The sequence below is a fragment of the Heteronotia binoei genome, chromosome 15 (assembly GCF_032191835.1).
Source record: "Heteronotia binoei isolate CCM8104 ecotype False Entrance Well chromosome 15, APGP_CSIRO_Hbin_v1, whole genome shotgun sequence".
NCBI classification, from domain to species: Eukaryota; Metazoa; Chordata; class Lepidosauria; order Squamata; family Gekkonidae; genus Heteronotia; species Heteronotia binoei.
In genome coordinates this window covers 8,766,134-8,910,312 of record NC_083237.1, presented here as the reverse complement: position 1 = coordinate 8,910,312, position 144,179 = coordinate 8,766,134, and the positions used below count along the sequence as shown (strand labels likewise).

The 144,179-nt window shown below is 42.6% G+C and overlaps 3 protein-coding genes and 1 pseudogene across 3 annotated transcripts in view; all 4 read right to left on the bottom strand.

Annotated features, from left to right (window-relative positions):
* The window catches only part of LOC132584653 (vomeronasal type-2 receptor 26-like), a 26,351-nt gene extending 2,681 nt beyond the window's left edge, over positions 1-23,670 (bottom strand). The window contains exons 1-9 of the mRNA XM_060256553.1: positions 23,531-23,670; positions 21,829-22,120; positions 19,663-20,526; positions 17,967-18,101; positions 17,412-17,538; positions 13,283-14,171; positions 6,486-6,596; positions 4,856-5,147; positions 1,674-1,706 (exon numbers count right to left, since the gene is read on the bottom strand). Of these exons, the coding sequence (XP_060112536.1) occupies positions 1,674-1,706; positions 4,856-5,147; positions 6,486-6,596; positions 13,283-14,171; positions 17,412-17,538; positions 17,967-18,101; positions 19,663-20,526; positions 21,829-22,120; positions 23,531-23,670 (2,883 nt within the window). The remainder of the gene's footprint in view (positions 1-1,673; positions 1,707-4,855; positions 5,148-6,485; positions 6,597-13,282; positions 14,172-17,411; positions 17,539-17,966; positions 18,102-19,662; positions 20,527-21,828; positions 22,121-23,530) is intronic.
* A 4,322-nt stretch (positions 23,671-27,992) lies between these two features.
* Positions 27,993-28,851, bottom strand: LOC132584652 (vomeronasal type-2 receptor 26-like; annotated as a pseudogene).
* A 46,878-nt stretch (positions 28,852-75,729) lies between these two features.
* LOC132584651 (vomeronasal type-2 receptor 26-like) lies at positions 75,730-105,492 on the bottom strand. The gene is made up of 4 exons (XM_060256552.1): positions 105,205-105,492; positions 85,116-85,343; positions 83,721-83,847; positions 75,730-76,631 (listed from the first exon to the last, which is right to left on the bottom strand). Exons 1-4 carry the CDS (start codon positions 105,490-105,492, stop codon positions 75,730-75,732), a joined length of 1,545 nt encoding a protein of 514 aa, XP_060112535.1.
* A 6,420-nt stretch (positions 105,493-111,912) lies between these two features.
* Positions 111,913-112,812, bottom strand: LOC132584650 (vomeronasal type-2 receptor 26-like). The gene has a single exon (XM_060256551.1). The coding sequence runs from the start codon at positions 112,810-112,812 to the stop codon at positions 111,913-111,915; it is 900 nt and encodes a 299-aa protein (XP_060112534.1).
* Positions 112,813-144,179: the final 31,367 nt, after the last annotated feature.

Sequence of the window (144,179 nt, the reverse complement as noted above, 5' to 3'; positions counted from 1 at the left end):
CTTTCCACGGGGATTGATGCCGGCCCAGATGGTGGATGGCTGGAGGCCTGGCCGCTCAGCTACAACCCGAATACGGCGGGCTTGTGCTGGGGGCAGGGTGGCTCGCCCTTTGGACAAGGCGGGGTCCGGGGTTGACCCCAGGGCTTGTCTGGTTCAGGTTTTCACCCCCCTGCCAGTTACAGTTAACTAAGGGTTTAATAAAGCGGCCCGGTTTAAAACCCAGCACTTGTGTCTGCCTCTTCATTCCGACTGGGGGGGCAATCAGCATTGCTGTCAGAAATCTGACAACAAATGTTTCTCTGCTACAACTCCTTCTGTTGTTTCCCTCACCCTTATGATAAATTGGTTATAAGCATCTCTAAAAAGATGTGCTAATCCATTTGAATTTGCTGAAGTGAGCTGTAACATGTGAAATCTTATTTTGGAATGAGGTTCATTGGTTATTCTTTAAAGTATCGCTTGTTGTCTGATTTTGCTACGATAGAATACCATGCCTACCTTTTGAATATTATTGGGACCTCGAAAGATTAGAGATTTTGGATATTCTACTGTTACATAACTATTTATTTCTATGTGCAGAGCTTCTTTTGTAACAGGAACTCCTTTGCAAATTAGGTCACACACCCTATGCAGCCAATCCTCCTGGAGCTTACAGTAGAACCTGTACTCCCTGTAAGCTCTTAGAGGATTGACCACATCAGGGGTGTGTGGCCTGATATGCAAAGGAGTTCCTCCAACAAAAAGGTCCTAAGTGAAACATGACAAACCACATCACCCATGGCAATAAGTAGATGCTGCAAAGGAAACTACAGACCCCAAACCACCCATTTGGAGGTTGGGGTCAAGAATTATAAGCTGAAAATCACACCTGGTTAAAATTGGACTGCCATACAATACTGTCCTCATGAATGATGAATTGTTGTCCCTCAGGAGCATTGGCGTTCACCCTTCCAACTTTCACTCTGGCAAAGGACTTGTTTGGAAATGTGACTAGGTTCATTATATCAAATCCAACTTCCATTTCCCTAACATTAAAACACACTCTTTTTCCAGCTGAGTTGTTAAAAGAAACCTGCTGAAGAAATGGGTGAAGCTAGTTGAAAGAGAAAACAAAAGATGGGATAGTAACTGTAAGGAGCTGTAATCATTTAAGTAGATCCTGATGGTCTTCTTAATAAACATGAGAAATGAAGGATGGAACACGGAGTCTTTTTTAGGCATTCCTCTAGTCAGCTGATCAAGACACACCACCAAAACCTGGACTGAAACTTCTCCAGATTCTAGGATCTTGGAATTTATATAAATCATGGAATGTACTTCTGAACACTATGCCAATAATTTAAAATATTGGGTTCTTCAAGCAGAGATGAAGGGGGGGTAGGGATGTGAACATTTGCTTGACTTAATCTAAACCCAGAGGAAAATAAAACTACTTTATCAGGGTGAAAGAATGAAACTGCAATGCTTTCTCCATGGTTGTGGTTTCAAGACAGACAGACAGACAGAGATACACATAGTACATCCAAAAAGTAGTGTATTTATGGTGTATAGTTCAGTGAAATAGTCTCCCCCCCCCCACAAAAAAAAGTGTGTGTGTTGTTTTAGTCTCATGGGATAGAGTTCTGCTTCTCAGATCTGTATGCTAGTTAGAACTATAGGCTGCACGAACTCACATCCCTGTATCTTTTTGCTAACTTGTTTCTGATCTGCAAACAAAAGGAAACATTACACAAAAATTCTGTGCCAGTGAATTTTGTCGGGAACACTACATATCGGAGTTGAAAAGTTGCATCTGTTCCCAGAAAGAAAGAAAGAAAGTCATTTGTTGTAGAAATATTACCTGCCAAGGTTGCAGATCCTGAACTTGAAATTCATTGCTACCCATTAATGTTCTGATATCAGACTTAAATGTATACATATTATTCAAAGCATGTGCCACAGCACAAACAGCGTTATAAATGCTATAGCTATGACCATTCATGTGTATTTCAAAAACAGGCCCAGGAAGATTATCTAGGCTCTGCTCCCCGCCACATACATCATTGTCTTCCAATGGATTCTGGGAAATTTGAAATGAACAGTCAAACGCGTGCTCCCAGAAGTCCTTGAGAAAACCATCTCCCTGTTTCAAGTCAGGTTTTATATTATGAAGAAATTTCTGGAATCCTGGGAGTTTGTTTGACTGCATTGTGAAGAAAAGAGCACCATGGAAGAATTGGAAATCCCAGGTCCTTTGAAGGCTTGTTAATGCAAAGTCAACCTGGGCAGTCATAATCCACACCTTCCTCAATGATTTGTTAGTTTTATACGCAGCATCTCCGAGGAGAATCAAACTGTGCAATACTATAAAAGTCATAGATTCTCCATAGAGAATAAATGCACTGGCATTGCTGTCTGAGAAAGAAAGATGGATCTTTGCAGTTAACTCATTAACATGACTCCATGAATCTAAGTGGACACTGTTTGGGAGTCTTTCTGTGAAGGCCAAACATATTCCTTTAAGGGAAAGCAGTGGTTCCAGCTTCTGTAGAAAATGATCTCCACTGTTGTCATCTACAGCAAAGAGCCCAACCCATGTCCATCGAAAATGGAGAAGCACGTGGAGTATTCCTGTATGCTGATGGTCTTCATTCGGGACTATGTGATAAAAAGAAGATATTTCCATTGTACTTCCCTCCTTTGAGCTGAATGAGCCATATGTGATCTAGAAGGAAATGTATAAAATTATTTTGGAAACAATTTATAAGAGTGCTTCTATAGATATGCGTTTTTATGCAGTGAATACATAGATGGAAGTTATATTTACAGAGAGAAAAAGCTTCTGGGCTTTTGATGACTGAATTTCAACTTGTGCAAAAATAATGTAAGTTTTGCAAAATAATAATAGGAAAATAACCAAAACCATGTAATGCATTTTTTTTTTTTGCACAGGTGTGATAGACAACAGGCATATACATGCAGAGAGGCAATGAATGTGAGTGACAGCTAGTGGAACAGCAGCAGCTAATGAAAACTCACTCTGATTGGGTAACTGCTTCTAACAGTCAAAAGAGAGTGGCAGTTAGATAGTTGGAGACAGCAGTTACAGAACTAAAGTGATAGAAGTGTGATCAGAAAAGAGAGTGGAGTTCTTGGAGATGCTCTCGTGTCAAGAGGCACAAAGCAGAGTCTGATTCAGAACCCATGTGGGGTGGTTTTGAATACTGGAGACTCTGGTGAGATGTTGTTCCCAGGAGTGAAGAACAGTCTCTCTGTATTTGTCAAACAAAGAATCACATCTTGAGAAGGAAAATAGTTTCCCATATTAAGCTTACTGTCAAAAGGGGGGAAGGACTAGAAGTCTAGAAGATCGGGGTTTGGCCAAAGGTTTTAGGTGGCTGCGGAAGGCCCTCAAAAGGTGCCAAAGCTCCGGTTATTTATCTTTAAGGGAAGATAGTAATGGTCTGGCCAGAGAAAGAGTTCTAGTGGAGAGACCTTAGTCTCCAAACCAATGGGACAATGCAGGGTACACTTAAGATTGTGTGATTTTTACAGTGAAGTTTACCAGAAATATAGAATATTTATCAACAGATAAACCTATAACGTCAATGATACCTTCAGGAAAAGCTAAACCCTTTAAGGGAAACTCTGTAACTTGAAATATAGTCAGTTACCTCAGAATTAGTTCTGTGTTCAGTTTTAACTGTCTGCCTACATCTTCTAAATTCCCAAAACCTATGTATATATCTACAAAAAAAGCCCTGTTAAAACCTATGTATATATCAATTCCCTTCCCTGCCAGTTTGTTTAAATAAACCAACATTTGTTTAAATCCTTCCCTATGCCTACTATGCCATTTTCTGAAAGGTAAATTTTGACAACAGAAGCTATGACAGGATGACAGGAGTGTAATACTCCCTCTAAACTGGAGTCTTGTGAAAAAAAATTCTACCTTGTCAGCTACTGCCATTAAGGTTGTGTGTGAGCAACTTGGCTACTGCATAAATTAGTTTTCTCTGGGGCCATCCTTCCTGAGTTAAGACACAAACGCGTGAGCCGGAGGCAAAAAAACCTATAAACTAGCTCATACTAACTTAGCTTAGAGGGAGCATAGGTGGAGTGCTTATTAAATTGCTCGCACTTTTCACAATAGGTAATAGGACTGTGCTATAATGTAATGGGGTTGCAAAGCGTTGGACTCGACTGTGCGACTGAACAACAACAACAAGCAATGTAATGGCTTAGAAAGTTGCAAAGGGACTACCGCCTTATACTAATGCCTTTCATTGTGAGTATGCTCTGACTTTGTCCATAAATTGTCATGTCTGAATGCTTATGCTTTGTTTCAGCTCTGTTTTAGATCTTTGCTTGTTATCCAATTTCTGTAGTCCAAACCACAGAGCACACCTGCTGATTGTATTTGACTTGCACTGTGCAATCCATCTTGAGTCTCACTGAGAAAATGGAGTATAATTTTCTCTCTCTGTGCCTCCCCAAAAAGGGAAAGGCATATATTGGCAGTTTTATTGCCATACATCTGTCAGAGATTAATATTTTAAATTGTAACTCCATATTTGATTTTTAATAACTCTGAATCTTGTAAATTGAGTTCCCATGTGTATTGCCTTGAGCCCTATTTTATAGGGGAGGGTGGTTTAAAATCAGCTTTAATGAATAACTAGAATATAAAATATTACCCATATTTCATATTTCCCTACCCTTGAGTTAATCCTACTTCCACCTTTGCTCTTCTGTTCATCAGAATATACTTTCATTCAGTTGCTGGAAGAGGCAGTTCAGGGTTTGTTTGTTTAGTTTTTTTGTCATTCTCAGTTTTAACTAAAGTACAATTGTTTAGAGATAAGTGTGATCATACCTGTGGAATCTTGTAAAGACCTAAGATATCTGATATGCGAAAGGAGACATCTGCGCTGAGTCCTCCGATGACAGCTATTGTATTTTTCTGAATGTCACATTTATAGTTGGGAAAAAATCTGTGATAATGAAAGAGCAGGTCCACAGTGGTGCGATAGGTCATCTTAAACTCATTGTAGCTGTCATAAATGTGAAAACCAAGGGTGACGTTGGGCAAGATTTTTGGATTCTCATTGATCTCTTGGATGGCAAACACCAAGGCCAGGAGGTGTTGGTAGAACTTGGTCACAATCCTGTAAACACAGTGAAATATTCTGAGATATTTCTGTTCTGCTTTACCACAACACTCATCTATTCAGGCTCTGGTTTCATTGTCTTTGTGTAAAGATATAATTGGATTTGTTATTGATACTTTATATTAAAATGCTTTCTTAAAAAATTGATTTAAAATATGTCCTTTTACCACTGTCAAAAAAATACATGAAGAAACAAGATTTAGCACTGGGTAAGAAGAAAGAATGGGAGGGAAGGTAGCATGGTATAGCCGAAGCTCATCAGATCTCAGAAGCTAAGCAGGGCCAGTACTTGGATCGGAAGAAGATTCTGCAAAGGAAGGCAATATTGAGCGACTTCTACTACACACTTGCCTTGAAAACTCCTTGCTGGGGGTTGCTATGAATAACTTTTAACTTGATGGTACTTATATACAAATGTAAAAAAAAAAAAAAAATAGGAGCACAGTGCAAAAAAAGTCATAGTCATCAGTTTGAAAGTATCCTACCGGATTATATATGTTTAACAGAATGAAGAATCATTGTCAAGAGAACCCATGTTATGGGGAAACAGGGGGAACAAAATGCCGGGGAATACACGATGATAATTTGGAGGCAGCTGAAAAGGTAACACTGAAAAGAAGGTAAGGGGGAAGTGAATGGCATTTTGAGAGAAGAAAGAATTAAAATGGTGAGAAACAAATTCATTTGTCACTCACCATTTTAGAATCTAGGAAAGTGTGTAGGAACCCACAGTGTGGATCAAGATTTGCAATAGACATTACAAGCAGCCCACATAATCTACAATAAATATTTCATTCTTGTTTCCAAATTATTGACATGCAAGTATCAGTGTTCTTCAGATGAGATGCCACCTGTCCCTAGCATTTTCACAGTCCTCTCCATTCTCCATTGATTGGACCATATCAACAGTCACCTTTATCAGTGTTTTATTTATTTACTATCTTATTGGCCATTCATGATTTCTGCAGAAATTATTTCAGCTTTGCTGTCCATTTGATAACTTTTTGTTCATTTCCACACATTTTGGAAGACTTTTCTTAATTTACATTCCTGAAATTTGGACAGAGGTCATGCAATTAAAAAAGTTTATTTTTGGTTGTAAATCCCTCAACTTTCAGAAATAATAACAATAATAAAAACAGTTCTTTGTATGGAAGTTCACCATCCAGATACACTGCAAGTGGAGCAGAAGAGTCAGTAGGACATTGAAAAGAATTGCTGGGCTGAACCAAGCCAGCACATACTCTCTGGATGAGTCTGACACATCTGTAAACATAAATTAGGGTCTGTGATCTGGCCAAGCTCATACAATGCAGAAGCTGGAAAATATCTTACATTGGCACCTCAGCCAGATAGTGCAACGGATGTTTCTTGAAGAAAGGTTCGTGAAGGCTGTAAACGATCTGTGAAGTAATCCCACCAATCACAAGGTCCCCTGCCTGGTACCTGTCATGTGGAATCAAAATGGGGTCAGATTCAGGACACTGCATTCTCTGGCATGCCATGGGAGGCAACAGAAGCAGCAGTACCAACACCAGCCTCACCATTCTGACTCTCCTGTGCCTCTCTACAACACAAGTTACCTTGGGTGCTAGTTCCATGCACTGTTGCATTTCTTAAAGGGAAGTGCATTGGCCTTTTACCTAGCATCAACACAGTGGCAAACATGTGCCTTGAATGCTAGCTGAGTTTTCTGGTAACTTTGACCTGCAGTCTGGCTTATTGTCTCAACTTGACAAAGACCAAAGAGATGGGGCCCTGCCTGTATTTTGACCCTACGTCCAACTTGTAATGCCACAGCAGCAGTTTTATAACCACTTTTATTGATGTTTTTGTACTTTGTGAAAGACACTATACCTGATCCAAATTACAGTAATTTGGATAATTATGGGGGGGAGATAATAATGTGAGGAGAGTTTATGTTGTGAGAGACATCTTTGGTAGCAAGATTTTCTTTCCCTTTCAAACTATAGTCTCATCTGGTCCTTGGCACAATAGTAAGTAGGACGTGTTCATCAACATTCCACATTATCACAGCTGTTCAGCAAATCATTGTCTTCACAATGAGAAATAATGTTTTAAAAAGACAAATAAGCTATAGTCACCTTTCTACCTTTATCTATCTGTCCGTCTGTCTGTCTGTCTGTCTGTCTGTCTGTCTGTCTATCTATCTATCTATCTATCTATCTATCTATCTATCTATCTATCTATCTATCTATCTATCATCTACCTACCTACATACCTACCTATCTATCCATCCCTCCATCCTCTGTATATATAAAATTGATAATAAAATATGATTAAATTTGTGTGAGTTGTGTGAGTAGTGTTAAATAAGATTCACCTCCCACCTTTGGACCCGCCACCAGTATTATTACATAGTCATGCAGAAACAATGCTACAAAAGATCAGTATGCTGAAGGTGATGAACTCGGTTTTGTTTAAAGTGTATGGCAATTTTCTTGCATAGCAAGCCACAATCAAGCTGATGAGGGACAGAAGACCCAAGTAGCCCAAGACAATATAAATCATAGCAACAGACCCTTTATTACATTCTAGATTGATCTCTTCTTTCAAAGAGAGTGTGTCCAAATTCGGGGAAAGGGGAGAGATTTCAAGCCACACCATGCACCAGGTGTTTTTAAATGTTGAGAAAGATCACTTTGCTGTCACTTCTTAAATAAAAAATCCCCACAAGCTTTTTTAACACAAAATTGCTAGATTCTATGAAGACAAGTATGAACACATAGGTTCTAGTATTCCATCTTCAACAGCTTATGAGGATCACACCTAGGAAAGACAGGACTACCCAGTTCCACTTCTGTATTTCAGTATCCTCCCAGAACCTTTGTTCTCCTTTCCACTCTCCCTACCCTCCTTTCTAACTGACACTCCTAACCAATATTCCCTCAAAGCTGTGGAGTCTTTTGAGCAAAAATTCTATTTTGTGATTGTGAGCTACTGGCATTCAAGTTGTAAGAATTAGTTTCCTCTGGGGCCATTTTTCCTGAACTAAGACAAAAATGTGTGAGCTGGAAGCTAAAAAGTGGAGCTAGCTCACACTAACTCAGCTTAGGGGGTACACTGCTCCTAACTGATCTCTCTCAGGTGAACAGCATAATTTTTTTTGGGGGGGGGGTGAACCTCTTGTCAGTCATTTTCAGAAGGGGATAGCATGGCGGTTCCACTTGAATCACTGATCCTGCCTCTGCCATCCAGAGCAGAGTCTCCACCTCTTGCTAGGCCTCCAAGAATGAGTTTTACCTCCATCTGAGGTCCTTGGCAGCTGCAGATATCACGTGTCCAAGAACCACAGTTATGCAAGACAATCTGGTTTTTGTGCAAAAGGAGAAAGATAGTTTCTTAAGTAGACTGGTGGTGGGTGCTTAAGGTTCTATCTATAAAGCATAGCTTTTGTTTTGTTGGCAACCGTGCAACTCACATAAAATATAATTTAGGGCCTCAGATGAGGAAGAGCCTTTAAATAACTGTGAAAACTCCCCTAAATATTGCTGTATTTGGGGGGTGGAGGGGTTTGTAATGCTGTGGGCTTCTTCAACTTGACATATCTTAGGGGTTCAGCACTTATTCATTTCGCCCTTGGAAGGGCACTGAAATAAGGAATTTGTCTTTGAACTTCCATGTGTTCTAGAAAGGATTATGAAACTCCACAGCAAATACGTTTGACAGCTGAACTTCTTGTACCTGAATGTAGTGACCAATTGTAAGCTGATCATTTGGTCTGTTTTGCTCATACTGAGCAGCAGCAAATGCCTGCCGAACTGGCTTGTATTATTCTTCTGCAAAACTCCACATGTGCCAAGTCTCTGCTGCTGATTCAAGCTGAAGAGCTGCCGGAAGGACTAAATGACAGTGGATGGGATTTTCTCAGAATACAGCATTTACTTGAGTGTTTTATAAGATTTGTGATCCATCTAATAGTCTATTTAAACAATTGCACGCTGAGCACAGCAATCATACTTCCAGGATGGGGGATAGCAGAACTAAACGGGGCAACGTGAGAAAATACACATGCCTTTTTTTGTAGAAAAAGCTCAGCATGAACTCATTGGCAGCTGACTGAAGACTGAGAGAAGGCTCAGGTCAGTCAGTCAATTAGTTAATTTTGGAGCCATGGCAGGCAGGAAGGCTGATACTCCTGGATGAAGAGACGGGTAGGGTAACTTTGCACACTTGTCCCAGGAATAGGGTGGCCATAATGTCTGAAGGCCAGCCAGGGACACCTTGGGGGGGGGGGGAAGGTAGGGGTGCGCGCGCGCAAATCGCGCCCGCCACCGGAAACAGGAAGTGACGTCACTTCCGGTGACATCACTTCCGGTGACGTCATGCCACCGCCGGAAACAGGAAGTGACGTCACTTCCTGTGACATCATTTTCCCCACACCACCTGCCGGAAATAGGAAGTGACATCACTTCCTGTGACATCATTTCCCCCACGCCACCTGCCGGAAGCAGGAAGTGACATCACTTCCTGTGACATCATTTCCCCCAAATGCCACTGCCGGAAACAGGAAGTGACTTCACAGCACTTCCTGTGACGTCCCCAAAAATCCCCCAAATATCACCGTATTGTCAGTATTGTCTAGTCCAGTCAAAAACACAAAGCTCCCTTACACTGAATCAGTGCTTGGGTCCACGAAAGTCAGTATTGTCTAGTCCAGTCACAAACACAAAGCTCCCTTACACTGAATCAGTGCTTGGGTCCACGAAAGTCAGTATTGTCTAGTCCAGTCACAAACACAAAGCTCCCTTACACTGAATCAGTGCTTGGGTCCACCAAAGTCAGTATTGTCTAGTCCAGTCACAAACACAAAGCTCCCTTACACTGAATCAGTGCTTGGGTCCATGAAAGTCAGTATTATCTAGTCCAGTCACAAACACAAAGCTCCCTTACACTGAATCAGTGCTTGGGTCCACGAAAGTCAGTATTGTCTAGTCCAGTCACAAACACAAAGCTCCCTTACACTGAATCAGTGCTTGGGTCCACCAAAGTCAGTATTGTCTAGTCCAGTCACAAACACCAAGCTCCCTTACACTGAATCAGTGCTTGGGTCCACGAAAGTCAGTATTGTCTAGTCCAGTCACAAACACAAAGCTCCCTTACACTGAATCAGTGCTTGGGTCCACCAAAGTCAGTATTGTCTACTCCAGGGGTGGCCAGAGGGAAGGAGGGAGGTAGGGAGGAAGGAGGGAGGGAGGGAAGGAAGGGAGGGAGGAAGAAAGGAAGGAAGGAAGGAGGGAGGGAAGGAAGGGAGGGAAGGAAGGGAGGAGGGAGGGAGGGAGGGAACGAAGGAAGAAAGGAAGGAAGGAGGGAGGGAGGGAGGGAGGGAAGGAAGGAGGGAGGGAGGGAAGGAAGGAAGGAGGGAAGGAAGGGAGGAGGGAGGGAAGGAAGGGAGGAAGGGAAGGAAGAAAGGAAGGAGGGAAGGGAGGAGGGAGGGAAGGAAGGAAGGGAGGAGGGAGGGAAGGAAGGAAGAAAGGAAGGGAGGAGGGAGGAAGGGAAGGAGGGAAGGGAGGGAAGGAAGAAAGGAAGGGAGGAGGGAGGGAAGGATGGAGGGAGGGAAGGAAGGAAGGAGGGAAGGAAGAAAGGAAGGAAGGGAGGAAGGGAAGAAAGGAAGGAGGGAGGGGAAGGAGGGAGGGAGGGAAGGAAGGCCGGCCACCCCCCCGCCAGCAGCCTCCCCTCCCTGCTTACTTACCTTGTTCCAGGGCAGGTGGCGGCCTCTCCTCCGGCCTGCTGGTGCTGCTGGCGGGGCTTGCGGCGGCTGCGGAGGCCGGGGAGGCAGCGGAGAGGCCGGCGCTGGTCTCTGGAGGCCCTCCAGGGACCAGCGCCGGCCTCTCCGCGGCCTCCGCTGGTCGGCGCTCGTCGCCGGAGGCCCTCCAGAGTCTCTGGAGGGCCTCCCGGGACCAGTGCCGGTGCCTCCGCGGCCTTTCCGCAGCCTCCGCTGGTCGCTGGAGGCCCTCCAGAGTCTCTGGAGGGCCTCTAGCGACCAGCGGAGACCGCGGAGAGGCCTCCGCTGGTCGGCGCTGGTCGCCGGAGGCCCTCCAGAGTCTCTGGAGGGCCTCCCAGGACCAGCGCCGGCGCCTCTGCAGCCTCCGCTGGTCGCTGGAGGCCCTCCAGAGTCTCTGGAGGGCCTCCGCTGGTCGGCGCTGGTCGCCGGAGGCCCTCCAGAGTCTCTGGAGGGCCTCCCGGGACCAGCGCCGGCGCCTCTGCGGCCTCTCCGCGGCCTCCACTGGTCGCTGGAGGCCCTCCAGAGTCTCTGGAGGGCCTCCAGCGACCAGCGGAGGCCACGGAGATGCCTCCGCCACCGGCCCCGCACGCGGGCGGGGAAGGCGGCGAGTGAGTGAGGGAGCGTCCCTGCGCACACGCAGGGACGCTCCCTCCCTCACTCGCCGCCTTCCCCGCCGGCGCCCGCGGCCCACCGCCTCCGGGGCTGGCTAAACCGGGACCTCTAATGGTCCCGGTATAGCCAGCCCGGGAGGCGGGAATAGGGGGCCAGAACCGGGACATTCCCGGGTGCCCGGGACGGTCTGGCCACCCTGCCCAGGAAGGCATGTTATGTTCTGGGTTAAAGCTACAGGAAGGGAATAGTGTTACCACACAAATTGCAAGGAAATACCCAGAATATAAGACTTGCAAAAAAAAGAAATCTGAGCAAAAACCAGCAACCAGACTTTTCTGTAATGCACAGAGTTCCTATATTTAATACACTGGTAAATAACCAGGAAAGCAATAAGGAGAAATTTAAACAGTATTTTACTGGCGGTTTCAGCTCCAACAACTGGTTCATGCTGTCTCTCTCACACACAAAATTTACAATGAATTTGAATAGCAAAAACACTTCTCTTTATGTGAGTTCCTCAAATACAGTTTGTCCTAAAGTCCATAGGTAGGAAAATTCAGCAATTCCGTGTCCAAGATGGTGGAGGTCTATGTGCTACAGAGTATTACTACCAGCATCAAAAGTTTTAAGGTATTTACTAAAAAGGAAATGCTCACAAACATACTTTTAGCACAGCAAGGGACCCAAAAGAAATGAGTAAAATGCAATTCCTCTGTCCCTCTCTCTCTATATGTTCTATCAGATGTTAAAATGCAGGACAAGCTCTTTAGTTTAGGAAGTTATAGATATCTGCAGAGTTTCGATTACCTTGAAGCTTCCTAGATACCACTACCTCTATACCTCAGTTAAGAGTGAGAAAAACAGAGACAGAGAAAGACTTTTTTGTTTGTTTCTGTTGTTTGCTTCAAAACAGATAAGCCCCTTCACATTATATTCCTTAAGACATTTCCCCACAATCTGTTCTTTAAACCAAGTCAGTTCCAACATGTAAAGCAAACAGAATTGTTTAAGATGCAATGACTTTGTAATTTATGTTTCTTCATTTATTATTCAGCACCTTTGTGGCCCATGGATAAACCTTGGTGGTCTGCTTCAGTTCTCTCCTCCCCCATCACAAGTGAAATCTAGAGGCTCTATAGAGGCAATGAACTAAACTTAAAATCATGCAAACTGGAGAAGTCGGTGTGAAAAGGATCCCAGGGTCTTAGTGGACCATAAAGTGAACATGAGTAAGCAGTATGATATGGTAGCAAAGAAGGCAAATGCAATTTTGGACAGTATCAACAGAAGTCCAGATCATGTGAAGTGATGGCATCACTTTTGTCTGCTCTGGGTAGACCTCACCTAGAGTAATGTGTTCAGTTTGGAGCACCACAATGAAAAAGGATATAGACAAACTGGAATTATACAGAGGAGGGTAAAAAATATGGAATGCCTGAACATCCAAATTTGATAGCACTTAGAACTATCATAGATGGAGAGGATAAGAATTTTCTTGTATTTTGCTTTCCCCACACTTGGGCCACCATGGGCTCTACATGTCATACGTTGGGCTAGTCAGAGCAAGGCTAGCACAAAATATGCTATTAAAATTCAGAAATGCTTCATGAACTTTCATAATCTTGGAATTCAGAACAAACGGGATGCTGAGTAGGAATGTATATATCGGTAATAACTAATTGAAATCCAGTATTAGTCAGACTCACAATAGGCCTATGAATCCCTCAGAAGAAATGCACGGAATCAGATAGCTATAGTCTTTTAACACTTTTGCCTTTTTAGTTGTTCTCTCTTGTTCAGCTCAGGCTTCAACACAATAATATAGCACTTGGGGAAAAAAATACAGGCCAGTAACCCTGCACTGGAGGACAGTATAGAGAAAATCTCCACGGCTACCATGTGTTTCCCTTTGCTGCTCAGGTAGGTTGGAACAAAAGACAACCAAACACTGCAAAAGACCAACATGCTGAAGGTAATAAATTTGGCTTCGTTAAAAGTGTCCGGCAACTTCCTGGCCAGGAAAGCCACAGTCAAGCTGATGAGTGACAGAAGCCCCATGTAGCCCAGGACAATATAAAACATGAAGACTGACCCTTCATTGCATTCTGCCACTATCTCAGTAGTCAGTGACTGTGTGTCAAAATGTGGGAAAGGGGGAGAGGATCCCAACCACACGACACAAAGGCCTGATTGCATAAGGGAACAAGTAAGGATAATGGAAATGGACAGTCTTTTCCCCATCCACTTCCTCATGCTGAATCCTGGTTTGGTTACCATGAAAGCAACAATCACAGTGATCGTTTTGGCCAACACACAAGAAATAGCCACTGAGAAGATAATGCCAAAAGCAGATTGTCGGAAGAAGCAGGTCACCTTCTTAGGGTATCCAAGAAATAACAAAGAGCTGAGGAAGCAAATCAGCAGAGAAACCAGGAGAGTGTACGTGATATCCCGGTTATTGGCTTTGACTATTGGGGTATTTTTGTGCTTCATAAATGTACCTAGAACCAAGACCGTTACTAGGGAAAATGAAACTGCAACTGAAGCTAAACTGATCCCTAAAGGTTCATCAAAGGACAAGAAGGTTATAACTTTAGGAATGCATCCATCTTGGTCCTTGCTTGGGTACTGTTCTTCTGAGCATCTGATACAGTCAACCATATCTGGGGAAAGAAAGAGAGAAAAGGGAGCTTTCCTAATACCAGTCACTTTGTCACTGAAACTCAATTGTTTTTTTTACAATATATGTTATTACAAAAATCTCCTAGGTCTTTCTTAATGCTGAATTTGCACTGCTGAAGTTTTGTGTGGACATCGTTAGGAATAATGGCACGTATGATTTCCTCATTGCTGGCTGTTATTGTATGTTATTATTATAATGCTGAATTCATGTCAATTATTTATTGTTCTCAAAGCATTGCAAATACTTGGTCCATGATCAGTTTTCTCAAATCATAAGCCCTATTGGTCCGAATCTTTATTTGTAATTTCAAGCCAATTGAAGAAAAGCTTTTTCATTCTGTAAATGAAAACACTCTGTGCCCGAGGCTAGCCCAATCTTGTTGGGTATCAGAAAATGAACATGGCCTGGGGAGTTAGTACCCAGATGAAAGTACCCAGATGAAAGCACACCAAAGAAGTACATTGTTGCTATGCAGATCCACAAGAGGACCTGTCCTTTTACACCATGACTCTCAAGCTTTCTAAGGAGCCTGTGATGAGGAACTTTATCAAAAGCTTTCTGGAAGTCAAGGTAAACAACATCTATCGGGTCTCCTTTGTCCACATGTTTGTTCACCCCCTCAAAGAAATGTAACAGGTTAGTGAGGCAAGATCTTCCCTTACAGAACCCATGCTGAGTCTTCCTCAATAACCTGTGTTCATCAATGTGCCTACTCATTCTGTCCTTGATAATGGTTTCTACCAACTTTCCCGGTATTGAAGTCAGACTGACTGGCCTGTAATTTCCCGGATCGCCTCTGGAACCCTTTTTAAAGATGGGGGTGACATTTGCTAACTTCCAGTCCTCAGGAACGGAGGCAGATTTCAATGAAAGATTAGAGATTTTTGTTAGAAGATCCACAAGTTCAACTTTGAGTTCTTTCAGAACTCTCGGATGTATGCCATCCAGACCCGGAGACTTATTAGTTTTTCAATTCGTCTATCAGTTGTAGGACCTCCTCTTTTGTCACCTTAATCTGACTCAGGTTTTTCAACACCCCTTCCAAAATTAGTGGTTCTGGGGCGGGCAAAAAGTTCTCATCTTCCACAGTGAAGACGGAGGCAAAAAATTCATTCAGCTTCTCAGCCATTTCCCTATCCTCCTTCAGTAATCCTTTTACCCCATCGTCATCCAAGGGCCCCACTGCCTCCCTGGCTGGTTTCCTACTTCTAATATATTTGAAGAAATTTTTATTGTTGGTCTTTATGTTTTTTGCAATATGCTCCTCATAGTCCCTTTTTGCCTGCCTGATCACAGTCTGGCATTTGATTTGCCACAGCCTGTGTTCCCTTTTACTAATCTCACTTGGACTGGTTTTCCACCGCTTAAAGAAGTCCTTCTTACCTTTTACAGCTTCCATTACTTTGTTTGTTAATCATGCAGGCCTTTTCTTATGCCTGTTTGTGCCTTTCCTAACTTGTGGTATGTATTTTATCTGAGCTTCTAGGATTATAGTTTTAAATAGTCTCCAAGCTTCCCCAAGGGTTTTGACCGTATTTACCTTTCCTTTCAGTTTCCTCTTCACATGCCTCCTCATCTCAGTGTATTTACCCCTTTTAAAGTTAAACGTGGTTGTGGAGGTCTTTTTGGGCAACTCCCTATTTATACAAACGGTGAAATCAATAACATTATGGTCACTGCTCCCAAGCGCTGCAATCACTTTTACATCTCTCACCAAGTCTTGGGCATTACTTAGGACCAAATCCAGGATCCCCCCACCCCTGGTAGGTTCTGAGACCGTCTGCTCCATAGCACAGTCATTGAGAGCATCAAGAAACTCAATCTCTTTCTCTCGACCAGAACGCATATTGACCCAATCAATATTGATAGATCATAAACCCTGGGAGGAGCACACAATCCTCAGCTCCGCCATCCTTCTACACCTGACCTCTACTGGCACATCAGCACTCACTCTGAGGTAAATTTGTACCTCAGACAGATGTTAACAGATGTAGGGGAGTTGGAAGGAAGGATTCACAACTTCCCATTGAGGTCACAATTAGTGTTCCCTCTAAGCTGAGTTAGGGTGAGCTAGCTCACAGAATTTTAGCCTCCAGTTCACACATTTTTGTCTTAGCTCAGGAAGGATGCCCCCAGAGCACTATGATTTATGCCTGTAGCTCACAACTTGAATGCCAGCAGCTAACTACTTTAATGCCAGTAGCTCACAAAATAGAATTTCTGTTCACGAGTCTCTGCAGCTTAGAGGGAAGATTGATCACAATGAGTCTCCAGGTCAATCATTGCAATTCCTCTGGATTTTCCACCATTCAGAACAGGACTCAGAAAAAAAAACATTTTCTGGTATCTCAGGAAACTCAATGGCTTGATTCATCATACCTAGTTCTAAATTTGGGGGTTGTCTATTACTACAAGTATGCAGGGGTGATGCAATGAAACTCTTCTGCAAAATAAAATGGCACACAAAAGCCAGTGAAAATCAACCCCCAGAGTTATTCTTCTTAATACATGCACATGTGCTAGGCACAAATGAAGCGAAGAACAAATTCTGGATCCTAACTCATTGACCAGCCTATGGAATTCTGGCTTCTTGTAGATTCTCCGTGTTCCAGTGATATGAATAACTAAAGCATGATGAGCATCGTTACATTTCTCATCCCATTAGCCGTAACTGAATATCTGAAGAAATAACACTTAGAAAGCAATGAACTTCAAGTAATTGCCTTCCCTTTCTTTTGGATACTGTGCAGAAATTCCTCTGACTTTTAGGGAAGATGATAGAGGCTTCTGGTTTATGTGCACACTGTGGGCGTTTTCCCACAGAGCTTACCGCGGAGCGACGTCCCTCTTCACCACGCAGCGTCTGCGCGGATTTCCCACCAACTGCTCCTAGGAACCAGGAAGAGCCGTGGCTTTTGCATCGCTAACGTAAACTGGTTTTTAGCGGTTTACATTTGCGACGCAAAAGGCCTGGCACTTCCTGGTTCCTCGGAGCAGTTGGTGGGAAATCCGCGCAGACGCTGCGCGGTGAAGAGGACGTCACTCCACGGTAAGCTCTGTGGGAAAACGCCCTGTGATAAATTAGCTTGATAAACCATCTTCATTATTACTAGGGAATGTGATGTACTGACACTGTAAACCTATACACTCACTTTTGAGATTAAGTCCCATGGAGTAAACTTGCGTGGGGTTTACTCTAGGCCTGCTTAGGATCACCTACCTATCCCATCTGTAATCTTCCCTTCTGGGCAATGAACACAATCGTAGCAGCAAAACTTCTCCCCTTCCTTCTTTTTCTTTTGATAACCAGGTTGGCAGTAGTCATTGCACACAGAAACAGGCACAACCTATCCAAAAGCATGAAAGAAGATCAGAATAGAAGCAGTTAAGACACTTACTTTTATTAGTCATCTGTAATAAAATAGCTTGGCTCTATCTTAGTTTACCCTGCAGTCTTGCCCTAAAGTGGAGGAAACCACATCCCATAACAGAATGAATCGTTATGCTTTGCATAAATTGTAAATACCTCCTCAATCAGCCATGTACTGACTCTACTTAGCTTCTGAGAACTGATGAGATCAGGGTATAGTATCCTGCCTTTCTTTCCACACAAAAAATGAGATTTCTTCCCACCATCACCCAAACCCCTACCATATAGTGGCCCATAAAACACCCTTTCCATCCCCACCTGGTTAAAAGTTGGTTGCCATGCAATTAAATCGTTGTACATTATCATTTTTTTCCCTCCAGAAGCATCCACCCTGCCAACTTTTACTCTGGCAAAGGACGTGTTTGGAAAGGTGACCAGGTTAATGATATCAAATCCAGTGCCCACTTCCCAGTTCACATTAAAGGAGACTGTTTCACCTGCTGAGTTGTTAAATGAAATCCCTTGAAGAAATGGGTGGAGCTGGTTGGAAGAGAAATGGAAGACAGTGATTTATGAACATCCCAGCATGAAACCCCAGATTCTTGCATTGGTAGAAGGGTGAAAAGCTGCAGCTGAGCTTTTTAAAGCAGATATTGGATTGTTAACATGTGCTAAATTTATTTGTACCTATTGCCCTAATAATCTTTTATACCCAACTAAAGACCAGAACTGTGATAAGTTTTTTAATGTTGTAAACCGCCCACAGTCTGCTTGCAGGATATGGCGGGGTATAAATAAAAAATTAAATTAAATTAAATTAAAGCCGTCTGTATTTTCACTCCCCAGAACAACAGTGTCAGGTGCTATTCAGTGAACCAGGACTTTAACATTAGATTTTCTGGAAAGAAGGTTAGGGCTACACAGCGTCCCTCAAAACTTACGGTACATTTCTATATAAGAGGGCCTATTGAACTTTCCCAAGAATGAAAAATTATAATTAGAAGCCTGCAAAAGCAAGTGAGACCACCAATCACAACGTTTTTAGAATGTGATGCAAATGGCAGCAACTTGGAAACATAAGAACATAAGAGAAGCCATGTTGGATCAGGCCAATGGCCCATCCAGTCGAACACTCCAGTGTCACACAGTGGCCAATATATGTGTGTGTATATACACATACACACACACACACACACGTATATACTGTGGCTAATACCCACTGATGGACCTCTGCTCCATATTTTTATCCAATCCCCTCTTAAAGCTGGCTATGCTTGTAGCTGCCACCACCTCCTGTGGCAGTGAACAACTGTTGTGAAAGTTGTGTCACTGATTTGACAGAAAGAGGATACCGGGGTACCTCAACCAAAGAATGTCAGGGAAGAAGAGAAAGCCTTCAGAGATTTTTGAAATATAATTAGAAGAGAATGTTATCACAGGAGGAACTTGAACTCTTGGCTGCAGAGTGCTCTTCAAAAAAAAAAATCAAATCCACATGACCAACAAAAAATTCACATATTAACAAAAGCAAGGGAGTGATGTGCAAAGAAAAATGAAACTTTCTAAACTAATATATTCTTGATTTACTAATACTAATACATTCTGGGATTCATTTGTTAACTTATTCAAGCTGGTGAAACCTTAGAATTCCCATTTGTCTCCTTCTGAAGGGACATCTCCCAAGGATCATTTGTGACTGTTGTCCGTGCTGCTCAGCTGGTCAGGAAGCAGATACTGGCCAGCTAAATGGGGTTTGTGTGTATGTGATGGTCCTTCTCATGTGATGATGCTATTTATGGTGTGACCTGGAAGTGGAAGCATCATGCCAGAAGCAAAACTCTAGCACTCAGCCAAAATCTCTCTAGAAACCATCGTGTTTGGGGGCAAGTGCTAGACCATCACTCTCAGACCATCACATCCCTGTCAGTTCTTAGTCAGCCCAGAAGTAGCATTATCACCAAGAGTTGACAATCTTGTCCCCTCGGTAAGTTCCCGCCTTGCCCCTTTCTCCTGCCAGTTGCTGGTTGCCAGGCATGGGATTTTTGATATTGTCTCTTGTTGTGGATCCCTATACATGGCGATTTCATTGAGCAGACATTACCTGCCAAGGCTGGAAATTATGAAGTTCAAATCTCTGGCTGTCCGCCATTGCTCTGTGACCAAATCTGAACGCAGACATGGCGTGCAATGCATGTGCTATGGCATACACAGCATTATAGATACTGTAACTGTGACCAGTCATGTGCATTTCAAAAAGAGGCCCAGGAAGGCTCTCCAGCCTCTCTGCCCCGGTGCACACCGCAAAGGCATCCATAGGTTCCTGAGGGTTCGGAACCGAACAGTAGAAGGCTTGCTCCCAGAAGTCTGGGAAAAATCCATCTCCTTCCTTCCAGTCAGGTTTTATGTCTTCAAGGAATGTCTGAAAGCCAAGAAGCTCTTTGGAATGAATCATAAAGGAAAGTGAACCATGGAAGAACTGGAAATCCTGTGCCTTGGTAAGGCCTGTTAATGCAAAATCAACCTGGGCCGTCATAATCCATACCTTTCTCAATGTTGCGTTTTCCATATAGGCACCATCTCCTATATGTAATAAAGTCATCAATCCTACTAAGGTTTTAGATTCTCCATACAAGATATAGACATTGGCCCTGCGATCTTGAAAAGGTTGAAACATTAGTGATGCTACAACATTAATGTAATGCATGTCATTCCAATGCGCTTGGTTTGGTACAGTTTCTGTGAAGGCTAAGCAGATTCTGTTCTGGGAAAGCAATGGCTCCAGGGTCTGCAGAAAATGTTCTCCACTCTCATCATTGACAACATAGAGCCCAACCCACGTCCACCTGAAGTGCTGAAGTAACCAGATAATCCCCATATGCTGATAGGCTTCATTTGGTACCATGCGGTAAAAGGAAGGGGACCGTCCTGCATCCCTCTCTTCAGGTGCAAAAGAGCCATATGTGAGCTAAAAGGAATATGCAGGTGTTTTGGAGATGAGCTGAGGAAAGTGTCTTTGTGTATATGCCTGTTTATGACTAAGTGTTCCCAATATAGTACAATTTCTAAGAAATGGTCATTAAAAAACGAAACAATGCATCCTGAAAGCACAGTACAGTATTCCCCCACAGGCTACTTATGTAGAGCAACTGTAATCAGATGACACTAATGCATCTAAGTCAACTGTGACCTCCTTAATTTGGTACTTGCTCTCAGCTGCTAGGACATTGTATGCGCAGTTGTGGAAGCAAGAAAAAATACCAGAGAAATGGGATTGGATTGTAAAAGTTATGACATGGAGTGAAATGGACAAGTTAACAAGGACCTTAAGAGACTATGATTTAGAAGTATTTGAGATGGAGTGGAAAAAGTTCAGAAGATACATAGAAAAAGAGTGGAAAATAAAAGGACATTGGACAATTTTTGATAATGACTAAGTACAAGAGGGAGGAGGATATTAATTTTGGTTCTTATTAATTAAGGGTACCTTTAATATTAAGATTTTAAGTATATAACACCGGCGGGGGTTAAGTAACGGGAGGAGGGGTGGGTAGAAAGTAATATATGGGATAGATTAAAAAAAAGTAATTATTAATGAAGTAAGAAATTGAAATTTATCACCATATGTTACTAATAAAATTGTTTAAAAAGAACTGTGACCTCTTTTCTTGGCGGGGTAGCGGGGAGCATACTTGCAAGGCAGAGGGACTTCCACTAAGCCACAGCACCTCCAAGAATATAGTTAGTGAAATCACTGATTCTCTGCTAAAAGTTCCCAAATTTTCCATGTGTTATCAGGTTATTTCTACCATTTTAAAGCTACTCTCCATTTTATTTCATTCATTTATTTATTTTAAAAAAAACCCTCTCTTCTTTCATCAGTTGTCCAGTTCTCTTTCTGAATCACAGAATAACTCTCAGGATGACAAAAGAAGATTTAATTACATGTGAGATCAGTGGAAATCCATGAAGAAGATGAAGAGGATGACGACAAAGAGGATGATGAAGATGATGAAGAAGAAGAGTTGGATTTATACCTTAGCCTTTACTTCGAGTTTCAGAGTGGTTTACAATCTCCTTTCCCTTCCTCTCTCCACAACAGACGCCCTGTGAGGCAGGTGTGGCTTAGAGAGCTCTGAGAGAACTGTGACTGACCCAAGGTCACCCAGCTGGCTGCCTGTGGAGTGGTGGATCAAACCCAGGTTCTCCAGATTAGAGTCCACTGCTCTTAACCACTACACCAAATATTCTACCTATGCAGATATCCTACCTGTGGAATTTTGTACAGAACTGAGATGTCTGCTATGTGGAAGGAGATATCAGCGCCAAGTCCCCCGATGATAGCTATTACATTTTTCTGGGAATCACATCTGTAGTTGGGAAAATATCTGTGAAATTTATAAAGCAGATCCAGAGTGGTGCGGTAGGTCATTTGGTCACTGTAGTAGCTGTCATACATATGGAATCCAAGGGTGATATTGGGCAAGATTTCAGGGTTCTCATTGATCTCCTTTACAGCAAATGCCAAGGCCAAGACATGCTGGTAAAACTTGGTCATCATACTTGAAAAAAGAGTGGAATGTTTTTTAGAGGAGAATATGTTGCATCTATTCACCTGAAGACAATTTTGGTTTGATCTGGCACAGATGTCCTTGCCTCAGTAAAAGAATATTCTTTCATTTCTTCCTGAAGTCTTCTGAGCTCAGTTGCATCTTATTCTCTGCCAAATATTGCACTAGAACTCCACCCTTTTCAATGTAAGATATTTTCTTTTGCCAGCTCATTTATGGTGACCTCATATGTTTTCAAGCCAAGAGACTAACAGAGTTGGTTTGCCTTTGCCTGCCTCTATGGAGCAAGGGTGAAGGTCCTGTCCAAGTATTAACCAGGATTGATCCCACCGGCGAGATTGGGCTTGCTCTGCCACAATTACAGAAATTACTTATCACGAGGGCTTTCTTTGTAGCAAGAACTCCTTTGCATATTAGGCCACACACCCCAGATGTAGCCAATCCTCTTGGGGCTTACAGTAGGCCCTGTCCTAAGAGCCCTGTAAGCTCTTGGAGGATTGGCTACATCAGGGATGTGTGGCTTAATATGCAAAGGAGTTCCTGCTACAAAGAAAGCCCTGCTTATCACTATAGTTCATAGAATAATAGAGTCGGAAGGGACCATAAAGGCCAACTAGTTCAACCCCCTGCTCAATTCAGGATCATATGAACATATGAAGCCGCCTTATACTGTATCAGACCCTGGGTCCATCAAAGTCAGTATTGTCTTCTCAGACTGGCAGTGGCTTTCCAGGGTCTCAAGTTGAGGTTTTTCACACCTATTTGCCTGGACCCTTTTTAGTTGGAGATGCTCTACCACTGAGCCACAGCCAGGAGTATCCCGACAAATGTTTTCCAGCCACTACTTAATGATTGTCAGTGAGGGGGAGCTCACCACCTCCCTTGGTAGCTGACTCCACTGTTGTACAACTCTTACTATTAAAATGTTCTTTTATTGATAGCCAAACACTACTTTCCTGCCCTTAATTTAAACCAATTATTGTGAGACCTGTCCTCTACTGTCAACAGGAACAGCTCCCTGCCCTCCTCCAAGTTGACAGTCCTTCAAGTACTTCAAGAGAGCAGTTATGTACCTCTCTTGAAGCAACACCTTCTTCTCCAGATTGAACATTCCCAAGTCCCTCAGCTTTTCCTCACAGGGCCCCTGATCATCCTTGTTGCTTTCCTCTACCCCACTTCATCTATTCATATTGTATAGAAGTTACATACATCAAACTGCATAGAAATGTAGTACAGGGGGAAAAAACATGTATATGAGATTAATTAAAAAGATTTTAAAGGACTTGTGTTTGGGATAGACCTACACCTACATATCCTTTTTCTTAACAGTCTATCATTTGTATAAATACTCATATAAGATTTGTCCAAGACAACTAGATACAGTTTTAAAAAAAAACTTACTGTGGAACATCGAACAACTTCTGAGGAAATTCATTAAATGCTGGTGTGTGAACATCATAATAGATCTGAGAAATCACACCACCAATGTGGAAGTCCCCTGGCTGATACCACTCATGTGGCACACCTAAAGGATCTTTCATAGTGCACTTGGTTATATCTGTCTTGCATACCATGCAAGGGAGGAACAGCATTAATAGCACTAAGCCCAACATCCTACCAGCGACCCTTGTTTCCGGAGACAACTTCTCTAGTACAATCTTATTGAATTACCAGCTTGCCTTTTGTTAGGCTGTCTTGGAGTCTGCCAGCCCATTAGAGAAAAGGCAATACAAACAATCAGCTTGATTCTCTTTGGCTTCACCAGGGTACAGAACATCAATTGTTACCGCCAATCCTCCAATTTCAGATCTGGCTTAATAAATGGCAACGTCAGAGATCAAACTGACAGAGTACTGAACAAGCCAATCCCTTATTCCAAATTTCAGCAGTAGAAGGTGATTAAAAATGTTTTTAGAAGAGCCTGCGGCTCGTTTTCTGTCGCCTGCTGGAAACTGGAAAAGACTGAAACTTGGCCGAGGAAACAAATTACAGTCATTTGAGTGACTCCGAGAGGGTGTAATTATTATTGGAAAGTTTGACTCTGAGTGGCTCTGTTGGCTGAATTTTTTTTTTCCTTCAGATCTGATTGCACAAGTCTCTTCTGAACTTTCTCGTTTAGGTTCATATCTGTCACCAATTTATCTGAACCCAGTTTACAGGCAGTGCAATTCTAATTATGTTTACTATCAAGAAAACAGTATTGAACGTAATGAGACTAAGTTACTTGTGCCTTGACCTGGATGGCTCAGGCCACCCCAGTCTCCTCATATCTCAGAAGCTAAGCGTGGATAACCCTGGCTAGTAAATGGATGGGAGACCACCAAGGAAGTCCAGGTTTGCCACACAGAAGCAGGCAGCTGTAAAACACCTCTGAATGTCTCTTCGCTTAACCCTACAGGGTTACCATAACCTGGCTATGACTTGATGGCAAACAAAGAAGAAGAAGAAGAAGATATTGGATTTATATCCCGCCCTCCACTCCGAAGAGTCTCAGAGCGGCTCACAATCTCCTTTCCCTTCCTCCCCCACAACAAACACCCTGTGAGGTGGGTGGGGCTGGAGAGGACTCTCACAGCAGCTGCCCTTTCAAGGACAACCTCTGCCAGAGCTATGGCTGACCCAAGGCCATGCTAGCAGGTGCAAGTGGAGGAGTGGGGAATCAAACCCGGTTCTCCCAGATAAGAGTCCGCACACTTAACCACTACACCAAACTGGCTCTCCAAACAAACAAACCTTGCTTATAAGAGTGCTAAGGACTGCACCTGTTTAGTCTGAATATCTGTATCCATTATTTCAAGAACTGCTTAGGACAACTCACAACTTTCTTTCTAAGAAGAGGCCCACTGACTAGATCCCATTTTATATAAGGTGTGGGGAAAATACAATAAAATAAAAGGTTGTTATCAACATAGCGTGTTTTAATTCTAAGTAGTCACTTCAATCCATTGCATGACAAGAGTTCTCTCAAGACTCCTCAGTTCTCCACGTTTGAGTTGTAAATTCCCCCAAACCACCTGGCATGGTCATAATTTTTAATTTTAACTTAGAAATTCCTCAAAAAGATGAGGTTAATGAAGGTGGAAGGGAAGGGTCAAGTCTATTCAGAGTTTGAAGATTCTTCAGATTAAAAACATTGGCATTGTTAATACAAAATCCAGTCTAGATTAGTTTTTTTGAGGCGACATCCTCTTGTAATTAGCACTAAATTTAAATGACAAGTTGACCTCTTTGGATCACTATATACTAGGATCACAGTTGCTCTGGGCAGAGGCTATTTTCATTTCATTTATGTATTGTTTTGCAATCTTCCCATTTTTAAACAGACAATCAAACCAGAGTTGATTCCTCCTCCAGTCATGGAGAAGACAGATTGGAGAAATAATGTCTTTTTATTTCATAAATGAAATTACCTGGAAGTAAGTCTCATTGATTTCAATGAAGGTTGCTTCCAGTGAAACGTTCATGAGAAAGAAAATAAGTACAGACTACAGTCATATTGCTTCATCCATCCTTGCCTTCATCTCCTTTCTTTTTGCCCTTAGTGATCTAGTCTGTGTTGTAGGCTGTGATCCAGAGTACTTTTATTGACATGGATTATGGCATTGTACAATGATCCAAAAATATTTTAATAGCAACCAATGCAGCCCTCTGAATCTAGGCAATGCAGCAATCTGTTGAGTCAGGGCAGGGCTGGTCCAAGTGCTTTATGTGGCCCAGCCAATCAGCAGTTGGATGATTGGCTGGACCTAATTCCACCTCTGGGTCTAGCTCCATTTCTGACTCTCCATGCCTTTTCCTGACCCAACTGCCATGTAATGAGCAGTGGAAAGTTAGCTGGACACCTTTTGGGTTGAGTAGGATTTTCTGAGCTTTTTGTACATGGGCTTGGAAGGGACATGATTTTTTTTCTGCCGCTATTGTTCATTTATTTTGGAATTATTTTAATCAGCCTTGAATCTTAGAGATTAGATGGCCTCCATCTCAGCATAGCAGGAACAGTGTGGGCTGCTAGCACATACGCAGAAATAATTGAGGAGAACCATTAGGCTTCAAAGGATGAAAGGAGATTTTCTAGGGACTATATCTCAGTCCATCCACACTGGCTATCAATTTGTTTCCAAGCATAGTTTGAGCTACTAGTGTTGACCTTTACGACAAAAATACGTTGGGACCAGCATCCCAAGTTAACCCGATCCCATATGAAGGACTGCTAATGTTATTATCATCTGAGGCCCTGCTTTGGTTGGCCCCACCTTCTGAGATTTGATGAGTGGCAACCTGAAAGAGTTCTTCTCATCCATGATGCCAAAGGTATGGAACTGTCTCCCCAAGTATGTTCATCTGTCCTCTTCTGCAATTGTCTTCCATGGGTATGGGGGGAATTCGGCCCCGCACCGGCCGCGCCGCAAAGCATACTGAGAAAAGGGATATATTTGCAAGTCACTGTATATGTGCCCCAGATACCTCATATTTCCTTATAATTCCCAGAATAATCAGAACTGCTTTAAAAATCTGCTCTTATTGTCACGTAAAACAGCAATAACAAACATAGAGCAGAAAGGAGAGATCACCAAGGGAGTGCCAAATGAAACCAAAAGGTCTTTTGCACCCCCAGAACGGAATAAAGAGGCAGACAAAGTAATTGGGAAATGGGCCACCTTATTAACATTAAACACAAACCAGGCAAGGTGAACTTGAAGAGGACGAGCCCTGGGGTCACACCTGACCCCGCCAAGTCCTACAAGGGCGAGACACCCAACCCCCGGTCCCAGCCATACCGATGTGGCTATAACTGGGCGGCAGACCAAACATGTCCTCCCCTAACTCCCGCCCCGATCACCAGAAGGGGGCGACCAAAAGGGAGGCATGAACCCGATCCGTATTCCAGGACATTGAGCCGTAAATCCCATCTGCCTTTCCTACGGATCGCACGCACAACACAGGTGCCCAGGCCTGGGTGCTCACCGGCAAGGTCTAAATCCCTTGCAAATTCCGCAAAGTGACCAAATTAGCTACCTAACCAAATCCACACCACTACTAGCAGTACAAGGTAGGCAAAAAACACACCACCAACGGCCAATTCAGGTGATAGTGAAAAAATTCCTACCTGGCCCCTAATAAGGCGACCGGTATAAATCTGTACTACTGCAGGGTGGGCGGGAGGGCGGGCCAAAAACTGTTTTATGTGACAATAAGAGCAGATTTTTAAAGCAGTTCTGATTATTCTGGGAATTATAAGGAAATATGAGGTATCTGGGGCACATATGCAGTGACTTGCAAATATATCCCTTTTCTCAGTATGTTAGGTGATCAGCACATAACAAATAATCCAACAATTACTAATAACAAATTTATCAGCCCTATGGTAAATAAAATAATTTTATCAAGTTATCTTTGTAAAAATCCCAAAACATTGCTTGTGAATTGTTCATTTGAGTCATTTGCTGCTACTCAAGAATGACTAGCTTATTCAGCAAATGAAACAAATACATACGATTTTTGATCTATGACCAATAAATAACTCACAAAGTAGAATTTTTGTTCAGAAGACTCCACAGTTTAGAGGGAGTATTGCCTGTGTGGGTTCGATTAGATGCAGTAAATACTAGAGACATACGTCAATGCATTACTGACAACTATCACAAGCTTTATTGTCCGCTCTTCATTGACTGAGATTTCTGACAGTTTTGTGGGTTGGGCTTTCTTAAAGTATGTGAAAAAGACATTGGAATCACCTGACTTCTGTGCTTTGAGATATCAGAGATTCTTATGCTCAACCATGGCTCGTCTCCAGTACTCATAGAATAAGCCCATTATCTCTGTTCTAAAGTGGAAAACATCTTCAAGAGGTATCCTAAATACTTTAATTATTTCTTATTGTTAGCTGTTCCCTGCAGTTCAACTCAGGTCTCATCAGAATAATGTAGCATTTAGGGGAAAAGATACAAGCCAGCAACCCAGCACTGGAGGCCAAGATAGAGAAGATCTCCACAGCTACCATGTCTTTCCCTTTGGTGCTCAGGTAGGTTGGAACAAAACACAACCAAACACTACAAAAAAATCAACATGCTGAAGGTGATGAACTTGGCTTCATTAAAACTGTTTGGCAACTTCCTAGCAAAGAAAGCCACGATCAAGCTGATGAGGGCCAGAAATCCCAAGTGGCCCAGGACAATATAAAGCATAGCAACTGATCCTTCATTACATTCCAGGATGATCTCTTCAGTCAAAGAGAGCATGTCCACATCTGGGAAAGGGGGAGAGGTTCCAAGCCACACCATACAAATGCCTGCCTGAAGGAAGGAAGAGGAAAGAAGAATAGAGGTGGCCAGTCTTTTCCCCACCCACTTCCTCATGCTGGAACCTGGTTTGGTGGCCATGAAAGCTACCACCACAGTGATGGTTTTGGCCAACACACGAGAAACAGCCACTGAGAAGATGATACCAAAAGCCATTTGTCTTAAGAGGCAAGTCACCTTCCTAGGCCATCCCAGAAAAAGGAAAGAACAGAGAAAGCAGAGCAAGAGGGAGATGAGCAGAGTGTAGGTGATGTCCCTGTTGTTGGCTTTGACAATTGGTGAATCCTTGTGCTTAATGAAAATTCCCAGCACTAAGACTGTGATGAGGGACAGAGAAAGGGCGATCAAGGCCAATCCAGTCCCCAAAGGTTGTTCATAAGACAGAAAGCTCAGCATCTTGGGAAGACGTTGGTCACGGTCCATGCTTGGGTATTGATCACCTGGGCACTTGATACAGTCATCCTTATCTACAATAAATAAATAAATAACTCAGCCTGACAGTGGTCCTTCTCATGGTACTCAGAGTTAATTTGCTGATCTGCTTTGTTACAGGGACAGGATGTGAAATATTATATTACGTTTCAGAGTTCTGATCCTTATATTTAAGCTCCACAATGCTTGGAGGCCTGCGTATTTGCAAGGCCACCTTGTCCCATATTGTCTAGCCTGCCAGTGAAGATCCTTTTACGCCCTGCTCTCTGTTTCTCATATGCAGAGACAAGACAGATGGCAAACACAGAAGGATTTTTCAGTGCTTTGTACGGTGTGCATTCAGCTTCCCCAAGCTGAAAAAAGCACTGAATAAATGCCTTTCTGGCATTTAACCAGTATCTCTGAAGCTGAAAGCACTTTAGAGAAGTTATTTGTGTAGATGATTAGAGATTAGAAATCAAACAAATTATCTGGCTGTATTCAGGACTCCCTAATAGCAGTTATAAAGTTACGGGCTGCACTTACCTTGCCTTATTTGGTCTCTTTCCCACTCATTTCCATGGCTACAGGGTGGAGAAGAAAGAGTCATCTCTGCTGGGCCAATGGCAAAAGACCCTTTGGAAGAGCTTTGAGCTAATCATTGCAATGTTTTTGCTTTTGCAAATGGTAGTGAATAGGTTTGCAAATTGCACTTTTAGACCGATTTTGCACTAGGGCTTGTTCCGGGAGGACAGCCCTTTTTTCCCCGGTCCTTCTCTTAGTTTTCACACAATCTGCCCCAGAGCTGCAAGTTGGCACGCTGCTTATCCATGGCAAGCAGAAACCGCTTGTAAAAGGATCTTGCTTGCTGCGGAAAAGCAGCGGGCCAATTTGCAGCTCCGGGGTAGCTTGTGCGAAAACCAAGAGAAGTGCCGGGAACAAAAGGGCTCTCCTCCCGGAAGAAGCCTAGTGTGAAATCAGTCCAAATATCTTGCCAATTGGTTTCAAAAGCCCACCTAGTTATTTCAGTGGATGAGAGAGGTTTTGGCTGCCTGGCTGGCTTGTTGCTTCAGCTTCTGCTCTCTTTGTCTGCCTGAGAATCTCCTGGATTCTGTCCTGTCCAACTGGAGCAGCACACAAGTAAGGGTTTGACTTTTAGCATTTAAAACAAGCTTTCTTCTTTTACTGTTATTTGGACTTTCTGGGTGGGTTGTGTGAGGGTGTCTGATTCTCTTTGGTTAGGTTCTCTTCTTCCTGCTGTTTCTGGGTGGTGAGACTGGATGTTTGGGTAGGGGGAGCCTACTTCTTTGGTTCCATTTAGTTTGGTTCTAGTAGGCAACTAGAACCAGTTTCTGGTTGTTGCACTTGAGATTTTGGAGTTCTGTGGCTTCTACCTTGTGATTTGGGGTGGAGTTTGGAGTTCTGTGGCTTCTACCTTGTGATTTGGGGTGGAGTTTGGAGTTCTGTGGCTTCTACCTTGTGATTTGGGGTGGACCTGGTAATTGGGAGGAGCTGCCTTGGAATAGCAGCAGCTGAGAGGCAGGGGCAGGCTGTATTCAGCCACCTCGCTGAATATCCTCCATGCCACCAGTAGGGGAGTCAGTCCCCAGAAGCCTTCACGACACTTACACATACAAATACCCCAAGAATCAATGAAGATTTCAACTGTTTGTCCCCCTCCTTAAAAAAATCCTACAGTACATACCCTTCTGGCTAGAAATTTTCCCTGCTGAGCAAGGGACACAATCATAACAGCAAAATTTCTTTTCTTCCTTCTTTTTCTTCTGAGAACCTGGAGGACAGTGAGCATTGCATTCAGAGAGGGGGGGGCCTCTGTTCAGAAACACAAAAGGTGTTTAAGACTCGATTCATTAGAGTCCCTCCCTCCTGCTCACAACATTCAAACAAGCCAGCTGTTGAAGTGGAAAAGGCTTTCCCTCTTTTCTTGCTTGAGGTACTGAAATATCAATTTAATCTATTGTTTGGATAAAAGCCCCATGGTGCAGAGTGTTAAAGCTGCAGTACTGCAGTCCTAAGCTCTGTTCATGACCTGAGTTCTATCCCCGGCAGAAGCTGGGTTTTCAGGTAGCCAGCTCGAGGTTGACTCAGCCTTCCATCCTTCCGAGATCGGTAAAATGAGTACCCAGCTTGTAGATAACTGGGGAAATGTAGATGACTGGGGAAAGCAATGGCAAACCACCCTGTAAAAAGTCTACCGTGAAAACGTGAAAGCAACATCACCCCAGAGTCGGAAACGACTGGTGCTTGCACAGGGTACCTTTCCTTTTTCCTTTCCTTGGGTTGTGGCAAAATTTGAGACCAAAGAAAGCAACTGCTGTCTTTAACCAAGAATGGCATTACATACTGTATGAATTGTATGGAAAATATATTACAGATATCATGAGGTATTGAATCTTCTATCCCTTGGACATTTCACCTTGCTGCCTTTTGATTTAGCAGGTGGTTACAATCACTATAAAGCCCAGTCATACTTGACAAAGACAGAGAACAGAACAAAGGTAACTTCCATGCCTCAAATCACCTCTTGAGTTAATGGGCAGTAGAAATGGATCAGAGAACATTATTCACCTCAGATTCTGCTGCTACTATATGCAATCACAACAGGTATTATTGCTGCGGCTGTTCTTTTATTTTGTGAGTTGATTGGTGACCAGTGGAGAGGAAAAAAACCTTACTGCCTAAGCAAATACATCATTTCCAGTGTTGTCACAGAAAGAAAAATATCAGACATTATCTGACATTTTCTTTTTAAGATCTAGCCATTGATTCCTCGTTTTCTTTTTCACTCTTTTAAAAGAGGGATTTCTCTTTCATTCCTCTTTTATTTTCTTTTTAGTAGGGAAACCAACACTGCCTTTTGTAATTTCAGCCTTTGCATTGTTTTGGGGTTTTTTTGTTTTATACCACAAAGTTTCTCTCTAGCTGAGGGATAGCGAACATTGGGAAGACATTGAGTGTTTCTGAGCATCTGTGAAGTGAAAATTACAAAATTCTACAGAAACTTCGTGCTCCTACTCTCATGGGATTCCTCTTTGATCAAAACAGAATTGACAAAAAAAAACAGGCTTCAAATTCCTCTAGTGGGGGAGAGAAAAGAACTATCGGATTTCAGGGAGAAACTAATTGAAGAAGAATTGAGAAAACTTCTATGAAGAACCCCAATTCATTCCACAGAAATACAAATGTTCAACGGGTGACTAATAGAGACCCATTTGGTGTTTTTATGTGTCTTCTACATAAACTATTTTAATGACATGGAAAGTATTTCGTTGAGTTTCAAATATTATAAAGAATCCAGATATCTGGCATGTAATTTATTTATGCATTTCGATTTATATCCCACCCTCCCCGCCAAAGAAGGCTGAGGGCGGATTGCATATTCATGTACAGACATGAAATATAAAAATACAATTGAGACATAAAAACCATAAAAATACTGAGAACATTTCAGGTGCTATTGATCTTTAGATGATAATCTGTTTAATAAAATGGATGGCTGCCTATTCTTTTATGTTAACTGCTGTTTCAGCTGGATGTTCTATATAAAAACAGATCTTAGGTTCATGCTGGAGGTGGTCCAGATGTTTCAAAGTCTGTTGTAGCCTGTGATCTAATTAACAAATGCCTCGTGAAAGCGCACCACCTTGCAGGCCCTGCGGAACTGTGCAAACCTTCTTGTAATTGTCTTTAGTATGATTTTTTCTTTCGGTTTAGTGTAGTGGTTAAGTGTGCAGACTCTTATCTGGGAGAACCGGGTTTGATTCCCCACTCCTCCACTTGCACCTGCTAGCATGGCCTTGGGTCAGCCATAGCTCTGGCAGAGGTTGACCTTGAAAGGGCAGCTGCTGTGAGAGCCCTCTCCAGCCCCACCCACCTCACAGGGTGACTGTTGTGGAGGAGGAAGGTAAAGGAGATTGTGAGTCGCTCTGAGACTCTTCGGAGTGGAGGGCGGGATATAAATCCAATATCTTCTTCTTTTGCTCTGTATTTACTATAGCATGTCTCAATAATCCATGACGGAAATCATGGATTACCAAATCATCTGTTTGAGGAACAGAGTGATTCCTGAGAACATCCTGAACAGCACCTCCTTCTCTTCTACGCCCCACCCCACAGAGAAGTTGGTTATAATCATCTGCTGGTTATAATCATCTGTTTAAAAAATTCTAGTCCATCTGCATTTGTTGAAGTGAGCTCTAACACATAAAATCTTATATCGGAATGAAGTGCATTGGTCATTCTTAAAGGTATCATTTGTTGTCTGATATTGTTACAATAGAATACCATTCCTTTGAAAATTATTGGGACCTAGAAAGTTCTGAGATTTTGGATATTTTACTGATACATTTATTTTTCCCCCCTATGTTTTCCTTTGTTATCAAACCACATCATCCATGGCAGTGAGAAGATGCTGCAAAGGAAACTACTGACCCCAAACCACCCATCTGGAGAATGAAGTCAAGAATTAAAAACTGGGATCGATACCTGGTTAAAAGTTGCCTGCCACACGATACCAGCCTCATGAATGATGAACTGTTGTCCCTCGGGAGCATTGGCATTCACCCTTCCAACTTTCATTCTGGCAAAGGACTTGTTTGGAAATGTGACCAGGTTCATTATATCGAATCCAGCTTCCATTTCCCGAGCTTTAAAGCACACTCTTTCTCCAGCTGAGTTGTTAAAGGAAACATGTTGAAGAAATGGGTGAAGCTAGTTGAAAGAGAAAAGAAAATGGGGTAGTAACTGTCAGGTGCTGCAGATCATCTAGGAAGATGCCAATGGTCTTTTTAAAAAAATGAATAAAGGAACACAAGACGTACACAAGGTCTTTCCTAGGAGTTCCTCTAGCCAGTTGGTCACAAGACTGATGTAAAGCCTGGCACTATTATAAAGCATGGAACGGATTTTTGAATATAATGCTAATGTATTGGTGAAATGTATTTCAATATATTGGATTCTTCATGCTGAGATACCAAAAAAATGAATCTTGGGTTGTTTTGTAAACGTGTGCTTGGTTTCATCTAAACCCAGATGAAAATAAAAGTACTTTATCAGGGTGGAAGTGCACAACTGTAAAGCTTCCTCCTTGTCTGTATAATCATGGAGTTGGAAGGGACATCCAGGGTCATATTTTTTTTTGTGTGTGTGTGTGTGTGTGTGTTGGTTTAGTATCACAGGGTCCAGTTCTTTTTGTTAGTTAGAACAATAGGCTGCATGAGCTTCTGACTCCCATCTCTGTATCTTCTCGCTAACAAATGGATGCTGTTTCAAACATATCCCTCTCTGCTTCGTAAACCTAAGAGCAGAAACCTATGAGTGCCTGTTCCTAACCTGTAAACGAATGGAAATATTACACAAAAAATACTTTGTCAGTGAATTATATGGAGGACTCCATATACTGAAGGAGAAAATTCCCAGAAAGTTACCTGCCAAGGTTGCAGTTCCTGAACGTGACATGCTTTGCCACTCATTAATGCTCTGGTATCAGACTTAAAGGTATACATATTACTCAAAGCATGTGTCACTGCATAAACAGAATTGTAGATGTTATAACTATGGCCAGTCATCTGCATTTCAAAAACAGGTCCAGGAAGACTGTCTAGGCTCTGCTCCCACGTACAAACATCGTAGCTTTCCAATAGATCCTCAGAAACCGGAAAGGAACAGTCAAACGCTTGCTCCCAGAAGTCCTTGAGAAAGCCATCTCCCTGTTTCAAGTCAGGTCTTATCTTGTGAAGAAATTTCTGGAATCCTGGAGGGTTGCTTGACTGTGTTGTGAATAAAAGAGCACCATGGAAGAATTGGAAATCCCAGCCCCTTTGAAGGCCCGTTAATGCAAAATCAACTTGGGCAGTCATAATCCACACCTTTCTCAGTGATTTGTTAGTTTTGTATGCAGCATCTCCGAGGAGAATCAAAATGTGCAATGCTATAATAGTCCTAGATTCTCCATAGAGAATAAATGCACTGGTATTGCTGTCTGAGAATGAAAGATATACCTTTGCGACTAACTCATTAACATGGTCCCATGTATTTAAATAGATTTGGCTTGGGAGTCTTTCCATGAAGGCCAAACATATCCCTTTATTGGAAAGCAACGGTTCCAGCTTCTGTACAAAATGTTCTCCACTGTTGTCATCTGCAGCAAAGAGGCCAACCCATGTCCATCCAAAATGGAGAAGCAACTGGAGTATCCCTGTATGCTGCTGGGCTTCATTCGGAACCATGCTATAAAAAGAAGATATTTCCATTGTTCTTCCCTCCTCTGAGCCAAAGAAGCCATATGTGAGCTAAAAGGAAACGTAGAATATTAATTTGGAAGCAATTTAAGAGGAGTACATCTGCAGATAGGCCTTTACATTAAATAAATATCTGTGGATGGAAGTTCCAGAGAGAAATAGCTTCTAGGATTTTGATAATTATTATTATAATACTGTATACAATGATTACTGCTAAACAATAACACCTTCACACATAAAGTGTGCATATGCATTCTTATTAGTTCAATACAATTTAGACATCAAATTGGGGGAACACAGGATGCTTTTGTCTCCCCCAAACAATTACTACAACATTTTTTTTAATGCAACAGCCTTTCCAAAAGAACAGTTCACAACTGTGAGACCGATTTCCCACTCACCCTACATAGCGCTGATATTCCTCTTTTCAGTGCGGCATCCTTCTAATTTCCCACTATCTGCCCTGGGGCTTCAGCTTGCGTCGGCATGTTTGCACAAGAAACTGGTTTTTAGCGGTTTCTCTTTGCTGTGCAAAATTCTTGATGCAAGTTGAAGCCCCGAGGCAGATAGTGCGAACTATTGTTTTAAAAAGGCTGTTGTCTTTTTAAAAATTGTTGTAGTAATTGTTTGGGGGAGAGAAAAGCATCCTGTGTTCCTCCAATTTGGTGTCTAAATTGTATTGCACTAATAAGAACGCATATACACACTTTATGTATGAAGGTGTTACTGTTTACCAGTGATTATTGTATACAGTATTACCATATACACTGGTACCGGTTGTTTATTATCATTCATTAATACTGGTCTAGGATTTTAATGACTGAATTTCTTCAGATTGTGCAAACATGACTTAAGTTTTGCAAAAAATAATAATGGAAAAATAATCAGCCAAAAACATACATTTTTGCACAGGTAATACTACTGTGCTATATTATTATGGTTCAGAAAGTTAGGGACTCTAGCCTATATTTCTGTATACAGCAAAGTATAGGCCTTCTTGGTTTGGTGCAAGTTTGGTGTTGTGGTTAAGTGTGCAGACTCTTATCTGGGAGGTTTGATTCCCCACTCCTCCATTTGCAGCTGCTGGAATGGCCTTGGGTTAGCCATAGCTCTCGTAGTAGTTGTCCTTGAAAGGGCAGCTGCTGTGAGAGTTCTCTTAGCCCCACCCACCTCACAAGGTGTCTGTTGTGGGGGGAGAAGATATAGGAGATTGTAAGCTGCTCTGAGACTCTGATTCAGAGAGAAGGGTGGAGTATAAATCTGCAGTCTTCTTCTTCTTCTTCTATTGTACTACTACCTATCACTATAAGCATGCTCTAAGCAGTGCATAAAGTGTCATGTTTGAATGCTTATCTTTGCTTGTTTTCAGATTTCTGTAGTCCAAACTGTAGTGCACCGTTCATTGGATATCCTATCTTGTTGATTGCATTTGACTTGTACTATGTAATCCATTTGAAGTCTCAATGAGAAAATTGAGTATAAATAAATAAATACCTAGAATATATTACCCTGTATGTCACGTTCCCCTTCTCTTGAGTTAATTCTACTTTTGTCTTCTGTGCATCAGAATATACTTTGATTCAGCTGCTGGCAATGACCATTCAGTTATTTTTGTTGTTGTTTTCTTCATTTTTAACCAGTCTCCAAATACTTGGATATGAGTGTGATCCTACCTGTGGAATCCTGTAAAGACCTAAGATATCTGATATATGAAAGGAGACATCTGCACCAAGTCCACCGATGACAGCTATTGTATTTTTCTGGGTGTCACATTTGTAGTTGGGAACAAATCTGTGAAAATTGAAGAGCAGGTCCAGAGTGGTGCGATAGGTCATCCTAAAATCATAGTAGCTGTCATAGATGTGGAATCCAAAGGTGACATTGGGCAAGATTTTGGGATTCTCATTGATCTCTTTAATGGCAAACACCAAAGCCAGGAGGTGTTGGTAGAACTTGGTCACTATACTGTAAACACAATGAAATATTCTGAGATATTTCTCTAGTACTTTACTACAACACTAATCTAATTAATGTAAAGATTTAGTACTTGCATTTGATGCTTTCTTTTTAAAATGTTTTCATGAAAATATTGTTTTGATTTAAAATATATGAAGAAATAAGACTTGACTATCATTAAAAAAGAAAGATTGGGAGGGAAGGCGGCACTGTATAGACTTGTGTCATCAGATAGTTATCCCAGTAGGAATCCTCACATGTACTAACAAATAATACACGAGGGGACCAATTTTGGAAGGAAGAGCAAAGCTTTAATGCATTAGAATGGGGAGAAATATTATAAAGCTTTCCCAAATAAGAAACAAAGCACTCAACAAATTTATGAACCTTACATTCAAAGAAATCTCTCAAAAAAACTAAAATTACACATCTTAGCATGTTTCTTGGGTTAATATGTTTACTACAGTGATTACATTTCTGCAGGTATGTGTAGGTGGACTGTGCAAATCCCTGTTGCAGTAATTGAATTCTGGACTTTAGAGCAAAGTTTATCTTATATTTAGTTCAAATAATATATTATTTGGTTCAACAAACAAACATTCCACTAACTCAGTAAATAATACAAGCAAGGTACAGAATGCAGATAAGCTACTGGGTTAATTGTGTACTTGTTTTTCCACATTCTGCTTCCTCCATAGGCCAGCTAGGTCAGTTTTGATTCAGGTTTTTCTCATTTTTCAGGGTGCTTCACTTTTCTGGGGAACTGGGGCCAGAAAGCCAAAGTCAGACCCTTCCCAAGACATTTAAAAGTCTTTATTGTAAATTCCCAAAACCCAGGTCCATCTGAGGTCCATCTAGATCTCAGAAGCTAAGCAGGGTCAGTACTTGAATAGAAGAAAGATTGTACAGAGGAAGGCAATGGTGAATGTCCTTGCCTTGAAAACCCCATACTGGAAGTTCATAACATGTGTGACTTGATGGTACTTATATATGGCGAGTGTCCTTGCCTTGAAAACCCCATATTGGGAGTTCATAACGTGTGTGACTTGATGGTACTTATATATGTAGCAAACATAAATATTACAAGAATACACTGCAAAAACAGGCATAATCATCATTATTAAAGCATTGTTATATAGGTTTCATTATATAGGTTTCATGGAATGAAGAATCATTATTGTAAGAAGTCATGTTATGGGGAAAAAGGAAGGACAAAATACAATATTCTACAGAGGAATATAGGATGGCAGGGGAGAATTGGGGGCAGCTGAAAAGGTACCACTAGACAAAAGATGAGGGGGATATGAATGACATCTGGAGATAAGAAAGAATTAAAATAGTGAGAAACAAAGCAGCCCACATAACCTACAACAAGCATTCCATTCATATTTCCAAGTTGTTGACATGCAAGTATCAGTGCTCTTCAGATCAGGTACCAACTGTTCTGTAGCACTTGGGGGATGCCTTTTCACAGTGTTCTGAGTTCTCCATTTGTTGGTCCATACCAACACTGACCTTTAGCGGTGCTTTCTTTGTTTACAACCTTATCAGAGAGACAGTTTGGTGAAGTGCTTAAGAGCAGCAGACTCTAATCTGAGGAACTGGGTTCCCCACTCCTCCTCATGAAGACAGTGGGGTGACCCTGGATCAGTTATAGTTCTCTCAGCCCAAAAAATAAACCTACCTCACTGCAAAAGGAGCTAGAGATTCAGGCTGCCAAACAATCTTTAAATCTCCTGGCTATACTACACCTACTGCCATACAATTACTAATTAATTAGCTGCATTATTGGCCATTTATGACTCTGAAAAAAAATCATTTCAGCTTTGCTCTTTATTTAAAAGCTTCTTGCTCATTTCCACACATTTTGGAAGGCTTCTCTTAATTTACCTTGCTATAATTTGGACAAAGTTTTGTGCCACTAAAAAAAAAAAAAAAGCTTATTCTTGGTTTTAAATCCCTCCACCTTCCAAAATAATAAATAAAAAGTTTTTTGTATGGAAGCGAACAGCCCACATAGACCGCAAAACAGAGCAGAAAGGTCAGAAAAATATTGTAAAGAAGTGCTGGGCTGAACCAAGCCAAACACATAGGTCGTTTTCGCACTGACCTTAATCGCCAGCGACGTCCCTCTTCGCACCAATTGCTGCGGAGCACCCGGAAGAGCCGCAAAGTCCCGCGGCTTTTGCGTCGCAAATGGTTTTCACTGAAAACCAACTTTACATTTGCGACGCAAAAGCCGCGGGACTTTGCGGCTCTTCCGGGTGCTCTGCAGCAATTGGTGCGAAATCCGCGCAGACCCTGCGCGGTGAAGAGGGACGTCGCTGCCGATTAAGGTCAGTGCGAAAACGACCATACTTTCTGCATTAGCCTGAAATATCTGTACACATAAATGGGAGTCTGTGGTCTGGCATAGCTCATATGATGCAAGAGTTGGAAGATATCTTACCTTGGTACCTCAGACAGATAGTGTGAAGGATGTTCCTTGAAGGAAGGTTCATGAAGGTTATAAATGATCTGTGAAGTTATCCCGCCAATCAGAATATCTCCTTCCTGGTTCCAGTCATGTGGAATTGGAAGGGGGTCATTTTCAGGACACTTCATTCTTTGACATGCCATGGGAGGCAACAGAAGCAGTAGTGCCAACACCAGCCTCACCATTCAGACTCTCCTGTGCTCAACTACAACACAAGTTTCCTTGGATGCTAGTTCCATGCATTTTTGCATTTCTTAATGGGAAATGTATTGGCCTTTTACCTAGCACCAACACAGTGGCAAACATGTACCTTGAATGCTAGCTGGGATTTTGGTAACTTTGACTTGGAGTCTGCCTTATGGAATCAGCTTAACAAAACCCAAGGTGATCAGGCCCTGCCAATATTTTGACCCTACTTCCAACTTGCAGTGCCACTGCAACAGTTTTATAACCATCTTTATTGTGTGGGGTTTTTTTTGTACTTTGTGAAACACATGGAACCTGAGCCAAATTACAGTAAACTGGATAATTATAGGGGGAGATAATAATCTGAGATTTCATGTTCTAAGGAGCATCTTTGGTAGCAAGTCCACCCCCCCCCCTTCAAACTTCAGTCTCATTTGTTCCTTGGCACAATAGTAAGTGAGAGGTGGGTCCAGAATTCCCTGGGGACCAAACTGGTCTGGAAAGCTAAGCGTCGACACCATTTTGTTCATTCAAATGTTTTCTTTCCCACTTTCCCACCATTTGCTCAAGGCAGTTGACAACATCATTGCTGAAATGAAGGCCTTCAGTTTCCCTAGTGATTTGGACACGCACACACACACAGCCTATTATCAGTGCACTCACTTTTTTAGATTTCTTAAGATCTGTTGTTCAGGCAAAAATTTGTACAGAAACTTATTTTTGAACCATGTGTTTGTTTGTTTTTAACAGATCCCCCAATATATTCAATTTTTGCAGTCTCCCAGATCTTTCCCTTTTGTTCTAATTGTCCAGCCAAATAAATATATCTGATTTGTAACTTAAACATATAAAATCAGAAATACATTGGATGCATTGTTTTAAATCCCAGGTTTGTATGTTTGTATACATAAAAGGTACTTTAAGAAGAAGAAGAAGATATTGGATTTATATCCCGCCCTCCACTCCGAAGAGTCTCAGAGCTGCTCACATTCTCCTTTACCTTCCTCCCCCACAACAGACACCCTGTGAGGTAGATGAAGATATTGGATTTATATCCCACCCTCCACTCCAAAGAGTCTCAGAGCGGCTCACAATCTCCTTTCCCTTCCTCCCCCACAACAGACACCCTGTGAGGTAGATGAAGATATTGGATTTATATCCCGCCCTCCACTCCGAAGAATCTCAGAGCGGCTCACAATCTCCTTTCCCTTCCTCCTCCACAACAGACACCCTGTGAGGTAGATGAAGATATTGGATTTATATCCCGCCCTCCACTCCGAAGAGTCTCAGAGCGGCTCACAATCTCCTTTACCTTCCTCCCCCACAACAGACACCCTGTGAGGTAGATGAAGATATTGGATTTATATCCCGCCCTCCACTCCAAAGAGTCTCAGAGCGGCTCACAATCTCCTTTACCTTCCTCCCCCACAACAGACACCCTGTGAGGTAGATGAAGATATTGGATTTATATCCCATCCTCCACTCCGAAGAGTCTCAGAGCTGCTCACATTCTCCTTTACCTTCCTCCCCCACAACAGACACCCTGGGAGGTGGATGGGGCTGGAGAGGGCTCTCACAGCAGCTGCCCATTCAAGGAAAACCTCTGCCAGAGCTATGGTTCACCCAAGGCCATGCTAGCAGGTGCAAGTGGAGGAGTGGGGAATCAAACCCGGTTCTCCTAGATAAGAGTCCGCACACTTAACCACTACACCAAACTGGCTCTCCAGGAAGATGGAAGGAAACGCCCTGCTGGCACACAAGGTGCAGTCCCTTCTTGACCCCAAAATTTTAGGATTGGCTGCCTCAACTTGGCCACTTTCAGAGCCAGCTTTTGCTCCTACCCGAAAAAGCTTCTGAGAAGTGGCAACCACCACAATGGATAGGAAAGGGTGCTCCCTGACTTTTCAAAAGTCCCCTGATTTTTAAAATCCTGGCTACAGCCCTATCTGTTCCCCTGTGAGCCTCAAGGAAGTCACATATCAGATTTGTACATCTGTAGTGCTCTAATGAGAAGAGCTACTCAGGAGGAAAACGTCCCATTGCATCCTGTACTGCTGTTATGACTCCTTCAAGCTTGGGCTGCCAGGTCTGACTCAGGAGATGCCTGTACCTGGGAACTTTGGGGGTGGAACCAGGAGCAAGGTGGAGCCAAGGAACAAGGACAATTGAACTTCAAGGGGAGTTCTGGCCATTACTTTTAAAGGGACCGTGCTCCTTTTAGATTCCTTCCCTTCATTGGAAATAATGGAGGATAGGGGTACCGTCTTTGGGGACTCACAGAACTGGACCCCCTGGTCCAATCTTTTTGAAACTTGGAATTTTTTTGTTTGTTTTTTGTGGAGATGCACCAGATGCCATGCTGAAATTTGGTGCCTCTACCTAAAAAAAAGCCCCCCTCTAGGGCCCCAAATACCCACACATCAGTTCTCCATTATACTCAATGGGTACCAGTCATCATAGGATATATTAGGGTGCCCAGCAAACATTCAACTGCCCCCTCACTTTCTGATGAGCCTTAAGTGGGGGCACCACCTCCAAACCAGGGACTCCTGGTTTGGCAACCCAACTTCTAGCAGCTCAGTAATGGTTCCAGAGTCCTCAGGCAAGAGCCCAAGGAACCAAGGCCACTGGTCTAGGAGGGACAGACAAGACAAGCGAGGGCCTAACATGACAGGAATCAGCCAAAGTTCTAGAGGCAATCCTGTCAGAACCTGCACGTGAGTCCTTGCCACTGGTCTCTGAAATAGCCACTGTGGGAGACTGGGCCTGCGTCAGCTGGTGGGCCCTGGCTTTGCCTACCCCTTCCTGGTGTTCTGACCAGAAAGGGTCATTCCACAACACTGCCTCAGGGTATTACTGCTGCCACTGTCCCTGTCTTGGGTTCTGGTTAAGTGGAACAGCCTTCCAACTTAGCCTCCCTCCCATGTCAGTAGAATCCAACTTTGGAGCTTTCCAGATATTTTTGGAACTCCCCTGGAGAGTTAGCAAGTAGTCATTTTGCCACTTTTCTCCACCCTAGAGATTCCCTGCCCCACTCTTAGCATTTCCAAGCAGTTGGGGGAAACTATGTTGTACAGAGGGACTCAATCCTTTAACAATAATAATAATAATAAAAAAAATATTTAAAGCTTACAACTATTTGTATGCAAAATATAAGTGAGTGTAAGACATAAATCAAAGCAGACAAAAATGCTCCAGCTCTCTCCCTGTTTAAACTCATGCCCTAAGTAGATGGCATGCAGGGCAGGTACCTTACTTAGTCATTCTGGATGAAATGGTTGCACATATTCTCCAACATGGCCACCACCTTTGGAATAGGAGCATAGCTCTGCCTCTTGCAGGCTCCAACTGATGACTGAACAGAACTGTTTCAATCCCCAAAGCTGTAATATAAACTGCTGTTCCTGTCCAGGAACTGGCCCACTCATCTAGAGTGTTCTGGCATAGACCTATGATGGACTTCCTGTCCTCTCTAGGTCCCTCAGATTACTGGTTACTCATAGGAGGGGAGGGGAGAATGAGGAGGAGACTAGGCCAAGACCTGCCTCAAATTCAACAGTTTCTCTTCATCCAGTTTACAAGTAAACACAAATAAAATGGTGTTTCTCCATTGCTACCATGCCTCAACTGCATAGATCTCAACCCTGGGACCCCCTGGCATCCATCCCCACTCTTTAAGAACAGCAGCAGCAGAACATCTGGGACAAAGAAGCCCAAAGTAAGTGAAACAGATGACTGCTATCCAAGAGCCATGCAGTAAAATAGGGTTGCCAAGTCCAAATCAAGAAATCTCTGGGGACTTTGGGGGTGGAGCCAGGAGACTTTGGGGTGGAGCTAGGTGAAGCGGAGAAGAGGTGGCAGCGGCGTCACCCGCTCTGCCTCTGAGGTGAAATCAGAGAAGGGGAGGGTGGAGGCAGGCCAGGAGTGTGGCGAGCCGCGAATCTGGGTCCTTCTAGGACCCGGACTCGTGGCTCGCCACGCTCCTGGCCTGCCTCCACCCTCCCCTTCTCTGATTTCACCTCAGAGGTGAAGCGCTTCTCCACTTCACAGTAACTGCTCCTCTGAGATGGGCTCAGGCTGAGCCCATCTTGGAGGATCAGCTACGGTGAAGCGGAGAAGAGGCAGCAGCGCAGCGGCGTCGCCCGCTCCACTCTGCCTCTGAGGTGAAATCAGAGAAGGGGAGGGGAGGGTGGAGGCAGGCCAGAAGCATGGCGGGACGCGAGTCCGGGTCCTAGAAGGACCAACATTCGCGACTTGCCATGCTCCTGGCCTGCCTCCACCTTCCCCTCCCCTTCTCTGATTTCACTTCAGAGGCGGAGCGGGCAATGCCGCTGCGCTGCTGCCGCCTCTTCTCCAGTTCACCTTAGCTGTTCGTCCGAGATGGGGCAGCTCGCCACACTCCTTGGCACCGTTTCCCCCCACTTCTGTATTTTTGGAGAGCGGGGGAAGAGGCTGTAAATTCTGGGGTCCCCCGCCAGGGCGGGAGGGTTGGGAAGCCTACAGTAAAAGCAATACCAGGACTTCCATAGATGGTGGATGAATGGATTGTGGAAAATTTTAAAACACATGAAAAAAAAATGTGCAATTTTTGAGAACACTAAATTTAACCGAGTTCGACTTTTGATATTACATGGATACTTAGGTGAGGAAAGGAATACTACATGATTACACTATTTTGTATAAATACTTTATTGCAATTATTGTTTACCAAAACATTATAACATTTTACTTGAATTGTTGACACTTCTTGCTAAAATAATACAGAAATATATTTTAATGGAAATTAATGTTATTTACTGCAATTTTGGGGGGCGGTGTGGTTCATTTCTATTATTCATTTCCAGGGTGACTGGGACAATTGATTCCTGACATTTCCCAGTACATGTCAAATGGCACCAGACTCATTTACAACTAACCTAACTTTCCCTTCTGTTTCTCTCTCGGCTTGACTTCACGGACGAAGATTTAAGAAGGGTGCAGTAGTCCACATCTGCTGCAGGCTCGCTGGTGGCTGACAAGACCAATGCGGGACAGGCAGGTCCGGCCACAGTGGCTGCAGGGAAAAGTCTGATTTGGGGTTGCTGCTGTAGCAGTACAATTCTTCCTCGATCTCCTTTTGTCCTCAAGACCAGCTATGCATGCGTTCCCAAAGGAAGAGACAGCCTGGTGGATGGTGTGCCTCCATGCTTTGCGATCTGAGACTAGGTCAGACCACTGGTGATGGTTAATGCAACAGGTACCAAGGGATTTCTTCAAGGAGTCCTTGTACCTCTTCTTTGGTGCCCCTCTATTTCGATGGCCGGTGGAAAGTTCGCCATACAGGGCAATCTTGGGAAGGCGGTGGTTTTCCATCCTGGAGATATGCCCTGCCCAGCGCAGCTGCGTCTTCAACAGCAATGCCTCGATGCTTGTAACCTCCGCCCGCTTGAGGACTTCAGTGTTGGTCACAAAGTCACTCCAGTGGATGTTGAGGATGGTGCGAAGGCAGCGCTGATGAAAGCGCTCAAGGAGTCGCAGGTGATGACGGTATAAAACCCACGATTCGGAGCTGTAGATGAGGGTTGTCATCACAACCGCTTTGTAAACATTGATCTTTGTGCCTTTTTTCAGATGCTTGTTGCTTCACACTCTTTTATGCAGTCGGCCAAATGCACAGTTTGCCTTTACCAGTCTATTGTCAATCTCCTTGTCAATCTTGGTGTCTGAGGAGATGATGCATCCCAGGTAGCTGTACGGCTGGACTGTCTTCAAAACTGTCTTCACCCACAGTAATACAAGGAGGGTGATAATCTTCCTGGGGTGCAGGCTGGTGGAGAACTTCTGTCTTCTTCAGACTAACTTCTAGGCCGAATAGCTTGGCAGCCTCTGCAAAGCAGGACGTCATATGCTGCAGAGCTGATACCGAGTGGGAGACAAGTGTAGCATCATCAGCAAACAGTAGCTCTCGGATAAGTTTTTCCATTGTCTTGGAGTGGGCCTTTAGTCGCCTCAGGTTGAACAGGCTGCCATCGGTGCGATAGCGGATGTAGACACCATCGTCATCATCTAAATCTACTGCGGCTCTTTGAAGCATCATGCTAAAGAAGATCGTAAAGAGAGTTGGCGTGAGAACACAGCCTTGCTTTACACCTGTGCCTATTGGGAAGGGCTCCGAGAGATCATTGCAGTGTCTGACTTGGCCTCGCTGGTCTTCATGTAGCTGGATGACCATACTGAGGAACCTTGGGGGACATCCTAAACGTTCCAAGATTTGCCACAGGCCGTTCCTGCTAACGGTATCAAAAGCTTTGGTAAGGTCGACAAAAGTCACATATAGACCCTTGCTCTGTTCCCTGCATTTCTCTTGGAGCTGCCTGAGAACAAATACCATATCGGTGGTCCTCCTGTTAGCTCTGAAGCCACACTGGCTCTCTGGGAGGAGTTCTTCTGCAATGGTGGGCACCAGTCTGTTCAGGAGTATTCTAGCAAGGTTTTGCCTGTGATGGAGAGCAAGGTTTTCCCCCGTAGCTGGAGCAGTCTGACTTTTCCCCTTTGTTCTTATGTAGAGTAATGATGATTGCATCGTGAAAGTCCCGTGGTAGTTTGCCTTGTTCCCAGCAGGTGACAAGTACTTTGTGAAGTGTACTATGTAGTTCTATGCCCCTATGCTTCCAGATCTCTGGTGCAATTCCATCAATTCCCGCTGCCTTGCCACTTTTCAGTTGCTTGATGGCTTTAACAGACTCTTCTAGGGTGGGGATCACATCCAAATCTGTTTTCACTGACTGAAGTTGGGTGAGGTGGATTGCTGAATCTTGAACTACGCAATTGGCACTGAAGAGAACCTGAAAATACTTCGACCACCGGTTCAGTATGGATGCCTTCCTGTGAGGAGCACTTGGCCGTCTGCACTACACAAGGGACTCTGAGCCTGATATGATGGACCATATACTTCCTTCAAGGCTTCGTAGAACCTTCTTAAATCACCAGTGTCTGCACACAGCTGGGTTCTCTCTGCAAGCTTGGTCCACCACTCGTTCTGAATGTCTCAAAGCTTGTGCTGGAGGTTGCTACATACAGCGTGAAAGGTTGCTTTTTTCCCGGGAGAGGAGGGCTGAGCAAGATGTCCTTGGTAGGTAGATCTCTTTTTCGCCAGTAATTCTTGGCTCTCTTGATTGTTCTCGTCAAACCAGTCCTTGTTCTTCCTTGTGGAGAACCCGAGGATTTCTTCAGATGGTAGTTTTTAGGTGTTCCCAGAATGCTTCTGGAGAAGGATCTGTGAGGCAACTGGGGTCCTCAATTCTTGTCTGGAGTTTTGCCTGGAAGGCAGCTTTAACTTCGGCTGACTGAAGGCTGCCAACCTGAAACTTCCTCCGGGGGATACCGCCTCTCCTGGGTGTAGATTTAAAGTGAAGATGGAGATTGCAGCATACTAGACGATGATCCATATGACATTCTGCACTGGGCATTACTCGGGTGTATAAGACATCTCAAAGGTCTCTCTGGCGCACCAGAATGTAGTCAATAAGGTGCCAATGCTTCGACCGCGGGTGCATCCAGGTTCTCTTCAGACTGCTCTTCTGCTGGAAGATAGTGTTGGTAATGGTGAGCTGATGCTCCGTGCAGAATTCTAGTAGGAGGTGCCCGTTATCATTGCAGTTGCCAATGCCATGTTTGCCAAGTACTCCTTTCCAGGCTTCCGAGTCTTTACCTACTCTGGCATTAAAGTCGCCAAGGATGATCACCTTGTCCTCTGTAGGGGTCTTCCATACGAGGTTGCGTAGATCAGCATAGAACTTGTTCTTTTCTGCAGGATCTGCTTGAAGAGTTGGAGCATACACACTAAAGAGTGTTGCATGCTGCTTGTTTTGAAGTGGGAGGCGCATAGACATGATGCAATCTGAGTTACCTGTTGGCAGGTTTTCGAGTTTAGAGGCAATGGAGTTCCTGACCATAAAGCCAACGCCAGAAAGGCGACTCTCAGCCTTTGACTTACCCAACCAGTAGAGGGTATAGCCAGCACCGTGTTCTTGAAGACTACCTTCCTCAGGGAAACGGACTTCACTGAGAGCTGCTATGTCGATATTCAACCTGAGAAGTTCGTGGGCAACTAGAGCAGAACGTCATTCAGGGCGACCACTGTCTACTGTGTCAAGCATGGTTCTGATGTTCCAACACGCAAGCTTTCGTCTTTGCACACTTTGTGAGGCAGGTGCATGCCTTTTCTTTGTTGTTATTTTTTGACCGCAAGTAAGGATGCCCGTTGACTGCAGTTAGCCAACTGGGGAGGGGAGGGACGAGCTTTGTTTAGGCCACCTTTTCTAGGCCCCTCTCCATACGGAGCAAGCAGTGCTGTCTCTAAATAAGGCTGCTTGGTTGTTCAGGGTGCTGCCGAAAAATGCTTTCGTCTCCGAGTCAGCATCAGTCGACCAATACCCTGAACCGCCTACATGCAGGATCGGGACTGCGGCTTCCAGTGGCATCTTCCACCTGCCGTTTCGCCCCTTGCCCATCGCTGTAGGACTTGGTATGTTGTGGGTTGTGGATGTGGATATGCCCTTCAGGCCTGCGCAGAGGAATTTTTAGGTGAAGCGCAGTGTGCACAGTACTGTCTCCACCCTTTCACCATGGGGTCATATGCCATGGCTCAGTAAGCTGGGACGCCAGCAGCGAGTCCTCCAGATGGTAGATGTTACATTAACGAGCTCTGTCTGCCCGGGCTTGATGTTAGAGTTTTCCTTCTCTGGGCTGGCGAGGTTGGTGAGCCCACCTGCCCATCCAGTTATACTGCCGGACATTCAGTCGCACCATAACGTGGCAAACTCTGTGAAAACGGGGGGGACCAGCGAGAAGGTGTTGCCACGGATGCAGTAATGTAGGAGAGGCCATTGCAGTGACCATCTACCAGGCATGGCCAGACAGTGACCATGCAGCGTTCACTACACCGGTAAAGGAGAGGCAATGTATTGCACATGCACTTTCCCTGGGGGGGCAGGACACCCAGAGGGAGCCCACCCCCCTCCCTTCTGTTTACAGCTAATCTAACTAACTTTCCCTTCTGAGGAACTGTGCATGTAAACAAGACCTCATATCATGAATAAAATTTTGTTGGCCTTAAAGTTGCCACTGGACTCCAATTTTGTTCTATCCCTTCCATTACTTACTGGCATCTATTCATGAACAAAAGTGAGAATGCATCCAAATAAATTCAATAAACAGAAAATCACAAGCTGCTGGGGAAATGTAGCATTACATCTGTAATAATGGAACTAAACAAAAGAAAAACAAACAAAAGAATAATATATCAGCCAATAATCACATGTTTTGTTCTCCATCTGCCATTTATCTGGATTTGTAACATATCAGCTGAGGTTGACTGCTTGATGATCCTTTATGTATATTTATAATCCAGCAGAAAGGGGAAGAATAAAACATAGCTACAATCTTATATTCATTAATTCTTTCTCCTAATTAGTTGCTCTCTGTTGTTCAGCTCAGACCTAAACACAATCACATAACACTTCGGAGAAAAGATACCAAGCAATAGCCCACCACCAGATGCCAAGATAGAGAAGATTTCCACAGCTACCATGTACTTCCCTTTAGTGCTCAGATAGGTTGGAACAAAGGACATCCAAACACTACAAAAGACCAGCATGCTGAAGGTAATAAATCTGGTTTCATTAAAACTGTCTGGCAACTTCCTTGCAAAGAAAGCCACAGTCAAGCTGATGAGGGACAGAAGTCCCATGTAGCCCAGAACAATGTAAAACATGGTGGTAGACCCTTCATTACATTCTGCTATGATTTCTTCAATCAAAGAATCCATGTCAAAATCTGGAAAAGGGGGAGTGGTTGTTAGCCACAGCATACAAATGGTTGCTTGAATAAGGGAGCAAATAAGGGCAATTGAGTGGGTTAGTCTTTTTCCCACCCATTTCCTCAAACTGGACCCAGGTTGGGTGACCATAAAAGCTACCACGACAGTGATGGTTTTGGCCAACACACAAGAAATGGCCACAGAGAAGATGAAACCAAAAGCAGCTTGACGAATAAAGCAGGTCGCATCGCTTGGTTCTCCAAAAAATAGCAAGGGAGAGAGGAAGCAGAGCAGGAGGGAAACTAGGAGAACATAAGTGATGTCTCGGTTGTTGGCTTTGACAATGGCTGTATCTCTGTGCTTAACGAAAATTGTTAAAATTAAAAGTGTGATAAGGGAAAAAGATGCTGCTAATAGGGCTAAAATGATCCCTAAAGGTTCTTCAAATGACAAGAAGGTTATAACTTTATGGATGCATCCATCTTGGCCTTTGCTTGGATAATGGTCTTCTTGGCATTTTACACAGTCAGCCATGTCTGTAAAAATAAAGGATTTGTCTCAAAGTTAATTAAAATATAATTTAGGTGTCTTGTGTCTCATCCTAGGACTTATTTATGCAAATGTATAAAATATTCATCTCAGTGTGGAGGTGGTCTGCTGAAAACATTTTTATATCAAGTTCATTAAGTTTAACAGCCTGTAAGCAATTCACCTTTAAGACCAATTAAGTATTACAAATTACAGTAAAACAAAAATTTGACACATCTACAATGCAATTTCCACAGTGGCGGCATAATCATACTCTTCGGCTGGTTCCAGACCAGCAGTTTAAGGCAACCCAGGGACACCTTAGAAACCAATCAGAAAAGCGATTCCAAATGCAAACATCTGTTGCCCGCCCCAGTCCCATACTCACCCTGTCCTCCCGCATCCTCAAAGTGTCTCAAAAAAAACTACCACTTTTGAAGTGGTAGCAAAATTCTGAGCCACACATCAATCGCCTCTTTGGCATTTGGATGCGGAAGCACGGAAACGAGGCAGATTGGTGGTGTGACCCGCCAATCTGCTCTAGGCACTCAGTGGTATTCTTTTTTTAAAAAAAAACTGCCTAGAGTGCATGAGCACATGTGCACATGGCTATTAAGAATGTATGGGGGAAAAGAAGCCCAAACTGCACCAATGGAATGATGTGGTACAGCCATCTGACTGCACCAAGGTGCCCCGCTGGTGGGAAAGGGGCGTTTTATGCTGGGATGTGTGGAGGAGATTTGGCACCCCAAGCTGCTGTTCTGGAACCAACCTCTGAGTATCTGGAATGCATTTTTTTTTCAATATTTATTTATAGTTTATTAAATTAATATATTGTGCACAAGCCCGTTACCAAACAAAAGAAAATACTATTATTAAAACAGAGATCAAAGGCAGTGTTTTCACTGTTATATATACATTCAAATTCTATTATCTCTATTCACCATTTAATGCATTCATGTTCACTATTGCATTACAAATTAAACCCATTTATCCTTTTCACTTACACTCAAGGAAAAATCATTAAAGATGTTTTATAGATGACACTCGACATGTTACATGATACCTTACTACTTCCATACTCCTATAACCGTCTATATGACCTGCCCCACTAATCTAACTATTTGCTTTGGCATTCCATTCAGCAGCACCATCCAATTATATAATTTTGATAAATTCCATGCTTTCCTGATGAATCCTCCATTTTTGGTATTTCTTCCGTTTACGCCAATTTCTCTCTTGGTTATTTAAAACCTCTCTTGATTTTGGAGTTAAATGCCTAATTATCCATAACATCTCTTTCACTATTTTATTTTTCTGACCTCTAGATCTAATAAGTTGCTCCCTTTCCCTTCTCCAAACTGCATCTTTGATATATATTCAATTTCCCTCTTGGCTTTTTTTTGTTCTTTCTCCAGCATGGGGGCCAATGTTTCCACCACTGAACAAGGTAAATCCTCATTTATTTCTTCTGGTATGCTTAAAAATCTTGAAGTGTATTTTACCTTATCCATGTCTGATCTAGTAATCCTGTTCTCTGTTTCTTCCTGTTTAATTTCAAAGTCTCCTGTACCTTGCTCCTTTAGTATTTGTTTTGTATTAATAGAATTTGTGGTTTGCGTCAACTTTGTCATATCCGTTTTTATGTCCTTCAATCCATTTTCTAATCCATCAATCTTAAATTTTAATCCCCCTATCTGTTCCATTAAATTGTTCTGCATCTGATTTAATGCCCCCATAAAAAAGTCTTCAGAAGATGACTGAAATACTTTGAGAGCATCCTGCAACAACATGATTCCCTCTATCATTGAGTTATGCAGGAGAATTCCAAATTATCTTATACTAATATAGAATGAAGACACCAGTACAGAGATTTAGTATCCCCTTACCAACTAGTCTAAATCAATTTGTTCCCCAAGCAATAATGGTTCATGTTCAATTGATTTCAATAATTATTCATTTGCCTTCTCTTGCACCACTTAACCCTTTCAAAGAATTCACTCACTACCTCTTACAGACTACATACACTCACTTCTTCATTCATTCTCCATCCTAATCCTTTCTTATTAACTATACACTTTTACATAGACCCACACACATTCACACACTTTTGTAAATTATACAGCTATAGACAAACAGCATTCAATTCCTTGCTTTCCCTCTCTTTTTTCTTCTTTCTTTCTTCAGTCCTTCTGTTTCCCCTTTCTTCCTCTTATTCTTTGTCCCTTCCCCCCCCCTTTTTGTCTTTCTGGTCTTTCTAGTCTTTAATTTTCTTCTTCCAAGTTACTTATATTATATTGATCGAACACAGTCTTTTAGTGAACTATTCACTGTTTTCTACAGCTCTCAGTCAAAAAAAAAAAATAGTCCACCTAATCCTTAATATAAATCAAATCTTCTTTAACATTATATATTTTCTCCCATCCGATCTTTGCTACACGTAGCAATCTTTACACACAATGTTTTGAATGAGTCTTTAGTTTTAGGCAAGTTTCAAGAAATTTACTTTCTAACTCGAGGTCTTTCCAGTCTTGTAGCTCCAAATACTCATCTACATTAACAGGGTTTTCACTTTCCGCCTCCTCTCTTTTCCACGCCCTTAGGCTAGAGATACAGTGTTCTAGATCACATTTCAGTGTTCTTAAATAAGAAAAAAGTAGAATACTTCAAAAAGAAAGAAAAATACCAATTATGATGTTTGTTAGCCATGGAGAGGAGGTGAGACAGAGAAAGAAAAAGTCAGTTTGTTCCTTTGGTGCCAAATCAGCTGTTGCTGCCACCACCCACCTCCTTTCCTCCTTCCTCCGACTTTGTTCCTCTGCTTCTCTTACCAGCGAGACGAGGCGGTCATGTTTCAAGCCATCAGGGCAGGAATGGATCGAACCGTGCGGGTTGGGGGGGTCCTAGGACCCAGCAAAGCTCCCGTCTGAGGAGCATTTCTAGCAGAAGTAGTCTTGCGGAGAGGCACGGGGGAACTTCTAGGTTCCTGGTTTTTCTAACCTCCCTTTGACCCATCCGCATCACGCGCCATTAGGAGAGAGAGTCCCAGCTACCGGAGATAGAGATGAAGGTGGAGGGTGTTTGGTGAAAGTAAATTAAAGTAAACCAAAAACAGAGCAGACGAAAAGGAAAAAAAGGACAGCATATACCTGATGTAAGGCGCTTTTTGTTTTGATTGCAAATTGGGCTTGGCAGCGTATGTGGACTGTGGCTGAGAGAACTACTTTGGAATGCACTTTTTAATATCTTTTCAGTATTGTTGTAAACTGTCATCATATAATCGTGAAGGTGACTGTCAACACCATAATCGAGCTCAGTGAGACCAACAAGATTTTCAAAGTATGAGGAGCATAATTAGAAGGGTGGTGCTGGACTCTAGCCTAGGTCTTCTAATGCAAACTAACATGGCTACCCACTATATCTATCATTGTTCCTATTTCAGTAGTGGTGGTGGCGGCAGCCAAGGTCGTTACATTGTTTTAATGTTACATATCTGTTCTGTTCATGCATGTCAATTAATGGGTTTCTGGGATGCGGGAATCACACACAACTCTGGATGTCAGTAACAGAAACGGGTGTTCAGGTATTTGTGGCACATTGTCCCTGATTTGGACAGCTGGAGACCTATTGGAATACTAAGGACTATTATGAGTTTTGCAACTCCCTGCAACAAATCAAGTGAATTGCAAATATGTGGTCTCTGTTTTTTCAAAGACAATGATTGCCTCTTTTTGGAATTCTTCTGTGGATTATTGAGTCATCACCTTACACATGCATTTGCAACACTTGATATCTCATCACAGATAAATATCATGCCACAGATTTCAGAGGGCCACTTTATCTGCTCAGAAATTCAAGATGATATATTGTCCAATGATGTTTGAAAATGTTGTACATTATGTGCTCATGCACAAATTGGTCCCTTATCATATTGGAAATATCCATGTGAATTAACCCTGGATGGTGAGCCCTGAATAAAAAACAGCACTTACTCTTTTGGCTTGAAATCTTCCCTGCTGAGCAAGGGGCGCAATCGTAGCAGCAAAATTTCTCCCCTTCCTTCTTTTTCTTCTGAGAACCAGGAAGACAGTGAGGATTGCACTCAGAGAGTGGAGGCCCCTAACCAGAAACACAAAAAGAGTTTAAGACTGGATTCATTAGGGTTTTTTTCCCCCCTGCTCACAACATCCAGTTTAAGTGGAAAAGGTTTGCCCTTGTCTCTTGCATGAGGTATTGAAATATCCATTCCATCCCTTCCTTGTGTGAGGCAAATGCTGAGACGAGAGAAAGAAGCTGCTGTATTTAAGCCCGAATGGCATAGAATACTGTATCAAACGTATGGAAAACAATTTACAAATATCACAAGATATGTAATTATCTATCTCTTGAACATTTTACCTTATTCTCTTTTGATTTAGTAGGTGGTTAAGACCACTATAAAGCCCAGTCATAGTTGAGAGACAGAGAATGGAACAAAGGAAACTTGAGTTAAAGGGAGGCTGTTGTTAGCTGACAGAAAGAGAAGGGCAGTAGAAAAGGATCAGATAACATTATCTACTCAAAATTCTGCTGGTACTATGGAATCAGTTGTTGTTGTTATTCCTGATAGAATTTGAACTGGTTGGTGTCCAGCAACAACAACAAAAAAGTTTACTACTTAATCAATTACATCATTTCTAGTGTTATAGACAGGAAAATATGTGACATTGTCTGACATTTACTTTTTAGGATCTAGCCATTGATTCTTTTTTCTCTTTTAAAAGAAAGATTGCTCTTTCTCATTATACCTGTATTTATATATTCTGTAGAGGAACCAATGCAGTATTTTGTAATTACAGCCTTTGCTGTACTTTTATGTTATATACTGCAAGGTAGGAGGATAGGGAGGTTTGGGAAGACATTGACCGCTTCTAAACATTAATGGAGCGAAATTCTGAATTTCTGCAGAAACTTCCTGCTCTTTGATCAAAACAGAATTCCTCTTTGATCAAAACAGAATTGACAAGAAAAAGGCTCCAAATTCCTGAACTGGGAGAAATAAAAGGATTGTTGGTTTTCAGGGGAAAACTGGTTGAAGAGAAATTACTTTTGTATTAAGAACTCCACTTAATACACAGAAGTAGAAATGCTCAGGGAGTGAACAGTGTCTTCCTCATAAATAATTTTAATGACTTGGAAAGTATTTAATGGAGTCTCAAAATCTATGAAAAATATGGATATCTGACATGCAATGATCCAATTCTCTTTAGTATTCATATTGTTTTACTCTACATTTACTACAGTATGGCTTTTATGACCAAAATGAGGTATGCAGGAAAGGAAAGTTCCAACCACCAAATCACCTGTATGAGGAAAGGAGTGATCCCTGAGAACATCGTGAAATCCATACCTGGTTGAAAGCTCTCTGCCACACTATCATATCCTCATCAATAGTGACTTGTTTCCCTTTGGGAGCTGAGGAATCTACCCTTCCAACTTTGACTCTCAGGAAGGACCTATTTGGAAAGGTGACCATGTTCATCATGTCAAATCCAGCTTCTATTTCCTTGTTAACATTAAAAGACACTGTTTCTCCAGCAGAGTTGTTGAAGGCAAGGCCCTGAAGAAATGTGTGGAGCTAGTTTGAGGAGAAAAAAGTGTTGCATTCATTTCTGAGTTCTTTTCCTTTCTGCAAATAGTTACCCATCACAATAAGAAGAAACGATTATAGCTGTTTATCACATATGTATTAATATTCTAAAATACACTCCCTCTGATATAGCTGAACTAAGAATGTATTGTTTCCTCGATGCAATTGTTTGTATTTCTTACCAATATCGTTCTGATTATAGGCAGTTTGTATTGATGATCAAAAGGACAATTTCAGACTTCATTTAAAAAAAAACCTTTGGGGAATAAAAGCCACCACATTGAATTTTACTGAATTTTAAATCATCGTGCAAGCCCACAAGGACCAAAAGTTTTGCTGGAAGATCTTCTTGCTCTCCACCCAGACCTTATCCTCAGATTTAAGTATCTCAAAGCAGCCATATATTAGAATATACAGGGGTCATTTTGTGGAATAATAGGTGGTGGAACTCATCCAGGGATTGTTATGCAGCTGCACTAGTATTCAATGGACAAGGAGGTGGAACTCTCAGAAAGCTTCAGGAGCTGAGCTCCTGTGAGCTCCCACTGAATCTGAGGCCTGAGAATGTATGATGAGATATGGAAATACTCATATATACCTAAGAAATTATAATTTCCCATTTTAGTAATATAGCCACCACATGCCACCCGAAGCAGCAGCAAGACAACCGTCATCCTCCCCTCTTATTGTTAATCTCATACTTCATTCAAATTTATATGCATACAAGCCAAGAATAATAAAACTTACAGGCCACCCTTTACCCCGTGGCCATCCATTCTTCTGGGCCAAAACACCTCCTTTCCAGTTCCTTACTGGCAATGAAATCTCAAGAACCGATGTGAGTATACCAGTCTTTACTTTTTTAAAAGAAACACAGCAAAAGAGCAAACAAAGGAGGGAAGATGTGAGAAGGCTGGGGAAGTTTCTATTCTGGAATAAAGAAGTGCAATAGCTGGTTATACAATTGTATTAATAAAAGAATGGTTATCAATACTAGCACCAAAATTGTTTTAAATCGTTTTAAACTGTTTTAATATTATTCAATTGGTATTAATTAATTGTTAAAATTTTAATTGTTTATTTACTGTTTTATTGTTTTAGTTTGACTGTTGTTAGCTGCCCTGAGTCTGCTTCAGCGGGGATGGCGGGATATAAATCTGAGAAATAAAGAAATGGTTTCCTCAGGTAAGATCACAACCAAAGCAAAAACTTAATTGAAAAAGATTGCAGTCAAAGATTTTAGCAAAGACATCATGGAATGGGGAATTTTCAAAATGTAGTGGGAGCTTTTAAAAATGGCATCAACTGAATGATAAATCATCTGGATTCTGCACAGTAAATGTATATTGGCCGAAAAGGTGATTCTGAAACTGTTATGTCTTGCATTTAAGTCGGGATGTACAACACAGCGAACGCTACAGAGGCAACCAGTGGAAACCCACTGTTCCCTGGATGTAGCTCGCTAATACGCTTCGCCCATCAAGACTTGTGGCGGGAAGTTTAACTGGCCAGGATTGGACCTGGCCAGACGGAGGGTTGTTCCAGGGCATGTATATAATTGGGACCCGGTGTCAAGTCTCCAAATTCAATAACGAGTCGTTGTTGAAACAAAATGGCTAGTTTATTGATATGGTTGTACTTGGATAGCTTCAGATTGAAAGACTAAAGACCATACAGTAAAGGCAAGCATTTAAGGTACACTTCAAAAGGATTCTTTAGGGAGGGGCACTATGCAGGGCACATTCACACATTGATGTTACCAATTCATTCTCAGGCCTACTTTGGCCTTGAGCGTCTCCGGGCTCCAACCTCCCACTGATGCCTAGCCTGAGAAGGCTCAGATAAATTGTTCACATTCCCATTTCAAAGCAAGATTACATAACAAAGGAGGGGGGCAGGGAAAGTTTCATCTAGCAGCATTTGGATACATTATGGCTTTACCCAGAAGGCTCCCTGCTTGAGCCAAAGTTAGACACAAATTTGACCAGAGCTTTACAGAGACTTGACACTTGGCCCGCATTTCTCCCTCTTGTGATGTACTCGCCAATAAAGTATGTTGCCTTCAACCTGTCTCGTCACTCAGTACATTACAGTGGCGAAGAAGATGGGATCCTAGCCAGGTACCTCCCCAAGCGGGACTTCGCTGACCTGGCTGGAGACAAGGAAGGCATGCAGTCTAGGGAGACTGAAGCACCCGCTACCGCCGCCGCCATGGCAAACCCGAGCGTGATGACGGGCCACCTTGCAGAGTTCGACCCCGCCAACCCCGATAGGTGGGAGTCCTACACGGAGCGGGTTGACTGCTATCAACAAGTGAACATGATCATGGACGACAGCCATAAGAGAGACGTGCTTCTGAGCATCTGTGGTGAGGCCACATTCGAGATCGCAAAGGGTTTTATCTTTTCTTAAATGCCTGAGTACTCTGTATACCATCACAAATGCTACTGAAACTGATATAAATACAGAGACCATGCATAAAGTTGCCAAATTTTGTTCCCATAAAATCAAATTGCATTTTATGGTTCTTACAAGTTAATGTCGAGGTAACAGATTGTAATTTTAACCAGTGTATTCTAGTTAATATTTTTTCTGGAGCTGTATAATTTTAAAATGTTTTATTATATGTACTATATTTATTAAGCTAGAGGATGTTTGACCACTACTGTATCATTTGTCACATCTCATTATTCATTCTAATGTCCTATATTTTATTTTCACATTTATTTCTTAAATATCTTACGTTTTACCTATTTAGGTCCATCTTGATTTTTACAATTTTTGTGTGGTTGTTATTGGCCTGCATTGTGCTGTGTATTTGGTCATGGACCGTAATAAAGCAAACTGAACTGGTCTCTCGGCCCCCGTGAAGATCACGGAGAAAACGTACGAGAAGATAGTCAGACTCCTGACTGGGCACTTCTTGCTCCAGCCATTCCTCATCGCCTGCTGATTTCTTTTCCACAAGAGGGATCAAGGGGCGGGAGAGACGGCCACAGTCTACCTGGCCGCACTGCACCAACTTGTGCAGAACTGCAGCTTCGACAAGTTGGACGAAGCCCTGAGGGATCGATTCGTCTGGAGCCTCCGAGATGAAAGACTGCAGCAAAAGCTCTTCGCAAAGGAGGAGCTCACCCTCCAACTTGTGTTCAATGAAGCCACCACATTCGAGAGAGCCACCAAAGCTTTCCATAACCCACGAGCAGAAGCCGTCCACCAAGAGGAGATGACGCCAAGCAACCCAGAGGAGGAGGAGACACACCAGATCTGTCGCCAACCAGGAATGGAGCCGAGAGCGACCCATCGGCCATGAGCGACCAAGAGACCAGCCAACACTAAGTGCGCCAGCTGTGGGGATACACACGAGCGACGGGACTGCCCCTATTGCAATGTTGACTGCAGGAACTGTGGAAGCGTGGGCCACATAGCGTGGACTTGCTGGCCCATGGCCACCCGCAGATGCCAGTCCACCAACCATGACTCAACGGATAACAGAATCACCTCAACCTTGTCACCGGGTTAAGCCCTTCCAAGTTACTAATGGGGCAGAAGCTGATCACGAGGCTAGACCGGTTGCATCCCAACCGGGCCATGGACCTCCGCAGTTCCCCCGAAACCAGGGAAGCTGCTAGGGGGTTCTTTCCAGGGTATCAGATGTACGCTAAGAACTTTGCAAGTGGCCCGGAGTGGTTAGCCACCCGGGTTCTGCGGGTTACCGGGTCCCGCTCCTATGAGGTCTCGACGGAGGGGGGCTAGACCCTTAGGAGGCATATCGACCAGCTACGCCACCGCACTTTGCCAGAGGAACCGACAGCAATCGGGGGTGGGAAGAGTGGGGAAGAACTGACAGCAACCCCAGAAGCTACCCCGCCCATGCCGGCCGCACCGAATGTACGGGCGGACGAGCACTGCAGCGGTGGGAGCGACTCCCCCAGAGAGGGGACTCCGGAAGAGCAACAAGCGGCGAACAGTCCTCTTCCGGCGTCACCCCAACACCCGGAACCCACCACCCCACCAGCCACAGCGGCTGCTCCAACTCCCCAAATATCCCCGAGGAGGTCGGCCAGGGAACACAGGGCACCAGCCTACCTGAAAGACTTTGTATCTTGAACTAGGGGGTGAGGAGTGTTATGTCTTGCATTTATGTCTGGATGTACAACACAGCAAACGCTACAGAGGCAACCAGTGAAACTCGCTAATACGCTCCGCCCATCAAGAACTGTGGCGGGAAGTTTAACTGGCCAAGATTGGACCTGGCCAGATGGAGGATTTGTCCGGGGCATGTATATAATTGGGACCCAGCCCGCGTTTCTCCATCTTGTGATGTACTCGCCAATAAAGGATGTTGCCTTCAACACGTCTCGTTACTCAGTACATTACAGAAACAAACAAGTATTGATGTACATGCAATAAAATTCTGAATCCTATTTCTTTGCTGGTTACATTCCCATGTAATAGATGCTAGTGTGTGTTACAGAACATTCTGTATGTTCTTTAGGACCAAATACAGAGAAAACCCTCAAGACTGTAACACCATTTATTCAGTTTTGCATTGGCTATGGTTAACACCTTATGCTAATGTGCAAAGAATAGTAAACGTATTTGATTACAGGAACATTACCTGCCAAGGCTGGAGATCTTGGAGTCTAACATTTTTGCCAGTCATGGGATTAGATGTAATCATGGTGTTCAAAACAAATGCTATGGCATAGACAGCACTATAGACACTGTAGCTATGACCAGTCATTCGCACTTCAAAAAGAAGTCCAGGAAGACTCTCCAGTTTCTCATCTCCAGTGCATATATTATTGACCTCCATTGGCCCATGGTGATTTGGAAAGGAACAATCAAATGTTTGCTCCCAGAACTCATTGATGAAACCATTTTGCTTTTCCTGGTGTGGTTTTATGCCATGAAGATATTTCTTGAATTGTGGAACCTCATTTGAGTGAATGGTGAAAGATATAGCACCATGGAATATATCAAAACCCCAATTCCTTTGAGCTGCAGATAACATGAAATCAACTTGAGCTGTCAAAATCCACACTTTGCTCAATGAAATATTTCCCCCAAAAGCAGTATATCCTAAAAACATCAGATTATTCAGTGAGATAATGGTGAAAGGTCCTCCATAGAGGATAAGCACATTGACGTTTCTTTCTTCAAAAGGTCGAAATACATCTTTGCCTAAGTTAAGAATGTCCTCCCAGGAATCCCATTTTCCTTGATTGGCTATTCTCTCTGTGAAGGCAGAACAGATTCCACTTTGGAAAAGCAGTGGCTCAAGGGTCTTCAAGAAATGTTCTCCACCATCATCATTGGCAGCAAGGAGGCCAACCCATGTCCATCCAAAATGGATTAGTAATTGGGTAATTCCCATAAACTGCTGAGTTTCATTGGGGACCATGCGGTACATGGAAGGAACTTCTGTCACATCCAAGAAAAATGAGCCATATGTGATCTACAAGAAATGTTGAGGAAGAGGAATTAGGGGACTAAATATGGCTGTATGCTTGCTGCATTTACTGAATGAATTTGCTGGCATGAAGAAAAAAATCTTCATTAACTGGATCAAAAGTTTCCTTTTAACAAAGACTCTTCCTTTGCTTCAAGGTTTTCTCTGCTCAAAAGTCACATATTTCACTGTTGGAAAGCAATATATTTTGGAGGAACTCTCCTCCACTGGTCTATTGCAACACTGGGGTCCAGATCTTTGACACTTGTGCCTGTTTTTCTTTCCAATGAATGTGAACATTCAGTTCCTGGAAAGTATTCATAGAAAAGAAAGATTTAGAAGTTTTTGATATTAAAACTGTGTAAAAAGGTAATGGGCTCCATAAGACGCACCTGAGCATAAGACGCACCTAGTTTTTAGAGCTGTTTATGTGAATTTAGAGGCATTTGTGTGAATTTTTTGCAGTATTCGCTCCTTAAGACGCACACACTTTCCCCTCCACTTTTTTTGGGGGGGAAAAGTGAGTCTTATGGTGCAAAAAATACGGTAATTATCTAAGAATTATTATTTAAATTTGTAAATTCAAATATCTTTGCATCCTAAATTTTAGTAGTAAAAATAAATTAATGGGAAATTCTACACTGGACTATTACCAGCAGACCAGGCAGAAACTTTCAAAGATTTTCATTACCTTAATTGAAAAAAAACCAAAAACTACCATATTGGACAACAACTTAAAAAAATACAATCATGAGAAAAAAGAACAAATACAATCAGATTCCCTAGCATTTCTCGATCACATTTGGAAACTAAAAACTGAAAGCAAAATGGAGTTCATATTGCTTTGAGGAATTTTATAAAAACCTAAGTCATACTTATAAACAGAAATCTTACCTAGTGTCTTCTGAGAGTTCTATCCAGAGAAATCTGATTTGCTGATCACTTCCACACACATTTATAGAAAAATAACTATCTTCTAAGTCTTTCTTACCTTAAACATGGACATCTAAAAAAACATCTCAGATGTGGTCATAATCTTATTCAAACAAGGTTAAAATTTCTTCTAAACTGATTCCTGAACTTTTCTCTCAACAACAAAGAGCACACCGTATAACGGAAACAGAGGGCAGCACCGACATGGAAGCGTTACCGATAAGCCCACAAAGCTCTCCTTCACAAGAAGACAGACTTGAATTTCTTCTTAACGAACATGAACAAAAACTCCTAAATAATATAAACGCTATGATAAAGCCACTCTTCAATCAGATTGCAGAGTTTAAAATTGCCCTAGACAGTACCACAAAAAAAGCAAACTCAGCAGCTGAAATGAGTACATCCCTTCAAAATGGCTACCAAGATCTCTGTTTAGAAAATGGCCGACATACAAGAATTTTATCACTAGAAGCCTCTGTACGCCACTGTAACCTAAAATTTAGAGGCTTTGAAAAGTCAGTTACTCAAAATGTGGACACATCTACTTATGAGATGGCTGGCACAGGAGTTGCAGTTAGAAGAAGGAGTAGCCTTGGTTATTTCAAAACCTTATCGACTAGGGCCTCTGAACAATCCTAAATGCAGGGGGCCCGGGACATTATAGCAACGTTGCCTGATTCCCGTTCATGTCAGGCGATCCTAGAAGCAGTCTGTTCCCGAGGTTCACTGTTGTTTAGTGACATGGCTATATTGGTCTTCCCAGACCTCCCTCCTGCTGTCCTATTCAAAAGAAAAGAGTTGACACCAATTGCTGATGCACTTCGTCAAGCAGAGATGCCTTATACATGGAGAGATCTGACAAGAATTCAAGTCGTTCATAAGGAAAAATTCTATTTTGCCTCAGACCTAGACTCTGGGCGCTCTCTGTTACAAGCCCTGATGATTCCTCTGCCTACTAAACAAATGCAGAAGAGGAAGCGGGTGCAGCCACCCTCTCCTCCGACTGAAAACAAAATTCAAAACCTTTTAAACTGACTGTGTGTGTTTACTTGTTGCTGCAATGATTTTAAGCTTGCCTCATCAAAGTGCCTAGTGTGTCACCTTGGTCATGTGGGTAGCGTTATAAAGTTTAGCTTGTTTGGCATCCTGTAAGGTTGGAGTGGGGGAGACGTTGTTTCAGTTGCTCCTTTCTTAGCCAGTTAGTGAGTTTGAGTGTGTGTGTGTGTGTTTGCATTGATTTCTGACAGCATTTTGAACAGTCTGCCTTAGCGTCCAGCCTTACTGTTGTTAGTTCTTTAAACTTGTATGAATCTGTGTGTGAAATAGTTTTAAGGGTTTTTTTAAACATACAGTACTACAGTTTCAATTACATCCTTTTACATTAATTTTAGACTGATCTAAGAGAAAGAAAGAGAAAATAAGAAAAAAAATTGCTTAGACTCAGATATATTTAGAATATAGTTCTGTGTTATATATATAACCTGCTATATTTCAGGAAATTTCTATAATACTCTAAGGATTTACTTGTTATACTGTGTCTTATTGTTGTTACACTTCTTTAAACTTGTGTGAATTTATGTGTGAAACAGTCAAGGTGTTTTTTTTTTGTTTTTTACTATACAGTATTACAGTTCCAATTACATCCTTTTATATTCATTAGTTTTAGACTGATCCAATATAAAGAAAGAAAATAAGAAAAAATGCTTAGAGACAGATATATTTAGAATATAGTTCTGTTTTATATATATATATATATATATCTTGTTATTGCAATATTACACTCCAGGTTGGTGTTAAACACATACTGTTGCTGTATTTCAGAAAACTTAATACTCTAAGGATTTAGTAGTTTTGCTGCGCAGATCCACAGTCTCCCCATAATTTTGAATAACTTTCCCCAAGTCTGCATATACCATTTATTGTAATATCCTCATACTCCCACTTCAGCTGACATTATTGGGAGATTATTGGTAACTAACGGATCATAATTGATTCATAGGTAGTTGTGATTAGATAATTCATCAAATTTATATTATTTATTACAATTAATTCTGTCATATAGATACCGTCTACTATTTATTAGCTTGATTGTATTTATATAATATTTATGCTTATTAACTATCTCATTAATTTTCATAATTAATTATTTTCCATTATTAGGAATCTGAATATGATCACTTGTACCTTGTAATCTACCTATTCTCATTTGAGTAGTATAGTACTGCCTTCTCTACACAGCTTAGTTCTATTATCATTTGACTTCTAGGAATCTTTACACAGCACGTTACCTTGTGTACCCCGAACCCAACATTTAAAATAAATAAATAAATAAAACCAATCTATATTTTTATCTCTGATTTCATTCATTCTAAACTGCACAGACTTCTGTATTTTCTCTAAGTTCTTATCCCTTACCTTAATTACCTAATCGTCATCTTTCACAAACCAGTCATTTTTATAATTATTTGCTCTCTCTCTCTCCACTTTGCTTTGACTTCTAGATACTCTGACTCTCTTTTCACGTGGTCACCTCTTTCCGCTCAACTGCGGCTTGGATTGAACTGAATAATGCACATTACATCTCTTAATGTTAGAGATCTTCAAAATCCAAACAAAAGCAAGAGGATACTTTCTAATTTATCCAAATTATGTTCTGACATCTGTTTTCTCCAAGAAACACATCTACATTCTCTAGTACAGCCTCTTCTAAAAGCGAATTGTATCCAACACAGATTTCATTCCACAGGATCTTTCAAATCGCGTGAAGTCTCGATTCGGCTCTCAAAGTACAATTTCATCACAAAGCCACAAAAATTGATCAGCATGGCAGATTTATTTTTGTCAAAGGTTCCATAGGGGATCAACTAGTTACTCTTGCTTCAATCTATGCTCCAAATGAAAACCAGATAACATTCCTGCAAGATGTCTTTCTGAAACTTCGTTCCTTCCAAGAAGGTGAGTTGATATTAAGTGAACATCTGAATTGCATCGTTAACAATGAATTAGATCATTCTCTCCCTATCTCTCATCATAGACAACAAGGCTCCCAAAATACAAAACTGGCTTCCTTATTGGATGAATTTCATCTTCTGGACGCATCCAACTGAAAAAAATTACCTTTTTTTCCCAGAGACATAATGTCTATACCAGAATTGATTTTATTTTGACTTCTGCTACCTTAATGAAAAGACTAAAAGAAACAGACATTGGAAATATGAATCGGTCAGATCATGTCTGGGTGTCCTGTGATATGCAGTTTGATAAAGAAGCCAAACGCTCTTTTGCCTGATCATTAAATAAAGCCCTTTTCTACTCTAACCTTCACATATCTGAATTAGAAAACAGCATCCATCAATATTTATCAGAGAATCGACCAGATGAAACTTTCCCGACCATCCGCTGGGATGCTCTCAAGGTAGTTCTCAGAGGAAAAGTTATATCCATGATGTCACATATGAAAAAACAAAATCAAGCTGTAATAGAAGAAATGAAAAATAAAATTGGTCACTGGAACAACTCCACAAAACTACTGGTAGTAAGAAAATCTACAATCAATTAAAACAAGCTCGTAAGTTATTGGAAACAACAGAATGCTCCAATATACGGAGGAATCTCCTATACTTGAAGCAAAAGACATGGAGTAATTCTTCCAAAGCTTTACGTTTGCTTTCTTGGAGAGTAAAGGCACAGCATTCCTCTAGAATGGTAACTTTTATCTGAGACAAGAACAACAGTCTGCATTCTAATTCCCAGAAAATTGCCTCTGTATTTGTGAAATATTATAGCACTTTATACACCTCTAAAAAGCCATCACTGAACTCAATTGCGGAATACCTCAAAGATAGTCCTTACAGTAAATCTCTTATAGAAGCTCATCGAGAGGTATTAAATAAATCTATTGAACCTCAGGAAATTCTTCAAACCATAAAAACTTCGAAGAATAATAAAGCTGCTGGGCCTGATGGATGCCCTCCGAAGTTCTATTAAAAAAATAGCTGTTGTGCTTGCTTCCCCTCTAGCAGATGCCTGTAATGAAATCATGTCCTCTGGAAAATTACCTCAATCTTAGAATGATGCCTCCATCGTAAGTAATACCTAAACCAGGTAAAGACACCACATTTCCATCTTCGTATCGACCTATATCTTTACTAAATCAAGATTATAAAATTTTCACATCTCTCATGGCTAGACGTCTATCAACCTTCATTGCTGAATACATTCATCCTAACCAATCCGGCTTTATGCCAGGCCGTGATTTAACGAAGAATATTATTAAAAATATAAGTATCATCTCTACATGTTTTACAAAGAGCCCTGAAACTCTGTTGTTTTCCCTGGACATAGAGAAAGCTTTCCATTCTCTGCAAACAACCTACTTGCTTTCTTTACTTCAGCATATGAACTTTGGGGATAACTTCATCAGAACAATATCTTCCATTCATTCATCTCCCACAGCACAAGTCAAGGTAAATGGTGTAACTTCTACAACCTTTTAATTGCAACGAGGTATGCACCAAGGCTGCCCATTATTGACTTTATTGTTTGCTTTGGCCTTAGAGCCTTTAGCAAGTGAAATTCATCATAACGCCTGCATTAAAGGAGTTAAGTTTCATGATCAAGAATTCAAGTTAAGTATGTTTGCCGATGACATATTGTTGTATGTTACAGATCCACAGTCCTCACTCCATTGTCTACAAAACCTTCTATCGCAGTTTAGCACAATTTCAGGCTTGAAAATAAACACCTCAAAATCTGCAATACTTCCAGATAACATCGACAACAGTTCTTAAAGAAAATTACACATTTCAATGCTCACACAGCTCTTTGCCTTATTTGGGCATTCTTCTCACACCTAATATTAAAGACTTGTTGAAAATCAACTACCTTAACAAATTTCACGGCATTAAATCAGATCTTGGAAGATGAGAAAAATTGTCACTCAACTGGTATGATCGATACCACTTAAGAAAATCATTTGTTCTTCCTAAACTTCTCTTCCTCTTCCACTTGCTTCCTTTGAGCATTCCTTTGTTTACACTGAAGCAATGACAAAGTACTCTCAATGAGTTTCTATGACATCACGAAAAGCCAAGGACTGGCTTCAAAAGATTACACTACATTCAAGGAGGCTTGAATTTTCTGGATGTGACACTTTACCGCAGAACTGCTATACTTTCAGTTGGAGTAAAGATTATCAGAAATGTTCATTACGCAGATTGGACGCTAACCTTACTTCCATTGATCTATCCCATGTCTGTCCCAGAAATCTTTTGTCGTCTCCCTCATCGAGACCTAGAAAAGTACATCAGAATCCACTGTTTTCCATTTTACTCAAAACATAGGACTCATTGTAGCACAAACTCTTATCAAAAATCTCTAGACATGCTACATTTCTGCAACAAAATTGGTTTCCCTCAACTTCGAATCCTATACCCATCTCAAAGTGGAGACCAGCCAGAATCACCAGATTAAAAGACTTGGCATCGAAGCAGGAACTTCTTCCAAAACAGATGCTTGAGAATCGGTTAAAGGTAAAAATCCCATGGTGTTTTTTTTTTATTTTCAATTACGACATGTAGCTTCACAGATAAAGCTTTATTCAATATTGCAGACTCCACAGACAGCCTTTGAAAAACTACTAGATATGACTGATTGTGACTTTCGAGATCTGACTTCACAAATCTACAAAATATTGCTTACTAATACCAAACCAAAGATACTCCACTATCAACAATCTTGGAACAGAGACTGTGTTACAGAACTTACAGAGGAGCACTGGTCAGAAATTGGAAAATCTGCTTTGGCCAATTCATCATCTCGTCATATGAAGCTGCAGAACTTCAAGATTTTAACCCGATGGTACCAAAGCCTCAAAAGACTTTCTTAAATTTCCTCATTATATTCCAACTTATGTTGGAAAGGCTGTGGAAATATTGGTAAATTTGCACTTTGCTGGCAGCAATGCCCACTAATAGAACCTTTCTGGAGACAGATTCTTGAACACGTTAAGCACATTACTGATTACAACATCCCACACTCTCCTGAAGACTTTTTTTCTTTTTTACAATATTGGCAAACTTTGAAGATTCCAAAGCTTTCTCGCAAATTGATTGAAAGTCATCTTACAGCTGCTAAAACGGCTACAGTATCTCTATGAAAATCCAACACCTTACGATCACTTGAACTCTGTTTTTCAAAAATCTGGGACATTTTAATAATGGAGAAAATCACAGCACAACTTTCCTTGTCTGACATTTACCCCAAGTCACATCTTTTGAAGAAAAATGGCTTCCGTTTCTGGAATATACTGAATCTAAAACCATTTTACCTATTAAAACAACCTACCTTCAATTTCTCTCACGATAATTCTTTCTAACTTATGCTATCCCTTCTTTCTCTTTGTATTTAAATATTCCCTTTTGTTTGGCTTGGGATGGAGCAAGGCAGTATTCTTAGCTTAGGAGTCAAAATTCCAGCCCAATTCAGTTAATTTATCCTTAGAAGATATTTATTTATTTATCTATAGATTGATTGATTGATTGATTGATTGATTGATTGCAAATTGGATATTATCTTAAATGCTAAATAAGATGTTTTACAAAGTTATATATACCACAGTACTTTATGCAGAGTAAAATGTTGTTATATACGGGGGGGGGGGAGCAAGATTAGGACAAACATAACTCTTAATCTCTATTAAAAGGCAACAAATCCAATATTTCTGTAACTGTTATACTTAATTTTCAAAAATAAAATAACTTTATACAATCATATTAAACTAGCATATGAACCAGATATGAGGTCACCTCTGCATACAATATTCACAATCAGAAAGAAATCCCTAGGCATTAGCAAAATCTTGCTAAACCAGTATTTCATTTGTTTTTGTCTTGTGGGAAGTAGCTCAATCAAACTGTTCCTCCTATTCCTCAGTATCATTCCCTGAATTCAAAGGGTTTAATTTGGGAAATCACTCCACATTCCATGCATAGATCATACCTGTGGAATTTTGTAGAGTCCTAAGATATCTGCCATATGGAAAGAGATATCAGCATCAAGTCCTCCAACGACAGCTATTACATTTTTCTGGGTGCCACATTTGTAATTAGGAAGAAACCTCCGCGACTTGAAAAGCAGGTCCAGAGTGGTACGGGAAGTCATTTTCAGATCAAAGTAGCTGTCGTAGATGTGGAATCCAAGGGTGACATTTGGCAATATCTGGGGATTCTCATTGATCTCATTTACAGCAAATGCAAGTGCTAGGTTGTGTTGGTAGTACTTAATCATCACACTTAAAATTGAGTGAAACAATCATTAGCAGTAGAATTATACTAACAGATCATTTTACAAGGGCAATCTCTGATTTCAATACAAGGATAGTCTTCCATTTATTGTTGAAATTGCTGAGCTACTAATGTAATTTTGTTTGAACCCAGAGAGCCATTAAGTTGCCTTTACACCATATGTTAGTTTGCAAAATTCCAGCTGTCTCCTTGTGGATTTTAGTATACTGGAAATCAGGGCTTTTTTAAAAAAAGAAAAATCCAAGCAGGAACTCATTTGCATATTACACCACACTCCCTGACACCAAGCCAGCCAGAACAGCATTCCTGCTCAAAAAAGCCCTGCTGGAATTGAACACATCAAAGGAAAAATGTTTGCTCTGCCTTTCTTGATAGTTATTTCTTTCTGCCCAAAACTTCATTTCTGAATACTAAGAACAGTATGACAGAATGAAGGTCTTGCTAGTTCTTCATCATTAAGCCATGATCAGGGACTCCTGTTGGGCCACATCATTCTATTATGTTATACTGACAGCTATGGAGACAGGTATTTATCCTGTTCAACCTGATGGGGTATCTGTGCCATATCTCACATGTCTACCGTTAGGAACTGGGGGGAAAATATTCTTACTGTATATCATTAAACAGGTCCTGAGATGGATGTTTATCAAAAGGCAGTTTGTGAAGATTATAAATCATCTGAGATGAAATGCCACCAATGAGAAGGTGCCCTGCCTGATACCACTCATGTGGAACTGGAATGGCTTCTTCCTTCGAGGTTTTTCTGTTACCTATTTTGCATGGGATAAGTGGTAGCAGAAGAAGGAATGCCATTAGCCTCAACATCCTGGTATGGGAAGTTGCTGGATTTGTCAATGCAACAGTTTGAAGCCTGGTTTATCAAAGTAGACTATGAAATGCCATATCGACAGAACCCTGCCATGCCTTCTCCTACCTCTCAGTGACACAGGAGTTTATATAATTCAGACTGGTGAAAGGCATTTTCCGATATATTATGCAAAGACACTGCAGCTTTGGTTGAGTGAAGAGATTACATTGATTAATGTGGGTTGGGAAATAATTGCAGGGGGAATAATTACCTCAACAGGATACTTGCAGAGGAGGATATTTACCTCAACAATGTCAGGATTTTTCTCGGCCTCACTTGTATTTCACTAGTTTTTCCAAACTTAATTACTGCTGTTCCTTTTTTGGGAAATACTCCTCGGGCTTAAAGTTTTTGATTATGGAACTGGCCTCAGGAGATCCAAAGTACTCTTTTAGCTGTAGTGACATACTCAAATAGGGATATTGGCTGTTTATCTCATTACATATACTAAACCCATCTTCCACTATATTTTAATGTATTTTAATGTAAGAGTATTCAGGATCTGCTGTCAAATGAATGTGCTGCTAGACATATGACATGGCTATCTAATACAGAATATGTGAACTGGATCTGGCCTCTGAAGGAATGGCATGAGTTTCCCTAGATCTGACTCTGAGGTCCATGCACCATGTAGATCACAAAAGCCACAATACAGAGCAAGCTAAAAAGGAACTGACCTTAGGAGGTCCAAAGATCAACGTGAGACTGTGTGTGTGTGTGTGTGTGCGTGTGTGATTAAGCAGTTCAGTTCAGTTTGCTTTATTACGGTCCATGACCAAATACACAGCACAATGCAGGCCAACAACAACCACAGAAAAATTGTAAAAATCAAGATGGATCTAAATAGCTAAAACGTAAGATATTTAAAAAATAAATGTGAAAATAAACTATAGGACGTTACTATGAATAATGAGATATGACAAATAATACAAACATCCCCTAGCTTAATAAATATAGTAAATATAATAAAAAAAATTAAAGATTATATGGCTCCAGAAAAATATTAACTAGAATACACTGGTTAAAATTACAATCTGTTACCTCGACATTGACTTGTAAGAACCATAAAATGCAATTTGATTGCATGGGAACAAAATTTGGCAACTTTATGCATGGTCTCTGTATTTATATCAGTTTCAGTAGCATTTGTGATGGTATACAGGGGCTAGCAGGGCCGGCTCACCCACTAGGCAAACTAGGCAGTTGCCTAGGGTGCTGGAAATGGGTGTGCCAAAATGGGCTCTACCATTCCAGTGCCCAACACAACCACCTATATTTGCTCTCTCCAGGACTCTTTTTCCAGCAGGAGATTCTCTGCATATTAGGCCATGCCCCCTGATGTAGCCAATCCTCTAAGAGCTTACAGGGGTCTTAGTACAGGGCCTACTGTTAGCTCCAGGAAGATTGGCTACATAAGGGGCGGGGGGCATGGGCTAATATGCAAAGGAGCGCCTGCTAGAAAAAGAGCCCTGCCTCTCTCTCTTCTTTCCCCCACCGCCGCTGCCAGCCTTCTCCCTTCCCATCTGCTGTGTTCTATCCCCCCCCCCCCCGGAGAAGCTTGCCATCCCCCACCCCCTCCCTGGGAGAAGCTCGTTGTGATAAGGCTGAGCCCTACCAGCTTCGAGGAGGAGGTGTCTTCACTTTCCCTCACTTCCAGTTTCGGAAAGGAGAGGGAAGAAGCATCCTTCAACATTCACTTCAAAAATGCAGCTGGCTGGCTGCCTCGAAGCCAGTAGGGCCCGGCCTCATTGGGGTGAGCCTCTGGGGGGCACAGAAGGGAAGGGAGGGGGATGGCGGTGGAGGGCATTGGGGGGTGTTGGCCAGGGAGCCTTCCTGGGGCTTCATGCGCCCTAGGGCTGGTTCTGGGGGCAAGAGCAAGATGGTGATGAAAAGTGTTGTCGAGACAGAGAGGACTTATGACAATCTCTCATGGGCATTTCAAAGCAAGACATGAACAGGTGGCATCCAATTGCCTTCCTCTGTGTTGCAAATCTGGATTTCCTTCGTAGACTCCCATAGAAGTTCTAACTGTGAGAGCCCTTGGTTCATTCCTGAGCCAGGAAAATAAAGGCCTAGTCTAGGCCACTGAAGTTAAGGCAACAAATAAGATGGGAAACGTGGTAACCTCAAAGCAAAAGATAATGTATTTTAACACTGGAAGGACTTCTGTAGCCATGGGAGGGGGGGCTGTGGGTTACTGCCCCCTGACTACCAGGCAAAGCCCCTTACCCAACTTCCACGAGGATTCTGAAGAACAGCCTTCTCTTTTCTTTTTTCTTTCTTTTTTTTTTTCTTTTTGCCATGGCTTAGCTGCCAAAGTGTCACCAGCGGTAGCTGGAGCCTGGAGAGCTGAGCTGGGCACTGTGCAGTGAAGCAGCAAAAGCAGCAGGTGGAGAGGAAGGAGGTGGAGGAGCAGGAAGTGGAGGAAGCTGTGAGGAATGGGCTGGGGAGGGATGGATGGAACTGCTGGCTGCAAAGTGCTGTGTTGGGGGAGCGGAAGAAAAAGAAGATATTGGATTTATATCCCGCACTCCACTCTGAAGACTCTCAGAGCGGCTCACAATCTCCTTTCCCTTCCTCCCCCACAACAGACACCCTGTGAGGTGGGTGGGGCTGGAGAGGGCTCTCACAGTAGCTGCCCTTTCAAGGACAACCTCTGCCAGAGCTATGGCTGACCCAAGGCCATGCTAGCAGGTGCAAGTGGAAGAGTGGGGAATCAAACCCGGTTCTCCCAGATAAGAGTCCGCACACTTAACCACTACACCAAACTGGCTCTCCAGGAAGATGGAAGGAAACCCCCTGCTGGCACACAAGGTGCAGTCCCTTCTTGGCTCCAAAGTTTTAGGGTTGGCTGCCTCAACTTGGCCACTTTCAGAGCCAACTTTTGCTCCTACCCCAAAAAGCTTCTGAGAAGCGGCAACCCCCACAATGGATAGGAAAGGGTGCTCCCTGACTTTTCAAAAGTCCCCTGACTTTTAAAATCCTGGCTACAGCCCTGTCTGTTCCCCTGTGAGCCTCAAAGAAGTCACATATCAGATTTGTACATCTGTAGTGCTCTAATGAGAAGAGCAACTCCGGAGAAAAACGTCCCATTGCATCCTGTACTGCTGTTATGACTCCTTCAAACTTGGGCTGCCAGGTTTGGCTCAGGAGATGCCTGTACCTGGGAACTTTGGGGGTGGGACCAGGAGCAAGGTGGAACCAAGGAATAAGGACAATTGAACTTCAAGAGGAGTTCTGGCCATTTCTTTTAAAGGGACCTTGCTCCTTTTAGTTTCCTTCCCTTCATTGGAAATAATGGAGAATAGGGGCACCTTCTTTGGGGACTCATAGAACTGGACCCCCGGGTCCAATATTTTTGAAACTTGGATTTTTTTGTTTGTTTTTTGTGGAGATGCACCAGATGCTATGCTGAAATTTGGTGCCTCTACCTAAAAAAAGCCCCCCTCTAGAGCCCCACACATCAGTTCTCCATTATACTCAATGGGTACCAGTCATCATAGGATATAATAGGGTGTGCAGCAAACATTCAACTGCCTCCTCACTTTCTGATGAGCCTTAAGTGGGGGGAGCGCCTTCAAACCAGGGGATCCTGGTTTGGCAACCCAACTGGCAGCTCAGTAATGGTCCCAGAGTCCTCAGGCAAGAGCCCAAGGAACCAAGGCCACTGGTCTAGGAGGGACAGACAAGAAAAGCAAGGGTCTAACATGACAGGAATCAGCCAAAGTTCTAGAGGCAATCCTGTCAGAACCTGCACGTGCGTCATTGCCACTGGTCTCTGAAATAGCAACTGTGGGAGACTGGGCCTGCGTCAGCTGGTGGGCCCTGGCTTTGTCTACCCCTTTTGTGTATTCTGACTAGAAAGGGTCATTCCACAACACTGCCTCAGGGTATTACTGCTGCCACTGTCCCTGTCTTGGGCTCTGGTTAAGTGGGACAGCCTCCCAACTTAGCCTCCCTCCCATGTCAGTAGGATCCCACTTTGGAGCTTTCCAGATATTTTTGGAACTCCCCTGGAGAGTTAGCAACTAGCCATTTTGCCACTTTTCTCCACCCTAGAGATTCCCTGCCCCACTCTTAGCATTTCCAAGCAGCTGGGGGAAACTATGTTGTACAGAGGGACTCAATCCTTTAACAATAATAATAAAAAAAATATTTAAAGCTTATAACTATTTGTATGCAAAATATAAGTGAGTGGAAGACATAAATCAAAGCAGACAGAAATGCTCCAGCTGTCTCCCTGTTTAAACTCATGCCCTAACTAGATGGCATGCAGGGCAGGTACCTTACTTAGTTATTCTGGATGAAATGGTTGCACATATTCTCCAACATGGCCACCACCTTTAGAATAGGAGCATAGCTGTGCCTCTAGCAAGCTCCAACTGATGACTGAACAGAACTGTTTCAATCCCCAAAACAGTAATATAAACTGCAGTTCCTGTCCAGGAACTGGCCCACTCATCTAGAGTGTTCTGGGATAGACCTATGATGGACTTCCTGTTCTCTCTAGGTCCCTCAGATTACTGGTTACTCAGAGGAGGGGAGGGGAGAATGAGGAGGAGGCTAGGCCAAGGCCTGCCTCAAATTCAACAGTTTCTCCTCATCCAGTTTACAAGTAAACACAAACAAAATGGTGTTTCTCCAAAGCTTCCATGCCTCAACTGCATTGGTCTCAAACCTGGGACCCCCTGGTATCCATCCCCATTCTTTAGGAACTGCAGCAGCAGAACATCTGGGACAAAGAAGCCCAAAGTAAGTGAAACAGATGACTGCTATCCAACAGCCATGCAGTAAAAACAATACCAGGACTTCCATAGATGGTGGATGAATGGATTGCGGAAAATTTTAGAACATATGAAAAAAAAAGCGCAATATTTGAGGACACTAAATTTAACCGAGTTCGACTTTTGATATTACATGGATACATAGGTGAGGAAAGGAATACTACATGGCGTTGTGGTTGATTTCTGTTGTTCATTTGCAGGGTGACTGGGACAATTCATTCCTGACTTTTCCCAGTACATGTCAAATGGCACCAGACTCATTTACAACTAACCTAACTTTCCCTTCTGTTTACAGCTAATCTAACTAACTAACTTCCCTTCCCTTCTGAGGAACTGTGCATGTAAACAAGACCTCATATCTTGAATACAATTTTGTTGGCCTTAAAGTTGCCACTGGACTCCAATTTTGTTCCATTACTTACTGGCATCCATTCATGAACAAAAGTGAGAATGCATCCAAATAAATTCTATAAACAGAAAATCAGAGGCTGCTGGGAAAATGTAGCATTACATCTGGAATAATGGAATTAAACAAAACAAAAACAAACAAAAGAATAATATATCATCCAATAATCACATGTTTTGTTCTCCATCTGCCATTTATCTGGATTGGTAACATATCAGTTGAGGTTGACTGCTTGATGATCCTTTATGTATATTTATAATCCAGCAGAAAGGGGAAGAATAAAACATAGCTACAATCCTATATTCATTAATTCTTCCTCCTAATTAGTTGCTCTCTGTTGTTCAGCTCAGACCTAAACACAATCACATAACACTTCGGAGAAAAGATACAAAGCAATAGCCCACCACCAGATGCCAAGATAGAGAAGATTTCCACAGCTACCATGTACTTCCCTTTAGTGCTCAGATAGGTTGGAACAAAGGACATCCAAACACTACAAAAGACCAGCATACTGAAGGTGATAAATCTGGTTTCATTAAAACTGTCTGGCAACTTCCTTGCAAAGAAAGCCACAGTCAAGCTGATGAGGGACAGAAGTCCCATGTAGCCCAGAACAATGTAAAACATGGTGGTAGACCCTTCATTACATTCTGCTATGATTTCTTCAATCAAAGAATCCATGTCAAAATCTGGAAAAGGGGGAGTGGTTGTTAGCCACAGCATACAAATGGTTGCTTGAATAAGGGAGCAAAAAAGGGCAATTGAATTGGTTAGTCTTTTCCCCACCCATTTCCTCAAACTGGACCCAGGTTGGGTGACCATAAAAGCTACCACGACAGTGATGGTTTTGGCCAACACACAAGAAATGGCCACAGAGAAGATGATACCAAAAGCAGCTTGACGAATAAAGCAGGTCGCATGGCTTGGTTCTCCAAGAAATAGCAAGGGAGAGAGGAAGCAGAGCAGGAGGGAGACTAGGAGAACATAAGTGATGTCTCGGTTGTTGGCTTTGACAATGGCTGTATCTCTGTGCTTAACGAAAATTGTTAAAATTACAAGTGTGATAAGGGAAAAAGATGCTGCTAATAGGGCTAAAATGATCCCTAAAGGTTCTTCAAATGACAAGAAGGTTATAACTTTATGGATGCATCCATCTTGGCCTTTGCTTGGATAATGGTCTTCTTGGCATTTTACACAGCCAGCCATGTCTGTAAAAATAAAGGATTTGTCTCAAAGTTAATTCAAATATAATTTAGGTGTCTTGTGTCTCATCCTAGGACTTATTTATGTAAATATATAAAATATTCATCTCAGTGTGGAGGTGGTCTGCTGAAAACATTTTTATATCAAGTTCATTAAGTTTAACAGCCTGTAAGCAATTCACCTTTAAGACAAATTAAGAATTAGAAATCACAATAAAACAAACATTTGACATATCTACAATGCAATTTTCACAGCGGCGGCATAATCATACTCTTCGGCTGGTTCCAGACCAACAGTTTAAGGCAAGCCAGGGACACCTTAGAAATCAATCAGTGTGGCAGAGAGCTTTTTTAAAAAACTGCCTAGAGTGCATGAGAACATATGCACATGACTACTAAGAATGTATGGGGGAAAAGAAGCCCAAACTGCACCAAGGGAATGATATGGTACAGCCATCTGACTGCACCAAGGTGCCCCGCTGGTGGGAAAGGGGCGTCTTATGCTGGGATGTGTAGAGGAGATTTGGCACCCCAAGCTGCTGTTCTGGAACCAGCCTTTGAGTATCTGGAATGCACTTTTTCCCCAATTTTTATTTATAGTTTATTAAATTAATATATTGTGTACAAGCCTGTTACCAAACAAAAGAAAATACTATTATTAAAACAGAGATCGAAGGCAGTGTTTTCACTGTTATATATACATTCAAATTCCATTATCTCTATTCACCATTTAATGCAGTCACGTTCACTATTGCATTACAAATTAAACCCATTTATCCTTTTCACTTACACTCATTAAAGATGTTTTATAGATGACACTCGACACCTTATATACCTTACTACTTCCATACTCCTTTAACTGTCTATATGACCTGCCCCACTAATCTAACTATTTGCTTTGGCATTCCATTCAGCAGCACCATCCAATTATATAATTTTGATAAATTCCATGCTTTCCTGATGAATCCTCCATTTTTGGTATTTCTTCCGTTTACGCCAATTTCTCTCTTGGTTATTTAAAACCTCTCTTGATTTTGGAGTTAAATGCCTAATTATCCATAATATCTATTTCATTATTTTATTTTTCTGACCTCTAGATCTAATAAGTTGCTCCCTTTCCCTTCTCTAAACTGCATCTTTGATCTGTTTCCTTATGTCTCTTGAATGTATTTCTCTAAGTGAACCATTCTTTTTTAGCTTTAGAGAGTTTAGCCTATATATATATTCAATTTCCCTCTTAGCTTTTTTTTGTTCTTTCTCCAGCATGGGGGCCAATGTTTCCACCACTGAACAAGGTAAATCCTCATTTATTTCTTCTGGTATGCTTAAAAATCTTGAAGTATATTTTACCTTATCCATGTCTGATCTAGTAATCCTGTTCTCTGTTTCTTCCTGTTTAATTTCAAAGTCTCCTGTACCTTGCTCCTTTAGTATTTGTTTTGTATCAATAGAATTTTCAGTTTGCATCAACTTTGTCATATCCGTTTTTATGTCCTTCAATCGATTTTCTAATCCATCAATCTTAAATTTTAATCCCCCTATCTGTTCCATTAAATTGTTCTGCATCTGATTTAATGCCTCCATAAAAACGTCTTCAGAAGATGACTGAAATACTTTGAGAGCATCCTGCGACAACATGATTCCCTCTATCATTGAGTTAAGCAGGAGAATTCCAAATTATCTTATACTAATATAGAATGAAGACACCAATACAGATATTTAGTATCCCCTTACCAACTAGTCTAAATCAATTTGTTCCCCAAGCAATAATGGTTCATGTTCAATTGATTACAATAATTATTCATTATTTGCCTTCCTCTTGCACCACTTAACCCTTTCAAACACTCCACTCACTACCTCTTACAGACGACATACACTCACTTCTTCATTCATTCTCCATCCTTATCCTTTCTCATTAACTATACACTTTTACATAGACCCACATACATTCACACACTTTTGTAAATTATACAGCTATAGACAAACAGCATTCAATTCCTTGCTTTCCCTCTCTTTCTTCTTCTTTCTTTCTTCAGTCCTTCTGTTTCTCCTTTCTTCCTCTTCTTCTTTGTCCGTTTTTTCCCCCTTTTTGTCTTTCTGGTCTTTCTAGTCTTTAAATTTCTTCTTCCAAGTTACTTATATTATATTGATCGAGCACAGTCTTTTAATGAACCATTCACTGTTTTCTACAGCTCTCAGTCCAAAAAAATAGTCCACCTAATCCTTAATAATAATAATAATAATAATAACTTTATTTTTATATCCCGCCCTCCCCCGCCGAAGCGGGCTCAGGGCGGCTAACAGACATGGGGATCCCATGATTCATAAAACAATGTAAACAATATAAATATATCAATTGCATAATAGATTTTTAAAATAAATAAAATGTATAAAATGGGTGCTAATTACTGTAATCATAATATCCACAAGATGGCTAGATGTCCACATATCAGATTAATCGGGTTCTATCTCGAAAGCAAGCTGGAAAAGAAATGTTTTGCAAGCCCTGCGGAATTGGTTCAGGTCCCGCAGGGCTCGCACCATCTCTGGAAGGTGGTTCCACCAACGAGGGGCCATCACTGAGAAGGCCTGCTCCCTAGTAGCCTTCAACCTGGCATCTCTTGGCCCAGGGATTGTTAGTAAGTTCTGAGAGCTAGATCTCAGTGCTCTCTGGGGCACATATGGGGAGAGGCGGTCCCTTAGGTAGGCAGGTCCTCGGCCATATAGGGCTTTAAAGGTAATAACCAGCACTTTATAGCGAACACGGTACACAACCGGCAGCCAATGCAGATCCCGCAGCCCAGGCCGCGCAGGTTCCCACCGTGGTAGTCCCTCCAGCAGCCTGGCCGCCGCGTTCTGGACTACCTGAAGTCTCCGTGTTTGGTATAAGGGCAGCCCCATGTAGAGGGCATTGCAGTAGTCTAGTCTCGAAGTGACCGTTGCGTGGATCACAGTTGCTAGGTCGCTGCGCTCCAAGAAGGGAGCCAGCTGCCTCGCCCTCTTGAGATGGAAGAAGGCGGATCTAGCAGTGGCGGCTATCTGGTCCTCCATTGATAGAGAGGATTCCAGTAGCACTCCCAGGCTTTTGACTTTGCGCACTGGTACCAGTGGCGCACCATCAAAAGCCGGTAGGGTAATCTCCCCTCCCGGTCCGCCGCGGCCCACGCAAAGGACCTCAGTCTTCGCCGGATTTAACTTCAGCCCGCTCAGCCTGAGCCAGTCAGCCACGGCTTGTAATGCCCGGTCCAAATTTATAGGGACATCACCAGCCCGGCCATCCATCAATAGATAGAGCTGGGTGTCATCTGCATATTGGTGACAACCCAGCCCATACCTCCGTGCAATCTGGGCAAGGGGGCGCATAAAGATGTTAAACAACATCGGGGAGAGAACTGCTCCCTGGGGCACACCACAATGAAGTGGGTGCCTCTGAGACAGCTCCCCCCCAATTGCCACCCTTTGTCCCCGACCATCAAGAAAGGAGGAGAGCCACTGTAAGGCTAGCCCCCAAATTCCTGCGTCGGCAAGGCGGCGGGTCAGCAGCCGATGGTCGACCATATCGAACGCAGCCGATAGGTCTAGCAACAGCAATACCGCCGAGCCGCCTCGATCCAGTTGTCGTCGGAGGTCATCCATGAGGGCGACCAGGACTGTTTCCGTCCCATGGCCCGGGCGAAAGCCGGACTGGCATGGGTCTAAGACGGAAGCGTCCTCCAGAAATTCCTGTAACTGCACTGCCACAGCCCTCTCGATAATTTTGCCCAAAAAGGGCAAATTTGAGACCGGCCGGTAGTGCGCCAATTCGGCCGGGTCTGATGACGGTTTTTTCAAGAGAGGGCGGACCAATGTCTCTTTCAGGGGTGTTGGAAAAGCACCCTCTGAAAGGGATCGATTTATAATATCCCGTATAGGATATCTTAATTCCTCCTGGCAGGCCTTAATTAGCCAGGAGGGGCATGGGTCCAGATCACAAGTTGTGGATCGTGCAGTACCAAGAATTCTGTCGACTTCCTCCAAGCTGAGTGGGTCGAAGCAATCCAGAGTTAACTCAGAAGACACGCATTGGGCTTCGAGTTCACTTACTGCCTCCAAATTGGCAGGGCAGTCATGGCGGAGCGATTGGACCTTATCCGCAAAAAATTTCGCAAAAGCCTCACAGCCAATCTCCAATTCCTTAGCTTTTAAGTTGCCTTGAGGCAATGTAGTCAGGTTCCGAATTATTCTAAATAATTGGGCTGGGCGCGAATTTGCAGATGCAATCTTAGCCGCAAAGTATGTTTTCTTTGCGGCCTTGATTGCCATCTCATAGGACTTCATAAACTTCCTATAAGATGTTCTGTCGCCTCGCCGCCATTGCCTCTCTAGCCGTCTAAGGCCTTGTTTCAGCTGGCGTAATTCCGGGGTATACCACGGAGCCAGCTTAGTCTGGGGCCGCAGAGGGCACCGAGGTGCGATCTCCTCGATGGCCCTAGAGAGCCGGCTATTCCAGGTCTCAATCAGGCCATCGAGGGAGTCGCCAGAGGGCCAGGGATCCCGCAGAGCCATCTGGAACCGTTCCGGGTCTATTTGGCTCTGCGGGCGAGCCATAATCGGCTCCTCGCCTAAACAGGTTTGGGGAGGCATATCTACACGGGCCTTGAGGGCGAAGTGATCCGACCATGGCACTACCTCTGCAGTTATATCGCTCACTACGATCCCAGCCGCAAAGATCAGGTCTAACATGTGTCCGGCCTGGTGGGTGGGGGTTGCAACAAATTGAGAGAGTCCCAGTGTCGCCATGGAAGACACTAGGTCTGCCGCCTGACTGGAGGACGGGTCATCAGCATGGACGTTGAAGTCACCCAGGATTATCAGCCTTGGGTGCTCCAACGCCCAGCCTGTCGCCGCCTCGAGCAGGGACGGTAAGGCGTTGGCTGGTGCGTTAGGCGTACGGTACACCAGCCAAATCGCCAACCCCTCTCCATCCCCCCACGCCAGACCAGCACATTCAATGCCCTCAATCTTTGGGGCCGGGAGCGCCCTGAAGGAGTAAGCCTCCCGTGCAAATAATGCCACTCCTCCCCCCCGCCCGCTAGTCCGCGATTGGTGGAAGACTGAGTAGCCTGGGGGAGCTGTTTGCGAGAGGGCTACTGTATCACCCTCCCGGATCCAGGTCTCAGTCACGCAAGCCAGGTCCATATTCTGCTCGAGCATAAACTCTCGGAGAGTTGAGGTCTTATTATTAATGGACCTGGCGTTGCATAACACCAATGACGGAGGCGGGTTACACCTGGCCCTACTACCTGTCACCCTTGGGATGGGCCGCAGATTGGAGGGGGGCCGAGCACCAACTTGTCTCTGTCCTCCTCCCTTATAATATCTGCTCCCACCGCCATACCTCCCCCTCCCCAGGAGCACTGGAATCCCTGAGCCGGCCATTCCTCGCTGGCAGCAGCTGCTATAAGCCACTATATAAATAAAATCTTCTTTAACATTATATATTGTCTCCCATCCGATCTTCACTACACGTAGCAATCTTTACACACAATGTTTTGAATGAGTCTTTAGTTTTTGGCAAGTTTCAAGAAATTTACTTTCTAACTTGAGGTCTTTCCACTCTTGTAGCTCCAAATACTCATCTGCACTAACAGGGTTGTCACTTTCCGCCTCCTCTCTTTTCCAGGCCCTTCGGCTAGAGATACAGTGTTTTAGATCACATTCCAGTGTTCTTAAACAAGAAAAAAGTAGAATACTTCAAAAAGAAAGAAAAATACCAATTATGATGTTTGTTAGCCATGGAGAGGAGGTGAGACAGAGAAAGAAAAAGTCAGTTTGTTCCTTCGGTGCCAAATCAGCAGCTGCTGCCACCGCCCACCTCCTTTCCTCCTTCCTCCGACTTTGTTCCTCTGCTTCTCTTACCAGCGAAACGAGGCGGTCATGTTTCAAGCCGTCGGGGCAGGAAGGGATCGAACTGTGCTGGTTGGGGGGGTCCTAGGACCCAGCAAAGCTCCCGTCGGAGGAGCATTGCTAGCAGAAGGGGTCTTGGAGAAAGGCACGGGGGAACTTCTAGGTTCCTGGATTTTCTACCCGAACTTTGCCCCATCCGCATTGCGCGCCATTAGGTGAGAGAATTCCAGCTACCAGAGAGAGAGGTGAAGGTGGAGAGTGTTTGGTGAAAGTAAATGAAAGTAACCCAAAAAGAGAAGAAAAAGAGGAGATGAAAAGGAAAAAAAGAACAGTATATACCTGATGTAAGGCGCTTTTTCTTTTGATTACAAATTGGGCTTGGCTCGGCGGCGTATGTGGAGTGCGGCTGAGAGAACTACTTTGGAATGCACTTTTTTGATATATTTTCAGTATTGTTGTAAACTGTCATCATCATAATCGTGAAGGTGACTGTCAACACTATAATCGAGCTCAGTGGAGACCAACAAGATTTTCAAAGTATGAGGAACATAATTAGAAGGGTGGTGCTGGACTCTAGCCTAGGTCTTCTACTGCAAACTAACATGGCTACCCACTAAATCTATCATTGTTCCTATTTCAGTAGTGGTGGTGGCGGCATCCAAGGTCGTTACATTGTTTTAATGTTACATATCTGTTCTGTTCATGCATATCAATTAATGGGTTTCTGGAATGCGGGAACCACACACAACTCTGGATGTCAGTAACAGAAGCGTGTGTTCAGGTATTTGTGGCAGGTTGTCCCTGATTTGGACAGCTGGAGACCTATCGGAATAATAAGAACTATTATGAAACAGTTGTATTTTCATTATGTTTTGCAACTCCCTGCAACAAATCAAGTGAATTGCAAATATGTGGTCTCTGTTTTTTCCAAGACAACGATTGCCTCTTTTTGGAATTCTTGCTGTGGATTATTGAGTCATCACCTTACACATACATGTGCAACACTTGATATCTCATCACAGATAGATCTCATGCCACAGATTTCAGAGGGCCACTATCTGCTCAGAAATTCAAGATGATATATTGTCCAATGATATTTGAAAATGTTGCACATTATGTGCTCATGCACAAATTGGTCCCTTATCATATTGGAAATATCCATGTGAATTAACCCTGGATGGTGAGCCCTGAATAAAAAACAGCACTTACTCTTTTGGCTTGAAATCTTCCCTGCTGAGCAAGGGGTGCAATCGTAGCAGCAAAATTTCTCCCCTTCCTTCTTTTTCTTCTGAGAACCAGGAAGACAGTGAGGATTGCACTCAGAGAGGGGAGGCCCCTAACCAGAAACACAAAAAGAGTTTAAGACTGGATTCATTAGCGGTTTTTCCCCCCTGCTCACAACATCCAGTTGAAGTGGGAAAGGATTGCCCTTGTCTCTTGCTTGAGGTATTGAAATATCCATTCCATCCTTTCCTTGTGTGAGGCAAATGTTGAGACCAGAGAAAGAAGCTGCTGTATTTAAGCTCGAATGGCATAGTGTACTGCATCAAACGTATGGAAACAATTCACAAATATCACAAGATATGTAATTATCTATCTCTTGAACATTTTACCTTATTCTCTTTTGATTTAGTTGGTGGTTAAGACCACTATAAAGCCCAGTCATAGCTGACAGAGACAGAGAATGGAACAAAGGAAACTTGAGTTAATGGGAGGCTGTTGTTAGCTGACAGAAAGAGAAGGGCAGTAGAAAAGGATCAGATAACATTATCTACTCAAAATTATGCTGGTACTATGGAATCAATTGTGGTTGTTATTCCTGATAGAATGTGAACTGCTTGGTGTCCAGCAACAACAACAAAAAAGTTTACTACTTAATCAATTACATCATTTCTAGTGTTATAGACAGGAAAATATGTGACAATGTCTGACATTTACTTTTTAGGATCTAGCCATTGATTCTTTTTTCTCTTTTAAAAGAGGGATTGCTCTTTCTCATCATAACTGTATCTATGTATTCTGTAGAGGAACCAATGCAGTATTTTGTAATTACAGCCTTTGCTGTACTTTTATGTTATATACTGCAAGGTAGGAGGATAGGGAGGTTTGGGAAGACATTGACCACTTCTAAACATTAGTGGAGTGAAATTCTGAATTTCTGCAGAAACTTCCTGCTCCTACTCCCTTGGAATTTCTCTTTGATCAAAACACAATTGACAAGAAACAGGATCCAAATTCCTGAATTGGGAGAAAGAAAAGGATTGTTGGATTTCAGGGGAAAACTGGTTGAAGTGAAATTAATTTTTTATTAAGAACTCCACTTATTCCACAGAAGTAGAAATGCTCAGGGAGTGAACAGTGTCTTCCTCATAAATAATTTTAATGACTTGGAAAGTATTTCATGGAGTCTCAAATTCTATGAAAAATATGGATATCTGACATGCAATGATCCAATTCTCTTTAGTATTCATATTGTTTGACTCTACATTTACTACAGTATGGCTTTTATGACCAAAATGATGTATGCAGCAAAGGAAAGTTCCAACCACCAAATCACCTGTCTGAGGAAAGGAGTGATCCCTGAGAACATCGTGAAATCCATACCTGGCTGAAAGCTCTCTGCCACACTATCATATCCTCATCAATCGTGACTTGTTTCCCTTTGGGAGCTGAGGAATCTACCCTTCCAACTTTGACTCTCAGGAAGGACCTATTTGGAAAGGTGACCATGTTCATCATATCAAATCCAGCTTCTATTTCCTTGTTAACATTAAAAGACACTGTTTCTCCAGCAGAATTGTTGAACGCAAGGCCCTGAAGAAATGTGTGGAGCTAGTTTGAGGAGAAAAAAGTGTTGCATTCATTTCTGAGTTCTTTTCCTTTCTGCAGATAGTTACCCATCCACAATAAGAAGAAACGATTTTAGCTGTTTACCACATATGTATTATTATTCTAAAATACACTCCCTCTGATATAGCTGAACTAAGAATGCACTGTTTCCTTGATGCAATTGTTCGTATTTCTTACCAATATCGTTCTGATTATAGGCAGTTTGTATTGATGATCAAAAGGACAATTTCAGACTTCATTTAAAAAAAAAAAACCTTTGGGGGATAAAAGCCACCACATTGAATTTTACTGAATGTTAAATCATCGTGCAAGCCCACAAGGACCAATAGGTTTGCTGGAAGATCTTCTTCCTCTCCACCCAGACCTTATCCACATATTTAAGTATTTCAAAGCAGCCATATATTAGAATATACAGGGGTCATTTTGTAGAATAATAGGTGGTGGAACTCATCCAGGGATTGTTATGCAGCTGTGTGGCGGAACGGCCCTGATCTGCCTACCAGACCCCTTTCCTCGAGCCCCCCCCCCTTCTTGGTTGCCACCCCTTTGGAGGAAGCTATTTCTCCTCCGGCCACTTGGGTTTGCTTCCACCACCTGCTCAGCCCAAGGTTTCTGGACTGAGAGGAACAGGACTCCCAATCCCCCTCTCCAGCTCTGAGGCCAGGCCTCAGGGTCCTCTGCCACCCTGTACTTGGGTATCACAGAGACCACAGTACTTCTTTGGGGAACCCCTGGAGGATTAGCACCTAATCCAACTACATGCCTTCCCCCCTTCCCCGGGACCCCCTTCAATAAGCAGCATGGTCTAAAGCGGTTGGAGGTCTATGTGGTACAAAGTTGGACTGCCAGCATTCAAAACAGTAAAAATGTTTAATAAGAAAAAAACAAAAACAAAATCAGAAACAGTTACATGTTAACGTTTAGCACAGCACCTGAGCAGCAACCAGAAGGACAAATAAAAGTTGGATTTAAACACATCCTCCCGTCCCTGGTTTAAACTTGCCCTGCCTTGTGAATAACTTCCTCAGTCTGACTGCCTGGAGTCCACTCCTCCTCTCCCTCAGGAGGAGGCCTCTCTCACAGTCAGGAGCCCACAGACTGACAACCTCTCTCCTTGAGGGCCAGCCGAGAACTGCCTTTCCCCACCCAACTCCAATAAAAAAAAGAACTTCCTGCCCCTCTAGGAGGCTTTCCCCCTAGAGTTGCTGGTTTAACTCCAGAAGGGAGGAGGGAATGAAGGGGAGGCTAGGCCACAAAGCCTTCTTTAACAGTTTCAGGTTCCCTCCCAACCAAGCACCACCATTAACTAAGATGAAGTTTCTCCACAAGCTGCACTAGTATTCAATGGACAAGGAGGTGGAACTCTCAGAAATGTTCAGGAGCTGTGCTCCTGTAAGCTTCCACTGAATTTGAGGCCTGAGAATATATGATGAGATATGGAAATACTCATATATACCTATGAAATTATAATTTCCCATTTTAGTAATATAGTCAGAAATTTCATGGAAAAATCAATTAAATGAAGGGAATGTCCCAGCAGGCAGTTGTTTTCTCCAGCCACCACATGCCACCAGAAGCAGCAGCAAGACAACCTTCATCCTCCCCTCTTATTGTTAATCTCATACTTCATTCAAATTTATGTGCATACAACAAAGAATAATAAAACTCACAAGGCCGATCCTATCCACCCCTTACCCCGTGGCCATCAATTCTTCTGTGCCCAAACACCTCCTTTCCAGTTCCTTACTGGCAATGATTTCTCAAGAACCGATGTGAGTATACCAGTCTTTACTTTTTTAAAAGAAACACAGCAAAAGAGCAAACAAAGGAGGGAAGATGTGAGAAGGCTGGGGAAGTTTCCTATTCTGGAATAAAGAAGTGCAATAGCTGGTTATACAATTGTATTAATATCAGAATGGTTAGCAATACTAGCACCACAATTGTTTTAAATCGTTTTAAACTGTTTTAATATTATTCAATTGGTATTATTAATTGTTAAAATTTTAATTGTTTATTTACTGTTTTATTGTTTTAGTTTGACTGTTGTTAGCTGCCCTGAGTCTGCTTCGGCGGGGAGGGCGGGATATAAATCTGAGAAATCAATAAATGGTTGCCTCAGGTAAGATCACAACCAAAGCAAAAATGTAATTGAAAAAGATTGCAGTCAAAGATTTTAGCAAAGACATCATGGAATGGGGAATTTTCAAAATGCAGTGTGAGCTTGTAAAAATGGCATCAACTGAATGATAAATCATCTGGATTCTGCACAGTAACAGAGTAAATGTATATTGGCCGAAAAGGTGATTCTGAAACTGTTATATCTTGCATTAAAGTCTGGATGTACAACACAGCGAACGCTACAGAGGCGACAAGTGGAAACCCACTGGTCCCCGGATGTAGCTCGCTAATACGCTCCGCCCATCAAGACCTGTGGCGGGAAGTTTAACAGGCCAGGATTGGACCTGGCCAGACGGAGGGTTGTTCCGGGGCATGTATATAATTGGGACCCGGCCCGCATTTCTCCCTCTTGTGATGTACTCGCCAATAAAGTATGTTGCCTTAAACACGTCTCGTCACTCAGTACCTTACAGTGGCGATGAAGATGGGATCCTAGCCAGGTAACTCCCCAAGTGGGACTTTGCTGACCTGGCCAGAGACGAGGAAGGCATGCAGTCTAGGAAGACTGAAGCGCCCTCTTCCACCGCCGCCGCCATGGCGAACCCGAGTGTGACGACGGGCCACCTTGGAGAGTTCGACCCCGCCAATCCCGATAGGTGGGAGACCTACACGGAGCAGGTTGACTGCTACCTACGAGCGAACATGATCACGGACGACAGCCATAAGAGAGACGTGCTCTTGAGCGTGTGCAGTGAGGCCACATTTGAGATCGCATAGGGCTTTATCTTTTCTTAAATGCCTGAGTACTCTGTATACCATCACAAATGCTACTGAAACTGATATAAATACAGAGACCATGCATAAAGTTGCCAAATTTTATTCCCATGCAATCAAATTGCATTTTATGGTTCTTAAAAGTTAATGTCGAGGTAACAGATTGTAATTTTAACCAGTGTATTCTAGTTAATATTTTTTCTGGAGCTGTATAATTTTTAAATGTTTTATTATATGCACTATATTTATTAAGCTAGAGGATGTTTGACCACTACTGTATCATTTGTCATATCTCATTATTCATTCTAATGTCCTATATTTTATTTTCACATTTATTTTTTTAAATATCTTATGTTTTACATATTTAGGTCAATCTTGATTTTTACAATTTTTATGTGGTTGTTGTTGGCCTGCATTGTGTTGTGTATTTCGTCATGGACCGTAATAAAGCAAACTGAACTGGTCTCTCTGCCCCGGTGAAGATCACGGAGCAAACGTACGAGGAGATAGTCAGACTCCTGACCAGACACTTCTTGCCCCAGCCATTCCTCATTGCCCTCCGATTTCTCTTCCACAAGAGGGATCAAGGGGCGGGAGAGACGGCTGCAGTCTACCTAGCCACACTCCGCCAACTTGTGGGGAACTGCAGCTTTGACAAGCTGGACGAAGCCCTGAGGGATCGATTCCTCTGGAGCCTCCAAGATGAAAGACTGCAGCAAAAACTCTTCGCAAAGGAGGAGCTCACCCTCCAACTTGTGTTCAATGAAGCCACTGCGTTCGAGAGAGCCACCAAAGCTTTCCATAACCCACGAGCAGAAGCCGTCCACCAAGAGGAGATGGTGCTGAGCAACCCAGAGGAGGAGGAGACACACCAGCTCCGTCGCCAACCAGGAATGGTGCCGAGAGTGACCCATCAGCCAACACCAAGTGCGCCAGCTGTGGGGATCCACACGAGTGACGGGACTGCCCCGATCACAACGTTGATTGCAGGAACTGTGGAAGAGTGGGCCACATAGCGTGGGCTTGCCGGGCCAAGGCCACCCACAGACGCCAGTCCACCAACCACAACTCGACCGATAACAGAATCACCCCAACCCCATCACCGGGTTAAGCCCTTTCGAGTTACGAATGGGGAGGAAGCTGATCACGAGGCTAGACCGGTTGCATCCCGACTGAGCCACAGACCTCCGCAGTTCCCCTGAAACCAGGGAAGCCGCTAGGGAGTTCTTTCCTTGGTATCCGGTGTACGCTAAGAATTTTGCAAGTGGCCTGAAGTGGTTAGCCACCTGGGTGCTGCGGGTGACTGTGTCCCGCTCCTATGAGGTCTCGATGGAGGAGGGCCAGACCCTCAGGAGGCATATCGACCAGCTGCGCTGCCGCACTTTGCCAGAGGAACCGACAGCAATCGGGGGTGGGGGGAGTGGGGGAGAACTGACAGGAACCCCGGAAGCTACCCCCCCCATGCCGGCTGCACCGACTGTATGGGCGGAAGACCACCGCAGCGGTGGGAGTGACTTCCCCAGAGAGGGGATTCCGGAAGAGCAACAAGCGGCGAACAGTCCTCTTCCGGCGTCAAACCAACACCTGGAACCAACCACCCCACCAGCCACGACAGCTGCTCCAACTCCCAAAATAACCCCGAGGAGGTCGGCGAGGGAACGCAGGGCACCAGCCTACTTGAAAGACTTTGTATCTTGAACTGGGGGGGGGGGAGTGTTATTTCTTGCATTTATGTCTGGATGTACAACACAGCGAACGCTACAGAGGCAACCAGTGGAAACTCGCTAATACGCTCCGCCCATCAAGATCTGTGGCGGGAAGTTTAACTGGCCAGGATTGCACCTGGCCAGACGGAGGGTTGTTCCGGGGCATGTATATAATTGGGACCCTGCCCGCGTTTCTCCCTCTTGTGATGTACTCGCCAATAAAGTATGTTTCCTTCAACATGTCTCGTTACTCAGTACATTACAGAAACCAAAAAGTATTGATGTCCATGCAATGAAATTCTGAATCCTATTTCTTTGCTGGTTACATTTCCATGTAATAGATGCTAGTGTGTGTGACAGAACATTCTGTATGTTCTTTAGGACCAAATACAGAGAAAACCCTCAAGACTGTAACACCATTTATTCAGTTTTGCATTGGCTATGGTTAACACCTTATGCTAATAGGCAAAGAATAGTAAACCTATTTGAGTACAGGAACATTACCTGCCAAGGCTGGAGATCTTGGAGTCTAATATTCTTGCCAGTCATGGGATTAGATGTAATCATGCTGTTCAAAACAAATGCTATGGCATAGACAGCATTATAGACACTGTAGCTATGACCAGTCATTCGCACTTCAAAAAGAAGCCCAGGAAGACTCTCTAGTTTCTCATCTCCAGTGCATATATTATTGACCTCCATTGGCCCATGGAGATTTGGAAAGGAACAATCAAATGTTTGCTCCCAGAACTCCTTGATGAAACCATTTTGCTTTTCCTGCTGTGGTTTTATGCCATGAAGATATTTCTTGAATTGTGGAACCTCATTTGAGTGAATGGTGAAAGATATAGCACCATGGAATATATCAAAATCCCTATTCCTTTGAGCTGCAGATAACATGAAATCAACTTGAGCTGTCAAAATCCACACTTTGCTCAATGAAATATTTCCCCCAAAAGCAGTATATCCTAAAAACATCAGAGTATTTAGTGAGAGAATGGTTAAAGGTCCTCCATAGAGGATAAGCACATTGACTTTTCTATCTTCAAAAGGTCGAAATACATCTTTGGCTAAGTTAAGAAAGTCCTCCCAGGAATCCCATTTTCCTTGATTGGCTATTCTCTCTGTGAAGGCAGAACAGATTCCACTTTGGAAAAGCAGTGGCTCAAGGGTCTTCAAGAAATGTTCTCCACCATCATCATTGGCAGCAAGGAGGCCAACCCATGTCCATCCAAAATGGATTAGTAATTGGGTAATTCCCATACACTGCTGATTTTCATTGGGGACCATGCGGTACATGGAAGGAACTTCTGTCACATCCAAGAAAAATGAGCCATATGTGATCTACAAGAAATGTTGAGGAAGAGGAATTAGGAGACTATATATGGCTGTATGCTTGCTGCATTTACTGAATTAATTTGCTGGCATGAAGAAAAAAATCTTCATTAACTGGATCCAAAGTTTCCTTTTACCAAAGACACTTCCTTTGCTTCAAGGTTTTCTATGCTCAAAAGTCACATATTTCACTGTTGGAAAGCAATATATTTTGGAGGAACTCTCCTCCACTGTTCTGTTGCAACACTGGTGTCCAGATCTTTGACACTTGTGCTGGTTTTTCTTTCCAATGAATGTGAACATTGTACAGTTTCTAGAAAGTATTCATAGAAAAGAAAGATTTAGAAGTTTTTGATATTAAAACTATGTAAAAAGGTAATGGGCTTCCACATCCACTTAGAGAATCTGAACTAATTAATTATCTAAGAATTATTATTTAAATTAGTAAATTCAAATATATTTGCACCCTAAATTTTAGTAGTAAAAATTAATTAATGGGAAATTCTACTCTGAACTATTACCAGCAGACCAGGCAGAAACTTTCAAAGATTTTCATTACGTTAATTGAAAAAAACCAAAAACTACCATATTGGACAACAACTTAAAAAAATACAATCATGAGAAAAAAGAACAAATACAATCAGATTCCCTAGCATTTCTCGATCACTTTTGGAAACTAAAAATTGAAAGCAAAATGGAGTTCATATTGCTTTGAGGAATTTTATAAAAACCTAAGTCACACTTATAAACAGAAATCTTACCTAGTATCTTCTGGGAGTTCTATCCAGAGAAATCTGATTTGCTGATCACTTCCACACACATTTATAGAAAAATAACAATCTTCTACGTCTTTCTTATCTTAAACATGGACATCTAAAAAACATCTTAGATGTGGTCATAATCTTATTCAAACAAGGTTAAAATTTTAACTTATAACATTATGGGCACCAAAAAACTAGGAAAATCAGGACCCACTTTGAAGTCTTCTAAACTGATTCCTGAACTTTTCTCTCAACAGCAAAGAGCACACCGTATAACGGAAACAGAGGGCAGCACTGACATGGAAGCGTTACCGATAAGCCCATAAAACTCTCCTTCACAAGAAGACAGACTTGAATTTCTTCTTAACAAACATGAACAAAAACTCCTAAATAATATAAACGCTATGATAAAACCACTCTCCAGTCTGTTTGCAGAGTTTAAAATCGCCCTCGACAGTACCACAAAAAAAGCAAACTCAGCTGTTGAAATAAGTACATCCCTTCAAAATGGCTTCCAAGATCTCTGTTTAGAAAATGGCCGACATACAAGAATTTTATCACTAGAAGCCTCTGTGCACCACTGCAACCTAAAATTTAGAGGCTTTGAAGAGTCAGTTACTCAAAATGTTGACACATCTACTTATGAGATGGCTGGCACAGGAGTTGAAATTAGAAGAAGGAGTAGCCTTGGTTATTTCAAAACCTTATCGACTAGGGCCTCTGAACAATCCTAAATGCAGGGGGCCCGGGACATTATAGCAACATTGCCTGATTCCCGTTCATGTCAGGCGATCCTAGAAGCAGTCTGTTCCCGAGGTTCACTGTTGTTTAGTGACATGGCTATATTGGTCTTCCCAGACCTCCCTCCTGCTGTCCTATTCAAAAGAAAAGAGTTTATGCCAATTGCTGATGCACTTCGTCAAGCAGGGATGCCTTATACATGGAGAGATCTGACAAGAATTCAAGTCGTTCATAAGGAAAGATTCTATTTTGCCTCAGACCTAGACTCTGGGCACTCTCTGTTACAAGCCCTGATGATTCTTCTGCCTACTGAATTCAGTAAACAAATCCAGAAGAGGAAGCGGGAGCAGCCACCCTCTCCTCCGATTGAAAACAAAATCCAAATCCTTTTAAACTGTCTGTGTGTGTTTACTTGTTCCTGCAATGACTTTAAGCTTGCCTCATAAAAGTGCCTAGTGTGTCACCTTGGTTGTGTGGGTAGCGTTATAAAGTTTAGCTTGTTTGGCATCCTGTGGGGTTGGGGGGGGGGGAGACATTGTTTCAGTTGCTCCTTTCTTAGCCAGTTACTGAGTTTGTGTGTGTGTGTGTGTGTTTACATTGATTTCTGACAGCATGTTGAACAATCTGACTTAGTGTCCAGCCTTACTGTTTTTACACTTCTTTAAACTTGTATGAATCTGTGTGTGAAATAGCTTTAAGGGTTTTTTTAAACATACAGTACTACAATTTCAATTACATCGTTTTACATTAATTTTAGACTGATCTAAGATAAAGAAAGAGAAAATAAGAAAAAAAATTGCTTAGAGTCAGATATATTTAGAATATAGTTCTGTGTTTTATATATAACCTGCTATATTTCAGGAAATATTATACTCTAAGGATTTACTTGTTATACTGTGTCTTATTGTTGTTACACTTCTTTAAACTTGTGTGAATTTATGTGTGAAACGGTCAAGGTTTTTGGGGTTTTTTTACTATACTGTATTACAGTTCCAATTACATCCTTTTATATTCATTAGTTTTAGACTGATCCAATATAAAGAAAGAAAATAAGAAAAAAATGCTTAGAGACAGATATATTTAGAATATAGTTCTGTTTTATATATATATCTTGTGATTGCAATATTACATTCCAGGTTGTGTCAGCAAAAGGTTCATTGAAGTTTCAAATAATCAGACTTGTCTTTGTTGAAAACTAAGTTACATTTATTGATAACTACAATGTTACTCTTTGCATGGATTCATTGGAACTGATAACACATAGCTTGAACCATTGGGTTTTATGAATACACTTCAAAGGATTTTGGCTTTAAACTAATTCTCATAATAAAACTACAGACTGTCTCTGCATGTAACACTTTCACATGCCTGCTTATATTTCACAGTTGATGGTTACATCCCCCTCCTGGTGATGTGCTTGCTCTGCTCAGGAGGCACCTAGGAAACTAGCTGAGCACTCTGCACTTCAAAGGCCTTGTTGGCCTTTGGATCTTTGGTAACATCCATTCACACACCCCTCTCTTTACTAACTAGGGTACCTGGGTTAATAGCAAATAGTTTCATTAAGCATTCAGGTTAGTAAGCAGTAAATATTAAATTCAGAAAGCAAATGTAACTTCAATGAAACATAGCCTGACAGGTTGGTGTTAAACACATACTGTTGCTGTATTTCAGAAAACTTAATACTCTTAAGGATTTACTAGTTTTACTGTGCAGATCCACAGTCTCTCCATAATTTTGAATAACTTTCCCCAAGTCAACATATACCATTTATTGTAATATCCTCATACTCCCACTTCAGCTGACATTATTGGGAGATTATTGGTAACTAACAGATCATAATTGATTCATAGGTAGTTATTAGATAATTCATCAAATTTATATTATTTATTACAATTAATTTTGTCATATAGATACCATCTATTTATTAGCTTGATTGTATTAAATAATATTTATGCTTATTAACTATCATATTAATTTTCATAATTATTTTCCATTATTAGGAATCTGAATATGATCAATTGTACCTTGTAATCTACCTATTCTCATTTGAGTAGTATAGTACTGCCTTCTCTACACAGCTTAGTTCTATTATCATTTGACTTCTAGGAATCTTTACACAGCACGTTACCTTGCGTACCCCGAACCTAACTTTTAAAAATAATAACAATTAAAAAAAAATCTATATTTTTATCTCTGATTTCATTCATTCTAAACTGCACAGACTTCTGTATTTTCTCTAAGCTATTATCCCTTACCTTTATTACCTAATCGTCATCTTTCGCAAACCAGTCATTTTTATAATTATTTGCTCTCTCTCTCTCCACTTTGCTTTGACTTCTAGATACTCTGACTCTCTTTTCACGTGGTCACCTCTTTCTGCTCAACTGCGGCTTGGATTGAACTGAATAATGCACATTACATCTCTTAATGTTAGAGATCTTCAAAATCCAATCAAAAGCAAGAGGATACTTTCTAATTTATCCAAATTATGTTCTGACATTTGTTTTCTCCAAGAAACACATCTACATTCTCTAGTACAGCCTCTTCTAAAAGCAAATTGTATCCAACACAGGTTTCATTCCACAGGATCTTTAAAATCGCGTGAAGTCTCGATTCTGATCTCGAACAAAGTACAATTTCATCACAAAGCCACAAAAACTGATCAGCATGGCAGATTTATTTTTGTCAAAGGTTCCATAGGGGATCAACTAGTTACTCTTGCTTCAATCTATGCTCCAAATGAAAACCAGATAACATTCCTGTAAGATGTCTTTCTGAAACTTCGTTCCTTCCAAGAAGGTGAGTTGTATTAAGTGGACATCTGAATTGCATCATTAACAATGAATTAGATCATTCTCTCCCTATCTCTCATCATAGACAACAAGGCTCCCAAAATACAAAACTGGCTTCCTTATTGGATGAATTTCATCTTCTGGACGCATGGCACCATATGCATCCAACTGAAAAAAATTGCACCTTTTTTCCCCCAAAACATAATGTCTATACCAGAATTGATTTTATTTTGACTTCCACTACCTTAATGAATTGAATAAAAGAAACAGACATTGGAAATATGAATTGGTCAAATCATGTCTGGGTGTCCTGTGATATGCAGTTTGATAAAGAAGCCAAACGCTCCTTTGCCTGATCATTAAATAAAGCCCTTTTCTACTCTAACCTTCACATATCTGAATTAGAAAACAGCATCCATCAATATTTATCAGAGAATCGACCTGATGAAACTTCCCCGACCATCCGCTGGGATGCTCTTAAGGTAGTTCTCAGAGGAAAAGTTATATCCATGATGTCACATATGAAAAAACAAAAGCAAGCTGTAATAGAAGAACTGAAAAATAAAACTGGTCACCTAGAACAACTCCACAAAACTACTGGTAGTAAGAAAATCTACAATCAATTAAAACAAGCTCGTAAGTTATTGGAAACAACAGAATGCTCCAATATACGGAGGAATCTCCTATACTTGAAGCAAAAGAAATGGCGTAATTCTTCCAAAGCTTTATGTTTGCTTTCTTGGAGAGTAAAGGCACAGCGTTCCTCTAGAATGGTAACTTTTATCTGAGACAAGAACAACAGTCTGCATTCTAATTCCCAGAAAATTGCCTCTGTATTTGTGAAATATTATAGCACTTTATACACCTCTAAAAAGCCAACACTGAACTCAATTGTGGAATACCTCAAAGAGAGTCCTTACAGTAAATCTCTTACAGAAGCTCATCGAGAGGTATTAAATAAACCTATTGAATCTCAGGAAATTCTTCAAACCATAAAAACTTTGAAGAATAATATAGCTGCTGGGCCTGATGGATACCCTCCAGAGTTCTTTAAAAAAAAAAATAGCTGTTGTGCTGAATTCACCTCTAGCAGATGCCTGTAATGAAATTATGTCCTGTGGAAAATTACCCCAATCTTGGAATGATGCCTCCATCGTAAGTAATATCTAAACCAGGTAAAGACACCACATTTCCATCTTCGTATCGACCAATATCTTTACTAAATCAAGATTATAAAATTTTCACATCATTCATGGCTAGACGTCTATCAACTTTCATTGCTGAATACATCCATCCTTACCAATCCGGCTTTATGCCAAGCCGTGATTTAATGAAGAATATTTTTAAAAATATAAGTATCATGTCTACATGTTTTACAAAGAGCCCTGAAACTCTGTTGCTTTCCCTGGACATAGAGAAAGCTTTCAATTCTCTGCAAACAACCTACTTGCTTTCTTTACTTCAGCATATGAACTTTGGGGATAACTTCATCAGAGCAATATCTTCCATTCATTCATCTCCCACAGCACAAGTCAAGGTAAATGGTGTAACTTCTACAACCTTTTAATTGCAAAGAGGTACGCACCAAGGCTGCCCGTTATCATCTTTATTGTTTGCTTTGGCCTTAGAGCCATTAGCAAGTGATATTCATCATACCGCCTGCATTAAAGGAGTTAAATTTCATGATCAAGAATTCAAGTTAAATATGTTTCCCGATGACATGTTGCTGTATGTTACAGATCCACAGTCCTCACTCCATTGTCTACAAAACCTTCTATCGCAGTTTAGCACAATTTCAGGCTTGAAAATAAACACATCAGAATCTGCAAAACTTCCAGTTAACATTGACAACAGTTCTTAAAGAACATTTTACATTTCAATGGTCACACAGCTCTTTGCCTTATTTGGGCATTCTTCTCACACCTAATATTAAAGACTTGTTAAAAATCAACTAACTTAACAAATTTCAGGGCATTAAATCAGATCTTGGAAGATGAGAGAAATTGTCACTCAACTGGAATGATCAATACCACTTAATAAAATCATTTGTTCTTCCTAAACTTCTCTTCCCCTTCCACTCCCTTCCTTTGAGCATTCCTTTGTTTACACTGAAGCAATGAGAAAGTACTCTCAATGAGTTTCTATGGCATCACAAAAAGCCAAGGACTGGCTTCAAAACCTTAAGATTACACTACACTCAAGGAGGCTTGAATTTTCTGGATGTGACACTTTACCTCAGAACTGCTATACTTTCAGTTGCAGTAAAGATTATTAGAAATGTTCATTACGCAGATTGAACGCTAACTTTACTTCCATTGATCTATCCCATGTCTTTCCCAGAAATCTTTTGGTCGTCTCCCTCATCGAGACCTAGAAAAGTACATCAGAATCCACTGTTTTCCATTTTACTCAAAACATGGGACTCATTGTAGCACAAACTCTTATCAAAAATCTCTAGACATGCTACATTTCTGCAACAAAATTGGTTTCCCTCAACTTTGAATCCTATACCCATCTCAAAGTGGAGACCAGTCAGAATCACCAGATTAAAAGACTTGGCATCGAAGCAGGAACTTCTTCCAAAACAGATGCTTGAGCATCAGTTAAACGTAAAAATCCCATGGGTTTTTTTTTTATTTTCAATTACGACATGTAGCTTCTGTCACGGCTGGGGCTGGGTCAGGCAAAGTCCAGAGGCAGTCCGAGGTCTGTAGCCAGTAAGCAGGAGGGTCTGAGGCGCCAAATCCAAATCAGTGTACAAGTATCGCAGGTCCGAGGTCCAGAAGCCGAGGTCAGGGAGTCCAGAAGTCAAAAGCCAAAGTCAGGGAGTCAGGAACCAAAGTCAAGCCGGAGTGGATGCTAGGATGTCAGGGAGATGACTAGTTGCTTCCACAAAGCCTCCTCCCAAAGCCCACAGCTATATAGCCCTCTGCTGGCTGTTGCCCGTTTGGGCTAATTGCTGGCTCAGGGAGGCAGCCAGGATCCTGTCATAACTCAAGCATCCTTGCTCTTAGGAGGGCCAGAATCCTCTCAGAACTCAGGGCTCAGGGAGCGTCTTGCTTGTGAGCGTGCCGCCCTCCTCCGATCCCTGAGGTCCTGCCGGAGGCGGTCACGCACACGAGCCACCCGAGAGGGCGAGGCAGGGGGGCTGGGATCTTCTCCAGCAGGAGGCAGGGGCACAGTTTCCTCGTCAGACTCAACTTCCTCTGCAGGGTCCCCAGCACCCATGACACTATCCCCCCCCCAGGGCCCCCCTCCGTCGAGGGACCTGGAAGGTCGGGGTGGTCGTTGTGGAACCGGTGCACCAAGTCCGGGGCATGAAGATTGTCCTCGGGCTCCCAAGACCGGTCTTTTGGGCCATATCCCTCCCAGTCCACCAGGTATTGGAGGCCTCCACGATGGTACCGGGAGTCCAGGATCTGGCGCACCTCATATTCTTCCTCGTCATCCACCAACACCGGTGGTGGCGGCGGTGGGCAAGGAGGCCGAGCTGGGTCAGGGGGTGCAGCTGGAACAAGGAGGGAGCGATGGAACACAGGGTGAATGCGGAGGTGGGGTGGCAACTGGAGCCTGAAGGCGACGGGGTTTATTTGGTCCGTGACGGGGTAGGGTCCAATGAACCGCGCATCCAGCTTGTGAGACCGACCAGGCCGGCGCAGGTAGCGAGTTGAGAGCCACACCTGATCCCCTGGCTGGATTGGGGGGCCTTCCTGCCTCTTCCGGTCCGCAGCCAGTTTATAGGCTTCCTTGGCCCGCTGTAGCTGCTCCCGGAGCAAGTCTTGGCTGGCGCGGAGTTCTTGCAGGTAGGCCTCGATGGCGGGGAAATTCGTGGGTGGCAGGATCGCCGGGAAGAACCGAGGGTGGTACCCGTAGGTTGCAGCAAACGGGGTCATTTGGGTGGACGAGTGGACCGCGTTGTTGTATGCAAACTCCGCTAGAGGCAACAGACTGGTCCAGTCGACCTGCTGGTAGCAGGTGTAACAGCGGAGATATTGCTCTAGCGTGGCATTGGTGCGCTCTGTCTGACCATCAGTCTGTGGGTGGTAGGCTGAGGACAGGTGCACTCGAGTACCCAGGCTGGAATGGAGGGCTTGCCAGAACCGAGAGGAGAACTGGGGGCCCCGGTCTGAGATCAGGTGGGCTGGGAGTCCGTGCAGACGAAAGATGTGTTGCAGGTAGAGCTGGGCTGTCTCCTGAGCTGTGGGAAGTTTCGGACACGGAATGAAGTGGGCCATCTTGGTAAATAGGCTGACGACCACCAAGATGCAAGTCTGACCTTTGGATCGTGGGAGTTCTGTAATGAAGTCCATCGAGATGGTGTCCCAGGGTCCTGAGGGTGCGGGCAAGGGCTGTAACAACCCCGAGGGTTTGGCCTGGACGTCTTTGGCCCGCCGACAGACATCACAGGAGCTGACATAGCGGGCAACATCGGAGCGCACTCGTGGCCACCAGAATTCTCGCGTCAGCAAGTGGGTGGTCTTATGCTGTCCAAAGTGCCCGGCGGGTAACGAGTCATGAGTCAGGCGTAGCACTTCTGCCCGCAAGGGCCCGGGCGGCACATAGAGGCGTTCGCGGTGTAGCAAGAGACCGCCTCGAGTCGTGAACTCGCCTGCTGAGTCGTCTTGGAGTGCCTGGAGGTGTTGCTGGACCCAGGGATCGTTGGCCTGGCTAGCACGAATGTCCTCCACGAGTGTGGGTGAAGTGGAGGTGGCTGCAAATACTGAGGGCGGCAGGATGGGAGCAGTGGGCGCGGCCTCAGTTGAAGCAGGGGCGTATTCCGGTTTCCGGGACAGCGCGTCTGCTTTCCGGTTCTGGGTATGGGGGATGTAGGAGATCCGTAAGTCAAAGCGAGAGAAGAATAGGGACCACCGGATCTGGCGCTGGTTGAGACGGCGGGTGGTCTGGAGGTGCTCTAGGTTCCGGTGGTCAGTGAGCACTTGAACAGGGTGGCGAGCCCCTTCGAGGTAGTGCCTCCAAACCTCAAAAGCCGCCTTGATCGCGAGCAACTCCCTCTCCCAGATGGTATAGTTCCTTTCCGCAGCCGTGAGCTGGCGCGAGTAATAGGCGCAGGGCTGGAGTGGCTGAGACGGCTCCTCGCGCTGGGACAGCACTGCTCCCAGGGCCACGTTGGAGGCATCAGCTTCCACCGTAAAGGGAAGCTGGGGGTCAGGGTATCTCAGGAGTGGCCCGGTGGCAAAACGGGTCTTCAGGGTGGAGAAGGCGTTATCGGCCTCTGGGGACCAGCAGAAGGGTTCTTTGGGGCGGAGTAGTTGAGTCAGGGGTGTTGTCAGGGAGGCATAGGCCGGGATGAATTGCCGATAGTAGTTGGCAAAACCAAGGAATCGCTGCAGGTCTTTGCGATTCTGAGGAGCCTGCCAGGTCAGGACCGCTTCTACTTTTTTCGGGTCCATGAGGATCCCTTGCGGGGACACAATGTGACCGAGGAACTCGACAGAGCGCAGGTCGAAGTCGCACTTCTCCAGCTTGGCGTAGAGGCCATGGGTTCGTAGGCGCTGCAGGACCTGGCGGACGTGCTCGGCGTGCTGGGCAGGATTGCGGGAGTAAATTAGGATGTCATCTAGATATATGATTGCGAAGCGGTCGAGCAGGTCCCGGAATATGTCGTTCATGAACCTCTGGAAGACAGCGGGGGCGTTGGTCAATCCGAAGGGCATCACCAGGTGCTCGTACTGCCCGTACCGGGTCCCAAATGCGGTCTTCCATTCGTCTCCAGGTCGTATGCGCACCAAATTGTACGCTCCACGGAGGTCCAGCTTGGTATAGATTTGGGCCCCCTTTAAGCGATCCAAGAGTTCAGGGATCAGTGGTAGAGGGTACCGGTCGCGGATGGTGATCTTGTTCAGGGCCCGGTAATCATTGCACAGCCGGAGCTCCCCACTTTTCTTCTTCACGAAGAGGACTGGAGCAGACAGGGGAGAGGTTGAGGGTCGGATGAAGCCGCGTTTCAGGTTCTTATCTAGGAAGTCTCGCAGAGCGGCCAACTCAGGCTCCGACATTGGGTACAGACGCCCCACCGGGAGTGGTGCCCCAGGTACCAAGTCAATGGCACAGTCATAGGGCCGGTGAGGGGGAAGCTGATCCGCTCCCGTCTCTTCGAAGACATCGGTGAAATCCGCATACTTCTGAGGGAGCTGAGGACCACCACTCGGGATGCCAGCTGCCAGAGTGGTGGGAGGAGTCAGATGGGGGCATGGGTCTTGGAAACGTAGTTCCTGCTGGGCCCAGTCCACGATGGGGTTGTGCAGCTTCAGCCAGGAAAGGCCCAGAATCAGTGGGAAGCGAGGCATGCGGGCGACATTAAACTGCAGCTGTTCTTGGTGCTGCTGGACGTGGAAGGTGATGGGACAGGTCTCCTGGGTGACAGGCCCAGAACGGAGGAGGCGCCCGTCAATAGCCTCCACCAGCGACGGAGTCTCTTTTGTCTGCACCGGGATCTGGTGCTGTTTTACAAAGGCGGCATCTATAAAACAGTGGGCTGCTCCCGAGTCCAGCATGGCATACACGAACAGCCAGCGTTCGTCAGGCAGACGGAGTTTGACTGGTAGCAGGAACGGGCCCGGGGTATCAGCCCGCTGTTCGGAGGACCCAGCTAGTCGCCCCAGGCTGGGGGGTCCACTTACGCCTGGGGCTGCCCTTTTGGCGGTGGTGGCGGTGAAGGCCCGGGTATCTGATGCTTAGCAGGGCAGCCAGAGGCATAGTGGCCTGCCGTGCCGCAGTAGAGGCACAGATTCTGTGTGCGGCGTCTGGCCTTTTCCTCTGGGGTCAGGCAGGGTCGAGCAGCTCCAAGCCGCATAGGCTCGTCCTCGGCGCTGGTACGAGCTGAGGATGGGCGAGGAGCCAAGTGGCACGGCGCAGGGAGCTGGCGCCCTCTGGTCTTGGCTTGGCGGCGACTTTCCAGGCGGCCATCGATGCGGAGGCAGAGGGTGATAAGTTGTTGAAGCGTGGGTGGTGGCTCCACCCTGGCCAGTTCATCCAGGACCTCCTCTGCCAACCCCTCAGTAAACTGGTCCATCTGGGCAGCCTCATTCCACGCCAAGTCTTGGGCCAGGAGCTTGAATTCGGTGGCATACTGAGCCACCGAGGATTTGCCTTGTTTCAGTGCCCTGATTTTCCGGTTGGCTGTGGCTGCTTGGACTGGGCTAGAGAAAGCAGCAGACAGGTGGGCCTCAAACCCTTGGTAATTAGTTAGTAGGGGAGAGGATGCGACCAGCAAGGGTGTGGCCCATTTGGCTGCCTGCCCCTTTAACAGACTGACGATGAAACACACCTTTGTCTTGTCATTGAGGAAGTCCCGTGCTCTCAGTTCAAAGTACAGCCGACACTGTGCTAGGAAGGCAGGAAATTCTTCCACGGCACCCCCAAATCTGTCAGGTGGGGAAACTGGGCACTTGGCTGGAGCACTGGCCGCAGGTTGTTGCTGCAAGTGCACTACTGCCTGTGTTAGCTGCTGTACCTGGGCTTGGAGCGCAGCCAGTAGTTCTGTGGTTTCACTTGCTTCAGCATCCATCCTGTGGAGTGGGTGTTTGTCGGGTGGAAGCAATCTGTCACGGCTGGGGCTGGGTCAGGCAAAGTCCAGAGGCAGTCCGAGGTCTGTAGCCAGTAAGCAGGAGGGTCTGAGGCGCCAAATCCAAATCAGTGTACAAGTATCGCAGGTCCGAGGTCCAGAAGCCGAGGTCAGGGAGTCCAGAAGTCAAAAGCCAAAGTCAGGGAGTCAGGAACCAAAGTCAAGCCGGAGTGGATGCTAGGATGTCAGGGAGATGACTAGTTGCTTCCACAAAGCCTCCTCCCAAAGCCCACAGCTATATAGCCCTCTGCTGGCTGTTGCCCGTTTGGGCTAATTGCTGGCTCAGGGAGGCAGCCAGGATCCTGTCATAACTCAAGCATCCTTGCTCTTAGGAGGGCCAGAATCCTCTCAGAACTCAGGGCTCAGGGAGCGTCTTGCTTGTGAGCGTGCCGCCCTCCTCCGATCCCTGAGGTCCTGCCGGAGGCGGTCACGCACACGAGCCACCCGAGAGGGCGAGGCAGGGGGGCTGGGATCTTCTCCAGCAGGAGGCAGGGGCACTGGTGCAGGTGGCAGGGGCACAGTTTCCTCGTCAGACTCAACTTCCTCTGCAGGGTCCCCAGCACCCATGACAGCTTCACAGATGAAGCTTTTTTCAATATTGCAGACTCCTCAGACAGCCTTTGAAAAACTACTAGATATGACTGATTGTGACTTTCGGGATCTGACTTCACAAATCTACAAAATATTGCTTACTAATACCAAACCAAAGATACTCCACTATCAACAATCTTGGAACAGTGACTGTGTTACAGAACTTACAGAACTTACAGAAGAGCACTGTGTTACAGAACTTACAGGTTACTGGTTAGAAATTTGAAAATCTGTTTTGGCCAATTCATCATCTCGTCATATCAAGCTGCAGAACTTCAAGGTTTTAACCCGATGGTACCTAAGCCTCAAAAGACTTGCTTCAATTTCCTCATTATATTCCAACTTATGTTGGAAAGGCTGTGAGAATATTGGTACATTTGCACATTGCTGGCGGCAATGCCCACTAATAGAACCTTTCTGGAGACAGATTCTTGAACACATTAAGCACATTACTGTTTACAACATCCCACCCTCTCCTGAAGTCTTTTTTTTTTTTTTTTTTACAATATTGGCAAGCTTTGAATATTCCAAAGCTTTCTCGCAAATTGATTGAAAGTCTTCTTACAGCTGCTAAAACGGCTATAGTATCTCTATGGAAATACAACACTTTACCATCACTTGAACTCTGGTTTTCAAAATTCTGGGACATTTTAATAATGGAGAAAATCACAGCACAACTTTCCTTGTCTGACATTTACCCCAAGGTCACATCTTTTGAAGAAAAATGGCTTCCGTTTCTGGAATATACTGAATCTAAAACCATTTTACTTATTAACGCAAACTACCTTCAATTTCTCTCAGTAAATTTCTTTCTAACTTATGCTATCCCTTCTTTCTCTTTGTATTTAAATATTCCCTTTTTTTGGCTTGGGATGGAACAAGGCAGTATTCTTAGTTTAGGAGTCAAAATTCCAGCCCAATTTAGTTAATATATCCTTAGAAGATATTTATTTATTTATCTATAGATTGATTGATTGATTGATTGATTGATTGATTGGCAAATTGGATATTATCTTAAATGCGAAATAAGATGTTCTGCAATGTTATATATACCACAGTACTTTATGCATAGTAAAATGTTGTTATATATGGGGGGGGGGGGGAAGCAAGGTTAGGACAAACATAACTCCTAATCTCTATTAAAAGGCAACAAATCCAATATTTCTGTAACTGTTATAATTAACTATCAAAAATAAAATTATGCAATCATATTTAACTAGCATATGAACCTGTTATGAGGTCACCTCTGCATACAACATTCACAATCAGAAAGAAATCCCTAGGTATTAGCAAAATCTTGCTAAACCAGTATTTCATTTGTTTTTGTTTTGTGTGAAGTAGCTCAATCAAACTGTTCCTCCTATTCCTCAGTATCATTCCCTGAATTCAAAGGGTTTAATTTGGGAAATCACTCCACATTCCATGCATAGATCATACCTGTGGAATTTTGTAGAGTCCTAAGATATCTGCCATATGGAAGGAGATATCAGCATCAAGTCCTCCAAGGACAGCTATTACATTTTTCTGGGTGCCACATTTGTAATTAGGAAGAAACCTCCGCGACTTGAAAAGCAGGTCCAGAGTGGTACGGGAAGTCATTTTCAGATCAAAGTAGCTGTCATAGATGTGGAATCCAAGGGTGACATTTGGCAATATCTGGGGATTCTCATTGATCTCATTTACAGCAAATGCCAGTGCTAGCTTGTGTTGGTAGTACTTAATCATCACACTTAAAAGAGAGTGAAACAATCATTAACAGTAGAATTATACTAACAAATCATTTTACAAAGGCAATGTCTGATTTCAGTACAAGGATAGTCTTCCATTTATTTTTGAAATTGCTGAACTACTAAGGTAATTTTGTTTGAACCGAGATAACCATCAAGATGTTTTTGTCACCATATCTTAGTTTGCAAAATTCCAGTGGTCTCCTTGTGGATTTTAGTATACTGGAAATCAGGGCTTTTTTTAAGAAAAAACCCAGCAGGAACTTATTTGCATATTACACTACACCCCCTGACACCAAGCCAGCCAGAACGGCATTCCTGCTCAAAAAAGCCCTGCTGGAAATGAACACATCAAAGGAAAAATGTTTGCTCTGCCTTTCTTGATAGTTATTTCTTTCTGCCCAAAACTTCATTTCTGAATACTAAGAACAGTATGACAGAATGAAGGTCTTGCTAGTTCTTCATCATTAAGCCATGATCAGGGACTCCTGTTGGGCCACATCATTTTATTATGTTATACTGACAGCTATGGAGACAGGTATTTATCCTGTTCAACCTGATGGGGTATCTGTGTCATATGTCACATGTCTACCGTTAGGATCTGTGGAAAAAGAATTCTTACTGTATATCATTAAACAGGTCCTGAGATGGATGTTGATCAAAAAGCGGTGTGTGAAGAGTGTAAATCATCTGAGATGCAATGCCACCAATGAGAAGGTGCCCTGCCTGATACCACTCATGTGGAACTGGAATAGCTTCTTCCTTCGAGAATTTTCTGTTACCTATTTTGCATGGGATAAGTAGTAGCAGAAGAAGGAATGCTATTAGCCTCAACATCCTGGTATGGGAAGTTGCTGGATTTGTCAATGCAACAGTTTGAAGCCTGGTTTATCAAAGTAGACTATGAAATGCCATATCGACGGAACACTGCCATGCCTTCTCCCACCTCTCAGTGACACAGGAGTTTATATAATTCAGACTGGTGAAAGGCATTTTCCGATATATTATGCAAAGACACTGCAGCTTTGGTTGAGTGAAGAGATTACATTGATTAATGTGGGTTGGGAAATAATTGCAGGGGGGATAATTACCTCAACAGGATACTTGCAGAGGAGGATATTTACCTCAACAATGTCAGGATTTTTCTCGGCCTCACTTGTATTTCACTAGTTTTTCCAAACTTAATTACTGCTGTTCCTTTTTGGGGAAATACTCCTCTGGCTTAAAGTTTTTGATGATGGAACTGGCCTCAGGAGATCCTGAGATCCAACTCTTTTAGCTGTAGTGACCTACTCAAATAGGGATATTGGCTGTTTATCTCATTACATATACTAAACCCATCTTCCACTATATTTTAATGTATTTTAATGTAAGAGTATTCAGGATCTGCTGTCAAATGAATGTGCTGCTAGACATATGACATGGCTATCTAATACAGAATATGTGAACTGGATCTGGCCTCTGAAGGAATAGCATGAGTTTCCCTAGATCTGACTCTGAGGTCCATGCACCATGTAGATCACAAAAGCCACGATACAGAGCAAGCTAAAAAGGAACTGACCTTAGGAGGTCCAAAGATCAACGTGAGACTGTGTGTGTATGTGCGTGCGTGATTAAGCAGTTCAGTTCAATAGCAACCACAGAAAAATTGTAAAAATCAAGATGGACCTAAATAGGTAAAACATAAGATATTTAAAAAAATAAATGTGAAAATAAACTATAGGACGTTACTATGAATAATGAGATATGACAAATAATACAGTAGTGGTCAAACATCTCCTAGCTTAATAAATATAGTACATATAATAAAAAATTTAAAGATTATATGGCTCCAGAAAAATATTAACTAGAATACACTGCTTAAAATTACAATCTGTTACCTCGACATTGACTTGTAAGAAACATAAAATGCAACTTGATTGCATGGGAACAAAATTTGGCAACTTTATGCATGGTCTCTGTATTTATATCAGTTTCAGTAGCATTTCTGATGGTATACAGGGGTTAGCAGGGCCGGCTCACCCACTAAGCAAACTAGGCAGTTGCCTAGGGTGCTGGAAAGGGGTGTGCCAAATTGGACTCTCCCCTTCCAGTGCCCAACACAACCACCTAAATTTGCTCTCTCCAGAGCTTTTTTTTGCAGCAGGAGCTTTTCTGCATATTAGGCCATGCCCCCTGATGTAGCCAATCCTCTAAGAGCTTACAGGGGTTTTAGTACAGGGCCTCCTGTTAGCTCCAGGAAGATTGGCTACATAAGGGGGGGCGTGGGCTAATATGCAGAGGAGCTCCTGCTAGAAAAAGAGCCGTGACTCTCTCTCTACTTTCCCCCACCGCCGCTGCCAGCCTTCTCCCTTCCCATCTGCTGACCTCTAACCCCCCAAGAGAAGCTTGCCATCCCCCACTCCCTCCCTGGGAGAAGCTCGCTGTGATGAGGCTGAGCCCTACCAGCTTCGAGGAGGAAATGTCTTCACTTTCCCTTACTTCCAGTTCCAGAAAGGAGGGGGAAGAAGCATCCTTCAACATTCTCTTCAAAAAATGCAGCCCTGCTGGCTGCCACGGAGCCGGCCTCATTGCGATGAACCTCTGGGGGACACAGAAGGGAAGGGAGGTGGATGGTGATAGAGGGCAGTGGGTGGGTGTTGGCCAGGGAGCCTGTCTGGGGCAAGAGCAAGATGGTGATGAAAAGTGTTGTCAATACAGAGAGGACTTATGACAATCTCTCATGGGCATTTCAAAGCAAGACATGAAGAGGTGGCATCCAATTCCCTTCCTCTGTGTTGCAAATCTGGATTTCCTTGGTAGACTCCCATAGAAGTTCTAACTGTGAGAGCCCTTGCTTCATTGCTGAGCCAGGAAAATATAGACCTAGTCTAGGCCACTGAAGTTAAGGCAACAAATAAGATGGGAAACGTGGTAACCCCAAAGCAAAAGATAATGTATTTTAACTCTGGAATGACTTCTGTAGCCACGGGAGGGGGGGTGCTGTGGGTTACTGCCCCCTGACTTCCATGCAAAGCCCCTTCCCCAACTTCCAGGGGTCTTCTGAAGAGCAGCCTTCTCTTTTCTTCTTTCTTTCTTTCTTTTTTTCTTTTTGCCATGGCTGAGCTGCCAAAGTGTCATCAGCGGTAGCTGGAGCCTGGAGAGCTGAGCAGGGCACCGTGCACTGCAGCAGCAAAAGCAGCAGGTGGAGAGGAAGGAGGTGGAGGAGCAGGAAGTGGAGGAAGCTGTGAGGAATGGGCTGGGGGGGATGGATGGAGCTGCTGGCTGCAAAGTGCTCTGTTGGGGGAGAGGAAGAAGAAGAAGAAGATATGGGATTTATATCCCGCCCTCCACTCTGAAGACTCTCAGAGCGGCTCACATTCTCCTTTACCTTCCTCCCCCACAACAGACACCCTGTGAGGTGGGTGGGGCTGGAGAGGGCTCTCACAGCAGCTGCCCTTTCAAGGACAACCCTTGCAAGAGCTATGGCTGACCCAAGGCCATGCTAGCAGCTGCAAGTGGAGGAGTGGGGAATCAAACCCGGTTCTCCCAGATAAGAGTCCGCACACTTAACCACTACACCAAACTGGCACTCCAGGAAGATGGAAGGAAACCCCCTGCTGGCACACAAGGTGTAGTCCCTTCTTGGCTCCAAAGTTTTAGGGTTGGCTGCCTCAACTTGGCCACTTTCAGAGCCAACTTTTGCTCCTATCCCAAAAAGCTTCTGAGAAGCAGCAACCACCACAATGGATAGGAAAGGGTGCTGCCTGACTTTTCAAAAGTCCCCAGACTTTTAAAATCCTGGCTACAGCCCTGTCTGCTCCCCTGTGATCCTCAAGGAAGTCACATATCTGATTTGTACATCTGTACTGCTCTAATGAAAAGAACAACTCCGGAGAAAAACGTCCCATTGCATCCTGTACTGCTATTATGACTCCTTCAAGCTCAGGAGATGCCTGTACCTGGGAACTTTGGGGGTGGAACCAGGAGCAAGGTGGAACCAAGGAATAAGGACAATTGAACTTCAAGAGGTTTTCTGGCCATTTCTTTTAAAGGGACCGTGCTCCTTTTAGATTCCTTCCCTTCATTGGAAATAATGGAGAATAGGGGCACCTTCTTTGGGGACTCATAGAAATGGACCCCCTGGTCCAATCTTTTTGAATCTTGGAATTTTTTGTGGAGATGCACCAGATGCCATGCTCTACCTAAAAAAATTGGTGCCTCTACCTAAAAAAAGCCCCCCTCTAGAGCCCCACACATCAGTTCTCCATTATACTCAATGGGTACCAGTCATCATAGGATATAATAGGGTGCCCAGCAAACATTCAACTGCCCCCTCACTTTCTGATGAGCCTTAAGTGGGGGGGAGCGCCTTCAAACCAGGGGATCCTGGTTTGGCAACCCAACTTCTAGCAGCTCAGTAATGGTCCCAGAGTCCTCAGGCAAGAGCCCAAGGAACCAAGGCCACTGGTCTAGGAGGGACAGACAAGACAAGCGAGGGCCTAACATGACAGGAATCAGCCAAAGTTCTAGAGGCAATCCTGTCAGAACCTGCACGTGAGTCCTTGCCACTGGTCTCTGAAATAGCCATTGTGGGAGACTGGGCCTGCATCAGCTGGTGGGCCCTGGCTCTGCCAGAAAGGGTCATTCCACTCCACTGCCTCAGGGTATTACTGCTGCCACTGTCCCTGTCTTGGGCTCTAGTTAGGTGGGACAGCCTCCCAACTTAGCCTCCCTCCCATGTCAGTAGGATCCCACTTTGGAGCTTTCCAGATATTTTTAGAACTCCCCTGGAGAGATAGCAACTAGCCATTTTGCCACTTTTCTCCACTCTACAGATTCCCTGCCCCACTCTTATCATTTCGAAGCAATTGGGGGAAACTATGTTGTACAGAGGGACTCAATCCTTTAACAATAATAATAAAAACATATTTAAAGCTTATAACTATTTGTATGGAAAATATAAGTGAGTGGAAGACATAAATCAAAGCAGACAAAAATGCTCCAGCTGTCTCCCAGTTTAAACTCATGCCCTAACTAGATGGGCTGGTACCTTACTTAGTTATTCTGGATGAAATGGTTGCACATATTCTCCAACATGGCCACCACCTTTGGAATAGGAGTATAGCTCTGCCTCTTGCAAGCTCCAACTGATGACTGAACAGAACTGTTTCAATCCCCAAACAGTAGTATAAACTGCAGTTCCTGTCCAGGAACTGGCCCACTCATCTAGAGTGTTCTGGGATAGACTTATGATGGACTTTCTGTCCTCTCTAGGTCCCTCTCTAGTCTGGGATAGACTTATGATGGACTTTCTGTCCTCTCTAGGTTACTCAGAGGAGGGGAGGGGAGAATGAGGAGGAAACCTGGCCAAGCTCTGCCTCAAATTCAACAGTTTTTCCTCATCCAGTTTACAGGTAAACACAAACAAAATGGTGTTTCTCCATATCTACCATGCTTCAACTGCATCGGTCTCAAACCTGGGACCCCCTGGTATCCATCCCCACTCTTTAGGAACAGCAGCAGCATAACGTCTGGGACAAAGAAGCCCAAAGTAAGTGAAACAGATGACTGCTATCCAAGAGCCATGCAGTAAAAGCAATACCAAGACTTCCATAGATGGTGGATGAATGGATTGTGGAAAATTTTAGAACATATGCAAAAAAATGTGCAATTTTTTAGGACACTAAATTTAACCGAGTTCAACTTTTGATATTACATGGATACGGAATACTGCATGGTCACACTATTTTGTATAAATACTTTATTGCAATTATTGTTTACAAAAACATTATAACATTTTACTTGAATTGTTGACACTTCTTCATAAAATAATACAGAAATATGTTTTAATGGAAATTATTGTTATTTATTGTAATTTCTTTTGGCAGTGTGGTTGATTTCTATTGTTCATTTGCAGGGTGACTGGGACAATTCATTCCTGACATTTCCCAGTACATGTCAAATGGCACCAGACTCATTTACAACTAACCTAACTTTCCCTTCTGTTTACAGCTAATCTAACTAACTTTCCCTTCTCTTCTGAGGAACTGTGCATGTAAACAAGACCTCATATCTTGAATAAAATTTTGTTGGCCTTAAAGTTGCCACTGGACTCTAATTTTGTTCTATCCCTTCCATTACTTACTGGCATCTATTCATGAACAACATTGAGAATTCAACCAAATAAATTCAATAAACAGAAAATCACAGGCTGCTGGGTAAAATGTAGTTTTACATCTGGAATGATGGAACTAAACAAAAGAAAAACGAACAAAAGAATAATATATCATCCAATAATCACATGTTTTGTTCTCCAGCTGCCATTTATCTGGATTGGTAACATATCAGTTGAGGTTGACTGCTTGATGATCCTTTATGTATATTCATAATCCAGCAAAAAGGGGAAGAATAAAACATAGCTACAATCCTATATTCATTAATTCTTCCTCCTAATTAGTTGCTCTCTGTTGTTCAGCTCAGACCTAAATACAATCACATAACACTTCGGAGAAAAGATACAAAGCAATAGCCCACCACCAGATGCCAAGATAGAGAAGATTTCCACAGCTACCATGTACTTCCCTTTAGTGCTCAGATAGGTTGGAACAAAGGACATCCAAACACTACAAAAGACCAGCATACTGAAGGTGATAAATCTGGTTTCATTAAAACTGTCTGGCAACTTCCTTGCAAAGAAAGCCACAGTCAAGCTGATGAGGGACAGAAGTCCCATGTAGCCCAGAACAATGTAAAACATGGTGGTAGACCCTTCATTACATTCTGCTATGATTTCCTCAATCAAAAAATCCATGTCAAAATCTGGAAAAGGGGGAGTGGTTGTTAGCCACAGCATACAAATGGTTGCTTGAATAAGGGAGCAAAAAAGGGCAATTGAGTTGGTTAGTTTTTTCCCCACCCATTTCCTCAAACTGGACCCAGGTTTGGTGACCATAAAAGCTACCACCACAGTGATAGTTTTGGCCAACACACAAGAAATGGCCAAAGAAAAGATGATACCAAAAGCAGCTTGACGAATAAAGCAGGTTGCATTGCTTGGTTCTCCAAGAAATAGCAAGGGAGAGAGGAAGCAGAGCAGGAGGGAGACTAGGAGAACATAAGTGATGTCTCGGTTGTTGGCTTTGACAATGGCTGTATCTCTGTGCTTAACGAAAATTGTTAAAATTAAAAGTGTGATAAGGGAAAAAGATGCTGCTAATAGGGTTAAAATGATCCCTAAAGGTTCTTCAAATGACAAGAAGGTTATAACTTTATGGATGCATCCATCTTGACCTTTGCTTGGATAATGGTCTTTTTGGCATTTTACACAGTCAGCCATGTCTGTAAAAATAAAGGATTTGTCTCAAAGTTAATTAAAATATAATTTAGGTGTCTTGTGTCTCATCCTAGGACTTATTTATGTAAATGTATAAAATATTCATCTCAGTGTGGAGGTGGTCTGCTGAAAAAATTTTTATATCAAGTTCATTAAGTTTAACAGCCTGTAAGCAATCCACCTTTAAGACAAATTAAGAATTAGAAATCACAGTAAAACAAAAATTTGACACATCTTGTTTTGTATTGAACATAAGTGATCAGGCCGCATGGCGATTGCTACTGAAGGCGAACCTTGGGTCCCCGGATGGAGCTCGCCTGACGCCCCACACCTCAAGATCTGTGGCGGGAAGTTTGACTGACCAGGATTGGCCTGGTCGGATGAGGGGGCTGTTCTGGGTAATGTATATAAGCGGGGCCCAACCTGCGTGTTCCCTTTCTTGTGATGTACTTCTGATGAAACTATGTTGCCTTCAAACCGTCTCGGTTCTCAATACATTACAGTGGCAATGAAGGTGGGATCCTAGCCAGCCCACCGAAAAGGGCCGGCGGATCCGGTCAGAGACGATGAAGGCAAATCAGGGTTAGACCGACAGGCCCACTGCCACAGCCACCATGGCTAACCAGAGCGGAACCACAGGCTGTCTCGAAGAGTTCAACCCAGCTACTCCGGAGAGGTGGGAGACCTATGCGGACCGAGTCACGTGCTACCTGAGAGCGAACAGGATAACGGAGGATAGCCTAAAGAGAGACGTCCTCCTGAGTGTCTGCGGAGAGGCCATGTTCGAGATCACCAAGGGTCTCTCAGCCCCCACGAGGATCACAGAGAAGACGTACGAGGAGATAATCAGACTCCTCACCGGGCACTTCCTGCCCCAACCCTCACTCGTCGCCTACCGGCTCCTTTTCCACAGGAGAGACCAAGAGGCGGGGGAGAAGGCAGCGGACTACCTGGCTGCTCTCCGGCAAATCACGAGCAACTGTAGCTTCGAGAAGCTAGAGGAGACCCTGAGGGACCGCTTCACTTGGGGCCTGAGGGACGAAAGACTGCAACAAAAGCTCTTGGTGAGGGAAGAACTCACCCTCCATAGCGCCTTCAACGAGGCCATCTTGTTCGAGCGGACCACGAGGACCTTTCCCAAAACGAGGGCCGAAGCCGTCCATCGGGAAGAGATGGACCCCAGCCAACCGGACGAAGAAGAGGCACTCCAGCGACGCCACCAAACAGGGACGGGCCTATGAGCGACCCAGCGACCCCAAGCGGCCGAGAGACCCACCGCCACCAAGTGTGCCAGCTGCGGAGACCCACACGAGCGATGGGACTGCCCCTACCACAACGTGGTCTGCAGGAGCTTCGGCAAGATGGGCCACATTGCGAGGGCCTGCCAGGCCAAGGCCACCCGCCGCTGCCAGTCTACCAACCAGGAATCGTCCGGGGACTACTCGACCGCCTCAACCAGCGTGCAGGTAATGAACTTGCCCGACGATACCCCCAAAAGGTCAAGGTTTCAGTCAGGATCGAGGGCAAACCCTGCCTGATGGAACTGGACTCGGGTTCCTCCATATCCATAATTTTGGAGGAATCCTTGAGGAAGCTGTGCCCACGTGGCCTGCCCAGACTGCGACCGGCATGCTTCGTGCTACGGGACTTTCAAAAGAACCCCGTTGAAATCTTGGGTTGAGCAATGGTGGGGGTGGAGTACAACGGGTTTACGGACAAACTCGACATACTGGTGATTAAACGGCAGCTCACCACCTTGTTGGGCCTGGCCTGTTTCCGGCCACTGGGAATAAAGATCGTGGGGGGTGCAACAGCTGGGGAAGTGGGGATTCGAAAATGTGTAGAGGGAGTTCCCAGAGGTTTTTGATGGGGCTCTGGGGTACTACAAGGGCCCTCCCATATCCTTACCCCTCGATCCCCACATGCAACCCTTAAGGCTGAAGGCCAGGCAGGTTCCATTCGCTCTGAAGCCTAAGATTGAAGCAGAGATAGACCACCTCACAGCCCAGGGAGTGCTGGAACCCATGGCCTATGCCTCATGGGAAACCCCAATAGTGACCCCAGTGAAGCCGAATGGAAAGGTGCGCATATGCGCTGATTATAAGTGCACCATTAACAAGGCACTACAGGATAACCCCTACCCCGTTCCAGAAATCAGCCACGTTCTGGCAGCATTAGCGGGGTCCAAAATCTTTGGGAAACTAGACTTGGCCCAGGCGTACCAGCAGCTACCTGTGGACGCCGTGACGGCAGAAGCACAGACCATAGTAACCCACAGGGGGGCGTTTAAGGTGCGGCAGTTGCAGTTTGGGGTGAGTGTGGCCCTGGGGGTGTTTCAGAGCCTGATGGATTCTCTCCTCAAAGGGATTTCCAGGGTGCAACCGTTTTCCGACGATGTTTTGATCGCCACACCGGACGCTGAGGAATTTAACAACCGGCTGCGAGAAGTACTCCGCCGTTTCCAAGAAGCCGGTCTGAAAGTCAAGTGAGAAAAGTGTTCCCTCGGGGTACCGAGGGTAGAGTTCTTGGGGTTTGTGGTAGACGCGGCGGGGATCCACCCGACACTGGACAAAACCAAGGCCATAGTGGAAGCCCCCACGAGCAAGGCGGAGCTACAAAGTTTCTTGGGGTTATTAAACTTTTATCATTCGTTCTTGCCCCACAAAGCCGCCATTGCAGAACCCCTCCACAGACTCCTAGACAAAAATGCCCCGTGGGTCTGGGGAAGGAAGCAGGACGTAGCATTCCAGGCAGTCAAAGGGCTGCTCGTATCTAACAATGTGCTCCACCATTTCGATGAGAGCTTGCCGGTGATCTTAGCATGCAACACGTCACAGTACGGGGTGGGCGCCGTCTTGGGTCACCAACTCCCGGACAGGAGGAAGGTTCCGGTAGCCTACTACTTGAGGACCCTGACTCCCACGGAGCGAAACTATGCCCAGATAGATAAAGAGGCCTTAGCGATCGTGGCAGGGGTGCATAAGTTTAACGACTACCTGTACGGGAGGCATTTCACCATAGCCACGGACCACAAACCGCTCCTGGGCCTCCGAGCTCCGGATCGCCAAACGCCACAGTTTCTATTGCAGCGTGTTTTACGGTGGAATGAGTTCCTTAATTCCTACACTTATACCCTGGTCCACCGGCCGGGCAAGGCAATGGGATACGCAGACGCTCTCAGTCACCTTTCGCTGCCCTCCATAGACCCCGACCCGGCCCCAGCCCACCATGTGATGCTCATCGAAACGCTACCGGAGAGACCCCTACATGCAGCAGAGGTAGCGAAAGCAACGGGGTGAGACAAAGTGCTCGCACGGGTTCTCGACTGGGTGGTAAGGGGCTGCCAGAGGGAAAACAGGGCGAAGAGTTCAGGGCATACACAACACGCAAGGATGAACTATCCGCCCACAAGGGATGTCTTTTATGGGGGAGCAGAGTGGTGGTCTCCCCCCCCCCGCTGCGGAAACAAGTGCTGGGGGCACTTCATGTAACATATCCAGGGATTGTACGGATGAAGGCCCTAGCACGCAGCTATGTATGGTGGCCGGGGATGGAAAAAGAAATAGAGGGGTGGGTCCGGAGCTGCAAGGCATGCCAGGAGTCCCAACCCGAACCGCACAGTGCCCCCACTCAATGCTGGAAAACGCACCGGAAGCCATGGTCTAGACTGCACATCGACTTTGCAGGGCCCTTTCAGGGCCAAATATTCTTCATCTGGGTGGACGCGTACACCAAGTCATTGGAAGTTATTCCGGTACCTTCATCCTATGTGTCCTCAGCTAGGGAGGAGGAGTGTTATGTATTGAGCATAAGTGATCAGGCTGCATGGCGATAGCTACTGAAGGCGACCCTTGGGTCCCCGGATGGAGCTCACCTGATGCCCCGCCCCTCAAGATCTGTGGCGGGAAGTTTGACCAACCAGGATTGGCCTGGTCGGATGAGGGGGCTGTTCTGGGTAATGTATATAAGTGGGGCCCGGCCCGCATGTTCCCTCTCTTGTGATGTACTTCTGATTAAACTATGTTGCCTTCAAACCGTCTCGGTTCTCAGTACATTACACATCCACAATGCAATTTCCACAGAGGCGGCAGAATCATACTCTTTGGCTGCTTCCAGACAAGCAGTTTAAGGCAACCCAGGGACACCTTAGAAACCAATCAGAAAAGCGAATCCAAATGCAAACATCTGTTGCCCGCCCCAGCCCCCTACTCACCCTGTCCTCCAGCATCCTCAAAGTGGTTCAAAAAACTACCACTGTTGAAGTGGTAGCAAAATTCTGAGCTGCACATCAATCGCCTCTTTGGCATTTGGATGCGGAAGAATGGAAATGAGGCAGATTGGTGGTGTGAACCCACCAATCTGCTCTAGGCACTCACCGGTATTCTTTTTTTTAAAAAACTGCCTAGAATGCATGAGTACATGTGCACATGACTACTAAGAATGTATGGGGAAAAAGAAGCCCAAACTGCACCAAGGGAATGATGTGGTACAGCCATCTGACTGCACCAAGCTGCCCCGCTGGTGGGAAAGGGGCGTCTTATGCTGGGATGTGTGGAGGAGATTTCGCACCCCAAGCTGCTGTTCTGGAACCAGACTTTGAGTATCTGCAATGCACTTTTTAATATCTTTTCAGTATTGTTGTAAACTGTCATCAACATAATCATAAAGGTGACTGTCAACACCATAATCGAGCTCAGTGGAGACCAACAAGTTTTTCAAAAGTATGAGGAACATAATTAAAAGAGTGGTGCTGGACTCTAGCCTAGGTCTTCTACTGCAAACTAACATGGCTACCAACTAAATCTATCATTGTTCCTATTTCAGTAGTGGTGGTGGCAACACCCAAGGTCTCTTCATGCATGTCAATTAATGGGTTTCTGGGATGCGGGAACCACACACAACTCTGGATGTCAGTAACAGAAGCGTGTGTTCAGGTATTTGTGGCAGGTGGTCTCTGATATGGACAGTTGGAGACCTATCAGAATAATAAGGACTATTATGAAACAGTTGTATTTTCATTATGTTTTGCATCTCCCTGCAACAAATCAAGTGAATTGCAAATATGTGGTCTCTGTTTTTTCCAAGACAATGATCGCCTCTTTTTGGAATTCTTGCCGTGGATTATTGAGTCATCACCTTACATACATGTGCAACACTTAATATCTCATCACAGATAAATCTCATGCCACAGATTTCAGAGGGTCACTTTCTGCTCAGAAATTCAAGATGATATATTGTCCAATGATATATGAAAATGTTGCACATTATGTGCTCATGCACAAAATTGGTCCCTTATCACATTGGAAATATCCATGTGAATTAACCCTGGATGGTGAGCCCTGAATGAAAAACAGCACTTACTCTTTTGGTTTGAAATCTTCCCTGCTGAGCAAGGGGCGCAATCGTAGCAGCAAAATTTCTCCCCTTCCTTCTTTTTCTTCTGAGAACCAGGAAGACAGTCAGGATTGCACTCAGAGAGGGGAGGCCCCTAACCAGAAACACAAAAAGAGTTTAAGACTGGATTCATTAGCGGTTTTCCCCCCCTGCTCACAACATCCAGTTTAAGTGGAAAAGCTTTGCCCTTGTCTCTTGCATGAGGTATTGAAATATCCATTCCATCCCTTCCTTGTGTGAGGCAAATGTTGAGACCGGAGAAAGAAACTGCTGTATTTAAGTCCGAATGGCATAGTGTACTGTATCAAACATATGGAAAACAATTTACAAATATCACAAGATATTTAATTATCTATCCCTTGAACATTTTACCTTATTCTCATTTGATTTAGTAGGTGGTTAAGACCACTATAAAGCCCAGACATAGCTGACAGAGACAGAGAATAGAACAAAGGAAACTTGAGTTAATGGGAGGCTGTTGTTAGCTGACAGAAAGAGAAGGGCAGTGGAAAAGGATGAGATAACATTATCTACTCAAAAATCTGCTGGTAATATGGAATCAATTGTGGTTGTTGCTGTTGTTATTTCTGACAGAATGTGAACTGCTTTGTGTCCAGCAACAATAACAAAAAAGTTCACTACTTAATCAATTACATCATTTCTAGCGTTATAGACAGGAAAATATGTGACATTGTTTGACATTTACTTTTTAGGATCTAGCCATTGATTCTTTTTTTCTCTTTTAAAAGAGGAATTGCTCTTTCTCATTATAACTGTATCTATGTATTCTGTAGAGGAACCAATGCAGTACTTTGTAATTACAGCCTTTGCTGTACTTTTATGTTATATACCTCAAGGTAGGAGGATAGGGAGGTTTGGGAAGACATTGACCGCTTCTAAACATTAGTGGAGCGAAATTCTGAATTTCTGCAGAAACTTCCTGCTCCTACTCCCTTGGAATTTCTCTTTGATCAAAACACAATTGACAAGAAACAGGATCCAATTTCCTGAATTGGGAGAAAGAAAAGGATTGTTGGATTTCAGGGGGAAACTAGTTGAAGAGAAATTAATGTTTATTAAGAACTCCACTTATTCCACAGAAGTAGACATACTCAGTGACTGAACACTGTCTTCCTCATAAATAATTTTAATGACTTGGAAAGTATTTCAGGGAGTCTCAAATACTATGAATAATATGGATATCTGACATGCAGTGATCCAGTACTCTTTAGTATTCATATTGTTTGACTCTACATTTGACTCTATAGTATGGCTTTTATGATCAAAATGACATATGCAGCAAAGGAAAGTTCCAACCACCAAATCACCTGTCTGAGGAAAGGAGTGATCTCTGAGAACATCCTGAAATCCATACCTGGCTGAAAGCTCTCTGCCACACTATCATATCCTCATCAATAGTGACTTGTTTCCCTTTGGGAGCTGAGGAATCAAACCTTCCAACTTTGACTCTCAGGAAGGACCTATTTGGAAAGGTGACCATGTTCATCATATCAAATCCAGCTTCTATTTCCTTGTTAACATTAAAAGACACTGTTTCTCCAGCAGAGTTGTTGAACGCAAGGCCCTGAAGAAATGTGTGGATCTAGTTTGAGGAGAAAAAAGTGTTGCATTCATTTCTGAGTTCTTTTCCTTTCTGCAGAAAGTTACCCATCCACAATGAGAAGAAACGATTATAGCTGTTTATCACATATGTATTAAAATTCTAAAATACACTCCCTCTAATATAGCTGAACTAAGAATGTACTGTTTCCTCTATGCAATTGTTCATATTTCTTACCAATATCGTTCTGATTATAGGCAGTTTGTATTGATGACCAGAAGGACAATTTCAGACTTTATTTTTTTAAAAAAAAAACCTTTGGGGGATAAAAACCACCACATTGCATTTTACTGAATTTTAAATCATCGTGCAAGCCCACAAGGACCAATACGTTTGCTGGAAGATCTTCTTGCTCTCCACCCAGACCTTATCCTCAGATTTAAGTATCTCAAAGCAGCCATATATTAGAATATACAGGGGTCATTTTGTAGAATAATAGGTGGTGGAACTCATCCAGGGATTGCTATGCAGCTGCACTAGTATTCAATGGACAAGGAGGTGGAACTCTCAAAAAGGTTCAGGAGCTGAGCTCCTGTGAGCTCCCACTGAATCTGAGGACTGAGAATGTATGATGAGATATGGAAATAGTCATATATACCTATGAAATTATAATTTCCCATTTTAGTAATATAGTCAGAAATTTCATGGAAAAAATCAATTGAATGAAGGAAACGTCCCAGCAAGTAGTTGTTTTTTCCAGCCACCACATGCCACAAGAAGCAGCAGCAAGACAACCTTCATCCTCCCTTCTTATTGTTAATCTCATACTTCATTCAAATTTATGTGCATACAAGCAAAGAATAATAAAACTCACAGGGCAGATCCCACCCACCCCTTGCCCCGTGAACATCCATTCTTCTGTACCCAAACACCTCCTTTCCAGTTCCTTACTGGCAATGATTTCTCAAGAAATGATGTGAGTATACGAGTCTTTACTTTTTAAAAGAAACACAGCAAAAGAGCTAGCAAAGTAGGGAAGATGTGAGAAGTGCAATAGCTGGTTATACAATTGTATTAATATCAGAATGGTTATCAATACTAGCACCAAAATTGTTTTAATTCATTTTAAAATGTTTTAATATTATTCAATTGGTATTAATTAATTGTTAAAATTTTAATTGTTTATTTACTGCTTTATTGTTACAGTTTGACTGTTGTTAGCTGCCCTGAGTCTGCTTCGGCGGGGAGGGCGGGATATAAATCTGAGAAATCAATAAATGGTTGCCTCAGGTAAGATCACAACCAAAGCGAAAATGTAATTGAAAAAGATTACAGTCAAAGATTTTAGCAAAGACATCATGGAATGGGGAATTTTCAAAATGCAGTGGGAGCTTTTAAAAATGGCATCAACTGAATGATAAATCATCTGGATTCTGCCCAGTAACAGAGTAAATGTATATTGGCCGAAAAGGTGATTCTGAAACCAAAAAGTATTGATGTCCACACAATGAAATTCTGAATCCTATTTCTTTGCTGGTTACTTTCCCATGTAATAGATGCTAGTGTGTGTTACAGAACATTTTGTATGTTCTATAGGACCAAATACAGAGAAAACCCTCAAGACTGTAACACCATTTATTCAGTTTTGCATTGGCTATGGTTAACACCTTATGCTAATGTGCAAAGAATCGTAAACCGATTTGATTACAGGAACATTACCTGCCAAGGCTGCAGATCTTGGAGTCTAACATTTTTGCCAGTCATGGGATTAGATGTAATCATGGTGTTCAAAACAAAGGCTATGGCATAGACAGCACTATAGACACTGTAGCTATGACCAGTCATTCGCACTTCAAAAAGAAGCCCAGGAAGACTCTCCAGTTTCTCATCACCAGTGCATATATTATTGACCTCCATTGGCCCATGGAGATTTGGAAAGGAACAGTCAAATGCTTGCTCCCAGAATTCATTGATGAAACCATTTTGCTTTTCCTGGTGTGGTTTTATGCCATGAAGATATTTCTTGAATTGCGGAACCTCATTTGAGTGAATGGCGAAAGATATAGCACCATGGAACATATCAAAACCCCAATTCCTTTGAGCTGCAGATAACATGAAATCAACTTGAGCTGTCAAAATCCACACTTTGCTCAATGAAATATTTCCCCCAAAAGCAGGATATCCTAAAAACATCAGAGTATTCAGTGAGAAAATGGTTAAAGATCCTCCATAGAGGATAAGCACGTTGACTTTTCTTTCTTCAAAAGGTCGAAATACATCTTTGCCTAAGTACAGAAAGTCCTCCCAGGAATCCCATTTTGCATGATTAGCTATTCTCTCTGTGAAGGCAGAACAGATTCCACTTTGGAAAAGCAGTGGCTCAAGGGTCTTCAAGAAATGTTCTCCACCATCATCATTGGCAGCAAGGAGGCCAACCCATGTCCATCCAAAATGGATTAGTAATTGGGTAATTCCCATACACTGCTGATTTTCATTGGGGACCATGCGGTACATGGAAGGAACTTCTGTCACATCCAAGAAAAATGAGCCATATGTGATCTACAAGAAATGTTGAGGAAGAGGAATTAGGAGACTATATATGGCTGTATGCTTGCTGCATTTACTGAATGAATTTGCTGGCATGAAGAAAAAAACTTCATTAACTGGATTAAAAGTTTCCTTTTAACAAAGGCACTTCCTTTGCTTCAAGGTTTTCTCTGATCAAAAGTCACATATTTCACTGTTGGAAAGCAATATATTTTGGAGGAACTCTCCTCCACTGGTCTATTGCAACACTGGTGTCCAGATCTTTGACACTTGTGCCTGTTTTTCTTTCCAATGAATGTGAACATTGTATAGTTCCTGGAAAGTATTCACAGAAAAGAAAGATTTAAAAGTTTTTGATATTAAAACTGTGTAAAAATGTAATGGGCTTCCACATCCACTTAGAGAATCTGAACTAATTAATTATCTAAGAATTATTATTTAAATTAGTAAATTCAAATATCTTTGCACCCTAAATTTTAGTAGTAAAAATTAATTAATGGGAAATTCTAAACTGAACTATTACCAGCAGACCAGGCAGAAACTTTCAGAGATTTTCATTACCTTAATTGAGAAAAACCCAAAAACTACCATATTGGACAACAACTTAAAAAAAAATACAATCATGAGAAAAAAGAACAAATACAATCAGATTCCCTAGCATTTCTCGATCACATTTGGAAAATAAAAATTGAAAGCAAAATGGAGTTCATATTGCTTTGAGGAATTTTATAAAAAAACCTAAGTCACACTTATAAACAGAAATCTTACCTAGTATCTTCTGAGAGTTCTATCCATAGAAATCTGCTCTCAAACAAAGTACAATTTCATCACAAAGCCACAAAAACTGATCAGCATGGCAGATTTATTTTTGTCAAAGGTTCCATATGGGATCAACTAGTTACACTTGTTTCAATCTATGCTCCAAATGAAAACCAGATAACATTCCTGCAAGATGTCTTTCTGAAACTGCGTTCCTTCCAAGAAGGTGAGTTGATATTAAGTGGACATCTGAATTGCATCGTTAACAATGAATTAGATCATTCTCTCCCTATCTCTCATCATAGACAACAAAGCTCCCAAAATATAAAACTGGCTTCCTTATTGGATAAATTTCATCTTTTGGACGCATGGCGCCATATGCATCCAACTGAAAAAAATTACACCTTTTTTCCCCAAGACATAATGTCTATACCAGAATTGATTTTATTTTGACTTCTGCTACCTTAATTAATAAAATAAAAGAAATAGACATTGGAAATATTAATTGGTCAGATCATGTCTGGAGAAAATCACAGCACAACATTCCTTGTCAGACATTTACCCCAAGGTCACATCTTTTGAAGAAAAATGGCTTCCGTTTCTGGAATACACTGAATCTAAAAACATTTTACCTATTAACACAACCTACCTTCAATTTCTCTCACTATAATTCTTTCTAACTTATGCTATCCCTTCTTTCTCTTTGTATTTAAATATTCCCTTTTGTTTGGCTTGGGATGGAGCAAGGCAGTATTCTTAGCCTAAGAGTCAAAATTCTAGCCCAATTCAGTTAATTAATCCTTAGAAGATATTTATTTATTTATAGATTGATTGATTGGCAAATTGGATATTATCTTAAATGCCAAATAATAAGTTCTACAATGTTATATATACCACAGTACTTTACGCATAGTAAAATGTTGTTATATATGGGGGGGGGGGGGAGGGAAGCAAGGTTAGAACAAACATAACTCCTAATCTCTATTAAAAGGCAAAAAATCCAATATTTCTGTAACTGTTATAATTAACTATCAAAAATAAAATAACTTTATGCAATCATATTTAACTAGCATATGAACCTGATATGAGGTCACCTCTGCATACAACATTCACAATCAGAAAGAAATCCCTAGGTATTAGCAAAATCTTGCTAAACCAGTATTTCATTTGTTTTTGTCTTGTGTGAAGTAGCTCAATCAAACTGTTCCTCCTATTCCTCAGCATCATTCCCTGAATTCAAAGGGTTTAATTTGGGAAATCACTCCACATTCCATGCATAGATCATACCTGTGGAATTTTGTAGAGTCCCAAGATATCTGCCATATGGAAGGAGATATCAGCATCAAGTCCTCCAACGACAGCTATTACATTTCTCTGGGTGCCACATTTGTAATTAGGAAGAAATCTCCACAACTTGAAAAGCAGGTCCAGAGTGGTACGGGAAGTCATTTTCAGATCAAAGTAGCTGTCATAGATGTGGAATCCAAGGGTGACATTTGGCAATATCTGGGGGTTCTCATTGATCTCATTTACAGCAAATGCCAGTGCTAGGTTGTGTTGGTAGCACTTAGTAATCATACTTAAAAAAGAGTGAAACAATCATTAGAAGTAGAATTTTACTACCAAATCATCTTACAAGGGCAATCTCTGATTTCAGTACAAGGATAGTCTTCTATTTATTGTTGAAATTGCTGACCTACTAATGTAATTTTGTTTGAACCCAGATAACCATTAAGATGGTTTTGTCACCATATGTTAGTTTGCAAAATTCCAGCGGTCTCCTTGTGGATTTTAGTATACTGGAAATCAGGGCTTTTTTAAAGAAAAAAACCCAGCAGGAACTCATTTGCATATTATACTACACCCCCTGACACCAAGCCAGCCAGAACGGCATTCCTGCTCAAAAAAGCCCTGCTGGAAATGAACACATCAAAGGAAAAATGCTTGCTCTGCCTTTCTTGATAGTTATTTCTTTCTGCCCAAAACTTCATTTCTGAATACTAAGAACAGTATGACAGAATGAAGGTCTTGCTAGTTCTCCATCATTAAGCCATGATCAGGGACTCCTGTTGTGCCACATCATTCTATTATGTTATACTGAAATCTAAGGAGACAGGTATTTATCCTGTTCAACCTGATGGAGTATCTGTGTCAAATGTCACATGTCTGGGGAAAAAGAATTCTTACTGTATATCATTAAACAGGTCCTGAGATGGATGTTGATCAAAAGGCGGTGTGTGAAGACTGTAAAACATCTGAGATGCAATGCCACCAATGAGAAGGTGCCCTGCCTGATACCACTCATGTGGAACTGGAATGGCTTCTTCCTTCGAGGTTTTTCTGTTACCTATTTTGCATGGGATAGGAGGTAGCAGAAGAAGGAACGCCATTAGCTTCACCATCCTGGTATGGGAAGTTGCTGGACTTGTCAGTGCAACAGTTTGAAGCCTGGTTTATCAAAGTAGACTATGAAATGCCATATCGACAGAACCCTGCCATGCCTTCTCCCACCTCTCAGTGACACAGGAGTTTATATAATTCAGACTGGTGAAAGGCATTTTCCGATATATTATGCAAAGACACTGCAGCTTTGGTTGAGTGAAGAGATTACATTGATTAATGTGGGTTGGGAAATAATTGCAGGGGGGATAATTACCTCAACAGGATACTTGCAGAGGAGGATATTTACCTCAACAATGTCAGGATTTTTCTCGGCCTCACTTGTATTTCACTAGTTTTTCCAAACTTAATTACTGCTGTTCCTTTCTTGGGAATTACTGCTATGGCTTAAAGTTTTTGATGATGGAACTGGCCTTAGGAGATCCAAAGTTCAATTTAAGAGTTGTCAGGATCTGCTGTCAAATGAATGTGCTGCTAGACATATGACATGGCTATCTAATACAGAATATGTGAACTGGATCTGGCCTCTGAAGGAATGGCATGAGCTTCCCTAGATCTGACTCTGAGGTCCATGCACCATGTAGATCACAAAAGCGACAATACAGAGCAAGCTAAAAAGGAACTGACCTTAGGAGATCCAAAGATCAATGTGAGACTGTGTGTGTGTGTACGTGTGTGATTAAGCAGTTCAGTTCAATTTACTTTACGGTCCATGACCAAATACACAGCACAATGCAGGCCAACAACAACCACAGAAAAGTTGTAAAAATCAAGGTGGACCTAAATAGGTAAAACGTAAGATATTTAAAAAATAAATGAGAAAATAAACTATAGGACGTTACTATGAATAATGAGATATGATAAATAATACAGTAGTGGTCAAACATCTTTTAGCTTAATAAATATAGTACACATAATACAAAATTTAAGGATTATACGGCTTCAGAAAAATATTAACTAGAATACACTTGTTAAAATTACAATCTGTTACCTCGACATTGACTTGTAAGAGCCATAAAATGCAATTTGATTGCATGGGAACAAAATTTGGAAACTTTATCCATGGCCTCTGTATTTATATCAGTTTCAGTAGCATTTGAGATGGTATACAGGGGCTAGCAGGGCCGGAACTCCTACTAGGCAAATTAGGCAGTTGCTAGGGTGCTGGAAAGGGGTGTGCCAAATTGGACTCCCCCCTTCCAGTGCCCAACACAAACACCTAAATTTGCCTCTCTCCAGGGCTCTTTTTCCAGCAGGAGCTCCTCTGCATATTAGGCCATGCCCCCTGATGTAGCCAATCCTCTAAGAGCTTACAGGGGTCTTAGTACAGGGCCTACTGTTAGCTCCAGGAAGATTGGCTACATAAGGTGGGGCATGGGCTAATATGCAGAGGAGCTCTTGCTAGAAAAAGAGCCCTGCCTCTCTCTCTTCTTTCCCCCACCGCCACTGCCAGCCTTCTCCCTTCCCATCTGCTGTGCTCTACCCCCCTCGCCCAGAGAAGCTTGCCATCCCCCACCTCCTCCCTGGGAGAAGCTCGCTGTGATGAGGCTGAGCCCTACCGGCTTCGAGAAGGAGGTGTCTTCACTTTCCCTCACTTCCAGTTCCGGAAAGGAGGGGGAAGAAGCATGCTTCAACATTCTCTTCAAAAAACGCAGCTCTGCTGGCTGCCTTGAAGCCAGTAGGGCCCGGCCTCATTGCGGTGAGACTGTGGGGGGCGCAGAAGGGAAGGGAGGGGGATGGCGGTGGAGGGAGTGGGGGGGGTTGGCCAGGGAGCCTGCCTGGGGCTCCATGCGCACTAGGGCTGGTGCTGGGGGGAAGAGCAAGATGGTGATGAAAAGTGTTGTCAAGACAGAGAGGACTTATGACAATTTCTCATGGGCATTTCAAAGCAAGACATGAACAGGTGGCATCCAATTGCCTTCCTCTGTGTTGCAAATCTGGATTTCCTTGGTAGACTCCCATAGAAGTTCTAACTGTGAGAGCCCTTGGTTCATTGCTGAGCCAGGAAAATATAGGCCTAGTCTAGGCCACTGAAGTTAAGGCAACAAATAAGTTGGGAAATGTGGTAAACCCAAAGGAAAAGATAATGTATTTTAACTCTGGAAAGACTTCTGGGGGGGGGGGGGGGCTGTGGGTTACTGCCCCCTGACTTCCAGGCAAAGCCCCTTCCCCAACTTCCAGGAGTCTTCTGAAGAGCAGCCTTCTCTTCTCTTTTCTTTTTCCTTTCTTTTTTTTTTCTTTTTGCCATGGCTGAGCTGCCAAAGTGTCATCAGCGGTAGCTGGAGCCTGGAGAGTTGAGCAGGGCACTGTGCACTGCAGCAGCAAAAGCAGCAGGTGGAGAGGAAGGAGGTGGAGGAGCAGGAAGTGGAGGAAGCTGTGAGGAATGTGCTGATGGATGTTGCTGCTGGCTGCAAAGTGCTCTGCTGGTGGAGAGGAAGAAGAAGAAGAAGATGATGATATTGGATTTATATCCCGCCCTCCACTTCGAAGAGTCTCAGAGGCTCACATTCTCCTTTACCTTCCTCCCCCACAACAGACACCCTGTGAGGTGGGTGGGTCTGGAGAGGGCTCTCACAGCAGCTGCCCTTTCAAGGACAACCTCTGCCAGGGCTATGGCTGACCCAAGGCCATGCTAGCAGGTACAAGTGGAGGAGTGGGGAATCAAACCCGGTTCTACCAGATAAGAGTCCGCACACTTAACCACTACACCAAACTGGCTTTCCTGGAAGATGGAAGGAAACCCCCTGCTGGCACATAAGGTGCAGTCGCTTCTTGGCGGCAAAGTTTTAGGGTTGGCTGCCTCAACTTGGATACTTTCAGAGCCAGCTTTTGCTCCTACCCCAAAAAGCGTGTGAGAAACGGCAACCCCCACAATGGATAGGAAAGGGTGACTTTTCAAAAGTCCCCTGACTTTTAAAATCCTGGCTACAGCCCTGTCTGTTCCCCTGTGAGCCTCAAGGAAGTCACATATCAGATTTGTACATCTGTAGTGCTGTAATGAGAAGAGCTACTCAGGAGGAAAGCATCCCATTGCATCCTGTACTGCTGTTATGACTCCTTCCAGATTGGGCTGCCAGGTCTGACTCAGGAGATGCCTGTACCTGGGAACTTTGGGGGAGGGACCAGGAGCAAGGTGGAACCAAGGAACAAGGACAATTGAACTTCAAGAGGAGTTCTGGCCATTACTTTTAAAGGGACCGTGCTCCTTTTAGATTCCTTCCCATCATTGGAAATAATGGAGAATAGGGGCACCTTCTTTGGGGACTCATAGAACTGGACCCCCTGGTCCAATCCTTTTGAAACTTGGATTTTTTTCTTTGCTTTTTGTGGAGATGCACCAGATGCCATGCTGAAATTTGGTGCCTCTACCTAAAAAAAAAGAAGCCCCCCTCTAGAGTCCCACACTTCAGTTCTCCATTATACTCAATGGGTACCAGTCATCATAGGATATAATAGGGTGCCCAGCAAACATTCAACTGCCCCCTCACTTTCTGATGAGCCTTAAGTGGGGGGACCACCTCCAAACCTGGGGCAACCCAACTTCTAGCAGCTCAGTAATGATCCCAGAGTCCTCAGGCAAGAGCCCAAGGAACCAAGGCCACTGGTCTAGGAGGGACAGACAACACAAGCGAGGGCCTAACATGACAGGAATCAGCCAAAGTTCTAGAGGCAATCCTGTCAGAACCTGCACGTGAGTCCTTGCCACTGGTCTCTGAAATAGCCACTGTGGGAGACTGGGCCTGCGTCAGCTGGTGGGCCCTGGCTCTGCCAGAAAGGGTCATTCCACTCCACTGCCTCAGGGTGTTACTGCTGCCACTGTCCCTGTCTTGGGCTCTGGTTAAGTGGGACAGCCTCCCAACTTAACCTCCCTCCCATGTCAGTAGGATCCCACTTTAGAGCTTTCCAGATATTTTTGGAACTCCCCTGGAGAGTTAGCAACTAGCCATTTTGCCACTTTTCTCCAATCTAGAGATTCCCTGCCCCACTCTTAGCATTTCCAAGCAGCTGGGGAAAACTATGTTGTACAGATAGATTCAATCCTTTAACAATAATAATAAAAAATATTAATTTTTGGCGCTTTTGGAGCCAAGAAGGTCAGTGCGCCAAAAACGCACAATTGTAAAAACCCTCATCCACCGAGCATCACGCATCTGTTAACCAAGCCAACTCCAGCAGGAACTACACCACCTCAACCAGTCACTGCAGGCCAATGGATACTCCCAGCAAGAAATTAGAAGAGCCCTCCATCCCAGGAGACCATCCACACGAAATCCCGAGCCACACACAAATGTAGGTACAGCCTTCCTGCCCTACATAAAATCTGTTACCGACTGCATTGGCAAAATTCTCAAACGCCACAATGTTGACACAGTCTTCAGGCCCACACAACGGATCCGCCACATGCTGCGCTCGGCCAAAGATATGAGAGATCCACTTTCACCCCTTGGAGTCTACAAAATACTCTGCTCCTGTGGTGCAGTCTACATTGGCACTACCCAACGCAGTATCAACACCCGCCTCACCGAACACAAGAGACACTGTCGCTTGTTTCAGCCAGAAAAATCAGCTGTAGCTGAACATGCACTTCAAGAAGGAGACCACGTCATCCACTTTGAAAGAACTGAAGTCCTTTCTACGGTCTCACATTATCAAACCCGCCTGAACAGAGAAGCTATTGAGATTTACAAGCACCAACACAACTTTAACAGAAAGGAAAAAGGCATTTCCATCCACCAATCTTGGTTTCCAGCTCTGCAAAATGCCCTACAGACTATAAATTGCAGAAGGTCACAGAACAACCAGCACATTCCACAGAACAATCAGCACAGTCAACAACCATCTTCCTTATCTTCACACCCCTTCCAACCCTCCCAGCAATTAACACAGAACAATGGTCACATTCAACAGCCAGTTTCCTTATCACTTCCCTTCCAGGAAGCCCCACCGAACAATGGGCACATCTACAAACCAATTGCCCTCTCAACACACCCCCTCCAGCCTAGAAATAGCAGCACTCCAGCAGCCCCGACCTCACTCAATGCACAGCAGCCAAGAAGGTCAGAGCGCCTGCTCCAGCTGCAACGCTACCGAGGATGTTCTCCGCAGCTGAGAACGAAACGTCTGGAAGAAAAACTTTCTCCAGTAGAACACAGCACTTAAGCCCGAAAGATTCTACAAACCCTAATGATGTTGTCAGCCGTGAAAACCTGAAATCTTTGAAAAAAATATTTAAAGCTTATAACTATTTGTATGCAAAATATATGTGAGTGGAAGACATAAATCAGACAAAAATGCTCAAGCTCTCTCCCTGTTTAAACTCATGCCCTAACTAGATGGCATGCAGGGCAGGTACCTTACTTAGTTATTCTGGATGAAATGATTGCACATATTCTCCAACATGGCCACCACCTTTGGACTAGGAGCATAGCTGTGCCTCTTGCAAGCTCCAACTGATGACTGAACAGAACTGTTTCAATCCCCAAAGCAGTAATATAAACTGCAGTTCCTGTCCAGGAACTGGCCCACTCATCTAGAGTGTTCTGGGATAGACCTATGATGGACTTCCTGTGCTCTCTAGGTCCCTCAGATTAATGGTTACTCAGAGGAGAAGAGGGGAGAATGAGGAGGAGGAGACTAGGCCAAGGCCTGCCTCAAATTGAAAAGTTTGTACTCATCCAGTTTACAAGTAAACAGAAACAAAATGGTTTTTCTCCATAGCTACCATGCCTCAACTGCATAGGTCTCAACCCTGGGACCCCCTGGCATCCATCACCACTCTTTAGGAACAGCAGCAGCAGAACGTCTAGGACAAAGAAGCCCAAAGTAAGTGAGACAGATGACTGCTATCCAAGAGCCATGCAGTAAAAGCAATTCCAGGACTTCCATAGAAGGTGGATGAATGGATTGCGGAAAATTTTAGAACATATGAAAAATAAATGTGCAATTTTTGAGGACACGAAATTTAACTGAGTTCAATTTTTGATATTACATGGATACTTGGGTAAGGAAAGAAATACTACATGATTACACTATTTTGTATAAATACTTTATTGCAATTATTGTTTACCAAAACATTATAACATTTTACTTGAATTGTTGACACTTCTTCCTAAAATAATACAGAAATATATTTTAATGGAAATTATTGTTATTTATTGTAATTTTTTTGGCGGTGTGGTTGATTTCTATTGTTCATTTGCAGGGTGACTGGGACAATTCATTCCTGACATTTCCCAGTACATGTCAAATGGCACCAGACTCATTTACAACTAACCTAACTTTCCCTTCTGTTTACAGCCACTGGACTCTAATTTTGTTCTGTCCCTTCCATTACTTACTGGCATCTATTCATGAACAAAAGTGAGCATGGAAGCAAATAAATTCAAAAAAAAGAAAATCACAGGCTGCTGGGTAAAATGTAGCATTACATCTGGAATAATGGAACTAAACAAAAGAAAAACAAAGAAAAGAATAATTTATCATCCAATAATCACATGTTTTGTTCTCCATCTGCCATTTATCTGGATTTGTAATATCTCAGTTGAGGATGACTGCTTGATGATCCTTTATGTATATTTATAATCCAGCAGAAAGGGGAAGAATAAAACATAGCTACAATCCTATATTCATTAATTCTTCCTCCTAATTAGTTGCTCTCTGTTGTTCAGCTCAGACCTAAACACAATCACATAACACTTCGGAGAAAAGATACAAAGCAATAGCCCACCACCAGATGCCAAGATAGAGAAGATTTCCACAGCTACCATGTACTTCCCTTTAGTGCTCAGATAGGTTGGAACGAAGGACATCCAAACACTACAAAAGACCAGCATGCTGAAGGTAATAAATCTGGTTTCATTAAAACTGTCTGGCAACTTCCTTGCAAAGAAAGCCACAGTCAAGCTGATGAGGGACAGAAATCCCATGTAGCCCAGCACAATGTAAAACATGGTGGTAGACGCTTCATTACATTCTGCTATGATTTCTTCAATCAAAGAATCCATGTCAAAATCTGGTAAAGGGGGAGTGGTTGTTAGCCATACCATACAAATGGTTGCTTGAATAAGGGAGCAAAAAAGGGCAATTGAATTGGTTAGTCTTTTCCCCACCCATTTCCTCAAACTGGACCCAGGTTGGGTGACCATAAAAGCTACCACCACAGTGATGGTTTTGGCCAACACACAAGAAATGGCCACAGAGAAGATGATACCAAAAGCAGCTTGACGAATAAAGCAGGTCGCATGGCTTGGTTCTCCAAGAAATAGCAAGGGAGAGAGGAAGCAGAGCAGGAGAGAGACTAGGAGAACATAAGTGATGTCTCGGTTGTTGGCTTTGACAATGGCTGTATCTCTGTGCTTAACGAAGATTGTTAAAATTAAAAGTGTGATAAGGGAAAAAGATGCTGCTAATAGGGCTAAAATGATCCCTAAAGGTTCTTCAAATGACAAGAAGGTTATAACTTTATGGATGCATCCATCTTGGCCTTTGCTTGGATAATGGTCTTCTTGGCATTTTACACAGTCAGCCATGTCTGTAAAAATAAAGGATTTGTCTCAAAGTTAATTAAAATATAATTTAGGTGTCTTGTGTCTCATCCTAGGACTTATTTATGCAAATGTATAAAATATTCATCTCAGTGTGGAGGTGGTCTGCTGAAAACATTTTTATATCAAGTTCATTAAGTTTAACAGCCTGTAAGCAATTCACCTTTAAGACAAATTAAGAATTAGAAATCACAGTAAAACAAACATTTGACACATCTACAATGCAATTTCCACAGCGGCAGCATAATCATACTGTTCAGCTGGTTCCAGACCAGCAGTTTAAGGCAACCCAGGGACACCTTAGAAACCAATCAGAAAAGCGAATCCAAATGCAAATATCTGTTGCCCACCCCAGTCCCATACTCACCCTGTCCCCAAGCATCCTCAAAGGGGCTCAAAAAGCTACCACTTTTGAAGTGGTAGCAAAATTCTGAGCCACACGTCAATCACCTCTTTGGCATTTGGATGCGGAAGTACGGAAACGAGGCAGGTTGGTGGTGTGAACCCACCAATCTGTGTGAACCCACCAATCTGCTTTAGGCACTCACCGGTATTCTTTTTTTAAAAAACTGCCTAGAGTGCATTAGCACATGTGCACATGACTACTAAGAATGTATGGGGGAAAAGAAGCCCAAACTGCACCAAGGGAATGATGTGATACAGCCATCTGACTGCACCAAGGTGCCCCGCAGGTGGGAAAGGGGCGTCTTATGCTGGGATTTGTGGAGGAGATTTGGCACCCCAAGCTGCTGTTCTGGAACCAGTCTTTGAGTATCTGGAATGCACTTTTTAAATATATTTTCAGTATTGTTGTAAACTGTCATCATCATAATCGTGAAAGTTATTGTCAACACCATAATCGAGCTCAGTGGAGACCAACAAGATTTTCAAAGTATGAGGAGCATAATTAGAAGGATGGTGCTGGACTCTAGCCTAGGTCTTCTACTGCAAACTAACATGGCTACCCACTATATCTATCATTGTTCCTATTTCAGTAGTGGTGGTGGCGGCAGCCAAGGTCGTTACATTGTTTTAATGTTACATATCTGTTCTGTTCATGCATGTCAATTAATGGGTTTCTGGGATGCGGAAACCACACACAACTCTGGATGTCAGTAACAGAAGTGTGTGTTCAGGTATTTGTGGCAGGTTGTCCCTGATATGGACAGCTGGAGACCTATCTGAATAATAAGGATTATTATGAAGCAGTTGTATTTTCATTATGTTTTGCATCTCCCTGCAACAAATCAAGTGAATTGCAAATATGTGGTCTTTGTTTTTTCCAAGACAATGATTGCCTCTTTTTGGAATTCTTGCCGTGGATTATTGAGTCATCACCTTACACATGCATGTGCAACACTTGATATCTCATCACAGATAAATCTCATGCCACAGAATTCAGAGGGTCACTTTATCTGCTCAGAAATTCAAGATGATATATTGTCCAATGATATTTGAAAATGTTGCACATTATGTGCTCATGCACAAATTGGTCCCTTATCATATTGGAAATATCTATGTGAATTATCCCTGGATGGTGAGCCCTGAATGAAAAACAGCACTTACCCTTTTGGCTTGAAATCTTCCCTGCTGAGCAAGGGGCACAATCGTAGCAGCAAAATTTCTCCCCTTCCTTCTTTTTCTTCTGAGAACCAGGAAGACAGTGAGGATTGCACTCAGAGAGGGGAGGCCCCTAACCAGAAACACAAAAAGAGTTTAACACTGGATTCATTAGGGTTCCCCCCCCCCCTGCTCACAACATCCAGTTGAAGTGGAAAAGGATTGCCCTTGTCTCTTGCATGAGGTATTGAAATATCCATTCCATCCCTTCCTTGTGTGAGGCAAATGTTGAGACCAGAGAAAGAAACTGCTGTATTTAAGCCCGAATGGCATAGTGTACTGTATCAAACGTATGGAAAACAATTTACAAATATCACAAGATATTTAATTATCTATCCCTTGAACTTTTTACCTTATTCTCTTTTGATTTAGTAGGTGGTTAAGACCTAAAGCCCAGTCATAGCTGACAGAGACAGGGAATGGAACAAAGGAAACTTGAGTTAATGGGAGGCTGTTGTTAGCTGACAGAAAGAGAAGGGCAGTAGAAAAGGATCAGATAACATTATCTGCTCAAAATTCTGCTGGTACTATGGAATCAATTGTGGTTGTTATTCCTGATAGAATGTGAACTGCTTGGTGTCCAGCAACAACAACAAAAAAGCTTACTACTTAATCAATTACATCATTATAGGCAGGAAAATATGTGACATTGCCTGATATTTACTTTTTAGGATCTAGCCAATGATTCTTTTTTCTCTTTTAAAAGAGGAATTGCTGTATCTCATTATAACTGTATCTATGTATTCTGTAGAGGAACCAATGCAGTATTTTGTAATTACAGCCTTTGCTGTACTTTTATGTTATATACCTCAAGGTAGGAGGATAGGGAGGTTTGGGAAGACATTGACCGCTTCTAAACATTAGTGGAGCGAAATTCTGAATTTCTGCAGAAACTTCCTGCTCCTACTCCCTTGGAATTTCTCTTTGATTGAAACAGAATTGACAAGAAACAGGCTCCAAATTCCTGAAGTGGGAGAAAGAAAAGGATTGTTGGATTTCAGGGGAAAACTGGTTGAAGAGAAATTAATTTTTATTAAGAACCCCACTTATTCCACAGAAGTAGAAATGCTCAGTGAGTGATCAGTGTCTTCCTCATAAATAATTTTAATGACTTGGAAAGTATTTCATGGAGTCTCAAATACTATGAAAAATATAGTTATCTGACATGCAATGATCCAGTTCTTTTTCGTATTCATATTGTTTGACTCTACATTTACTGTAGTGTGGCTTTTATGACCAAAATGAAGTATGCAGCAAAGGAAAGTTCCAACCACCAAATCACCTATCTGAGGAAAGGAGTGATCGCTGAGAACATTCTGAAATCCATACCTGGCTGAAAGCTCTCTGCCACACTATCATATCCTCATCAATAGTGACTTGTTTCCCTTTGGGAGCTGAGGAATCAACCCTTCCAACTTTGACTCTCAGGAAGGACCTATTTGGAAAGGTGACCATGTTCATCATGTCAAATCCAGCTTCTATTTCCTTGTTAACATTAAAAGACACTGTTTCTCCAGCAGAGTTGTTGAACGCAAGGCCCTGAAGAAATGTGTGGAGCTAGTTTGAGGAGAAAAAAGTGTCGCATTCATTTCTGAGTTCTTTTACTTTTTGCAGATAGTTACCCATCCACAATAAGAAGTAACGATTATAGCTGTTTACCACATATGTATTAAAATTCTAAAATACACTCCCTCTCATATAGCTGAACTAAGAATGTATTGTTTCCTCAATGCAATTGTTCATATTTCTTACCAATATCGTTCTGATTATAGGCAGTTTGTATTGATGACCAAAAGGACAATTTCAGACTTCATTTAAAAAAAAAACTTTGGGGGATAAAAACCACCACATTGAATTCTACTGAATTTTAAATCATCATGCAAGCCCACAAGGACCAATAGGTTTGCTGGAAGATCTTCTTGCTCTCCACCTAGACCTTGCTCTCCTCAGATTTAAGTATCTCAAAGCAGCCATATATTAGAATATACAGGGGTCATTTTGTAGAGTAATAGGTGGTGGAACTCATCCAGGTATTGTTATGCAGCTGCACATACTATTCAATGGACAAGGAGGTGGAACTTTCAGAAAGGTTCAGGAGCTGAGCTCCTGTGAGCTCCCACTGAATCTGAGGCCTGAGAATATATGATGAGATATGGAAATACTCATATATACCTATGAAATTATAATTTCCCATTTTAGTAATATAGTCAGAAATTTCATGGATAAAATCAATTAAATGAAGGGAATGTCCCAGCAGGTAGTTGTTTTATCCAGCCACCACATGCCACAAGAAGCAGCAGCAAGACAACCTTCATCCTCCCTTCTTATTGTTAATCTCATACTTCATTCAAATTTATGTGCATACAAGCAAAGAATAATAAAACTCACAGGGCAGATCCCACCCACCCCTTACCCCGTGACCATCCATTCTTCTGTACCCAAACAACTCCTTTCCAGTTCCTTACTGGCAATGATTTCTCAAGAACTGATGTGAGTATACCAGTCTTTACTTTTTTAACAGAAACACAGCAAAAGAGCAAGCAAAGGAGGGAAGATGTGAGAAGGCTGGGGAAGTTGCCTATTCTGGAATTAAGAAGTGCAGTAGCTGGTTATACAATTGTATTAATATCTGAATGGTTATCAATACTAGCACCAAAATTGTTTTAAATCGTTTTAAGCTGTTTTAATATTATTCAATTGGTATTAATTAATTTTTAAAATTTTAATTATTTACTGTTTTATTGTTTTAGTTTGACTGTTGTTAGCTTCCCTGAGTCTGCTTTGGCGGGGAGGGCGGGATATAAATCTGAGAAATAAATAAATGGTTGCCTCAGGTAAGATCACAACCAAAGTGAAAATGTAATTGAAAAAGATTGCAGTCAAAGATTTTAGCAAAGACATCATGGAATGGGGAATTTTCAAAATGCAGTGGGAGCTTTTAAAAATGGAATCGACTGAATGAAAAATTATCTAGATTCTGCACAGAGTATATGTATATTGGCCAAAAAGGTGATTCTGAAACCAACAAGTATTGATGTCCACACAATTAAATTCTGGATCCTATTTCTTTGCTGGTTATATTCCCATGTAATAGATGCTAGTGTATGTGACAGAACAATCTGTATGTTCTTTAGGACCAAATACAGAGAAAACCCTCAAGACTGTAACACCATTCATCCAGTTTTGCATGGGCTATGGTTAACACCTTATGCTAATGTGCAAAGAATAATAAACCTATTTGATTACAGGAACATTACCTGCCAAGGCTGGAGATCTTGGAGTCTAACATTTTTGCCAGTCATGGGATTAGATGTAATCATGGTGTTCAAAACAAATGCTATGGCATAGACAGCACTATAGACACCGTAGCTATGACCAGTCATTCGCACTTCAAAAAGAAGCCCAGGAAGACTCTCCAGTTTCTCATCACCAGTGCATATATTATTGACCTCCATTGACCCATGGAGATTTGAAAAGGAACAATCAAATGCTTGCTCCCAGAATTCATTGATGAAACCATTTTGCTTTTCCTGGCGTGGTTTTATGCCATGAAGATATTTCTTGAATTGTGGAACCTCATTTGAGTGAATGGTGAAAGATATAGCACCATGGAACATATCAAAACCCCAATTCCTTTGAGCTGCAGATAACATGAAATCAACTTGAGCTGTCAAAATCCACACTTTGCTCAATGAAATATTTTCCCCAAAAGAAGGATATCCTAAAAATATCAGCGTATTCAGTGAGAGAATGGTTAAAGATCCTCCATAGAGGATAAGCACGTTGACTTTTCTTTCTTCAAAAGGTCGAAATACGTCTTTGGCTAAGTAGAGAAAGTCCTCCCAGGAATCCCATTTTCCTTGATGGGCTATTCTCTCTGTGAAGGCAGAACAGATTCCACTTTGGAAAAGCAGTGGCTCAAGGGTCTTCAAGAAAAGTTCTCCACCATCATCATTGGCAGCAAGGAGGCCAACCCATGTCCATCCAAAATGGATTAGTAATTGGGTAATTCCCATACACTGCTGAGTTTCATTGGGGACCATGCGGTACATGGAAGGAACTTCTGTCACATCCAAGAAAAATGAGCCATATGTGATCTACAAGAAATGTTGAGGAAGAGGAATTAGAAGATTATATATGGCTGTATGCTTGCTGCATTTACTGAATGAATTTGCTGGCATGAAGAAAAAAACTTCATTAACTGGATCAAAAGTTTCCTTTTAACAAAGGCACTTCCTTTGCTTCAAGGTTTTCTCTGCTCAAAAGTCACATATTTCACTGTTGGAAAGCAATATATTTTGGAGGAACTCTCCTCCACTGGTCTGTTGCAACACTGGTATCCAGATCTTTGACACTTGTGCCTGTTTTTCTTTCCAATGAATGTGAACATTGTACAGTTCCTGGAAAGTATTCATAGAAAAGAAAGATTTAGAAGTTCTTCATATTAAAACTGTGTAAAAAGGTAATGGGCTTCCACATCCACTTAGAGAATCTGAACTAATTAATTATCTAAGAATTATTATTTAAATTAGTGAATTCAAATATCTTTGCACCCTAAATTTTAGTAGTAAAAATAAAGTAATGGGAAATTCTACACTGAACCATTACCAGAAGACCAGGCAGAAACTTTCAAAGATTTTCATTACCTTAATTGAAAAAACCCCAAAAACTACCATATTGGACTACTTAAAAAAAATACAATCATGAGAAAAAAGAAGAAATAAAATCAGATTCCCTAGCATTTCTCGATCACATTTGGAAGATAAAAATTGAAAGCAAAATGCAGTTCATATTGCTTTGAGGAATTTTATAAAAACCTAAGTCACACTTATAAACAGAAATTTTAGCTAGTATCTTTTGAGAGTTCTATCCAAAGAAATCTGATTTGCTGATCATATCCGCACACATTTATAGAAAAATAACAATCTTCTAAGTCTTTCTTATCTTAAACATGGACATCTAAAAAACATCTCAGATGTGGTCATAATCTTATTCCAACAAGGTTAAAATTTTAACTTATAACATTATGGGCACCAAAAATTAGATCATTCTCTCCCTATCTCTCATCATAGACAGTGAAGCTCCCAAAATACAAAACTGGCTTCCTTATTGGATGAATTTCATCTTCTGGACTCATGGCACCATATGCATCCAACTGAAAAAAATTACACCTTTTTTCCCCCAAGATATAATGTCTATACCAGAATTGATTTTATTTTGACTTCCGCTACCTTAATGAATAGAATAAAAGAAACAGACACTGGAAATATGAATTGGTCAGATCATGTCTGGGTGTCCTGTGATATGCAGTTTGATAAAGAAGCCAAACGCTCCTTTACCTGGTCATTAAATAAAGCCCTTTTCTACTCTACCCTTCACACATCTGAATTAGAAAACAGCATCCATCAATATTTATCAGAGAATCGACCAGATGAAACTTCCCCGACCATCCGCTGGGATGCTCTCAAGGTAGTTCTCAGAGGAAAAGTTATATCCATGTCGTCATATATGAAAAAACAAAAGCAAGCTGTAATAGAAGTACTGAAAAATAAAACTGGTCACCTGGAACAACTCCACAAAACTACTGGTAGTAAGAAAATCTACAAGCAATTACAACAAGCTCGTAAGTTATTGGAAACAACAGAATGCTCCAATATACAGAGGAATCTCCTATACTTCAAGCAAAAGACATGGAGTAATTCTTCCAAAGCTTTACGTTTGCTTTCTTGGAGAGTAAAGGCACAGCATTTCTCTAGAATGGTAACTTTTATCTGAGACAAGAACAGCAGTCTGCATTCTAATTCCCAGAAAGTTGCCTCTGTATTTGGGAAATATTATAGCACTTTATACACCTCTAAACAGCCATCACTGAACTCAATTGCGGAATACCTCAAAGATAGTCCTTACAGTAAATCTCTTACAGAAGCTCATCAAGAGGTATTAAATAAACCTATTGAACCTCAGGAAATTCTTCAAACCGTAAAAACTTTGAAGAATAATAAAGTTGCTGGGCCTGATGGATACCCTCCGGAGTTCTATTTAAAAAACTGATGTTGTGCTTGCTTCACCTCTGGCAGATGCCTGTAATGAAGTCATGTCCTCTGGAAGATTACCTCAGTCTTGGAATGATGCCTCCATTGTAAGTAATACCTAAACCAGGTAAAGACACCATATTTCCATCTTGATATCGACCAATATCTTTACTAAATCAAGATTATAAAATTTTCACATCTCTCATGGCTAGACGTCTATCAACCTTCATTACTGAATACATCCATCCTAACCAATCCGGCTTTATGCCAGGCCGCGATTTAATGAACAATATTTTTAAAACTATAAGTATCATCTCTATATGTTTTACAAAGAGCCCTGAAACTCTGCTGCTTTCCCTGGACATAGAGAAAGCTTTCAATTCTCTGGAAACAACCTACTTGCTTTCTTTACTTCAGCATATGAACTTTGGGGATAACTTCATCAGAGCAATATTTTCCATTTACTCATCTCCCACAGCACAAGTCAAGGTAAATGGTGTAACTTCCACGAACTTTTAATTGCAACGAGGTATGCACCAAGGCTGCCCGTTATCGCCTTTATTGTTTACTTTGTCCTTAGAGTCTTTAGCAAGTGAAATTCATCATAACGCCTGCATTAAAGGAGTTAAATTTCATGATCAAGAATTCAAGTTAAGTATGTTTGCCGATGACATGTTGTTGTATGTTACAGATCCACAGTCCTCACTCCATTGTCTACAAAACCTTCTATCGCAGTTTAGCACAATTTCAGGCTTGAAAATAAACACCTCAACATCTGCAATACTTCAGGTTAACATCAACAACAGTTCTTAAAGAAAATTTCACATTTCAATGGTCACACAGCTCTTTGCCTTATTTGGGCATTCTTCTCACACCTAATATTAAAGATTTGTTGAAAATCAACTACCTTAACAAATTTCAGGGCATTAAATCAGATCTTGGAAGGTGGAAGAAATTGTCACTCAACTGGAATGATCGATACCACTTAATAAAATCATTTGTTCTTCCTAAACTTCTTTTCCTCTTTCATTCCCTTCCTTTGGGCATTCCTTTGTTTACACTGCAGCATTGACAAAGTACTCTCAATGAGTTTCTATGGCATCACAAAAAGCCAAGGACTGGCTTCAAAACCTTAAGATTACACTACACTCAAGGAGGCTTGAGTTTTCTGGATGTGACATTTTACCGCAGAACTGCTATACTTTCAGTTGCAGTAAAGATTATTAGAAATATTGATTACGGAGACTGAACTCTAACTTTACTTCCATTGATCTATCCCATGTCTTTCCCAGAAATCTTTTGGTCGTCTCCCTCATCGAGACCTTGGAAAGTACATCAGAATCCACTGTTTTCCATTTTACTCAAAACATGGGACTCATTGTAGTGCAAACTCTTATCAAAAATCTCTCGACATACTACATTTCTGCAACAAAATTGGTTTCCCTCAACTTCAAATCCTATACCCATCACAAAGTGGAGACCAGCCAGAATCACCAGATTGAAAGACTTGGCATCGAAGCAGGAACTTCTCCCAAAACAGATGCTTGAGCATCGGTTAAAGGTAAAAATCCCATGTTGTTGTTTTTTTCAATTACGACATGTAGCTTCACAGATAAAGCTTTCTTCAATTCTGCAGACTCCTCAGACAGCCTTTGAAAACTACTAGATATGACTGATTGTGACTTTCAGGATCTGACTTCACAAATCTACAAAATATTGCTTACTAATACCAAACCGAAGATACTCCACTATCAACAATCTTGGAACAGAGACTGTGTTACAGAACTTACAGAAGAGTACTGGTCAGAAATTTTAAAATATGCTTTGGCCAATTCATCATCTCGTCATATGAAGCAGAACTTCATAAACCGATGTTACCTAAGCCTCAAAAGACTTGCTTCAATTTCCTCATAATGTTCCAACTTAATTTGGAAAGGCTGTGGGAATATTGGTACATTTGCACATTGCTGGTGGCAATGCCCACTAATAGAAGCTTTCTGGAGACAGATTCTTGAACACATTAAGCACATTACTGGTTACAAAATCCCACACTCTCCTGAAGTCTTTTTCTTTTCTTTTTTACAATATTGGCAAACTTTGAAGATTCCAAAGCTTTCTTGCAAATTGATTGAAAGTCTTCTTACCGCTGCTAAAATGGCTGTAGCATCTCTATGGAAATCCAGCACCTTACCATCACTTGAACTCTGGTTTACAAAAATCTGGGACATTTTAATAATGGAGAAAATCACAGCACAACTTACCTTGTCTGACATTTACCCCAAGGTCACATCTTTTGAAAGAAAAATGGCTTCCATTTCTGGAATATACTGAATCTAAAAACATTTTACCTATTAACACAACCTACCTTCAATTTCTCTCACTATAATTCTTTCTAACTTATGCTATCCATTCTTTCTCTTTCTATTTAAATATTCCCTTTTGTTTGGCTTGGGATGGAGCAAGGCAGTATTCTTAGCTTAGGAGACAAAATTCTAGCCCAATTCAGTTAATTTATCCTTAGAAGATATTTATTTATTTATCTATAGATTGATTGATTGGCAAATTGGATATTATCATAAATGCTAAATAAGATGTTCTACAATGTTATATATACAATAGTACTTTATGCATAGTAAAATTTTGTTATATATGAGGGGGGGAAGCAAGGTTAGGACAAACATAACTCTTAATCTCTATTAAAAGGCAACAAATCCAATGTTTCTGTAACTGTTATAATTAACTATCAAAAACTAAATAACTTTATGCAATCATATTTAAATAGGATATGAACCTGATATGAGGTCACCTCTGCATACAATATTCACAATCAGAAAGAAATCCCTAGGTATTAGCAAAATCTTCCTAAAACAGTATTTAATTTGTTTTTGCCTTCTGTGAAGTAGCTCAATCAAACCGTTCCTCCTATTCCTCAGTATCATTACCTGAATTCAAAGGGTTTATTTTGGGAAATCACTCCACATTCCATGCATAGATCATACCTGTGGAATTTTGTAGAGTCCTAAGATATCTGCCATATGGAAGGAGATATCAGCATCAAGTCCTCCAAGGACAGCTATTACATTTTTCTGGGTGCCACATTTGTAATTAGGAAGAAATCTCCGCAACTTGAAAAGCAGGTCCAGAGTAGTACGGGAAGTCATTTTCAGATCAAAGTAGCTGTCATAAATGTGGAATCCAAGGGTGACATTTGGCAATATCTGGGGATTGTCATTGATCTCATTTACAGCAAATGCCAGTGCTAGGTTGTGTTGGTAGTACTTAATCATCATACTTAAAAGAGAGTGAAACAATCATTAACAGTAGAATTATACTAACAAATTATTTTACAAGGGCAATGTCTGATTTCAGTACAAGGATAGTCTTCCATTTATTGTTGAAATTGCTGAGCTACTAATGTAATTTTGTTTGAACCCAGATAACCATTAAGATGCTTTTGTCACCATATGTTAGTTTGCAAAATTCCAGCGGTCTCCTTGTGGATTTTAGTATACT

Bases quoted from the DNA above. Each gene is read 5' to 3' on its own strand.
- LOC132584651 (XM_060256552.1), bottom strand. From the start codon at position 105,492: ATGATTAAGTACTACCAACACAAGCTAGCACTGGCATTTGCTGTAAAT. The intron at 85,344-105,204 runs GTATGATCTATG...TCCTCAAACTAG, and splicing joins GACTCTACAAAATTCCACAG to CTCCACACATTTCTTCAGGG. The intron at 76,632-83,720 runs GTAAGTGCTGTT...TTATTTTTACAG, and splicing joins GAAGATTTCAAGCCAAAAGA to ACATGGCTGGCTGTGTAAAA.
- LOC132584650 (XM_060256551.1), bottom strand. From the start codon at position 112,812: ATGGCTGACTGTGTAAAATGCCAAAAAGACCATTATCCAAGCAAAGGT.